Consider the following 144,179-nt stretch of genomic DNA (forward strand, 5'->3'; position numbering starts at 1 on the left):
AATAAATATCGGGAAAAGGGAAGTATACCTGCCCCGGTATGCTACGCTAGCCAAATTATATACTATCAACCAAAATTCTATACAGTCTGTGGAACCCTTGCCTCCATCTCACCCGGAGGAAGGTAACGGCTCTACGAAAATAATGGAGGATTGGTGTCAGCAACTACATTTGGGTACTGACTCCACTCCCTCCCACCAGAAACAGGGAGTCTACCGGGTGGTTCGAGAGTACGAGAGAGTGTTTAGTAAACACCCGTTAGACTTCGGGCGAGTCAAGGGGGTAGAACACCACATCCCCACGGGAGACCATCCTCCCATAAAAGAGAGGTATCGACCCGTACCCCCTGCACACTACCAACACGCCAAGGGGATGCTTAGAGACATGAAGGAGGCTGGGGTAATCAGGGATAGCTGTAGCCCCTGGGCAGCTCCACTAGTCTTGGTCAAAAAGAAAGACAACACCATGAGAATGTGTGTAGATTACCGGAAAATTAACCGTATCACACACAAAGATGCGTACCCCTTACCAAGAATAGAGGAGTCTTTGGCTGCTTTAAAATCTGCTAACTTCTTCTCCACCTTGGATCTCACTAGCGGGTACTGGCAGGTTCCTGTAGCAGAGGCGGACCGGGAGAAGACCGCATTCACCACCCCGATGGGACTTAGCGAGTTTACCTGCGTGCCGTTCGGACTCTGCAACGCACCAGGAACCTTCCAGCGATTGATGGAATGCTGTCTGGGACACCGAAACTTTGAGACGGTCCTGTTATACCTGGACGATGTCATCGTCTATTCCAAGACCTACGAGGACCACCTGAAACACCTGGCGGAAGTGTTCGAAGCTCTGGCAAGTTACGGCCTAAAGGTGAAACCCTCCAAGTGTCACCTCCTGAAGCCAAAGGTGCAGTACCTGGGACACGTGGTGAGTGCTGACGGAGTGGCTCCCGACCCTGATAAGATCACCGCAATTAAGGAATGGCCAAGCCCCTCCAGCGTAAAGGAAGTGAGGCAGTTCCTCGGGTTGGTAGGCTACTACCGAAGGTTCATTCCCGGTTTCACCAAAAAGGCAGCTCCTATGCAGGACCTCCTGATAGGCCAGTCCAGGAAGGCCAAGAACCAGAAGCCACCCTTCAGATGGGAGAAGCTGGAAGAAGAGTCCTTCCGCCAGCTGAAGATGGCCCTCACGGGGGATGAAATCCTGGCGTACTCTGATTATAGCCAGCCCTTTATCCTCTACACTGACGCCAGTAACATCGGGCTAGGAGCCGTACTGTCCCAGATCCAGCAGGGGAAGGAACGGGTAATTGCTTACGCCAGCCGAAAACTGCGACCCACCGAAAGAAACCCTGAGAATTACAGCTCATTTAAGCTAGAGTTCCTGGCAGTGGTGTGGGCAGTCACCGAACGCTTTAAGCACTACCTCGCTGCTTCCCGGTTCACCGTGTACACGGATAACAACCCGTTGACACACCTGGACACTGCAAGACTCGGTGCCCTAGAGCAGAGATGGATGGCCCACTTGTCCAACTATGAGTTTACAATCAAATACCGGGCAGGACGCTCCAATACCAACGCGGACGCCCTGTCCAGGATGCCGAACCTACCGGACGTAAGGGAAGATTCAGAGGAACTGGAAGAAGTTGAACTCCCCGCGTTCCACCGTCATGGGACTATCCAGTATTCCCACCGTGTAAGGAGTAAGCAATCCGCTACGTTCAACCCATTACCTCATTACAACTGGGCGGAGACGCAAGACAGTGACCCTGCCGTCCGACTGGTAAAGGAGATGCTGACTCGGCCAGATGCACGCCTTGACCCAGACGCTCCGGAGGAAGCCAAGCAACTGTGGGCTGAGAAGAGTCGACTGTTCCTTTATAAGGGGAAGTTGTGCCGCAGAATGGTTAACTCCCGGACGCATGAACTAATCTGGCAAGTAGTGGTGCCAAGAAGAGACGCAGCTATGGTGATGGAGGCATACCACGACGGAGCTGGGCAGTTCGGATGGAAGAAGCTGGAGTTCCTGCTGCGCGGGCGGTTCCATTGGGTAGGCATGAGAGGAACCATCGAGAGGTGGTGCAGAGACTATGGCCCATGCAACCTAAGAAGGAGGGACCGTGCCAGCCAGAAGACTCCCCTGCAGTCCATCATCACCAGACAGCCGTTGGAACTGGTAGCCTTGGATCATGTAAAACTGACCCCAAGCAGAAGTGGCTACGTCTACGCGTTAACCATCGTGGATCACTACTCCCGGTTCTTGGTTGTCGTCCCCGTCAAGGACTTAACGGCTCAAACAGCAGCTAGAGCCTTCCAGCCTTCCAGCTCCGGATACCCGGAGCAGGTGCTGACAGACCAGGGGCCTGCCTTTGAAGCGGAAGTCTTCCAGGAGTTCTGCACCCTGTATGGCTGCCGGAAGATTAGAACAACATCCTATTACCCGCAAACTAATGGACTTTGTGAGAAAATGAACCAGGTGGTGATAGATCTTCTGAAAACATTGCCCCTGGAAGAACGTATTCTGTGGCCTGAAAAGCTGCCCGACCTGGTGGACCTATACAACCACATCCCTGTAGGTTCCACCAACTGTACCCCGGCTTACCTAATGAGGGCAAGACCTGGTAAGCTTCCTGTTGATCTGGAGATGGGAGTCCTGACACCCGAGGACACTTCACCAGAAGCAGACTGGGACACAGAGAGGCAGCAGCAGTACCGGAAAGTACAGGAGAGCGTGGAGCGAAGTCTCTGTCAAGCTAGGGAAAGACAAGAGAAAACTTACAACCAGTATGCTCCCGCTGTTCCCCTGGTGCCCGGAGAGCAGGTCTTGAAGAGGAAAAGACGGCTCCACAAGTTGGACGACCAGTGGGAGAAGGACCCGTACACCGTACTGCCCTCAAGCCACGACAACCCAAAGATCTGTACCATCAGTAAAGACGGAGGGGAAACCACAGCCATTGTATCCCGGGATCACCTGAAGAAGTGTCCCGAACAGCTACGGAACCCTGAAGAGGAACAAGAAGACCCTCGACCCGTAGAGGAAAGGGAAGATATGATTAGTACTGTGCTCGGAGACTTCCCTCGGTCTTGGACTCAAGTCAATGGTGCTGTTGTGGTACCCGTCCTCACGTTCCTCCAACCAGCATCCCAAGTGCCTACGGAGACACAGGTAGTGCTGGAAGAACAGCCGGTCCAGGAGGCAGAAGACCCCACACAAGCAGACCCGGAGAATCAACCCTCTGCTTATAGTGAGCCTGCCATACCCCTAGTGAGCCAAAGAGTCCGTAGACGGCTGCCCAGTTTACCCTTGACAGCTCCTATACCCTGTAGCTCAGGACCAATCAGCCAGCTCCGTAGGTCCACTAGGGTCACTAGAGGCCAGTTGCCCATACGGTGGAGGATCTAAATGTTCAAGCTATTTTATTAATGTTTACCTGTTTGTTGTTGCTTGTATATAATTATGTGTTTCTAGTTATTTCATAGGAGTCTTTGGTGGATTTACCGGGAATCCTTTGTGCACATAGTTGGAGCGTAACCCAGGACGGACTAAAAGACTAATAAGGACTCGGGGCAGGACAGGCCCCTACCTGGTTACGTCTCCCTGTTTTTGGTGAAATGGACACCCTTGTTTTCTTGAAAAACTGCCCCCGGTTGCGGACACGCCGTGACCATCCTAATGTTTTTTTTATTGCGTTGTTTCTGTTTGTAATTTGTTATGTTACAAAAATATGTTTAGTCCCGGAGTACTAAATTTCACTAGGGGGGAATGTGACACCCCAGGGGTCTGGTTGCCACAGTGATAGAGATATTACGTCTGAGAGCAGGTGGGAGGTCTCCTGGTCAGGAATCCTATGCATGCCACACCTCCTGCCCAGTCCTGGGAGGGGAAGAACTTCCCCTATATAAAACTGGGGCTGAGGCAGGGTTAGGGAGAAAGAGTAGAGTTAAGAAGAGGAGAAGCAGCTATAGGAAAGAGAGATCAGGAGCTCTGGGGAAGTCGTGCTAAAAGGAATCAGGGGCTGGCAGCTGAAGAGCTCGCCCTGATTGAAGAGTTACCACCGGACCCGGAGTCCGAGGCTGTGGGGACTAATCCTTACCCAGCAGCAGAAACCGACCGGCAGGGGATTTCAGGTCCTCTGGCCAAGAAACCCGAAGGCACGGTCACACGCGTGGGACCAGCACCGCCGTCGTGGAGCGGAAGCCACTAGAAGGCCCCGAGTCACCGGCCATACGGGTGAGCACCACACGGTACACTCAGGGACGTGGGCTACTTTTACCCGCCTCTAGCAAGGTAGCCAGAAGAGTACAATTAGTTGGGGAGGCCTACAACTCCGCCAGGCCAGGGGAAATCCCATCTGCTCAAAGACTGACCAGGCCCCGATCGCTAGCCAGTACTCCGGGAGGGTCTATCTTTATCACCAGTAAAGACCCTGAACTACACCGCATCGTCTCTGAGTGGTTCCTGCTACCCCCATCATTCACATCTGCTGCCCTGAGGCCATACCCCTCCCGTTGGGGGTTCTACCAGCTACGCTGCACAACCTTACCACGGGCCTCAGCGGTCTGCCCTGCAGCGGCGGCTTCATAGCCGCATTCAACGGGTGGCGTAGTCGAACATTCTAACATCTACTGCTAAAGACTGCCGCTCAGTTTGACTCCCTGGGCACGGACCAGGTCACCGCCACGAGACTACTACCCCCATCTGATCCGGATCCGGGTAAGCTCCCCCGTGCGCGCGATGCCGCGCGACGCAGCAGGCCCAGGGGCGCGTCATCCACGTGCCTGTATGACCTCCCTACAACGCCTGGGCAGGCTCCTGATGAGGCTCAGTATTGTGTGTGGCCTCCACATGCCTGTATGACCTCCCTGCAACGCCTGGGCATGCTCCTGATGAGGCTGAGTATTGTGTGTGGCCTCCACGTGCCTGTATGACCTCCCTACAACGCCTGGGCATGCTCCTGATGAGGCTGAGTATTGTGTGTGGCCTCCACGTGCCTGTATGAACTCCCTACAACGCCTGGGCATGCTCCTGATGAGGCTGAGTATTGTGTGTGGCCTCCACGTGCCTGTATGACCTCCCTACAACGCCTGGGCATGCTCCTGATGAGGCTCAGTATTGTGTGTGGCCTCCACGTGCCTGTATGACCTCCCTACAACGCCTGGGCATGCTCCTGATGAGGCTCAGTATTGTGTGTGGCCTCCACGTGCCTGTATGACCTCCCTACAACGCCTGGGCATGCTCCTGATGAGGTTGTGGATGGTATCACCTTCACCTATACTTTTGGTATTTTTTTTCTATATTTTTGGTATTTTTTTGTCTGTTTTTCATTTACGTCCTATTCTTCTATTCAATTACTCTTTTTTTAAGTCTATTTTATATGTGTTTATTTGGGGTTTTATTGTCTGTTTTTCATTTACGCCCTATTCTTTTAATTTTTTTTTTTTAAGTCTATTTTATATGTGTTCACTGAAAACATATACAATAGACTTAAAAAAATAATTTAAAAGAAGAATAGGGCGTAAATGAAAAACAGACAAAAAAATAACAAAAATCTAGACAAAAAATACCAAAAACACAGGTGAATACACATAAAATAGACTTAAAAGAAAAGAGTAATGTAAAAGAAAAATAGGGCGTAACTGAAAAACAGACAAAAAAAATACCAAAAAAAACAGACACAAAAGGGTACAAATAATGAATAGGACCCAAAGAGAATTTTTAATTATGTGTAAAATTTATTAACAGAGTGCGCCATTTTGAAGAATTTGGCATAAAAAAGCACAACGCAAGAAAAGGAAGGTGACTTAAACTACAAATCATGTATCAGACACATAGCCTTCTATTCACATACAAAATCATACTCATGGGCGTGTATCCAAGCCGGAAGTCCCACCCACGATTATCTTGTTAGAGGGGAGTTCTCTAACTTTTATAGTTGCTATAGAACTTTTTAATATATTATTTAACCTGCTTGGCTTTGATACTGGAAAGATGAAATCGGATGGCCATTCTCATTATTGAAGCATGCTACTAGCAAGGGGTACAGCTTTTATTCTTAAAGGGACAGGATCATTTTTGTTACAATGAATTGCTGGACTAAATTCTGCAATTATAAATAATCTGGGAAAATAATAGCTTGTAAGAAAAGTTTACCAAAACTGAAATGAGTCTTTTAGGGAGAAATTTTCCTTTAACTGTTCGACTCCTCCAATGTCATCCAACCTATTGGATAAACTGCGGCTTCCTATTTCAGCCTGTGACTCAACGTTTAGTTACCGTACTTCCCCCCTTTTCTGTTTTACTGGAAAGGAAAACTCTAAAATTATTATAAAATTCTTATGTTTTTACTCATTTAACAAAGTTTTTTTTTTTAACTAGTTCACGATTGGAGTTTCTATTGCTGTTGCCGCAGTATGGACGCTGTCAGTCATAGAGACTCCTTTCCTTCAATTTCCGTACTTAAGAAAGTCCGTAAATCAGCATGAAAATTGCAATTTTTTTTACAAATTTTCAGCACAAGCCTTTTCTTTTTTTTAACTTGTCAGTGGCACAGTATGCATGAAAGTGTCCTAAATCATAGGAATCAAGAAAGAAAGAATTGTGCGGTGTTAGGGAAGCGCTAGAACAACTAGGCAGGGGATTAAGGTTGTAACACACAAACCTTTTATTGTTTAGTACGCTCTCTAACGCCACGACGCGTTTCGATAGCAGAAGCGATCTTCCTCAGGTAGATTAGAGAGCAAATGAAAAAGCAACCATTATATAGGGTAGGTGCACCAATCAAAGGACACTAACAATTATGACAACACAGGAAATACAAAACAGGAAGTAAATATAAAAAAGGAAATGAATATTGTAGAAATATGAATATAAAAACTACATTAGATCAAAAGATTAAAAAAGAGGATAAAAGATGCCACAATGTACCCAAATAGTGTCATGATGCATGGGCGTACCCACAGTGGGGCAGGCACGCAAGCCGCACACCAGGGCTGGCGTCAGCTCCCGGCGCACCCGGGCAAATGCTGGGGCCCTGAGCAGGCGGGGGGGGCCCCTTACCGTCAGCGCCCGCTCTCCCCCCGCTTGCTCAGGGCCCCGGCACAATAATTACCCCTCCACGTGCCTCCGCAGCAGCTCCTGCATCCTCCGCGGCTGCTGCACTGTGACGTCTCAGGTCAGAGGGCGCGGTGACGTCTTTACACCGCGCCCTCTCCTGAGCAGTCACAGCGCAGAGGGGGAAGACGCCGGCGATGCTGGAGTCCGGACCTGAGCAGCGGCAGCAGGTGAGATGTGAGGTGAGTATTTGATTTTTTTTTTTTATTACATGGAGGCCTGTGACAATATAAGGGAGGGGGGTGAGGTGGGGGTGTGTGACATCCTGCATGAGACATTATTAGGGGGGTGTGTGAAATCCTGCATGGGGAATTATAAGGGGGGGTTGTGACATCCTGCATGGAGCATTATAAGGGAGGGGGGATGTGTGACATCCTGCATGGGGCATTATAAGGGGGGGGGTGACATCCTGCATGGGGCATTATAAGGTGGGGTGACATCCTACATGGGGCATTATATGGGGGGGAACAGCCTGCATGGGGAATTATGTGGGGGAACAGCCTGCGTGGGACATTATGTGGGGGGGAACAGCCTGCATGAGGCATTATGTGTGGGGAACAGCCTGCATGGAGCGTTATATGGGGGCCAGTATTCTGTATGGAGCGTTATATGGGGGCCAGTATTATGTATGGAGCGTTATATGGGGGCCAGTATTCTGTATGGAGCATTATATGGGGGCCAGTATCCTTCATGGAGCGTTATATGGGGGCCAGTATCCTGCATGGAGCGTTATATGGGGGCCAGTATCCTGCATGGAGCGTTATATGGGGGCCAGTATCCTGCATGGAGCGTTATATGGGGGCCAGTATCCTGTATGGAGTGTTATATGGGGGCCAGTATTCCGTATGGAGCGTTATATGGGGGCCAGTATCCTGTATGAAGTGTTATATGGCGGCCAGTATTCCGTATGGAGCGTTATATGGGGACCAGTATTCTGTATGGAGCATTTTATGGGGGCCAGTATTCTGTATGGAGCATTATATGGGGGCCAGTATCCTGTATAGAGCATTATGTGGGGGCCAGTATTCTATATGGAGCGTTATATGGGGGCCAGTATTCTGTATGGAGCGTTATATGGGGGCCAGTATCCTGTATGGAGCGTTATATGGGAGCCAGTATTCTGTATGGAGCGTTATATGGGGGCCAGTATTCTGTATGGAGCGTTATATGGGGGCCAGTATTCTGTATGGAGCGTTATATGGGGGCCAGTATCCTGCATGGAGCATTATATGGGGGCCAATATCCTGCCTGGAGCGTTATGTGGGGGCCAGTATTCTATATGGAGCGTTATATGGGGGCCAGTATTCTATATGGAGCGTTATATGGGGGCCATTATCCTGCCTGGAGCGTTATATGGGGGCCAGTATTCTGTATGGAGCGTTATATGGGGGCCAGTATCCTGTATGGAGCGTTATATGGGGACTAGTATTCCGTATGGAGCCTTATATGGGGGCCAGTATTCTGTATGGAGCATTATATGGGGGCCAGTATCCTGTATAGAGCGTTATGTAAGGGGGCCAGTATTCTATATGGAGCGTTATATGGGGGCCAGTATTCTGTATGGAGCGTTATATGGGGGCCAGTATCCTGTATGGAGCGTTATATGGGAGCCAGTATTCTGTATGGAGCGTTATATGGGGGCCAGTATTCTGCATGGAGCGTTATATGGGGGCCAGTATTCTGTATAGAGTGTTATATGGGGGCCAGTATCCTGCATGGAGCGTTATATGGGGGCCAATATCCTGCCTGGAGCGTTATGTGGGGGCCAGTATTCTATATGGAGCGTTATATGGGGGCCAGTATTCTATATGGAGCGTTATATGGGGGCCATTATCCTGCCTGGAGCGTTATATGGGGGCCAGTATAATTTTAAGCCTTAAGTCAGTAGGATCCTACTAATTTAAGGCTTAAAATTATGGCTCAAAGAGCCTCTTGCGCGGTACCACCAGCAAAACACCGTCGCACCACACACACACACCGTATACGCCGTACGCACCACACACACACACACACCGTATACGCCGTACGCACCACACACACACACACCGTATACGCCGTACGCACCACACACACACACACACACCGTATACGCCGTACGCACCACACACACACACACCGTATACACCGTACGCACCACACACACACACACACACCGTATACGCCGTACGCACCACACACACACACACACACCGTATACGCCGTACGCACCACACACACACACACACACCGTATACGCCGTACGCACCACACACACACACACACCGTATACGCCGTACGCACCACACACACACACACACACCGTATACGCCGTACGCACCACACACACACACACCGTATACGCCGTACGCACCACACACACACACACACACCGTATACGCCGTACGCACCACACACACACACACACACACACACCGTATACGCCGTACGCACCACACACACACACACCGTATACGCCGTACGCACCACACACACACACACACACACACCGTATACGCCGTACGCACCACACACACACACACCGTATACGCCGTACGCACCACACACACACACACACACACCGTATACGCCGTACGCACCACACACACACACACACACCATATACGCCGTACGCACCACACACACACACACCGTATACGCCGTACGCACCACACACACACACACACACCGTATACGCCGTACGCACCACACACACACACACACCGTATACGCCGTACGCACCACACACACACACACACCGTATACGCCGTACGCACCACACACACACCGTATACGCCGTACGCACCACACACACACACCGTATAGGCCGTACGCACCACACACACACACACACCGTATACGCCGTACGCACCACACACACACACACACACCGTATACGCCGTACGCACCACACACACACACACACACCGTATACGCCGTACGCACCACACACACACACACACACCGTATACGCCGTACGCACCACACACACACACACACACCATATACGCCGTACGCACCACACACACACACACCGTATACGCCGTACGCACCACACACACACACACACACCGTATACACCGTACGCACCACACACACACACACACCGTATACGCCGTACGCACCACACACACACACACACACACACACCGTATACGCCGTACGCACCACACACACACACACACACCGTATACGCCGTACGCACCACACACACACACACACACACCGTATACGCCGTACGCACCACACACACACACACCGTATACGCCGTACGCACCACACACACACACACACACCGTATACGCCGTACGCACCACACACACACACACACACACCGTATACGCCGTACGCACCACACACACACACACACACCGTATACGCCGTACGCACCACACACACACACACACACCGTATACGCCGTACGCACCACACACACACACACACCGTATACGCCGTACGCACCACACACACACACCGTATACGCCGTACGCACCACACACACACACACCGTATACGCCGTACGCACCACACACACACACACACACCGTATACGCCGTACGCACCACACACACACACACACACACACACCGTATACGCCGTACGCACCACACACACACACACCGTATACGCCGTACGCACCACACACACACACACACACCGTATACGCCGTACGCACCACACACACACACACCGTATACGCCGTACGCACCACACACACACACACACACCATATACGCCGTACGCACCACACACACACACACCGTATACGCCGTACGCACCACACACACACACACCGTATACGCCGTACGCACCACACACACACACACACCGTATACGCCGTACGCACCACACACACACACACACCGTATACGCCGTACGCACCACACACACACTGTATACGCCGTACGCACCACACACACACACACACACCGTATACGCCGTACGCACCACACACACACACACACCGTATACGCCGTACGCACCACACACACACACACACACCGTATACGCCGTACGCACCACACACACACACACACACCGTATACGCCGTACGCACCACACACACACACACCGTATACGCCGTACGCACCACACACACACACACACACCGTATACGCCGTACGCACCACACACACACACACACACACACACCGTATACGCCGTACGCACCACACACACACACACCGTATACGCCGTACGCACCACACACACACACACACACCGTATACGCCGTACGCACCACACACACACACCGTATACGCCGTACGCACCACACACACACACACACACCATATACGCCGTACGCACCACACACACACACACCGTATACGCCGTACGCACCACACACACACACACACACCGTATACGCCGTACGCACCACACACACACACACACCGTATACGCCGTACGCACCACACACACACACACACCGTATACGCCGTACGCACCACACACACACACACACCGTATACGCCGTACGCACCACACACACACACACACCGTATACGCCGTACGCACCACACACACACACACACCGTATACGCCGTACGCACCACACACACACACACACCGTATACGCCGTACGCACCACACACACACACACACACACCGTATACGCCGTACGCACCACACACACACACACACACCGTATACGCCGTACGCACCACACACACACACACACACCGTATACGCCGTACGCACCACACACACACACACACACCGTATACGCCGTACGCACCACACACACACACACACACCGTATACGCCGTACGCACCACACACACACACACACACACCGTATACGCCGTACGCACCACACACACACACACACACCGTATACGCCGTACGCACCACACACACACACACACACCGTATACGCCGTACGCACCACACACACACACACACACCATATACGCCGTACGCACCACACACACACACACCGTATACGCCGTACGCACCACACACACACCGTATACGCCGTACGCACCACACACACACACACACACACACCGTATACGCCGTACGCACCACACACACACACACACACACACACACACACACCGTATACGCCGTACGCACCACACACACACACACACACCGTATACGCCGTACGCACCACACACACACACACCGTATACGCCGTACGCACCACACACACACACACACACACCGTATACGCCGTACGCACCACACACACACACACACCGTATACGCCGTACGCACCACACACACACACACACACCGTATACGCCGTACGCACCACACACACACACACACACCGTATACGCCGTACGCACCACACACACACACACACACACACACCGTATACGCCGTACGCACCACACACACACACACCGTATACGCCGTACGCACCACACACACACACACCGTATACGCCGTACGCACCACACACACACACACACACCGTATACGCCGTACGCACCACACACACACACACACACCATATACGCCGTACGCACCACACACACACACACCGTATACGCCGTACGCACCACACACACACACACACACCGTATACGCCGTACGCACCACACACACACACACACCGTATACGCCGTACGCACCACACACACACACAGACCGTATACGCCGTACGCACCACACACACACCGTATACGCCGTACGCACCACACACACACACACACACCGTATACGCCGTACGCACCACACACACACACACACCGTATACGCCGTACGCACCACACACACACACACACACCGTATACGCCGTACGCACCACACACACACACACACACCGTATACGCCGTACGCACCACACACACACACACACACCGTATACGCCGTACGCACCACACACACACACACACACCATATACGCCGTACGCACCACACACACACACACCGTATACGCCGTACGCACCACACACACACACACACACCGTATACGCCGTACGCACCACACACACACACACACACCGTATACGCCGTACGCACCACACACACACACACACACCATATACGCCGTACGCACCACACACACACACACCGTATACACCGTACGCACCACACACACACCGTATACGCCGTACGCACCACACACACACACACACACACACCGTATACGCCGTACGCACCACACACACACACACACACACACACACACCGTATACGCCGTACGCACCACACACACACACACCGTATACGCCGTACGCACCACACACACACACACACACCGTATACGCCGTACGCACCACACACACACACACACACCGTATACGCCGTACGCACCACACACACACACCATATACGCCGTACGCACCACACACACACACACCGTATACGCCGTACGCACCACACACACACACACACACCGTACGCACCACACACACACCGTATACGCCGTACGCACCACACACACACACACACCGTATACGCCGTACGCACCACACACACACACCGTATACGCCGTACGCACCACACACACACACACACCGTATACGCCGTACGCACCACACACACACACACACCGTATACGCCGTACGCACCACACACACACACACACACCGTATACGCCGTACGCACCACACACACACACACCGTATACGCCGTACGCACCACACACACACACACACACCGTATACGCCGTACGCACCACACACACACACACATCGTATACGCCGTACGCACCACACACACTGTATACGCCGTACGCACCACACACACACACACACCGTATACGCCGTACGCACCACACACACTGTATACGCCGTACGCACCACACACACACACACACCGTATACGCCGTACGCACCACACACACACACACACACCGTATACGCCGTACGCACCACACACACACACACACCGTATACGCCGTACGCACCACACACACACACACACACACACCGTATACGCCGTACGCACCACACACACTGTATACGCCGTACGCACCACACACACACACACTGTATACGCCGTACGCACCACACACACACTGTATACGCCGTACACACCACACGCACACTGTATACGCCGTACACACCACACACACACTGTATACGCCGTACGCACCACACACACACTGTATACACCGTACGCACCACACACACTTGTATACGCCGTACACACCACACACATTGTATACGCCGTACGCACCACACACACACTGTATACACCGTACACACCACACACACACTGTATACGCCGTACACACCACACGCACACTGTATACGCCGTACACACCACACACACACTGTATACGCCGTACGGACCACACACACACTGTATACACCGTACGCACCACACACACTTGTATACGCCGTACACACCACACACATTGTATACGCCGTACACACCACACACACTGTATACGCCGTACGCACCACACACACACTGTATATGCCGTACGCATCACACATACTCTGTATACGCCGTACGCACCACACCCACACTGTATATGCTGTACGCACCACACACACACTGTATACGCCGTACGCACCACACCCACACTGTATATGCTGTACGCACCACACACACACTGTATACGCCGTAAGCACCACCATACACTGTATATGCCGTACGGACCACACACACACTGTATACACCGTACGCACCACACACACTTGTATACGCCGTACACACCACACACATTGTATACGCCGTACGCACCACACACACTGTAAACGCCATACGCACCACACACACACACACTGTATACGCCGTACGCACCACACACACACTGTATACACCATACGCACCACACACACACTTTATACGCCGTACGGACCACACGCACACTGTATACGCCGTACGGAGCACACACACACTGTATACACCGTACGCACCACACACACTTGTATACGCCGTACACACCACACACATTGTATACGCCGTACGCACCACACACACACTGTATACACCGTACGCACCACACGCACACTGTATACGCCGTACGGACCACACACACACTGTATACACCGTACGCACCACACACACTTGTATACGCCGTACACACCACACACATTGTATACGCCGTACACACCACACACACTGTATACGCCGTACGCACCACACACACACTGTATATGCCGTACGCACCACACATACTCTGTATATGCCGTACGCACCACACACACACTGTATACACCGTACGCACCACACCCACACTGTATATGCCGTACGCACCACACACACACTGTATACGCCGTAAGCTCCACCATACACTGTATATGCCGTACGGACCACACACACACTGTATACACCATACGCACCACACACACTTGTATACGCCGTACACACCACACACACTTGTATACGCCGTACACACCACACACATTGTATACACCGTACGCACCACACACACTGTAAACGCCGTACGCACCACACACACACACACTGTATACACCGTACGCACCACACACACACTGTATACACCATACGCACCACACACACTTGTATACGCCGTACACACCACACACACTTGTATACGCCGTACACACCACACACATTGTATACACCGTACGCACCACACACACTGTAAACGCCGTACGCACCACACACACACACACTGTTTACACCGTACGCACCACACACACACTGTATACACCGTACGCACCACACACACACTTTATACGCCGTACGGACCACACACACACACTGTATACACCGTACGCACCACACACACTCTGTATACGCCGTACGCACCACACACATAGTATACGCCGTACGCACCAAACACACTGTAAATGCCGTACGCACCAAACACACTGTAAATGCCGTACGCACCACACACTCACACTGTATACGCCGTATGCACCACACACACTGTATACGCCGTATGCACCACACACACTGTATACGCCGTACGCACCACCACACACACACTCAGTATACGCCGTACACACCACCACACACACACTGTATATGCCGTACGCACCACACACAACACGCACACACTTTATACGCCGTACGGACCACACACACACTGTATACACCGTACGCACCACACACACTTGTATACGCCGTACGCACCACACACACTGTATACGCCGTATGCACCACACACACACTGTATACACCGTACGCACCACACACACTTTATACGCTGTACGGACCACACACACACTGTATACACCGTACGCACCACGCACACTCTGTATACGCCGTACGCACCACACACATTGTATACGCCGTACGCACCAAACACACTGTAAATGCCGTACGCACCACACACACACACACTCTGTATCTGCTGTACGCACCACATACACACACACTGTATAAGCCATACGCACCACACACACACTGTACGCACCACCACACACACACTGTATACGCTGTATGCACCATGCACCACACACATGTAGCGCCCCGAGGGTTCGGCCGCTACAGGGGTATTGCACCTCAACCAGAGGTGTGGTATTCCACTCCCGGGTAAGGATGGAGTGTGGACCAGGGCTCGTTTAGCTGCATGCATCACACACACCCCATTTCCGGGGGACAGCTCAACGATGCTCCCATTAGACAGTAATGCAGGCACGACAGAACATGTCCCTGGCTGGAGTGGGGAGGGGGGAGGAAAACCCAGTGATGTAGAAGCAGGAGGGGACGGTCTCTGGGCATAGGCAAGAGCCCATTGGTTGCAAGTCACCTGGGCTCATACACTAGAGGGAGGTATATAAGGTGGGCACCATCTTAGTTCTGGGTCAGTTGAGTGGAGGAAGTGAGTTCAGACAGTGAGGAGGAGGAGAGAAGGAGTTCAGCCAGGAGGGCTGACAGGTAGCTGTGGCTCAGTCTGGGCCCAGCTCCACGAGGCAGGCCTAGGAGTAAGGCCAGAGCCAGAAGAAAGGAACAGAAACAGAAAGGAACAGAACATCAAGAGAGGCCCAGAGACACGAAGGCAGAAGGAACCCTAAGGACCCAGGAGATTGCGGGTGACGGGTTGGCAGAACAGGGTACCGGATCCCAAGTTGGTGGAGGCGACTAATCCTCAGCCAAGGACCGGCGGTCGTGATCATATCTTGGTGCGACCCCTCGCTACACCTACTAGAAAGGCACACCACATAGGGTCAGGGAGGTGAGCACGAAGCCCTCCCAAGAGAAGGCCCGCGGGAGCTGGACAGACGTAGTGTCACTGGTGGGGCACGGCCAGAGAAAGGAATAGAAGGGAGTCCTGTGACACACTCTGGAGTTTCCTGGGGGTTGACCGAGCCCCGCACCTGGTGGACGCAGCACGGCTCGGGCAGTCATTGTCGGCGGAGTGACTTGGAATATAAAGAACTGTAAGTAAAGAACTTGAACTGCAACCCCAAGTCTCTGTGCCTCATCGCCGCACCAGCACTACTAGTGCTGGGACGCCCGTGCACCATCACTCCCATCTTCCATTCTTACTGCCCTGGGGCTGCACTCTTCCTGTGGGGCGTCACTACCTCAGCTGCATACACCATCAGCCCCAGCGGTCTACCTTGCAGCGGCGGTCCACACTGACCGCAATCCACGGGTAGCCTAGTTGGACAATTAACCTAAAACCTATAAATAGACTGCCATTGGTTTGACCACCCTGAGCCACGGGACCGGGTCGCCGCCACGCAGAGACTACAACCCCCTGTATCCCACAAAAGGGCCCTGTTCCGGGTTCCCCACGCGGCCCAGGGGGCGAGTCACACACACACACTGTATTCACCATACGCACCACACACACACTGTATACGCCGTACGCACCACACACATTGTATACGCCGTACGCACCACCACACACACTCTGTATACGTCGCAGGCACCATACACACACTGTATACGCCGTATGCACCACCACACACACTGAATATGCCATAAGCACCACACACACACATACTGTATACGCCGTACGCACCACGCACACACACTATGTACGCACCACACGCACACTGTATACGCCGTGTGCACCACACACACGCTGTATACGCTGTACACACCACATACACACTGTATACACCATACGCACCACACACACACACACACACACTATACGCTCTATGCACCACACACACACACACACTATACGCTCTATGCACCACACACACACACACACTATACGCTCTATGCACCACACACACACTGTATATGCCGTATGCACCACACACACATTGTATGTGCCGTATGCACCACCATACACACACACATTCTGTATATGCCGTACGCACCACACACACACTGTATACGCCGTACACACCACATACACACTGTATACACCATACGCACCACACACACACACTGTATATGCCGTATGCTCCACACACACATTGTATATGCCATATGCACCACCATACACACACACATTCTGTATACGCCGTACGCACCACACACACACTGTATACGCTGTACGCACCACACGCACATTGTATACGCCGTGTGCACCACACACACACTGTATACGCTGTACGCACCACACACACACTGTATACGCTGTACGCACCACACACACATTCTGTATACGCCGTACGCACCACACACACACTGTATACGCTGTACGCACCACACACACACTGTATACGCTGTACGCACCACACACACATTCTGTATACGCCGTACGCACCACACACACACTGTATACGCTGTACGCATCACACACATACTGTATACGCCGTAAGCACTACACCCTTACACTGTATACGCCGTACGCACCACACGCACACTGTATATGCCGTATACACACGCACCACATACACACTGTATACACCATACGCACCACACACACACACACACACTATACGCTCTATGCACCACACACACACACTGTATATGCCGTATGCTCCACACACACATTGTATATGCCATATGCACCACCATACACACACACATTCTGTATACGCCGTACGCACCACACACACACTGTATACGCCGTACGCAGCCTCTTGCGCAGTACCACCAGCGGAACACCGTCATTAACACGCCATACATGCCGCACACGCTGCCGGGATCAGCCGAATGATTCACTGACCGCTGCCATCTTTGTACAGGAGGAGCGCATGCGCAGTTTTAATGTGACCGCCGCTATCAGCCTGCACAAAGATGGCGGCGGTCTGATTTAGTGCGCGGGGAGACAGCTCAAACGAGAGAGCGCATGAGGGAAGAAGACAGCACAGGGGTGGAGAGAGAGATCAGACAAGGGGGAGAGCACATGGGGTACACAGGTCAAAGAGGAGATCACATGAGAGGAGAAGACAGCACAGGGGGGAGAGAGACAGCACAGGGGGGAGAGAGACAGCACAGGGGGGAGACAGCTCAAACGGGACAGCACATGAGGGGAGAACACAGCACAGGAAGGAGAGAGCAGACAAGAGGGATAGCACATGGGGTAGACAGGGGAAAGAGAGAGTGGATAAGTGGGTGAGCACAGCCTGCCCCCATCGTGACATTACCGCCCTCCCGCTGCGATGGCATCGGGCATCCATCTAGTCCCATATAAAAGTATTGAAGAACTTGGCACTTGTAGAAAGTTGCAAATTATTGTGTTACATTTACATGTGCAATCCCCAGCTTAATGTGTAAGGTACGCAGGGCGGTTGTCATGGGTGAGGGGCTGCTGTGTTTGGCTTGAAGCCTTCGCTGACTCCTCAATTCCAGATCCAGAAACAGCTGCACATTGAACAGGAGACACTTGATCCTTTTTAAACAAATAAACTTTACTGAACAGTCCAATTTTCATCTTTGTCACAGCACAGTACAATGTTACATTTACTTCTTTTTCAGCCTGAGTTATTCCTTTCTGGTCTGGCACCCCTGGAATATTCTATCTGGCTCCGCAGCTTTCATAGGTTACAACCCGCCTTTCTGATATGTTTCTCCTTTTGGCTTTCCCTTCTGGGTAGAGTGTAAGTCAGGCTCCTCCATGCCTACTTTGGGCCGTAGGCCCCGGACGTTTCTGGAAAGTCCACTAAAGTTAGTGGCACCCATCCACATGCTGCCCCAAAAGATTGTACATTCTTATGCTTCTCAGCCCTCTGGCCTTGAACTTCACTAATCACTCTTTCTATCTAATCTTCTCATCTCTGTTTCTATCTGATCAAAACCAGGAAGTCTTCCTCTTTTAACTACCCCTGACCCTCCCATACTGGGGCTGTTCCTGAATACTTTAACTGTTCCTATGCTATACTTATCTATTTCCTGATTCTTTTGTGCCCTCCACTGCACTTTCCAATCCTATCTATATCTACTGCTTCATCGTATTCCTATGTCCTAATTTCCTATCCTTATACTTTCCCTACATGTAATACTTTAACACATTACATCTTTATCAAAGTACATTTGAGTCATCCACAACAGTAGTATTTAAAACATTCTATTAAATTATTCATATTACAACATTCACATTAGTGCCCGTGATACTCTATGCACATGAAATACATTTGCAATACACGAGAGTGCACTCATTTTATTAGAGAGGAGAAAGAGCATGTTTGTTCCTGACACACTCTTACAAATGCAAAATGTTTCGGTCAGATCCCTGGCCTTCATCAGAAGCACGGATTGCTTTTAGACAGCTCCATTTCTCCAGCGGTGACACACTATTCTCTGAGCACATGGTTTACATTCTCTTCAACCTTGTCTAAATTCAGTCTGTGCATCTGATGAAGGTCAGGGATCTGACCGAAACGTTATGCATTAAACTGTGGATTGCACATGTAAATAAAACACAATCATTTGCAACTTTATACGTGTGCCAAGTTCTTCAATGCTCTGCTGCAAATTCAGCACAGATTTCACCGTGTGAATTGCAAAGGCTGAAATTATCGGTGAAAATCAACATAAATTGACATGCTGCAAAAAAACTTTTTTTTTTTTTTACAAAGAGTGTTTATTATTATTACATACAGTGAAGGAAATAAGTATTTGATCCCTTGCTGTTTTTGTAAGTTTGCCCACTGACAAAGACATGAACAGTCTATCATTTTAAGGGTAGGTTCATTTTAACATTGAGAGACAGAATATCCCAAAAAAATCAAGAAAATCACATTGTATAAATTAGATAAATTTTTTTGCATTTTGCAGTGAGAAACAGCAAGGGATCAAATAATTATTTCCTTCACTGTATGTATACTGTGGTAGATTGGCTTGCTCTGCTGCACTCGGGGGTAGACACGGAACACTGTCTCTTTAAATTCCTTGATGGTTTATTTAAAACAGCATAAACCACGGCAAAGTTTATAACATAAACACGGCCCTTCTGACATAGCAGTAAAGAAATAGGTACAAACAGTCCTTATGTTGGCCGGGCTCCGGCCACTCAAGGTTAACAATAACACAGGGTCCAGGTTAGTACAAAAACACAAGCTCCTCTCTCTCAGGAGCTAGCCTCTCCATACACTGACTGAACAACTCCTGAGTCAAAAGGCTGGCTATTTATAGCCCAGACCACACCTTGGGGTGGAGATATGGTGAATGACCTCCCACCCGCACTATGGCCATTCACAAAAAAATAGGCTGTTTTAAAATGGAGGTTTAACCCCCCAACACATAACATGCTGGCGAAAACTTCATGGTTTCAATTCACTAACGCTAATAGCCGCAGTAAAACATATCTTCCCTCCAGTACTTTACCAGTGACTCTGTCACAATACATAATGTGGGAATGTACCACTAAGGTTTCCATATAGCTGTAACATACTCACCTGGTCTCACTTTAGTGCTGTCTACCTCCGTTCTCAAGTGCCACCGCATTGACAGCTCCCTGTTTGTAGTGGAAGTGGGTTTAACATGCCCTTGACTACTTATTTTCTTACCCCTGTAAGTTTGATATCCACACACATATGCACCTGTCCTGACTCCTGAGTCTTACGCACATCTTTATTCCCCAGCCACTGGCTCTTTCTGCTCTAGTTTGTGTCAGATTACAATGAAAACCCATCGCGCATCTCTAATGCCACTTTCCTAGGGTTTTTAAGGCTGCACACTCAGCTCTCCTATATCAAGTTGCCTCTCTGCCCATCCAGCACTGCTGTTCCGGGTGCTATGTGCACCCTCGGCTATGGTGCCCATCTGCCATTCCAGCTATGCAGTTAGAAGGTGCTATCCGTACACTCAGTTCTACTACATCAAAGCGCCTGTTTGCCAATCCAGCTCTGCTGTACCAATAATAAATAATTGTTATTTCTATAGCACTAATATCTTCCGCAGCACTTTATAATTCAGAGACTTGGACAGATAATATTAGACATTATACAGTAACATATAATTCAACAAATACAAAGAGGAATGAATGCCCTGCTCGTAAGCTTACAATCTATGAACGAAAGTCATGTCCACATATTTTGTACCTGTCTGAATAACCAGCTCTAATGTTCTTCACTGTCCCACAGTCCACCATATCCGATTCTGCTGTTCCCAGCGCCATCCGGCATATCCAGCTTTATTGTTCATTGCTGTTCCATATACTGTCCTGCCTATCTGACTCCGCCGTATCAACTCCTTTGGCCCATGTTGCTCACCCAGATCTAGGGCATCGAGCGTCTATCCCAACAGTTGAGCCATAACAAACACATTTTGTTCACCATCCCATTGTCTCACTTCACCGGCCACAAGCTTCTCTGAGGACATCACCTGGGGACTTGGGGAGCGCTAGATTAGACTCTTGTATAGAAGGTAAAGCGTGGAAAACAGAGCGTTCCCCGCTAAGTGAAATGTCTTCCAAGTTTGGTCATGGATATGTTATGATTTGACAGATACCCTTTAGTAACAAATGGGTGTTTCTGACGTCCCCATAATGGATGTAGGTGACTGTGATGCGGCTCCTTTCGCTGGCTTTGACTTTGTTAGCATATTTTTTCATCACACGTACAAATCTTTCCGCTTAGTCAATTACAATAACATAGCTCCCGATTCCACGTTGTGTCCTGGCAGGAGCTTCTGGATTGTCTCCATTCCTGGATCATATCTCACATCATCTTTCCAAATAATAGAAGAATATTGAAAAAATTTGAAAAAAAAAAGTTTAAAATTTATGTAACCAATAATAAAAATATTTGTACTTTTTTATAGTTACAAGTAAGAAATAGATACTGGTAATATGAATTTTATCATCCAGGGGTCTTGGTAAATCAATTGGGGCCCACTCGCCGTCAGGGACACCGACACGCTATGGGGCCCGTGAGTCAGGAAAGCCCGGTGCCAGTGCCTGCGAGTGGGCCCCCCTGCTTGCTTAGAGCCCCAGATCTTGCAACACTTGCCTCTCTCTGTTCCACCGCAGCTCTGGCTTCTTCCGCATCTTCTGACTCTGTGACGTCTCAGGGCAGAGGATGCGATGATGTCATTACAGCACGCTCTCTGTGCTGAGCAGTCACAGAGCAGATAGCCGGAGCAGATCAGCGTGGAGAGGTGAGTATTTGATTTTTTTTAATGTATGTAGCATTATATGGGGCCCATTCTTTATGGAGGAATATATGGGGTCCATTATTCCGTATCGAGGAATATATGGGGCCATTATTCTGTATGGAGGAATATATGGGGTCCATTATTCTGTATGGAGCATTATATGGGGTCCATTATTCTGTATGGAGCATTATCTGGGGACTGTACTGTATGGATCATTATATGGGGTCCATTATTCTGTATGGAGCATTATCTGGGGACTGTACTGTATGGAGCATTATATGGGGTCCATACTGTATGTAGCATTATATGGGGTCCATTATTCTGTATGGAGCATTATATGGGGTCCATTATTCTGTATGGAGCATTATATGGGGTCCATACTGTATGTAGCATTATATGGGGTCCATTATTCTGTATGGAGCATTATATGGGGTCCATACTGTATGTAGCATTATATTAGGTCCATTATTCTGTATGGAGCATTATATGGGGTCCATACTGTATGTAGCATTATATGGGGTCCATTATTCTGTATGGAGCATTATATGGGGTCCATACTGTATGTAGCATTATATGGGATCCATTATTCTGTATGGAGCATTATATGGGGTCCATACTGTATGTAGAATTATATTAGGTCCATTATTCTGTATGGAGCATTATATGTGGTCCATACTGTATGTAGCATTATATGGGGTCCATTATTCTGTATGGAGCATTATATGGGGTCCATTATTCTGTATGGAGCATTATATGGGGTCCATTATTCTGTATGGAGCATTATATGGGGTCCATACTGTATGTAGCATTGTATGGGGTCCATTATTCTGTATGGAGCATTATATGGGGTCCATTATTCTGTATGGAGCATTATATGGGGTCCATTATTCTGTATGGAGCATTATATGGAGTCCATACTGTATGTAGCATTATATGGGATCCATTATTCTGTATGTAGCATTATATGGGGTCCATTATTCTGTATGGAGCATTATATGGGGTCCATACTGTATGTAACATTATATGGGGTCCATTATTCTGTATGGATCAATATATGGGGTCCATTATTCTATATGGAGCATTGTATGGGGCCCATTATACTGTATGGAGCAATAGATGGGGTCCAGTATTCTGTACGAAGCATTATATGGGGCCCATAATAGTGTATGGAGAACTATGTAGTGCCCCTAATACTGTATGGAGGACTATGTGGTGCCCATAATACTGTATGTATATTTCTCTGCCGTATCTGTGCATCATGAATCGTGGTATGTGTTAAAGGGGTCCACTGAGACTTTTTCGCCCAGGGCCCACAAAAACCCGGAGCCGGCCTTGTGTATGGACATACAATAGAGCTCCCGTAGCCGGTTCTGGGCGACCCCCTGTGCTACTGTGTGTCTCGATATTTCCTAAGATGTGGTGTATTTGCAAGACTCGGATTTGGATATAACAGCAAAATGTGAAACTTTTACAACCAGATTTTAATTTCAAAATTTGCTGCAGAAGAGTAAAATCTGCACCAAATCGATGCCAGTCACAATTCTACATGTACAGTAGTGGCAATGCTCGGCATTGCTCCCCTGCTAGTTTTCAATTCAAGGTTGTAAAAAGAAAAAATCGACATCACCATGACTCAGGGGCTCAGACACTTCTGTACAGTCTCTATAAAAAAAATTACAAAAGCATTTTATTCCATTGAGTTTAAAGACCTTTAAGCAACTGCAAGTAAAAACCATAAAATGGCTAATGATGAACAATTTTGCCAGTTAATTTTACATGTAGAACACGTGAGAAGCAGCAAGACAAGAAGTGGCTATAGCCTCAAGAACACAAACTAACCGCATAAATAAAATAATAAAAAAATGTTCATTCTGCCCAAACTTTCCCTACTAAGTCCTCATTTCATGTTTGTGGTGAACCTCATGATGCAGCTCTGGAAATCACCCCTGGCCCTAACACTTCTGTACACATGCATGTGTATGGGAAATACGTCTACAAGGGAACTGATACCAGACACGGATCAGGAGCCGGAGGCAGCAGTGGTACGTACACATGAGGGAACTCCGATTCCCAGCAGGAAGCTTCATCTACTGGGGTCAAAATGTGGAGCGTCCATGTCTGAAGCTGCCATCACATAGCAATAACATATTTCTAATTTATCAGTATATGGCACAACATGAACGTGCCATGAGGGGGCTCGTATTAGTTTTTTCCTGTCTGAACCAGTTGACTGGTCTCCAATTTTTGGCGATAAGTGAATTTTTTAAAATTTGAATTCACCACATTTATCAAATTTTCAGAGGAAAATTGATTTGCAGCACATTGAAAGAACTTCAAAGCCTATAATTGCCCTGAAAGACGTGTACCATGCTATTATCTTGTCCTCACACGCTAATCTTCTTCATACCTGTGCTGTCACGCACACTATCTGTACAGTTTCTTCAGTATTTTCTGGCTTTCTTTCCAGTGGCGTAACTTGAAGCTCCTGGGTCCCAATACAAAGGCTAAAAGACGGCCTCTGAATATCGCAATTTTTAATAGCGTTGGTCTTTTAATATGGGCCAAAGGGACCTTTGGGGCCCCTTAGGCTCCCACGCCTGGGTGCAACTGCAACACCTGCATCTATTGTGGTGACGCCCCTGTTTCTCTCCCTATCTCTATTGCTCACCTGGGAACTGTGATGTAGTCTCACTATGCAGATTCACCCAAAAAATGGCTGCTGCATTCCCTGCCTCAGCTTTTATGCAGGCTATTATTGTCCCTCCTGATTGGCTGTGCTTGACCATGTGATATTATAACTGCAAGGCATTATGGGGAGATTTTCTGGCTGACTCATTCTTCTGCAATATGTATATTTTTAGGCAGTTTAGGCACTAGGAGCAAATTGCAAATTGTTCAAATTTGCCAGGTCCAACAAATTCCTAAAAATTCAACATGAATTCAATTTCCATCAAATCGATTTTGCTTGTCTCTCTGGTTTTACGACTGCAATTTTTATCTTTGTAGTATTATTGCAGTAAACTGTGTGGTGCTTTCCTCTTGTTCATAGGCTGTACGGTGGTCCTCTAGTGGACGGGTGACATGGTGTCTGGTAAAATCAGCCGTGTCACCTTGTTGTTGGAGGCTCTGGTCACTGGGAGAGGCCTAAGTGACTGACGTAGATTCGCGTAGTTCGGTGTCACCGAATGGGCATGTAGATGTGTTCATAAGTGATATATGGTATGTTGGGAGTAGGGTGTATGCCTTTAATTTAGAAATGTATCTGCTGTGACTGATCTAAAGAGTCGACTGGCAGGACATTATGCTGACAGTGTCATGGGTTAAAAGGGATACCAGAGGATGAGCATCAGAGTAACTGGTGGCACAAGGAGTAAGCAAGGACTGTCTCAGAGGCTGTCATTTCTTATATATTTGTCATATGCATGAAACTTTATTTAGTGTTTGAAAAGATTTAACATGGTGGCATACCCAAAAAAAGAGATTTACAACTAAAAAAACATTAAAGAGGACCTTTCACTGATTGTTTTAATTCAAACTCAGCACCTCCACCAATTGGCGCTGTTCTACTGATTCTGGAACAGTTTTTCTTTTTCTTCTGTGTCCCTCCGTTCCAAAGTTATGCCCCCTTGGAAATAAAGATTCACATTTGCCCTTCAAGCAGCTGGGCGTGTACCACAGAACTTATTTGAGGCGTGGCCATATTTTGATTGGCCATCACCAGACAAGAGAAAAAGCAAACGCCCGCAAGTTCTGTGGAATACGCTCAATCAGTTGATTGAAAAATTTGCATTTTTATTTCCGGGGGGGCATAACTTTGGAATAGAGACGCGCAGAAGAAAAAGAAAACCTGTTCCAGAATCAGAGGAACAATGGCAATTGTAGGAGTCACTCAGTTTAAATTAAAAAAATATGGTGACAGACCCCTTTAAATTAAAATTGTAAATCTATAGACGTTTAATTTCCTCAGTGCACAGATGATTTGGACAAGTTGTTAGAGGATAATTATTGTTTTATTCCTTTCTCTTTTCTGCTTTCCAGATACGTTGAGGTTTTTTACATTACTCAGCTTAATTTAAAAAATCCAATGAAAGGTCCCCTTTAAAGAACTTGGGTCTTATTTAATTCATCATTGCTTTTCATTCGTTCTCTTTTATGGAATAAAAGTGGTTGTAACTGTGACTTTTATCTTTGCACATTATTGTTGTTTATTCTTTATTACATTTGTGCTTTTTTCACATTAACTTTGCTTCGTTTTGTCTGTTGTTTTTGTTTGACAATGTGGGGTGGATTTACTTTTTCATCATTTGTGACTTTTCGTAATATTGCTAAATTATTCTCTAAAAAAGTGCAATACAGTTAAAAGAGAAAAAAAAGACATTTTTAAGAATTTGGCAGAAAAAAATGGCAGCGAGTACCAGAAGACAAAAAAACGAAAAGTTACATGAAAAAAAATGCAAAAAGATGAACATAGAGTTAATAGGATCCTAGACGTATAACTCAGCCCGGTGTAATGTGGGTTTACGGTGAATGCCTCGGAGATGACATATTAGCAAGATGTTCCGTTCCATTGTTAAGAAGTATGAGTTCTGAGCTCGTTCTTATTTCATGTCTAAACTGTGGTTATTTCTGGCAGAGACTCTGTTCAGAGTAATGTGATAAAAATCTAATGGTTTTCGTGATGTCATCCCAAACTTCAAGATTCTGGTGAGTCAGCAAAGACTATTTCTATGTGATTCAATGCCTGAGACTCAAGATCTTCATTAGTAACTGATTGTATTGTCTCTATATTAAAAAGACTGAAATATGGCCAATGAACCCTCACGAAAAGGTTAACACTTCTTATCACTTTTCAGCTTGTGCTGTGTACACGAGGGGCAGGATCGGCAATTCCCATCACTTCTATAAAAAATCTAGAGGCAGATAACATAGGACCCATCATTGACACTCAAGAACGTTCTACTCCTTCCTCCCTCCTACAGCAGTGATCTCTGTACATGGCACTGAGCATGCTCACTAGATCATACACAGGATAGATGATAACTTGGTGATCACTGGGGATCCCACAACTCGGACTGTGACCAATCCCAAGAACAGGGCTCCAAAGTACTTTTCATTGTCTATTGGACTACCAGCGTTAGTGGAATGATCATGCACTACCATCTCTGTATTATAACAAGATACTTCTAACTTCTGTATTTTAGATCTGTGGAGGTCCCTATGGTGGGATACCCAATGAAAAATTGAAGCTTCTTACCCAATGTAAAATCTAACAGGAACTCCCCTTCACCTACCATGTGCCAAATATAATAATGATGATGTCTTATGTGGTACAAGGACCCAGGTTCAATGACTACCTCCTCCTCCTCTACAGACATGCTACGGGACACAATGGCTCACAAAGTAGAAAGGTTAATTTTTCTTTCATCTATAGTGGTTACTTATAAATTAGGAGGATCCTAATCTATAGACCAACTGTATTTAATTGTCATGGACTCCATGATCTATTGTATGGTCTTCATGGACTCCCGTCCCGACCCATCATATAATCTTCATGGGCTCCATGATCCATCGTATGGTCTTCATATGCTCTATGATCCATCACATGGTTTTCATGGGCTCTATTATTCATTGTATGGTCTTCATGGACTCTATGATTCTATGAACCATTGTATGTTTTCATATGCTCAATGATCCATCTTGATGTCTTCATGGACTTTATGATCCATCTTGTGGTCTTCATGGGCTCTGTAATTCATTGTATAGTCTCTATGGACTTTATGATTCATTGGATGGTATAAATGGGCTCTATGATCCATTGTATGGTCCTCATGGGCTCTATGATCCATTGTATGGTCTTCATGGGCTCTAAGATCCATTGTCTGGTCTTCATGGGCTCTATGATCAAGTGCATGGTCTTTATGTGTTCTATGGTCCATTGCATGATCTTCATTGGCTTTATGATCCATTATATAGTCTTCATGGGCTCTATGATCCATTGTATGTGACTCGCCCCCTGGGCTGTGGGGCACTCGGGACCGGGCTTCAGGGCAATGCTGGGAGTAGTAATGGCGACCCGGTCCCGTGGCTCAGGGTGGTCAGACCAGTGGCAGCCTTTTATATGTTTTAGGTAATGTCCGACTACGCCACCCGTGGATTGCGGTCAGGGAGGACCGCCGCTGCAAGGCAGACCGCTGAGGCTGATGTTGGGGATGCTGCAGGGAATAGTACAACTCCCCACGGGAGGAGTGTTGCCTCAGGGCAGTGTAATAGGATGCTGGGGGTGATGGTGCAGGCGCAGCAATAACCACACAGAGTCCAATAATGCAGTCCAGGGTCTTTTACTGCAGATCTTATCACAGACCCACCAGGAGTACAGGGTAGGAATGGACCTGGGTGTCTGAGGGCATTCGGGCGAGCTCCGCTGGTCAGGGTGAGTGGGTAGGCCTACCGTTCTCTCTCTGCTCTTGCTGACTATCTCCACCTTTAGTGGTATGATAGCCCACGTCCCTGAGCTTGCCGTGTACTACGCCTGTATGGCTTGCGACTCGGGCCTTAGGTACCTGTAGCTTCTCCGTGCTGTACCGGTCCCTCTGTGTGGCGGAGCCTCCAGGCTTCTTGGCCAAGGGACCTGAAATCCCTTGCGGGTTGGTTATCTGCTGCAGGGCTTGCAACCCTGACAGCCTCGGACCCCAGTGTCCGGTTGTGTAGTCTCTCTCTGCCAGGACCGGCTCTCGTCGCCTATGTCCCTGGCTTTCTGTTCCTCCTTTGCCTCCTGGACTCCTCAGCTGCGGCTGACCTGTCCCTCTCTTCTGGGAACCCTTCTGGATGCTTCAGAAGTGGGTCCTGGTCTCCCTAACCCTGCCCTCAGTACCAGTTTTTATAGGGGCAGCCTGCTCCCCCTACTGGCCTGGGACAGGAGGTGCTGCATGCAAATGGTCCATGACCAGAGAACCTCCCTCCTGCTCTCAGACACAGCCTTACAAGTTTGTGGCATCCAGGCCTGGGGTGACACATTCCCCCCTAGGAAAGCTTAGTACTCCGGGACTAAACAAGAAACACGATACAGGGTATAAATTATAACATAAACATAACAGAGAAGAAAACAACAAACAACACCACATATTGAGTTCTTTAGGTGACAGGGTGTCCATTTCACCCAATAAGGCGAAGTCTCAACCGGTGCGGGGACCTGTCCAAAGCAAACCCCAAATGTTGGCCATGGGCGTGGCTGCAAGGCGAAGCAAACTACTTTGGACCACTCGGGACCACGCCAGACAGGTTTTTCTTCCGTGGCCGTCTTCGCAAGAGGCACCAAGTGCAACTATTTACAAGGTAGTTCCGGTTATCCAAAGTTCATAACCTGTCAGTCCATATATCTAGACAAACTGGAGAAAACACTATTAGTTACAGGTAACAAACATATTAAATATATACATGGTACATTTAGATCTTGTACCTATATCCTCCAGCGAGCTGGTGTTTGACCCCTAGTGCTCCTGGTTGACCTCCTTATCCCACTGTCTGGTGGTGGACCAACCTGGCTTTCCCCACTATCATTGAGGGTACAGCTACTAGCTGGGTATACAGGCAGGGCAGGCTGCTGTCTGCGGGTCCTTTGGCTCACAGCAGGCATGGCAGGCTCACTGTCAGCATAGGGTTGACTCTCCTGGGCTGCTGGCGTGGGTTCTTCCGCCTCTGGGGCTGCTTGCTCTTCTTGTTCTTCCTGTCCTCCTGTAGGCTCCTGCTGGGTAGGCTGAAGGAAGTGTAGGACGGGTACCACTATTGCGCCATTTATCTGAGTCCAGGTCCGGGGGAGCTCTCCAAGAACTGTGCTGATCATCTCTTCCTTGTCCTCTGCGGGTTCAAGGTCATCTTGATCTTCATTTGGACTCTGTAGTTGCTCGGGGCACCGTTTTAGGTGGTCTCTGGAGACAGTGCTAGTGGTTTCTCCTCCATCCTTGGTAATCACACATACCTTCGGGTTGTCGTGGTCGGACTGCAGTACTGTGTATGGGTCTCTCTCCCACTGGTCATCCAGCTTGTGTAACCTTCTCTTCCACTTCAGGACCTGCTCACCAGGTTCCAGGGGACCAGCAGGGGCGTGTTGGTTGAAGAGCCTCTCTTGCTTTTCTCTCGCTTGAGCCAGACTCCTCTTCACACTCTCTTGTACCTTCTTGTACTGTAGCCGCCGTTCCGTATCCCAGTCCGCGTCTGGGGAGGTGTCCTCAGGTGTCAGGACTCCCATTTCCAGGTCGATCGGCAGCTTACCTGGTCTTGCTCGCATCAGGTAAGCCAGGGTGCAATTTGTAGCATTCACCGGGATATGGTTATACTAGTCAATCAGGTCTGGCAGCTTCTCCAGCCACAGGCTGCGTTCTTCCAGGGGCAACGTCTTGAGGAGATTAATGACGATATTGTTCATCTACTCACACAGCCCGTTGGTTTGCGGGTGGTAAGGCGTTGTCCGAATCTTCCTACAGCCGTAGAGGTTGCAGAACTCCTGGAATACTTCAGCCTCAAACGCTGGACCTTGATCTGTCAAGACCTGTTCCGGATACCCATGTGGACGGCAGAAGTGTTGCTGGAAGGCTCTGGCCGCTGTTTGGGCTGTCAGGTCTTTAACAGGAACCACTACCAGGAACCGGGAGTAATGGTCCACAATTGTCAGGGCATAGACGTAGCCCGACCAGCTTGGAGCCAATTTCACATGGTCCAGAGCTACAGTACCAGCTCAAGAGGCTGCCTGGTGACGATGGGCCTCAAGGGTGTCTGCTGGCTGGTGCGGTCCTTCCTTCTGAGGTGACATGGGCCGTAGACCCTGCTCCACTTCTCGATGGCCCTTCTCATGCCGACCCAGTAGAACCGCTCTCTCAGTAGGAACTCCAGTTTCTTCCACCCGAAGTGTCCCTGCTCTGTCATGGTAGGCCTCCAGGACCATTGTTGCATCTCGCCTTGGGACCACTATCTGCCAGGTCAGCTCGTGCGTCCGGTGGTTGACAAGCCTTCTGCACAGCTTACCCTCATAGAGGAATAGCCTGCTTTTCTCCTTCCATATCTGCTTGGCTTCCTCTGGAGCGTCCGGACCAGGGCTAGCGTCTTCCTGGGTTAACATGTCTTTCACCAGGCGTATTTCAGGGTCGCTATCTTGTCTCTTACCCGGTGAGAATGCTGAGTGGCCCCATACCGGTGGAACGCAGGGAGCTCTATTTCCTCCAGCTCTTCCGATTCGTCTTCTCCTTCAGGTAGATGGGGTATTCTTGATAGGGCGTCTGTGTTGGCGTTGGTTCTGCCCGCCCGGTATCTGATTGTGAAGTCATAATTGGATAGACGGGCCATCCACCGCTGTTTTAGGGCACCTAGTCTTGCATTGTCCAGATGTGTCAATGGGTTGTTGTCCGTGTACACGGTGAACTTTGCGGAGGCCAGGTAATGCTTAAACCGTTCTGTGACGGCCCATACCACTGCCAAGAATTCTAGCTTGAAGGAGCTGTAGTTCTCCGGGTTTCTTTCAGTGGGCCTCAGCTTCCGGCTGGCATACGCGATCACCATTTCTCTGCCCTGTTGGTTCTGTGACAATACGGCTCCCAGCCCTACATTACTGGCATCTGTGTGGAGGATAAAAGGCTGGCCATAATAGGGGTAGGCCAGGATCTCATCCCCCATGAGGGCCATCTTCAACTGGCGGAAGGACTCCTCTTCCGGCTTGTCCCACTTGAAGGGTGGCTTGTGACTTCTGGATTTAGATTGCCCTATCAGGAGGTTCTGCATAGGGGCTGCCATCTTAGTGAACCCGGGGAAGAACCTTCGGTAGTAGCCTACCAACCCGAGGAATTGCCTCACTTCCTTGATGTTAGAGGGGCTTGGCCAGCTCTTGATGGCTGTAACTTTGTCGAGGTCGGGGGCTACTCCCTCTGCACTCACCACGTGTCCTAGGTATTGGACCTTCGGTTTTAACAGGTGGCACTTTGAAGGCTTCACTTTCAGGCCGTAGCCTGCCAGGGCTTCGACACCTCGGCCAGGTGCTTTAGATGGTCCTCGTAAGTCTTCGAATAGACGATCACGTCGTCCAGGTAAAGGAGGACCGTCTCGAAGTTTCAGTGCCCTAGACAGCATTCCATCAGCCTCTGGAAGGTCCCTGGTGTGTTGCAGAGCCCGAAGGGCATACAGTTGAACTCGCTCAGTCCCATCAGGGTGGTGAAGGCGGTCTTCTCCTTGTCAGCCTCTGCCATAGGAACCTGCCAGTACCCGCTAGTAAGGTCCAAAGTAGAGAAGAAATTAGCTGATTTTAGAGCTGCTAAAGACTCCTTTATCCTAGGTAACGGGTACGCATCTTTATGGGTGATACGACTGATTTGTCTATAGTCCACGCACATTCTCATGGTACCGTCTTTCTTTTTTACCAAAACTAAGGGAGCTGCCCAGGGGCTACAGCTATCTCTAATGACCCCAGCTTCTTTCATTTCTTTCAGCATACCCTTGGCGTTCTGATAATGTGCAGGGGGTACAGGCCTGTGTCTCTCTTTTATTGGTGGGTGGCTCCCCGTGGGGATATGGTGTTCTATCCCTTTTACTCTGCCGAACTCTAGTGGGTGCTTACTAAAAATTCTCTCGTACTCTTGAACCACCGGGTGGACTCCTTGTTTTTGGTGCAGGGGAGTGGAGTCAGCACCCACATGGAGTTTCTGGCACCAGTCCTCCTTTTGTTTCTGAGAGCCATTACCCTCCGCCTGAGGAGATGGAGGCAACGGTTCCACGGCCCTGATAGCTTTGTGCTCAACAGCAAACAGTTTGGCAAGTGTAGCGTACCTGGGTAGGTGTACCTCCCTCTCCCCAATGTTGAGAATGCGAACGGGCACCCTCCCATGACGGACATCAACCATCCCCCGGGCTGTCAAAATGGTGGGCCTGCTGTCTGAGTACACGGGTTTTACCATGGCTTGGTAGTCTCTGCCTCTCAACCTGATTGCAGTCCGACACCAGATCATCATTTCACTTTTGGGAGGCATGGAATGGGGAATGGGTCACTCATTCTTACCCTACTGATCTCACCACCAGACCGTTTTACCTGCTGCCGTCTCATCAGGGCTCTTATCTCTTTCTGGAGGACCCTCTGTTGGCTGGAGCTCGCATTCATCGCCACCTGCTGTAAAATCACAATTACTTCTGAAAGACAGTTTTCAATTACATTAGTACCCACAGTTATTTTAGGGTGACTTTCACGACGGTCAATGTCCACAATGATCACTCCCTGTGCCGGCAGTTCCACCTTACCAATCTTGATGGTCATCTCTCTGAACCCCACCTGCGGCACGGGTTGGCCATTGCTGGCAATGATGCTTAAGTCATCGTCTGGGTAGCGGGTTATGTCAGCGTCACTCCAGTACCGCTTGAAAACTACGTAGGGGATGGTAGTCACTTGAGACCCGGTGTCCAGCAGTGCACTCATGGGGATACCGTCCAGCACTACGGGTAAGACCGGGCGTCCCCCCACGTACTTATCACGCCAATTAGACGGGCCTGATGACCTTATGCCTGGGGGTTGGCCCTCTGCCCCAGGTCGGACCCATTTAAAGTAGAGTACCTTGCTATGTGTCCTGGCTGACTGCAACGGCGGCAAATCGGCTGTCCATCCTCAGTGTAGCGGTCGGCGGGCCTCCCTCTGAACGGCGGGATCCTCCTCTGTCGACGCCACGGGACATGCTCCGGACTGGAAGCCAGTTCGATTGGTCTTGACGGTTCCACCTGCAACGACTGTACGGTCCTGGTTAATGCGGCCACACTCTTTGTTAGCTCCTGGACCTGATGGTGAAGGTCTGCAGGCTGGGATGGATTTAGGGCCTGTGCATCAGCCCCCACAAGGTCTGCGAGGTAGGGCGCTGCCCCCTGGTGGTAAGTGATGGCAGGGGTCCAGGAAGCTACAGCGCCACCTGCTGCGGGTTCTCTGAGCTCCCGGATGGCCCGATCCTTGAACTGTGCAAAAGTCAAATCGGGGTTCTGTAGGGCCATGAGGCGCAGCTGGGTTCTGTGGGCGCTGGACAGCAGACCTTCTATGAACTGGTCAGTCAACAGTTTATCAGAGTCCTGCACGCTACCAGGGTCAGCTTGTTTGATAGCTCTCAGGGCTTCTTGCAGGTTCAAGGCATAGTCTCTGATACTATCCTGGGCTCGCTGCTTACAGCCATAGAACCGCATTTTGATTTCTGCTGAGGTACGGGTATCAAAGGTACTCCGCAGCTGGGTCAGAATGTCCTTTACTGTCCTTTTCTCCTCATCTGACCATGATTTCACTTCCCGCTGGGCTGCACCGGTGAGCTGCCCCATTAGAATGCTCACTTTCTGTTCTTCTGTCAGGGGATTAAACTTTGAAAAAACTGTGCAGTCTTTCCTTAAAGTCAGTTAAGGTATGGGGGTCCCCTGAGTATTGGGGTAGCCAGGCTGCTCCGGGGATGTAGGGCATAGAGAACGGCATCACCGCTGCTGCAGCCCCGCTGGTTGTAGAAGGCCCCTCCGTGTCTGTCATTTTCCTCCCCCGTAGTTAAGCGTGGCCTACCTTCCGACGATCCTCTTCGGTAGGCCGCGGCTCCGCTGGTGCTGCTCCGTGTGAGGACCTTGCGTCGCGTCCTGGTGACGTCAGCGTCGCTCTCTCTCTCCCTTCCAGGACCTTGCGCAGCGTCGGTGCGTAGGGCGGGGCTTCAGGTCTCGCGCGCTTTGGACGTCCACGCCCCTCTTCTTCCCGCGCGGCGTCCTGAAGATGGCGTCCGATGGCGGGAAAACAGCTGAAGATGCCGGGAAAACTGCTGAAGATGGCGGGAGACGGCTGAAAACGGCGGGAAACGGCTCCGGATGGCGGGAAACTTCTTTTTAAGGTACGTGTACAGTCTTTTTCAGGCACGCAATACCCGTTTGTGGCGGGTTGGTCACAATCCTGGCGACTACGCCAAAGCTGTCTCGCCCCCTGGGCCGTGGGGCACTCGGGACCGGGCTTCATGGCAATGCTGGGAGTAGTAGTGGCGACCCGGTCCCGTGGCTCAGGGTGGTCAGACCAGTGGCAGCCTTTTATATGTTTTAGGTAATGTCCGACTACGCCAGGGAGGACCGCCGCTGCAAGGCAGACCGCTGAGGCTGATGTTGGGGATGCAGCAGGGAATAGTACAACTCCCCACGGGAGGAGTGTTGCATCAGGGCAGTGTAATAGGATGCTGGGGGTGATGGTGCAGGCGCAGCAGTAACCACACAGAGTCCAATAATGCAGTCCAGGGTCTTTTACTACAGATCTTATCACAGACCCACCAGGAGTACAGGGTAGGAATGGACCTGGGTGTCTGAGGGCATTCGGGCGAGCTCCACTAGTCAGGGTGAGTGGGTAGGTCTACCGTTCTCTCTCTGCCCTTGCTGACTATCTCCCCCTTTAGTGGCATGATAGCCCACGTCCCTGAGCTTGCCGTGTACTACGCCTGTATGGCTTGCGACTCGGGCCTTGTGTACATGTAGCTTCTCCGTGCTGTACCGGTCCCTCTGTGTGGCGGATCCTCCAGGCTTCTTGGCCAAGGGACCTGAAATCCCTTGCGGGTTGGTTTTCTGCTGCAGGGCTTGCAACCCTAACAGCCTCGGACCCCAGTGTCCGGTTGTGTAGTCTCTCTCTGCCAGGACCGGCTCTCATCGCCTATGTCCCTGGCTTTCTGTTCCTCCTTTGCCTCCTGGACTCCTCAGCTGCGACTGACCTGTCCCTCTCTTCTGGGAACCCTTCTGGATGCTCCAGAAGTGGGTCCTGGTCTCCCCAACCCAGCCCTCAGTACCAGTTTTTATAGGGGCAGCCTGCTCCCCCTACTGGCCTGGGACAGGAGGTGCTGCATGCAAATGGTCCATGACCAGAGAACTTCCTTCCCGCTCTCAGACACAGCCTTACAAGTTTGTGGCATCCAGGCCTGGGGTGACACATATGGTCTTCATGGGCTCTATAATCCATTGTATGGTCTTCATGGGCTCTATGATCCATTATATAGCCTTCATGGGCTCTATGAACCATCATTTGGTGCTCTTGTTCCATTCTCAAGGAAGTTAATGTGCTATCTCATAGTTTCCAGCCAAGATATTTTACAAGTGCCATGTAATCCTCTCTGCTTCTCTTCAGACATAAGTGTTAACAACTTAACAAACTAAATCAGAACAGGCAATAAATGGTAACAGCTGGAGGCCTGGAAAGGTCAGTGAGAAGAATGAATCAGAAATATAAATATGGGAAAAGAGCTGTGAAATCTCAGGAAAGCATTTTCAACAATTCTCTTGATAAAACTCAGATGACGCTTCAATTTTCAGGATAAAGCCACGTGGACAATTTCTAACCGAAAAAACACTATTAAAACCTGGGACGGTCAGTCTAGAGGTAAAAACTTCAAGGAATTCTACAAGATATGAAAATTTGGCCTGTAACAGAGAGGTGAAGATATAGCTTACGCGGCTGCACGGGGAACTAGAGAGTCATGAACAAGAATTGTCTGGATGACGGTTGCAGGCTTACACTGTTCGCACTTATTAGCTATAACTGCCACACTGTCTACCCTTCTGATCTATAACTTCCAGACTATCCCCCATTTTTAATTATAACTATCACACTGTCCACCCTAATTAGCTACAACTGCTACACTATCCATCATTATTAGCTATAACCGCCCCCCAGTCCGCCCTTATTAGCTATAACCGCCACACTGTCCGCTCTTATTAGCTATAACCGCCACACTGTCCGCTCTTATTAGCTATAACCGCCCCCCTGTCCGCCCTTATTAGCTATAACCGCCACACTGTCCGCCCTTATTAGCTATAACCGCCACACTGTCCGCCCTTATTAGCTATAACCGCCACACTGTCCGCCCTTATTAGCTATAACCGCCACACTGTCCACCCTTATTAGCTATAACCGCCACACTGTCCGCTCTTATTAGCTATAACCACCACACTGTCTCTATCTTCAGCATCTGCGCACACTGCCGTCTTTCCATACCAAGACTAAGCCCTCTCTTCACACTGTTCCCTCACTCTGTGTCCTCCTTATACTGTCCAGTCTCTATACTATGCAGCTTCCTCACGCTCCCCCTTCTGCATACTTTCCCACATACTATGCTCCCACACTGTCGCGCCACAGTGCCCCTTTCCATACTGAGCCCCCTATTCGCACTGTCCCCCTCACACTGTATCCCCCCATACTGCCCATACTCTATATCAATGTCCTCAACCTTTTTTACCTTGACAGTCACATTCAGCTCTGAAAGAGGGCCGCGAGACACATCCAGAGAATCCCCTGCTCCCACAGTAGTGACACCCAGAGCCCACATTATCTGTATAATGGCAGCCAAAACTTCCCCATAGAAATCCTACCATGCTTACATCCAGGGATTCCCACCTAATCCTCATTCGATATTCTTACATCAAGCACTCCCGCCACATCCAGATTCAAGCACCCCCTTTATCTGGCAGTATCATCCTATGTCCAGTTTAGACTTAATGTATCTCTCCAACTGCAAGACCAATATATGCACACCCAGCTCTGCTCTTCTGTGTGACGCTATCCATAAAAGACACCATCTGAAGACCTGCCCTTCCTAGCTGTTTTCTAGATTGGGTGCTAATGCACTAAGCTGGTAGACAGCGGCGAACCACACATAATGGTCCAGCGAACCACAAGTAGCTTCCGAGCTACAAGTTGGGGATCTCCGCTCTGTATCATGCCCCCTTCTCCCCCTCTCTTCACACCTTTCTTCCTTCTGCATACTTTCCCACATACTGTTCCTCACACTGTCCCCCAAATTGCCTCCTCTCTATACTGTCCCTTCACAATGTGCACAATGTGCACCCCCCACACTGCCCAAACTCTATAATGTGCCCCCTCATCACATTTTTCCCCTCCATACTGTTCCCTCACACCACTTAGCCTCAACAATAAAAGTCCATTGTTTCTTGAAAGACTCCATTTCCCACCATCTTCGCCTCCTCTTTGGCGCTGTAGTGACATCAGCAGTGTGATCAGATGATCTCATCATGCCGCTGTACATTGTTTCTGAAGTTCAGAACTTCATTTGTACTTGCATCTGAAAGACGTAAATACAATTGACATCAGGTGACTGGGATTCTTCTGGTTCTCCGAACTGACTGTCAGTTTAACAATTGGTTTGGAGAACAGTCGAATCACACTACTAGGGGGCGGCAAAATGCTGCCAACTGGAAGACACTTCAGTCTGCTGCGAAAGTAAGATCAGACCTCATGGCAGAAACGGTCCCCTGCTGCTTACTGTGTCCAGGGCAAATGCCCTAGCCTGCTCCTCCCTAGTTACGTTGCTGCCTAGACCATCAGTGATGCTACAATAAACCCTTCTAGACCACCTGGGATGTTATCAAGACTGCCGGTGATGCCACCAAACATTTTAGGGAACTTATCTTTCTTCAACTTTTTTTCTGCAGGAATAATGCCACCGGTGCCATTTGAGCAATGATGGTGCTGGAAACCCCAGGGCTCTTATGACATTGTTATGCCACATGAGCAATGTAGCCAATCAGTGGTCACTAATGTGCTGCAGTTCTCACACTTCCTTTTGGACGTCTGAAGTTCATCCAAAGGAAGTGAGAGCGTAGGAGCTCATTAGTAGCTGCAAGGCTTACGTGGCATAACAGTGTCCCTCGTGCCCTGGGAGACCAGGCGCCAACATAGCTGGAATGGTTCCGGTGCGGAAGGTGAGTATCTGTTATTTTCATTTTACACTTGGGAATATAGTGTTTAAGAAGGGGTTGTCCGAATACTAGACAACCCCTTTAAAGAGAAAGAATTAGAGCTTCTAGGTTCCTATACAACAATGTGGCTAAGGCCCCACATTTTTGGGTTATTTGTTTATGAGGTTGAATAAAAATTCTTCAGTATAAGTCCTGGTGGGCTAGAGTTACCCTGGTCCTATACTAACTGCCTGTAGAAAGAGGTTGTCTAGGATTAGAGAAAGAGTCTATATTTTGTCCAGAAACACCCTTGTCCAGGGCTGGGCTTGGCATTACATCTCATCCTACTGACTTGAAGGCTTTTCCGTTTCCTCTGATTTTTAATCATGATCTGTAAATCTCGTCAGAAAATTAGGAGGAGTCAGAAGAAAAACTGGGGAAAAAAAGTCCGGTGATCTAATGCATTTTCGCCAACTTTTGAAAGTTAGCAGCCAGAAGTGGATGAGTCTTCGTGGTGCCCTGGCCACGCCTCTCATTATAGATTGAACCCCTTTTTAAAGACCCTCATGGACGTTTTGGTAGATGTGGCAGGTATGACCTCAGGACCTTGAGTAGCTTATAGGGGTGCTGCCAAATAAAAGACATCACAGGGGCGACCGTTTCTCCAGACCCGGGATGGAATCCAGGAATTCTTTATAGAGATTTATTATATTGATATACAGAATATCCCATGTAGAAAAGTGAGTGTTGTGCAGACGGTGTGTCCTGGGTGAATCCTGCACATCTGGATAAAGATTTATCTCATCCAACCATGAAAGCAATGGGTGTTCTTGAAACTATCAATATGCAGAATATCATAGAGTGTGAAATCTAACAGAGCGATCATCATAACTCATGTATCAAAACTACTGCAAAGAGAAAAGTGAAGCCGTTTGTAGCAATGGAGCAGAGGGTGCTTTGGGCCGTTCATTCACACAGATGTTCCCCACCCTCATCCACCGGTGGCGGAAAAAAAAAAAGATGGATTTCCACAGAATTTCAATTTATGATACAGAGTTCACCTTCCGGGTAACACACAGAATAAGTTTATGGCATTTATACCAAATTGTGAGCACGATAAAAACAAAACCCCAAAGACAATGGTGGAATTTCCGTTTTTTCTTACACTAACCAAAAAGTTTATAAAAGCCATACAATAACTTTTACGTATCTAAAAATTGTACTATTAAAAAAATTGCAATCTAAATTTTTTTTTGCAATTTGCTTAGGGAAAATCCAGCAAAATAGCAGATGACTATCAACTTTTTTTTTAGGGGAGAAAGCCAGGAATTTTTTTTTTTAATTATGCCCTAATCTGTCCAGTCCCGTAGCCCACTTTCTTTCAGTCCAATCTTCAGAGGCATCTTTGGCTGTTATGCAGTTCAGCATCTCCCGTTTCTCCAGCTTTGAGTATAATGCCCGTGACACCATGACAAAGCTGTCCGATTCAGATCGTGCTGAATGAGGCTTGGTGACTGGTCCTCACGTGACGTCATGATGGGTGACCTCATGACGTTGTGGGGCCTTGTTAGCGCCAGAAGAACTGAAGATGCCAAGTGCTGAAGGTTTCACAAAAGACCAAAATGGACAACTTGAATGTAGTGGGCTGCGCAGAAGGACAGGAGTAGGTTGAGTATAAATTTCCTTTTTTTAATAATGTTTACTATACTTTGGGGTCTGGAAAGACCTCAGAATTTAATAATGCACATTTTGATAAATTCATTTCAAATCAAATTTTCTACTCTAGTTCAAGTGAACTGCAGAATTTCACCAAATGTTCTCATCAAGATACCATAAAACAGCTGTCTGCGGATGGGAGTCTGGCTTGGCTATTATCCCTAGTCCTACTGAAAAACTCTTCGAAGGGTTGGACATTGACTTGTGGCACTACCAATTCTCTTTATTTTAGAGAAGAGAGCTTATTTGCATACTTTTTTCCTAGCGAGCATTATTATTATTTACTATTATAGCGCCATTTATTCCATGCGGCTTTACATTTGAAAAAGGGGTATACATAGCAGAAACACAATAACCTTGAACAAAACAAGTCAACGACTGGTACAGGAGGAGAGAGGACACTGCCCGCGAGGGTTCACAATCTACAAGGGATGCGTGAAGAGAAGCTTCTTGACAGGTCTGTGGAGTCGGTAAGCCAAAACTTCAACTCCAACTCCAACTCCTCAATTTCCATGACATCGACTCCAACTCCGACTCCACGACTCCAACTCCCTTGTACATGGCTCATGTTTAAGTGATAAAATTACGGTAGGGCACATTTTTCTCAGATAAAAGTCTAGACCCTTAGATCAGGAATAGGAAAGACATTTATAGGACATTTCATAACTTCCCAAATTCTTATGAAAAAATATTCCCCACAAACTGCATTGAACTACTGTACCCAATTTATTATATATTTTAAGAGTCGGTCCATTTTATACCGACTCCAACTCCGACTCCGACTCCACAGCCCTGCTCTTGAGAAAGCTTTGGGTTCTCCCAGTGAAACGCGCGTCGAGGCATTTCTAAGCCACCATTTCTATCTGTGGCACCCCACAGCGACTCTGACCTGAATTGGATAAGCCTTTTATGGTGACACGCTGTGCTTATATGAATATAGTATATTATACCTTTAGCATGCATTTTTTGTGTTCATGACTCACCTTGTCTTGCTACCTAATCAGGCACCTTCTAGGTCAACTTGCTCTGTGGTGCTGCATGTCAAGGCACATTGCACCTCTGTCTCATTTATAAAGATATTGTCATGAATAGATATGTCCTATATGAATTTTTCTACTTAATAAAATTTGTCCTTTTTATGCCGTTTATACTCTTGTCCTCTTCTCTTTACAATTCCTCTTGAGTAGGCATGTAATGCTAGTTCTAGCATATTTCTTTGGCCAGATATCTAGCATCTTTTTGGTACTATGTACAGGGCCGCTGTTTGCATAAGAGATGGGCGAGGATACAGTAGGTAGGGGTAGAACTAGTCGTGCAGCGGTATGGTGGAGCGATGGTTACTGCAGGTCGTAGGATTGTCGGAAGAGGTGGGTCTTCAGGTTCCTTTTGAAGGTTTCCGTGGTAGGCGAGAGTCTGATATGTTGGGGTAGAGAGTTCCAGAGTAGGGGGGATGCACGGAGCATTGCGAATATTACTGCACACTCAGCTTGTTTCCTCAATGAGAACCAAAGATCCCTCAAAGGCATATCAGCGAGCTCTTATTTGTCATCTCGTCATTATTTGTTGGGTGAAAATTACGTGTCTTTCTTGAATTTCAGTCATTTGTCAACACAAGTTGTGGATCTTTGAGGAACTGTCATCTCAAGGCTGAGGTGTAGGCTGAAGATCTCCCGGCTCTGCACACAGAGATTTATACTGTACTGTGCTTGTTCTTATTGGTGAATCGCTATGAAGATGAGTGACTGCACTTCATCTGGAAAAAACAGATGTTTCTAGAGGTTAAAGAGTAAGGACTCCATCACTAACACTAATAGACTTGTAGCTGGTGCTGGGGGGGGCAGCTCTGTACATATACCTGACTGTATAGTTCTTCTACAGAGGATAGGGCTCCCTGGGACCCTTGGCCAAATTGCCCCCATTATAATATTGAGCACAGTGAACGATCGCTTCCTGCAGCTCCGCTGCCTGCAGTATCTTGATATCAGTGGTGCTGCATGAAGCCATCCTTTGCTCCCTGCCCGGTGCCTTCTTTATGGCACAGGCGGAGTAATAATGTCATTGTGCCACCTGTGACACTGAGCAGGACCCCGGCCAGAAGAGGACAATGCTGTTCTTAGAATTGGCACCACGTGACTTTGTCCTTAGGTGACTTACTTTATTTATTTTTTTGCAGATGCATACAATGGGATATGGAGTATAGTGGTGAAATAGACAGTGGGAAATGAATTATGTAGAGGCAGAAAAGGACAGTAGGTAATGAATTATGGAGAGGGAGAAAAGGAGAGTAGGTAATGAATTGTGGAGGGGGGAGAATAGGACAATGGGTAATTAATTGTGGAGAGGGAAAAAAAACAGTGGGTTATGAATTGTCGGGGGGGGGGGACAGTGGGTAATGAACTGTGGAGGGGGGAAGGACAGTGGGTAATGAACTGTGGAGGGGGGAAGGACAGTGGGTAATGAACTGTGGAGGGGGGAAGGACAGTGGGTAATGAACTGTGGAGGGGGGAAGGACAGTGGGTAATGAACTGTGGAGGGGGGAAGGACAGTGGGCAATGAACTGTGGAGGGGGGGAAGGACAGTGGGTAATGAACTGTGGAGGGGGGAAGGACAGTGGGTAATGAACTGTGGAGGGGGGGGACAGTGGGTAATGAACTGTGGTGGTAGAGAAAAGAACAGTAGGTAATGAATTGTGGAAATTGGAGAAAAGGAGAGTTGGAAATTGCGGAGGGGGAGAAAAGGACAGTTCATAAATTGTAGAGAGGGAGAAAAACACAATTGGAAATTAATTATGGAGGGAGAGTAAAGGACAGTGGTAATAACTTGTGGAAGAGGGAGAAAAGGACAGTGGTAATAAATTATGGAGAGGGAGAGAAAAACAGTTGGAAATGAATTGTGGAGGGAGAGAAAAGGACAGTAGGTAATGATTTGTGGAGTGGGGATAAAAGGACAGTGGGTAATGAATTGTGGAGAGGGAGAAAAGGAGAGTTGGAAATGAATTGAGGAGGGGGAGAAAAGGATGTGGCGCCCCTGCGGGTTGAGTCGCCACGGAGGTACTGCATCTCACCCAGAGGTGTGGTACCCCATTCTCAGGTAAGGATGGAGTACTGCCCGGGACCCAAACACCAACATCCAACACTACACTACTCCAGACCAGCAGGAGGGGCAAGATGCACTGCTGCGCTGCTGAGCCCTGCCCCTGGCTGGAGTGGGGAGAACCAAGAGAGGGGGAACCATGTAAGTGGGTGTGGGTGGAGGAAGCAGCTCAGGGGAGCACTTGAGAAGGAGGATATAAATAGGGAAGCCATCTTGGGAGTTGAGGCAGTTCAGTGAGTTCCAGTCAGAGTGGACAGTGAGTGGGAGTAGGAGCTCTGCAGGTGCTCTGCTCAGGCAGAGCGGGCCTAGTTGAGAGGCCCAGGAGGTGAGACTGACTGAGGAGAGGAGAGGAACAGAAAGGAAGGCTCCAGGAGTGAAAAAGGGATCCCAGGGGTACGGGCAGTGCTGGAGGCCACCCGTACGCCCGAATCTACCAGGCTGTGGAGGGATTGAGCCGCAGAGGGGACCGGCCCCTAAATAGTGAGAATTACAAAGTTCAACTAGAAACCGGAGGCAGGGTTTCAGGGTGCAGTTGCCACATCCGCCCTGAAGTTGCCAAAAAGGTAACCACATAGGATCCAGGGAACTCCAGGTTGCCCAGAAAGATCCGAGGATACCGGCTTGGGACCCTGTTTGCGAGGTGCAGGGCAAGAAGGGTGAGGGCCAGCGCAGGAAGATGGCTGAGAAGGGCATAAGGAACGGGGTCCTGTCAGGCACTCTTGAAATACCTGAGGGATTGCTGAACCCCTGCCCGGTGAACGCAACGCGACATGGGAAGTTATGATCTGCAGTTATAACCAGGAGCAAAGTGAGAACTGTGAGTAAATCCGGAAGACTGCACCCCACTGTCTCTGTGAATTATTACTGCTGCTCCATCACCCCCTGCACTACACTGCACCACAACCGCTACCTCAACATCTACAACATCTACACTGCCCTGGAGCTCAGCTCTACCTGTGGAGAGCTAAACCAACTCTGCTGCATTAACAACAGCTCCAGAGGATCTGCACCGCAGCGGCGGCTCCCTTTAGCCGCATACCACAGGTGGCGTCACGAACATTAAAAGAATTTTAAATCCCCTTTATTAAATCATTCCCCTTTTCAATGACAGCCCTGGGTCACGGAGCGGGTCACTGCCACTGTGATATCCCCAGCCCCAACGACCGGCCCGGCTACCGAGTACCCCACGGCCCAGGGGGTGAGTCAAGGACAGTGGGTAATGAATTGCAGAGGGGGAGGAAAGGACAGTGGTAATGAATTATGGACGGGAGAAAAGGACAGTGGGTAACAAATTGTGGAGGGGAGAAAAGGACAGTGGTAAGGAATTGTGGAGGGGGAGAATAGAACAGTCGTGATGAATTGTGGAGGGAGAGAAAAGGACAGTGGGTAATGAGTAGTGGAATGGGGAGAAAAGGACAGTGGGTAATGATTTGTGGAGTGGGGACTGGGGAGAAAAGGACAGTGGGTAATGAATCACGGATGGGATAAATGGACAGTGAGTAATGAATTGTGGAGGAGAAAAGGACAGTGGGTAATAAATTGTGGAGAGGGAGAAGAGAGTTGGAAATGAATTGAGGAGGGGGAGAAAAGGACAGTGGGTAACGAATTGCGGAGGGAGAGAAAAGGACAGTGGGTAATGAATTATGGAGGGAGAGAAAAGGACAGTGGGTAATGAATTATGGACGGGAGAAAAGGACAGTGTTTAACGAATTGTGTAGGGGGAGAATAGAACAGTCGTGATGAATTGTGGAGGGAGAGAAAAGGACAGTGGGTAATGAATTGTTGAGGATAGAAAAAGGACAGTGGGTAACGAATTGCGGAGGGAGAGAAAAGGACAGTGAGTAATGAATTGTGGAGGGGGAGGAAAGGACAATGGGTAATGAATTATGGACGGGAGAAAAGGACAGTGTTTAACGAATTGTGTAGGCGGAGAATAGAACGGTCGTGATGAATTGTGGAGGGAGAGAAAAGGACAGTGGGTAATGAATTGTTGAGGATAGAAAAAGGACAGTGGGTAATGAATTGTGGAGGGAGAGAAAAGGACAGTGAGTAATGAATTGTGGAGGGTGGAAGGATGAAAGCAGGTAATGAATTTAGGAAGGTAAGATAGGACAATGTATAATGAATTGGGAGTGGAGAAGAGGCAAAGTGGTTAATAAATTGGGGGAGGGTAAGTTGGGTATAGATTGGGGGACGAGCACAGTGGATAATGAATTGAAGGGCAGGGGGTAATGGATATATTTAAACTATTCTAAATATATACTGTAGTATAAGTATATAGTCGAGCGAGTCTGGATCATGAAAAAGTTTAAATCTTCTTGTATTCATATGTGCATCAATTATAGAATCAATAAAATCGGCAACCACTTGCGCTCCCAGAACAGGCAACGCGTTTTGAACAAACAGTTCTGTGTCAAACCTACTGCACCGGAATCCAGTCAAACATTACCGTTAGTAACACCCTAAGCCATCATGGATTAACATCCTGCAGGGCAAGCAAGGTCCCCCTGCTCCCACCAGCACATGTCCAGTCCCAATTGAAGTTCACCAATGACCATCTGGATGATCCAGAAGAGGCATTGGAGAAGGTCAAATGGTCAGACTCCACTCGCTGTGTTTGGAGGAAGAAGAAGGATGAGTACAACCCCAAGAACACTGTCCCAACTGTGAAGCATGGTGGCGGAAATATCATACTTTGGAATTGCTTTTCTGCAAGGGGGACAGGATGACTGCACCGTATTGAAGGGAGGATGGATGAGGTCATGTATTGCAAAATTTTGGCCAGGAACCTCCTTTCCTCAGTAAGAGCATTGAATATGGGTCATGGCTGGGTCTTTCAGCATGACAATGACCCGAAACACATAGCCAGGGCAACTAAGGACTGGCTCCATAAGAAGCATTTCAAGATCCTGGAGTGGCCTAGCCAGTCTCCAGACCTGAACCCAGTAGAAAATCCTTGGAGGGAGCTGAAACTCAATGTTGCTCAGCGACAGCTCCAAGACCTGAAAGATCTGTTTGGAGGAGTGGGCCAAAATTCCTACTGCAGTGTGCGCAAACCTGGTCAAGAACTACAGGAAACGTCTGACCTCTGTAATTGTAAACAAAGGTTTGTGTACCAAATATTAAGTTCTGTTTTTCGATTGTATCAAATACTTATGGGAGTTGACTACTCCCATGGGTTGTAGTGAATATTCATGGTCTTTAATAGCGGGCACACGTGACCGCCGGCTGAAGCAGGAGCCGCGCAGCGGGTACAGTGTGCACACTATTAAGGAGAGTGAATGGTCACTGCTCCCCACACCCATAGTCCCGGCGTGCGGAGCAGTAACTATTCTGGCAGAGCATCCCACAGTGTGAGGGCGCATGGCAGTTCTGTCGGCAGCAGAGCAGGACGCAGCGGTGGTGCAGAGAGAGGTGAGTATAAGGGTATGTGCACACGATCCTTTCTGGCAGCGCTTTGAACGCAGCATACTCTATGATGCCTCCAAAGCGCTGCACGCAGGTGAATCCACGTGTTTATTGAACACATGCGGATTCACTGAATCCTATACATTGCACTGATAGAATTTCTCTTTTGGAGACTAGCGTCTACCCAAGAGAAATTTACATGCTGCGGTCTGTGAAGACGCGCTGCATGTCTGTCTTCGCGGGTGAGCTGCAGGAGCATGGAGACACATAGTGGGCATGGAATTTCTTGAAATCCCATCCACTATGATCTGGCAGCTGTGGATTGCACACAGCGCAAGTGTGCTGCATTCAATCCACAGCCATTCTTGACAGTGTGCACATACCCTAATTGTTTATTTTTTTGTGCGCAGTGTGATGGGGATCATGGGGTGACAAACATACCAGGATGGAGTGGTGCCAAGCATACTAGGAAGAGGGATGAGGGGGGCAATATACATACCAGGATGAGGGATGAAGGGTGCCATACATACCAGGAAGAGGGATGAGGGGGGCCATACATACCATGATGAAGCGTGCCATACATACCAGGATGAGGGATGAAGGGTGCCATACATACCAGGATGAGGGGTACCAGACATACCAGGAAGAGAGATGAGGGGTGCCATACATACCAGGATGAAGGATGAGGGGGGCCATACATACCAGGAAGAGGGGGGCCATACATACCAGGATGAAGGGTGCAATACATACCAGGAAGAGAGATGAGGGGTGCTATACATACCAGGAAGAGGGAGGAGGGGGGCCATACATACTAAGATGAGGGATGAAGGGGGCCATACATACCAGGAAGAGGGATGATGAAGGGGGCCATACATACCAGGATGAGGGATGAAGGGGGCCATACATACCAGGATGAAGGGTGCAATACATACCAGGAAGAGGAATGAGGGGAGCCATGCATACCAGGATGGGGATGAGGGGTGCCATGCATATCAGGATGGGGATGAGGGCCACGCATAACAGGAAGGAGGGGCCATACATACTAAGATGAGGGATGAAGGGAGCCATACATACCAGGAAGAGGGATGAGGGGGGCCATACATACCAGGATGAGGGATGAAGGGGGCCATACATACAAGGAGGGGGCCATATATACAAGGATGGGGGATATTAACAGAATTGAGGGATATTACCCCTATAACAGTGTCAGCAGCAGACTCCCTCTCCCATAACAGGGCATTATGACCACATTTTTTGCTTATTTTTTTTTCCATTTTCCTCCTCTAAAATATGGTCCGGTGCGTCTCATAGTCCGAAAAATATGGTATTTCATGCAATAAAATGCAAATGAATTATGTAAAAACCATACAATGTGATTTTCTGATTTTCTTTTAGATCCTGTCTCTCACAGTGGAAGTGTACTGTGACATGCAGAAGTAGTGCTGTTGCTTTAAAAGCATTCAGCAACTATTAGAAGTAACACAAGCACAGGAGACAGGAAGTGTTGTGCTCCAGAAGCATCCAGCAACTAGAGGGGTTAACACAGTAACAGGAGAAGGGGAGTGCTTTAGCAGAGCCCCAGGGGGATTGTGGGGAAGTTGTTTACTGTCTGGCAGTAGCCAAAGAGAAAGGTGGCTTATTATCTGTATTTCACAGAAGGCAAGGGAACAGAATTCAGGTCAGGAGGGAAGCTAAACAAAGGTCAGTTAGACTCCCTGAGCTAACAGTGTGGAGTATTATCGGCCAGGAAGATAAGGACTGGAAGGAAGCCTGTCATAGAGATCATCTCCCTCATCACACCCTTCCCCCTTCCATCTCTATGCAGGATAAAGAATGCTGTGTACTATTGAGTCGCTGTGAAGGAAAAACCTGTGGTTGTGTATGCATTAAAATTGTGCTACCAGATAATAGACTGTGTACTGCTGTGCTGCAAAGGAGACTGTACTGTTATTACTCAAGCCTGTTGCTCAAAGAGACATTTGCATTGCACGGGTCATGCCTCATTAAATGTTACTGTTCTACCGTTTATGAAGACTCTTGTCAGATGTGTCTGGTCAGCAACTGAAAATATCGTGTGTCAGAGAGAAGATGCAGCCTATGGTCTCACAGAGTAACGGTTCCCCCAGGATTCCAACGAATTCATGAGACCTGTCTCGCCCCTATCTAAGCTTAGGCAATGTGCGCGTAACAGTACCTACGATAAAAATTACAGACCTCTCCATTCTTTGTAGGTTGGAAAACTTGCAAAATCAGAAATACTTATTTTCCCCACTCTACATGTTTCTATTATGCGTTCTGTATATGGCAGTATTATCTTGGCACTATATGGCAAACTACAATATTATTTGGGTTTAAATTACAACGCAAGACAAGAAAAATTATACATAAGAAACGGGGACTCTAGTTTGTTTCTTGTTCATGTTCTCACTTTCTATTAATCCGTCCTCACACTCCCTAGGGAAGTAGAGAAAGGCAGATAAAATGACGTAATGTTCCATGAGAAGTGATGAAATACAAATATGAACATGGCTGAGCTAACAGGTGCCTGGCACGTGTGTTATTTAATGCCCTAAATCATTTCCTTTTCATTTTTAAATATTAGATATTAAAGCATCGACCGGCACCTGGAAAAATGTTCTTCAAACTACTAAGCATCAGATGTTCAGCAATATATTTATGGAGAGCGCTATGACAATTTGATATTGCAATATTTTACTACTTATATTCTTGTACATAGGGGCAGTATTATAGTAGTTATATTCTTGTACATAGGGGCAGTATTATAGTAGTTATAGTCTTGTACATAGGGGGCAGTATTATAGTAGTTATATTCTTGTACATAGGGGGCAGTATTATAGTAGTTATATTCTTGTACATAGGGGGCAGTATTATAGTAGTTATATTCTTGTACATAGGAGGAGTACTATAGTAGTTATATTCTTGTACATAGGGGCAGTATTATAGTAGTTATAGTCTTGTACATAGTGGGCAGTATTATAGTAGTTATATTCTTGTACATAGGGGCAGTATTATAGTAGTTATAGTCTTGTACATAGGGGGCAGTATTATAGTAGTTATATTCTTGTACATAGGGGGCAGTATTATAGTAGTTATATTCTTGTACATAGGGGGCAGTATTATAGTAGTTATATTCTTGTACATAGGAGGAGTACTATAGTAGTTATATTCTTGTACATAGGGGCAGTATTATAGTAGTTATAGTCTTGTACATAGTGGGCAGTATTATAGTAGTTATATTCTTGTATATAGGGGCAGTATTATAGTAGTTATATTCTTGTACATTGGGGGCAGTATTATAGTAGTTATATTCTTGTACATAGGAGGAGTACTATAGTAGTTATATTCTTGTATATAGGAGCAGTATTATAGTAATTATATTCTTGTACATAGGGGGCAGTATTATAGTAGTTATATTCTTGTACATAGGAGGAGTACTATAGTAGTTATATTCTTGTATATAGGAGCAGTAATATAGTAGTTATATTCTTGTACATTGGGGGCAGTATTATAGTAGTTATATTCTTGTACATAGGGGCAGTATTATAGTAGTTATATTCTTGTACATTGGGGGCAGTATTATAGTAGTTATATTCTTGTACATAGGAGCAGTATTATAGTAGTTATATTCTTGTACATAGGGGCAATATTATAGTAGTTATATTCTTGTACATAGGGAGCAGTATTATAGTAGTTATATTCTTGTACATAGGGGCAGTATTATAGTAGTTATATTCTTGTACATAGGGAGCAATATTATAGTAGTTATATTCTTGTACATAGGGAGCAATATTATAGTAGTTATATTCTTGTACATAGGAGCAGTATTATAGTAGTTATATTCTTGTACATAGGGGCAGTATTATAGTAGCTATATTCTTGTACATAGGAGCAGTATTATAGTAGTTATATTCTTGTACATAGGGGCAGTATTATAGTAGTTATATTCTTGTACATAGGGAGCAGTATTATAGTAGTTATATTCCTGTACACAGGAGCAGTATTATAGTAGTTATATTCTTGTACATAGGGGCAGTATTATAGTAGTTATATTCTTGTACTTAGGAGCAGTATTATAGTAGCTATATTCTTGTACATAGGGGCAGTATTATAGTAGTTATATTCTTGTACATAGGAAAAGTATTATAGTAGTTATATTCTTACACATAGGGGGCAGTATTATAGTAGTTATATTCTTTTACTTAGGAGCAGTATTATAGTAGTTATATTCTTGTACATAGGGGCAGTATTATTGTAGTTATATTCTTGTACATAGGGGGCAGTATTATAGTAGTTATATTTTTGGTTCATATGCATCAGTATTATAGTAGTTCTATTCTTGTACATCTGAATCAGTATTATAGTAGTTATATTCTTGTACATGGGGCAGTATTATAGTAGTTATATTCTTATACATAGGGGGCAGTATTATAGTAATTATATGCTTGTATTTAGGAGCAATATTATAGCAGTTATATTCTTGTACATAGGATCAGTATTATAGTAGTTATATTCTTGTACATAGGAGCAGTATTATAGTAGTTATATTCTTGTACATAGGGGCAGTATTATAGTAGTTATATTTTTGGTTCATACGAGTCAGTATTATAGTAGTTATATTCTTGTACATAGGGGGCAGTATTATAGTAATTATATGCTTGTACTTAGGAACAGTATTATAGTAGTTAAAGTCTTGTACATAGGGGGAAGTATTATAGTAGTTATATTCTTGTACATATGGGCAGTATTATTGTAGTTATATTCTTGTACATAGGGGCAGTATTATAGTAGTTATATTCTTATACATAGGGGCAGTATTATAGTAGTTATATTCTTGTACATAGGAGCAGAATTATAGTAGTTATATTCTTGTACATTGGAGCAGTATTATAGTAGTTATAGTCTTGTACATAGGGACAGTGTTATAGTAGTTATATTCTTGCACATAGGGGGAAGTATTATAGTAGTTATATTCTTGTACATAGGGGCAGTATTATTATAGTTATATTCTTGTTCATAGGGTCAGTATTATAGTAGTTATATTCTTGCACATAGGGGCAGTATTATAGTTGTTATATTCTTGTACATAAGGTGCAGTATTATAGTAGTTATATTCTTGTATATCGGGGCATTATTATAGTAGTTATATTCTTTTATATTCTTGTACATAGGAGGCAGTATTATAGTAGTTATATTCTTGCACATAGGGGCAGTATTATAGTTGTTATATTCTTGTACATAAGGTGCAGTATTATAGTAGTTATATTCTTGTATATCGGGGCATTATTATAGTAGTTGTATTCTTTTATATTCTTGTACATAGGGGGCAGTATTATAGTAGTTATATTCTTGTACATAGGGGGCAGTATTATAGTAGTTATATTCTTGTACATAAGGGGCAGTATTATAGTAGTTATATTCTTTTACATTCTTGTACATAAGGGGCAGTATTATAGTAGTTATATTATTGTACATAGGAGCACTATTATTGTAGTTATATTCTTGTACATAGGGGCAGGATTATAGTAGTTATATTCTTGTACATAGAGCCAGTATTATAGTAGTTATATTCTTGTACATAGGGGGAAGTATTATAGTAGTTATATTCTTGTACATACGAGCAGTATTATAGTAGATATATTCTTATACATAGGAGCAGTATAATGGTAGTTATATTCTTGTACATAAGGGGCAGTTTTATAGTAGTTATATTCTTTTAATTAGGGGGAGTATTATAGCAGTTATATTCTTGTACGTAAGGGCAGTATTATAGTAGATATATTCTTGTACATAAGAGTAGAATTAAAATAGTTATATTCTTGTACATAGGGGGCAGTATTGTGGTAGTTACGCTACCATTCAAAAGTTTGGGGTCATTTAGAAATTTCATTATTTTTGAAAGAAAAGCATTTTTTTTTCAATGAAGATAACATTAAATGAATCAGAAATACATTCTATACATTGTTAATGTGGTAAATGACTATTCTAGCTGCAAATGTCTTGTTTTTATTGCAATATCTACATAGTTGTATAGAGGTCCATGTCCAACAACCACCACTCCAGTGTTTTAATGGTATATTGTGTTTGCTAACTGTGTAAGAAGGCTAATGGATGTTTAGAAAACCCTAGAAAACCCTTGCACAAGTATGTTAGCCCAGCGGAAAACGGTTTGGCTGATTTGAGAAGCTATAAAATTGACCTTCCTTTGAGCTAGTTGAGAATCTGGAGCATTACTTTTGTTTGTTCTATGAAACTCTCAAAATGGCAAGAAAAAGAGAACTTTCATGTGAAACTTGACAGTCTATTCTTCTTCTTAGAAATGAAGGCTATTCCATGCGAGAAATTGCCAAGAAACTGAAGATTTCCTAAGACGGTGTGTACTACTCCCTTCAGAGGAGAGCACAAACAGGCTCTAACCAGAGTAGAAAGAGAAGTGGAAGGCCCCGCTGCACAACTGAGCAACAAGACAAGGACATTAGAGTCTCTAGTTTGTGAAATCGACGCCTCACAGCTCCTCAACTGGCAGCTTCATTAAATAGTACACGCAAAACGCCAGTGTCAACGTCTACAGTGAAGAGGCGACTCCGGGATGCTGGCCTTCAGGGCAAAGTGGCAAAGAAAAAGCCATATCTGAGACTGGCTAATAAAAGGAAAAGATTAATATGGGCAAAAGAACACAGACATTGGACAGAGGAAGATTGGAAAAAAGTTTTATGGACAGACGAATCAAAGTTTGAGGTGTTTGGATCACACAGAAGAACATTTGTGAGATGCAGAACAACTGAAAAGATGCTGGAAGAGTGCCTGACGCCATCTTTCAAGCATGGTGGAGGTAATGTGAGGGTCTGGGGTTGCTTTGGTGCTGGTAAAGTGGGAGACTTGTACAAGGTAAATGGGATTTTGAATAAGGAAGGCTATCACTCCATTTTGCAACGCCATGCCATACCCTGTGGACCGTTTGATTGAAGCCAATTTCATCCTACAACAGGACAATGACCCAAAGCACACCTCCAAATTATGCATGAACTATTTAGGGAAGAAGCAGGCAGCTGGTATTCTATCTGTAATGGAGTGGCCAGCGCAGTCACCTGATCTCAACCCCATTGAGCTGTTGTGGGAGCAGCTTGACCGTATGGTACGCAAAAAGTGCCCATCAAGCCAATCCAACTTGTGGGAGGGGCTTCAGGAAGCATGGGGGGAAATTTCTCAAGATGATCTCAGCAAATTATCAGCTAGAATGCCAAAGGTCTGCAATGCTGTAATTGCTGCAAAGGAGCATTCTTTGACTAAATCAAAGTTTGAAGGAGAAAATTATTCTTTCAAATAAAAATCATTATTTCTAACCCTGTCAATGTCTGGACTATATTTTCTATTCATTTTGCAACTCATCTGATAAATAAAAGTATGAGTTTTCATGGAAAACACAAAATTTACCTACTGGGAAGGACCGCCTAACAACAAACACGTGGACAGGTGAATGTGGCCAGGGACGGTACGGAGCCAGTCCACAGTTTTTTTTGGTGAGTTGTATTTAGCTCGGTGAAAGGACTGGCATAGAGAGAAACCGTGTCTACTTTGGGTGTAATTTCTCCCAGGATGGACAGACCCACCAGAAAACTGGCGACTGCTCCGGCGGGCACTGGCTTCTCCTTCACGAGAGTTCATAGTGCCGAAGTAAGGCCATGATGATGATAGAGGCCACCATCTGCTTAGTTTTCTGTTACTTGGAATGCAAGTGCAAGTATGCAGTCAGCCACCCACCAACTCACAGGCCGCAACACTAAACTGCCAGATTTCTGGGCAGCTCTTTACACTTGAAATGTGGCCTTTTAGGCTCGTGGAGGCGGAAGATTTTCACAACCTCATGCCGGCGGCGGCCGGGTGTCCATACTCGCCGCCACTATATTTTCCGGTATCACCTCCGCCTTCCACAAGCACGGGTCCCACAACATTACCCGTGCCCTCCCCAGTGCACTTACTGGGAAGGACCACATAACCACAAACACGTGGACAGGTGAATGTGGCCAGGGACGGTTCAGAGCCAGTCCACAGCTTTTTTGTTGAGTTGTATTTAGCTCGGTGAAAGGACTGGCATAGAGGGAAACCGTGTCTACTCTGGGTGTAATTTCTCCCAGGAAGTCCTCTAACGCAGCTTGTTGCAGAAGCATGTCCAACATCAACTCGCACTTGTCGGTGGTTCTTTGACACACACACATCTTCTTTGTGCATTTAATTTCATGACTACAGAGTTGGGCAATGGCCTGATCTGCAATGCGGTTTGAGAAATAACATGCATAAGCACGTCTGATCCACATTAAAAAAGCAGCCATAGAGTGTCCGGGAACCTTCCCCCACACTTTTCTTAGCCAGGGCTGCTTCTTGGCAGGGATGGACAGACCCACCAGAAAACCGGAGACTCCTCCAGTGGGCCCTGGCATCTCCTTCAGGAGAGTTCATAGTGCCGAGGTGAGGCCATGATGATGATAGAAACCACCATCTGCTTAGTTTTCTGTTACTTGGAATGCAAGCGCAAGTATGCAGCCAGCCACCCACTCGACCACTCAGAGGCCGCAATACTAAACTGCCAGATTTCTGGGCAGCTCTTTGCACTTGAAATATGGCCTTTTAAGCTCGTGGAGGCGGAAGCTTTTCACAACTTCATGCCGGCGGCGGCCGGGTGTCCATACTCGGTCCCCAGCCGCCAGTATATTTTCCGGTATCGTCTCCGCCTTCCACAAGCACGGGTCCCACAACATTACCCGTGCCCTCCCCAGTGCACTTACTGGGAAGGACCACCTAACCACAAACACGTGGACAGGTGAATGTGGCCAGGGACGGTACAGAGCCAGTCCACAACTTTTTTTGCTGAGAGTTGTATTTAGCTCGGTGAAAGGACTGGCATAGAGGGAACTCGTATCTACCCTGCGTGTCATTTCTCCCAGGAAGTCCTCTAAAGCTGCTTGCACTTGAAATGTGGCCTGAACATTACTGCTGTTACTTTTCTGTGGGAATTTGCTTGCCTCCTACCAGTCTGGAATATTTCCAACAAACTATGGTATGATGCCATGGTATTAGCACTGCCCCCAGTACCAGTAGCGAAGCCATCCCCAATTTCCTTCTCAGGAATTTTATTTGGTAGACTGAGTGGCTGCCCAAATACATTTTCTCACAAAGGAGCTGACGATAGAGTGGCAGTAGGTGCAAGTTTCTCCAGCCTGTTAGATATTAGAGAGTGAACGGCAGAACATTGGATCAGTGCCTAGAACTGAAGCCTTGCAGCGCTGGGATCCTGGGTTCAAATCCCAGCAAGGACAACATCTCCAAGGACTTTGTATGTTGCGTGTGTTTCCTCTTCAGTAAAAAAGCAGCCATAGAGTGTCCGGGAACCTTTCCACACACTTTTCTTAGCCAGGACTGTTTCTCGGCAGGGTTGGACGGTCCCTCCAGAGAATCCTCTGGTGTGCCTTGGCTTCTACCTCAGGAGAGTTCATGATTGCGCTAACTTTGCAGCTGCTATGGGGCTCTTGAGCGGGTGAGAAAGGTTAGCCCTCAGAATCAAATCCTCTGGTGGGCACAATGTTTTTCAATCTGAAACAGCTTCTCAGTGGGAGTTGTATTTCACCACAGCCATATTCTTTAGCTCGGTGAAAGGACTGGCATAGAGGGAAACCGTATCTACCCCGGCTGTCATTTCTCCGTCACCAGGTTCCGCCCATTGTCACACACGACCATGCCTGACTGTATGTTCAGCGGTGAGAGCCACAGATCAGGCTGCTATGTTACAGCTTTCAACAACTCTGCAGATCTGGGCGAGTTGTCAATTAAGCATTAAGCATGTTATCTTCAGCACAGCCTGTTGCCGCTTGGCCAAGGCAGTGCTGCAGTGCTGTCAGCTTGTGACTGATGTGGTCATTTCGGAGATGGAGGAGGAGGTGCATGAGCTGAAGAATGTGATTACATTGAGGTTAAATTGGTGACGCTGTTTTTTATACTAAAGAAAAATCCTATTGTTTTGGTTTTTTTACGTTATTTTTTAAGACAAATGCATTCACCGGGAAATGTCATTTTAACATTTTACAACCTTATCTGGCAATGTGGTGTGTGACACATCATCAGACACATCATGTTTTATTTATGATGGAGGGACTCTGAAAGTCATAAAGCCTATTTTTACAGGGACATCAGACGGCCCTTACTATTTTTAAAAGGCCAGCAGTCGGCCCTCGCTATTGTTAGAGAGCCATTAGCCGGCTATGCTTTGTTGTTCCCATTATTAACAAGTGGGTCTCCTATACTGTTATTGCATATCCAGTGACTGCAAGGCTGCCAAAAATTTGGACGCAACCCAATACCCCTTTGAAGAGACATAGAGGAGGGTCTCAGTAAAAAAAATGTTACCATTATAAAGGAGCAGGTCTCCTAAAGTGGTAATGCCCATGCTGTGACTGCAAGGGCTGCCAAAATTTGGGATAAACCCCATTAAGAATTTAAAGACACATAGAGCAGGGCCACAGTAACAAGGTACAACATGTTCCCATTAGAAAGGAGAGGGTCTGCTATACAGTTATAGGGTATGCAGTGAGTCCAACGGCTGACCAATTTTAGGAAAAACCCCACTAAGAATTTAAAGACACACAGAGCAGGGCCACAGTAACGACAAATTCACATTAAAAAGGAGAGAGTCTCTGATAGTGTTGGCTTATGCGGTGAATGTAAGGGCTGCCAAAAATTTGGATTCACTTCAATGCCCCTTTGAAGAGACGTGGAGGAGGGCCTCATAAAAAAATGTTCCCATTAGAAAGCAGCATGCCTCCTATACTTGTAATGCCCATGTACTAAGCGTATGGGCTGACAAACATATACCCCTGGGGGGTATACATGAACATAGTGTAAAAAATTTTTTTTACGGGCATCATAAACACCCTTTAAAAAAATTATGTGGGTGTTGCATCATGGACCACGGTCACCCTGGTGATATGGTGGTGGAGGATGAGGAGAAGGAGGAGGACAAGAGCAAATAGCCAAAATCAGGAAGTGTATACTCGTGTGTGGGTGTGAAAAGGTGTATGGGAATGCACCTCCCAAAAAAAGACACTGGATTTGAGTTTATGTTACACAGCTATCATTCGGTGGTGTTGAGAAGTCTGGCCCAATCCAGCCCTTGTTAATTTTTATAAGAGTCAGACTGTCTGCATTTTTCAGTTGACAGGCGGTTGCGCTTATCAGTTATAATTCCACCAGCGGCACTAAAAACCCGCTCTGATAAAACGCTGGCAGCAGGGCAGGCCAGGACCTCCAAGGCATAGGGAGCCAGTTCACTCCATGTATTCAGCTTGGATACCCAATAATTATAAGGCACACAGGAATCATGGAGGGCGTTGGTACGGTCGGCAAGGTACTCCTTCAGCATCTTCCCAAACTTTGCACTCCTTGTGAGAGTACCCCGCACCTCAGGGCCTCTGCGATGGGAGGGCTGAGAAAACTGTCCCAGAACTTTGACAGTGTTCCCCTGCCTCTGCTGGATTGAAGTTGTGTCTCTCTCGCCTGTACTCCATGGTTGTCCAACAAAGTGTGCCCTCTGCCGCCAGCATTTTCAGATGGGAAGTTTTTTAATAGTTCCACAACAAGGACCTTCTGGTACTGCCCCATTTTTGTAGACCTGTCCGCCTCAGGAATAAGAGATATAAAGTTCTCCTTGTAGCATGGGTCTAGAAGTGTCACCAACCAGTAATGACTGTCACCCAAAATTTTGAGAGCGCGAGGGTCATGGGAAAGGCAGCGTAACATAAACTCAGCCATTCGTGCCAGACTACTAACAGGCAAGACTTCCGTGTCCTCACCAAGAGGATGACTTACCATGCTCTCCTCCTCCTCCTCTCTGTCCTCTGGCCATCCGCGCTGAACTGACGGTATGACAGTTGTGCAGGTAGTACCATCTATAGCGCTTGAAACTAGCTCCTGTTCTTCCTCCTTCTCTTCCTCATTGTCACCCAATCCACGTTCGGATGAGATGAGGCTGGGCTGTGTGCAATCACCCTGTATGGTTCCTTGCTCCATCTCATCGTGCTCCACCTGCAATGCATCCTCTTTGATTGTGAGCAGAGAGCGTTTCAGGAGACAGAGAAGCGGGATGGTGACGCTAATTATGGCGTCATCGCCGCTCATCATCTTGGTGGAGTCCTCAAAGTTTTGGAGGATGGTACATATGTCTGACATCCATGTCAACTCCTGAATTCTTATGTGTGTAGTCTGAACTGAATACTGATGGCCTTGTTGATGCTGGTACTCAACAATTGCCCTCTTCTGCTCACAAATACTTCCCAACATCTGAAGTGTAGAGTTCCAACGCGTGGGGACATCACATACCAGTCTGTGAACCGGAAGCTGCAAACGCTAATGAAACACGGCAAGGGCGGCGGAAGCTGTAGGTGACTTTCTAAAATGGGCACACAGGTGGCATACTTTAACAAGCACATCCGGCAGCTCCGGGTAGGATTTGAGAAACCGCTGAACCACGAGGTTAAGCACAAGGGCCAGGCATGGTACGTGTGTGAGCTCACCTCGCCTCAGAGCCGCCACCAGGTTCCGGTCATTGTTACAGACGACCATGCCTGGCTGTAGGTTCAGCGGTGTGAGCTACAGATCTGCCTGCTCTTTCAGAGCTGTCCACAACTCTTCAGCATTGTGCAGTTTGTCACCTAAGCATATTAGCTTCAGCACAGCCTTTTGCCGCTTAGCCGAGGCAGTGCTGCAGTGCTTCCAGCTTGTGACTGATGTGGTCATTTCGGAGATGGAGGCTGAAGAGGAGGAGGAGGATGAGGTGCAGGAGCTGTAGACTGTGGGGGCAACCCTGATTGACCTAGGGCCCGCAATCCTCGGCGTCGGGAGGACGTCCTCCATCCCAAGGTCCGACTGGGTCCCGGCTTCCACTATGTTAACCCAGTGTGCCGTCAGCGAGATGTACCGTCCCTGCCCACAAGCACTTGTCCACGTGTCTGTGGTTAGGTGGACTTTCCCGGTAACTGCGTTGTTGAGGGACGACTAATGTTTTGGGACACGTGCTTGTGTAATGCGGGGACGGCACACCAGGACAAATAGTGGCGGCTGGGGACCGAGTACCGAGGGACGGCCGCCACTATCAGGTTGCGGAATTCTTCCATCTCCATGAGCCTAAAAGGCAACATTTCGAGCGCAAGAAGTCGTGAAATGTGGGAATTTAGTACTGTGGCCTGTGGGGCGTTTTCTGCGTGTTTGCGCTTGCATTCCAAGGACTGGGTATGGACAACTGAAGGCTGCGCTGGGACAAGGACAAGGACGTGCTTCCTGATACTGCTACTTGAAAGTGTGCAACGACAGGTGCAGGGCATGAGTAGTGTTGAGCATTCCGATACTGAAATATCAGGTATCGACCGATATTCGCTGTATCGGAGTTCCGATACTGAGTTCAGATACTTTTAGAATATCGAATACCGGAATCGGAAGTTCCGATATTGCAATGAGCCAGTTTGATTTTATTCAGCCAATGAGTGTGGGCACACCCTGTTAGGCATGTTAACTAATGGCATGGCTGTGATTGGCTGCTGAAATGATGTCATGATGCACTATGAATGCCGCCGCCACCATTTTGGGTTCACTCTGCTGTGAATTCAGTTAGGGACAGGACGCTGCTGTTCTGAGGGACAGTTTGAGCTAGCGATTTGCTTTATTGTGCTTTACCCAGGCTACTTTATAAACCGCTGTGCGAGAAGCTTTCTTTTGCCTTGCAGCGCTAGTGCACAGTTCTCTGCACTGTTCACGGCTGTCTGCGAGGTCTCTGTGAGTGCAGCTCATGCTGTAGTGTGTTCTGCAGCCACGTCCGGTTGTAGTCCACTCAGCGTGCGTCACTGCCACATACATTTTCCTTTTTTGCATTAGTGCTGCTCATTTTTCCTGATTTCTACTATTAGTGTGGTTCCATCCGTATCCAGCTAGATTGCTTGCAAACAAACTATATAGGAGTAGATAGAGGAGCCTTTCTGCAGCCTTGTGCCCTGCTGCCACAGCCAGATTAGTATTAGCCTATGTTTTGTAGCCTCATCTATTGCATTGTAGGTTACCTTCCTGCATTGTAATAGCTACAAAAGTTTGTGATACTATCGTTATTACATCTTTGGGCACATCCAGTGTCTTTTTGTGAAAAAAAAAACGTAAATAAAATTCACCAAACACTCCACTTTACAGTTGTGTAGGCCACATTAGCTCATATTAAAGTCTAGTCCACACTTTATAAAATTAGTGTTTCTTATACCTGTTAGCAGCTGTTCAGGAATAAGCACACTAAGCCCTTAGTACTTTTCTGCCTATCTTCATCAGTCTACCAAGATGAAGAAGGCAGGGAGTAAGTTGCGTGGGCGTCGAGTTTCTGCAGGGAGAGGACGTGAGGATTCTGTGCCTGCAGGGAGAAGACGTGGGGATTCTGTGCCTGCTGCGGGCACCAGTGACTCAGCATCCCCCCAGTTTTACCAGGGAACAGTCCTTTATGCGCAGCTTTGTAGGAGCTCGCCGTACCCCACTGCTGCAGGAGGAACAAATTGAAGCCGTTGTCGGATGGATGGCAGCTAACGCATCGACTTCAATTAGTTCCAGATCCTCTCAGGTCCTGAGCACTGAAGAGCACCCATCTGTATCTTCACCACCTGCCAAATTGCCCAGGCAGTCAGAGAGCCCTGGACAGGAGCCATCTCTACTTCTGTTCTCTGAATCTCTTGGCTTGGAAAGAGGGGGCCAGCCAAGCAAAATTCTAGAATTTGAAGAAGAGGTAGTATGCAGTGATGCGCAACCGCTTTGTCTCTCTGAATCTGAAGAAGCGGGTGGGCCAGTGCCTATGGTTAGCACGACTCAGTACGCATCTGATGATGAGACTCAGGTGCCACTTTCTGGTGCGTACTGTGCTCTTGAGACTACCCAGGAGAAGCAGTTGTTTGAAGAAGGTAGTGTAGATGATGAGGTCCTTGACCCATCATGGCGTGAGGTACAGGAAGGTGGTGGGAGCAGCTCTGAGGAAGAGATTCCCCGAATGGCCCAAAAAGGAGGGAGAGGGAGGGGGCAGACTTGGTTGCCTGTTGCCTCCACTTCGGCACCCATTAGGAGCATGCATCTTCCAAAACCCAAAACGGGCGCTCCCAAGACTTGCAGTGCCTGGTCCTTTTTTGACACAGTTGCAGATGACATTTGCTTTGTCAAATGCAAGCTGTGTAATCAGAAAGTGAAAAGAGGGAAAAGTGTTAGCAACCTTAATAGCACAAATATGTGGAAACATGTGCGGACCAAGCATGTGGTGGAGTTACAAAGACACACTGAAGACCTAGGCCAACCTACAGTGCCACCTACCACCTCTTCAGCTCGTGTTGTAGCCTCTTCCTCCAGCTCACACACAGCTGGTTCGGCTTCCTCACAGGATCGCCATGGAAGAACCTCTGGCACTGTTGTACAGAGACACAGTGTCATTCCACTCACAGCACCACGTTCCCTGTCATCCTCACACTCCCAGGCCAGTCTACAGCCATCGATAGCACAGGCATGGGAGAAAAGGCGCCCATAGTCGGCAAACCACCCCCGAGCACAGGCTCTGAATGCTGGCATTGCAAAACTACTGTCCCTTGAAATGCTATCATTCAGGCTGGTGGAGACTGACACCTTCCGTAACTTGATGGCATTGGCAGTCCCACAATACAACATGCCCAGCCGCTTTTATTTCAGCAGGCAAGCCGTCCCTGCCCTGCAACAGCATGTGGAGGGAAAAATTAAACATGCGCTACAAAATGCCGTCAGTAGCAAGGTCCACCTGACCACCGATGCGTGGACCAGTAGCATGGACAGGGACGATACCTTTCCCTCACTGCCCATTGGGTAAATGTTGTGGAGATGGGTACAGATCTTGAGAGTGGCGCTGTACGTGTTCTGCCAACTCCAAGGATTGCAGGAATCCAGTCTGTACACATTGACTCCTCCTTATACTCCAGTTCCTCTGAATCAGCGCTGCAGGAGCCGTCACGGTCTACCTCCACATCGACCCGTGAACAACCGTTACGACCGATATGAGCACAGCCGTGGTCAAACATCAACAGGCCGTATTGAAATTAATTTTTTTGGGGAATTGAAGCCACACAGCGCAGGAGCTCTGGAATGCCATCAAGCAGCAGAGCGACATGTGGTTTGTGCCAGCGAATCTCCAGCCAGGCATGGTAGTGTGTGACAATGGCCGAAATCTGGTGGCAGCTCTGGGCCTAGCAACCTCACTCACATCCCATGTCTGGCACATGTGCTCAACTTGGTCGTGCAGAGTTTTTTGAGGGACTATCCGGATCTTGATGCACTGCTGCACAATGACCGCATAGAGTGCGCTCACTTGTGGCGTTCCAGCATCGCAAGATCGCGCATTGCAGCTCTGCTGCGCCGATTACGCCTTCCGGAACATCGCATCATATGTGACCTACCCACCAGGTGGAATTCAACGTTACATATGTTGGAGAGGTTGTGTGAGCAGCAGGCAGCAGTAATGGAGTACCAGCTGCAGCAGGCGCAAACAAGTCGCAGTGCGCGCCGTTCACACTTCACCACGACTGAGTGGGCCTCTATGAAGGACATTTGCCACGTTTTGCGTGCTTTCGATTATTCCACGCGGATGGCGAGTGCAGATGATGCACTAGTCAGCATGACTATCCCCCTTATCTGCCTGCTTGAAAAAACACTGCAAGCACTAAGGGACAAGGTTTTGGAAGAGGTGGAGGATGAGGAGTCACAAATGCCATCTGCTTCTGTACAGTCTGCGCAACATGGTTCCTCACAAAGGCCTAGGCAGGGGACACTTTGTGAGGAGGATGAGGAGGAGTCAATGGAGGAGGAAGACATCTGTCCAGAGGAGGGAGGTACACAGTGCTCTAGTAGTCAGTATATAGAGCGAGGGTGGGGTGATGCAGAGCAGGCAGAGATCACGCTTCAAGCAGGGGACAGCGTTTCTTGGCCAGTTGGCAGTCTGCAGCACATGGTTGATTTCATGCTGCAGTGCCTGAGAAACGACCGCCGCATTGCCCACATTCTCAACACGGCTGATTATTGGGTGTCCACCCTCCTAGATCCTCGCTACCGGGACAACTTACAAAGCCTAATAACACCGTTGAACCGGGAGCGTAAAATGCGGGAGTAAAAAGACACACTGGTGCATTCCATCATGTTCTCCATTCCACCCGAGAGCAGTGCCGCTAGTGCTTTACAAAGCAGCTCAGTGCGTCGAGGCAGTGGATGAAGCTCTGCACAAAGAGGGAGCCGAAGCAGCGCCTCAACGTTTCCGTCAGATGGTGACAGACTACATGTCTTGCCCTCTCAGTGTACTCCCAGACGACTCTTCCCCCTTCAAGTTTTGGGTCTCTAAGCTGGATACAAGCCAGAGCTTAGCCAGTATGCATTGGAGGTGCTGGCTTGCCCTGCTGCTAGTGTATTATCGGAACGCGTCTTTAGTGCCGCAGGTGGTGTACTAGCAGACCGTCGCATCCGACTATCCTCCGATAACGTTGACCGGCTTACTTTTCTCAAAATGAACAAGGCCTGGATCTTGCATGAATTTGCCAGTCCTCTTCCAGATTAAATAATTGGTTGTCAACAGTATCCAGGTGTCCTGTTGTGTTCATGTTTCTACCACCTGAACTGTAATCCCTGGGCTCCAACACCGCCAGTTGCTGCTCAGAAGTGCCGTCTGCACAGTCAACACTTGCTCCAGTGTTATTGGGGTTCAGTAGCGTCAGCTGATCCCCTGCTGTGTGTCCGGCAATTTCTCCTGCTCTGTCCACATTGACACTACTACTGATTTTAAACTTGCTCCAATTAGGCCTCTGTCTCCTCTCTGTTTTCAGTATTTACCCTGTGCTCCAACACCGCCATTGCTGCTCAGAAGGGCAGTCTGCACAGTCAACACTTGCTCCAGTGTTATTGGAGTTCAGTAACGTCAGCTGATCCCCTGCTGTGTGTCCGGCAATTTCTCCTGCTCTGTCCACATTGACACTACTGCTGATTTTAAACTTGCTCCAATTAGGCCTCTGGCTCCACTCTGTTTTTAGTATTTACCCTGGGTTCCAGCACCGCCAGCTGTTTCCCAGCAGTGTCTTTGGCACGGGTACTCCCTCCTGCCCAGCCTGGTTCCAGCACGCCAGCTGTTTCCGGGTAGTGTCAACGTCACTTTGCCTCCAATGCGTTGTCCTGTCTTTTGCGGTCGGGTTACCCGACTCTATGGTGCCTGCAGTTTAGGTGACTCCTATGTGGGCTGCGGGATCTGGCAATGAAGGCTGGTTCCATAGTGCCAATAGGACAAGCACCCCCTGTAGGACTGTGGGTTTCGGTAACTCCGGCCGGCTCGGGGCCTTGCAACTTTTTTTTTCATGTGTACTTTCTGCTGCCTATCAGAGTTCCAGTACCATTAGCTGGTTCTTTGGAAGTCAATCTTGAATATGTCCCCCTGGGTTCCAGTAACATCAGCTGGTTCCAGGCAGTGCCTTTGGCTTCGGTGCCTCCTTCTCGGTATCCGAGTTCCACCAATGTCTGCTGGTCCTTGGTAGTGCTTTCTGGCACAGGTACCTCCTGCTTAGTAACCGGGTTCCAGTACCATCAGCTGGTCCTCGGTAGTTCCATTGGCTCTTGTACCTTCTGCTACCCATCCGGGTTCCAGTACCGTCAGCTGGTTCTCGGTAGTTCCTCAGCCTTCTTGTACCTTCTGCTACATTTCCAAGTTCAAGCTTTTTGAAATGGTTTTTGGTAATCACTCTGGATCTCCCTGACGATGACCCTGAAGACGACGACCCTGAAAACCACCCCGAAGAAGACGAGGACCCCGAAGACGACGACCCTGAAGACCACCCCGAAGAAGACGAGGACCCCGAAGACGACGACCCTGAATACGACGACCCTGAAGACCACCCGAAGAAGACGACGACCCCGAAGATGGCGACCCTGAAGACGACGACCCTGAAGATCACCCCGAAGAAGACGAGGACCCCGAAGACGAGGACCCTGAAGACGACGACCCTGAAGACCACCCCGAAGAAGACGACGACCCCGAAGACGACGACCCTGAAGACCACGCCGAAGGAGACGACGACCCCGAAGACGACGATCCTGAAGACGACGACCCTGAAGATCACCCTGAAGAAGACGAGGACCCCGAAGACGAGGACCCTGAAGACGAGGACCCTGAAGACCACCCAGAAGAAGACGACGACCCCGAAGATGATGACCCTGAAGACGACGACCCTGAAGACCACCCCAAAGAAGACCAAGAAGATGACCCTGAAGAAGATGACCAAGAGGACAAAGAACAAGAAGACAACCACCAAGATACAGAAGAACAAGAGACAGAAGACCAAGAAGCAGAAGAACAAGAAGCTGCAGAACAAAAAGCAGAAGAACATTAAGCATAAGACTAAAAATCAGAGCAAAAGATATTATCTAAATTAGAAGCAGAAAAAGACTAAGCAGTGTATGGGGGTGAGTCCGTTCCTCCTCGTGGTGCCCATGGAAAATACCTGCTGCTGCAGGCCAAACTGAACGCGGACAAATCCTGTTGTAAATCTTTTGTGACAGGCAGAACGGAAGGTGTAATCTTCAAACTTTTATAGATAACAACTACAGGAATGCCTGTCACAAATAAGAATATGATGAAGAAGAAGAATATGAAGAAGATGAAGAAGTAGAATATGAAGAAGAATAATATGAAGAATGTAAAAAAAAAAGAATAATAGCAAGAAGGTGAAGAAGAAGAAGATGAATAAGGTGAAGAAGAAGTTGATGAAAAAGATGCTGCTGCTGAGGATGATGAAGGAGAAAGTGTGGGAGAAGTAAAAAAGAAGGTGAAGAGCATGGAAGTAGTGAAACATAAATATCTCACAAAATATAAAAAAACTTAACATAGTCAATATCTTTGTAACTCCGAACGTCTTAAAAAAAATATTAATTCCTGCTATTCCATTTGATTGGGCTAAACCTCTATGCCTTTATTGTCTCCCCCACCTCCCCCAATACATTCTACATTATTCTTAGTTGTTTTCCTTCATGTAGAATTAACCTACAAGGAAAGAAAGGGTTTATTTTCATTCCGATATTTGTGTCCCATTGACTTGCATTGGTTTCCGGTATCGGAATCGGCGATATTAGATATTTTTTGGGTATCGGTCCGATCCAATCCCATCCGATATTTCCCGATATCGGAAGGTATCACTCAACACTAGGCATGAGGCATCTTTGCATGCACCATGGACAGGGGATTGACTTGCATGCACAACAGCGGAAGAAGCAATGGTGCCACCCGCAGACACTGTTCCTGGACTCTGGAGTTCGGCCCACAAAGTCAGGTGCTTTGCTGCCATGTGCCTGATCATGCTGGTGGTGGTCAGGCTGGTAGTTTTGCCACCCCTGCTGATGCTGGCCTGGCAGGTGGCGCAAATTGTCTTTTTGGGGTTATCGACAGAGTCTTTAAAAAACAACCAGACTCGGGAAGACCTAACAGTTGTACTGGCAGCTTACTTCGTGTTGGTGTTATGGGGAACGGTTGACTACTTTCTTTCTTCGGCCACCACACTGCTTCTTCCTGCCTGTTTGGGTGCTCTGCCTCCCTCCCCCTGTGTGCTGCTGTCCTCGCTCTGCATGTCCTCATGCCAGGTTGGGTCAGTTACTATATTATCCACCACATCGTCTTCCACTTCCTCACCCTGGTCCTCCTCCTGACTTTCTGGAAATTGTGTCTCATCATCGTCCACCTCTTGTGACACTTTCTCACCGTCGCCTTCATGTGACCGTGGCTGCTCAAATATTTGGGCATCGCTACATGCGATCTCCTCTTGCCCCGCTTCAAGTGGACCGGGTGAGAGGCCCGAATCTATAAATGGGAAAGTAAACAGCTCTTCAGAGTGTCCAAGTGTGAGATCAGTAGTCTCTGGGCACTCGGCATGGTGGGAGGAAGGAGGTTTAGGGTGAGGAATATGCGGTCCAGACTCACAGCTACTGAGACTTGACCGTGTGGAAGACAGGGTGATGGTGGTGGTGGCTAAGTGACTGGAAGCATTATCTGCTATCCAACCAATAACCTTTTGACACTGCCCTGGGTTCAATAGTGGTGTTCTGCGGTCCCCTATTAATTGGGACAGGAAGGTCTAGCGAGAAGATGTGGGTGTTTGTTGTGGCACAATTTCAGCTTGCCCACAGCCTTGGCCTCTGCATGCACCATCATCACCATCACGTCCAGTTCCCCGTCCCTTGCCCCGTGCCTTGCCCATTTTAAATGGAGGACAATATCGTCCACGCTCACAACAAATGACTGAATTTGGAGCGAACTTATATGTGATCCGCGTGTCAATTGCTTCACTGACACACTGAAACAAATTTTTAATGGAGGCCAGAAATGGCAGTATTTTCTGACAGCGTATATGTGATCCGTGTGACGGAGAAAACACAGTTTTAAATAGCTGGATTTTTAGCGCTGTAATATGGAAAGGACCTAGCTGTATTCTGCAGTGCCAACAAGCAAATTGAGCAGTAAAATGGTGTTCTCTGGATTGCTTTTTAAGCAAATAATGATTAAGATCCAGAGAAAAGTATTCCTGGCCCCTGAGACCTGGGCCTTTGTATAGAAATATCTAACAGCAGCAGAAGGCAGAACTGGAATGGAGCCTCTTGTGCTATATGCACTGCAGTCTGCTATATACACTGCCTGCCTGGCTATACACCCTGCCTGCCTGATATCTCTGCAGATGGATTAGTCCTCAGAAGGACTGTTTGTTGAGATGGATATGTGTCTCTAATATAGTTTGGTACACCTACACTAACTAGAAACAAGCAAATCTCTCCCTGACACAGCAGCTGCTCTCCCTACACTGCCTGATTCTGGAATGACTGTGACGAGCATGGCGGCGCCAGGTCTGATATAGACCTGGTGACGCTGTGTGGCCAGCCAATCACTGTAATGCCACAACCAACATGGCTACAGCATTACAGTGAGTGACAGGCAATCCCTGCATGTTCATTGGCTCTCTAAAGAGCGCCAAACATGCAGGGAGGGGACCCGAGCTCCCGCCGAGCAACCCCGGAAATAGTCGGCGAGCGCCGAGCATCTCGAGCAGTGAGATGCTCGGGCGAGCACCGAGCAGTAGCGAGCATGCTCGCTCATCACTAGTCACCAGATGTATCCTCAGCTCAGCTGTGATTTCCCTTTGATGTTTCTCATACACAGTCTGTTACTTAGTGGGGGAGAAATCAAATAGAGAAGAAAACCCCTATAAAATACAATATGAAATTTCACTTCCGTTCTGGGGCACAATGGGGGGAACATTCTGAAGAAAATAATGGTCTTTCTCAGGTTTGGTTTTTGCATCTTGCTCTGTTGTATAATGCACCTCCTACACTTCCCCCATCACCTCTTCGATGTCACTGACACACTGCAGCAGTAAAGCGCTGCCTTTCTTTGCAGCCTCCTATGCTGATATTACCATGCAGGCCTTGGTCCCCAGCCTGGGAGTAATCTGCTTGTTGATTGCTGATACAGTTTGCAGACAGATGAGTAATTAATCCGCGTTCTTGGAAGATATTTCAGTTTTCCTGTTTTTGTCCTAATACAAGATTATAGTTTGTTATGGTTTAAGGGATTTTAATCTCGACCTCACAATCCATCATCCTCCGGAGGATGCTGCAAAAGTTCGTTAGGAGATGTAAATCTAGTTTATGTCTGTGCAGTAATGGAGGCCATGTGATATATCTTTCTAATGCAGCTGGGATTGTCTGGACATATTTATGTAAGAGGGAAGGAGAGGACTAATCTACAGTGAAACCCAGATACGTGCGGCTCCAGGAAAGGATCTCCTGATGGACAGAGAACTAGTTGAAAGAACACAATGTGTATTTGATGGTTCACAGTATGATGAGCCGCGTCCTCTCTGTGATCTCTACAGTAATTTCTAGATATAAACCCAAAGCTAACTCCGTTTCTTGTGCAATCCCGGGCCCATGGGTGTAACCATAGCCATGGCAGCTCTACCTGCTCCTCTGGGGCCCAAATAACATTTTTTTCTTTCTCATTTCCAGCCCTATATATGGGGTGTCTGGTATATGGTGGTATTGCTGATGCCTTTAATTATTGCTACCCATTCTGCTGTGTCAGTTTTCTGTCATTAGGTTGTCAGCGTCCATCCCATTTCACTAAAGGGCCCTATGAATTCTAGGTAAGTCACTGCTAGTGCTCACTTCTTCGCTGTCCTCTACCTTCTTCTTCTCCACCCCCCATCATCCTCTCATCTTCTTTAGTTACTACTCTCCTTTTCTTCTCACTTTTCCCCTCTTCCATCCTCCCTCTCCTCTCCAATCTTCTAGCCTCCTTTCTTCCCTTTCTATCCTTCTTATCTCTTCTATTTTTCCACTCATCCCCTTATTTCCCCAGTCCTTCTCTTCCCCTTTCTCATGGTCCTCTACCCTTCTCCTTTTTCTTTCTCATCTCTTCTTCTTCTATTCCCCATTTCCTCTTAGCTCCTCGTCTCCCATTGTCTCTCCTCTCATCTCCTCTCTTCTTCTCCCTTTTTGTCTCCATTCTTCCCCCTCCTTTTATCCCCATATGTCCTCTATACTCTTCTCTCTTTTCTCCTCTCTTCTTCCCTTTTATCTTATTCCCCATCTTCACTTAGCTCCTCTTCTCCCATCTTCTCTCATCTCATCATCTCTTTCTCCCCTTTTCTTTCTTCTCCTTCTCTCTTATAATTTTTTATATATTCTTCTCCCTTTTCTGCTCTTCTCTTCGCTCGATCTTCTCCCCTCTTTTGCTCTATTTCTCCGTCTTCTACCCCCTTATTTTGCTATCCTCTTACCTCCTTTCTCCCATCTTATCCCTTCTTTTCCCATTTACTTCTCATTTCTTTCTCTTTTCTTCTTTACTTTTCTCATCTATCCTCCCCTACTTCTCATCCTCTCCTCCATTCTCCTCTCCATTTTACTCTTCATTCCTCTCCTCCTTTTTATCCCCTTCTTCCCTTCTTTTTTATTTTTCACCTCTCTGCTAAGATGTCCTTCCCTCTTTTCTTGACTCTGCCATCTTATTCTCTTCTCCTTTTCCCTATTCTTTCTATCCTCTGTAGTATCGGTGTCTCTGCCCCCTGACAGGCAGAGACGCCGTCCCACTTACCGCCGCGCTCCCTGTCCGGCATCCTCCGGCGCTCCTGCCTCTGTTGCTGTCGGAATGTGCAGCTTCTCAGGCACTGTGCTTAGGGCGTGCGCTCCCTCCTACTTAAAGGGGCCGCGCGCGCCGTCCTAAGGAGTCCCCGGCCAATGGCCGGAGGTCCTCTCATATAAAGGGCACCTCCTCCAAAATGGAGGTGCCCGTGCAAGGTTGTAGCTTTGTGTGTTATACTCTGCTTCAGCCCTCAGGTCCCGCTGCTAGCCTGACTACCAGTCCAGCCCGCCAGCCTGACTACAAGTCCAGCCCGCCAGCCTGACTACAAGTCCAGCCCGCCAGCCTGACTACAAGTCCAGCCCGCCAGCCTGACTACAAGTCCAGTCCGCCAGCCTGACTACAAGTCCAGTCCGCCAGCCTGACTACAAGTCCAGCCCGCCAGCCTGACTACAAGTCCAGTCCGCCAGCCTGACTACAAGTCTAGTCCGCCTGCTTGTCTACTCTCCAGCCCGACAGTCTGTCTACAGTCCTGTCCGCCAGTCTGTCTATGAGCTCTGTCCGCCTGCTTACCTGGAAGCACCTGCCCGTTACCTGCCGTGTCTACCAGCCAGTCTACCTGGAGGCTCCTGCCTGTTACCTGCCATGCCTGCCAGCTCGCTTACCTAGAAGCACCTGCCTGTAACCTGCCATGCCTACCAGCAAGCCTACCTGGAGGCTCCTGCCTGTTAACTGCCAGTCGGCTTACCTAGAAGCACCTGCCTGTTACCTGCCGTGCCTACCAGCCCGCCTACCTGGAGGCTCCTGCTTGTTACCTGCTGTGCCTGTCAGCCCATCTGCCCAGGTCACCCGTCAGCTTGCCTGCCGTGCTCATCTGCGGTACCGGTCAGTCCCTGCCTTCTGACCCGTGGGAGTCACCTGCTCTCATACAAGGTCGGTCCCCAGAGTAGCACCTGGTCCCTCTGCTCGGTCCTTCCCTGGTCACGGAGTCGATTGTGCCGCCGTACGACCTTGGTCGGTCCGAGTTGATACCTAGTTACGCCCCTCTGGTCCCTCCTTGCACTGCAGCACAGAGGTTCCACCACCCGGATCCGTAACAGTTTGCACGGGCCATGGAACCCGGTGGCCCCCAGGCCCCTTCGCTTGCTGACCTGTACCAGGAGGTTTCTCGTCAGAGATCCCAACCGGAAACCATCCTGACCTACCTGCGGTCTGTCAACTCTCGCCTGGACACGCTGTCAGTTCCACCTGTGTCCACCCCAAGTCGAGCGACACCCGCTCCGGCAGCGCCGCAACCTACCAATACCACGTCATCCAGCCTAGGACCCCGGCTTTCTGCGCCTCCCCGTTTTGGAGGTGAGCCCGTCCTATGTCGGGGCTTTCTGAACCAGTGCACGCTGCACTTTGAACAAGGTGGCGTTCATCATGTCTCACCTCACCGGGGAAGCATTGGCATGGCTTAACCCTCTATGGGAGAGAGGGGATTCCCTGGTGTCCGATCTTCCGGCTTTCCTCACTGCCTTCCGGAAGGTCTTCGATGAACCCGGACGAAGGATCTCTACTGCCTCCTCATTGCTCCGTCTCCGCCAAGAGAGTCTCACCATGGCCCAGTATGCCATACGGTTCCGTACCCTCGCTTCTGAGCTTGCCTGGGACAACAAGGCCCTGGTGTCCACCTTCTGGGAGTGTTAGAACCTTGCTCTTAGGTTTTTTCCTTTGCTGGTCACATGACCTTGTTGGCCTATTTAATCCTGCTCCGCCCTTCTGGCTTTGCTGGACTTCATTGTATAACTACTTTCTAGCTAGCCTGTGCTCTGTATCTAACTCTGTTAGTTTGCTTGGTCTACGGACCTCTATGTTCTATATATTTTGTTTGTTCGTCTGTCTGCTACTATTTCTGTTAGGAGGTGTCCCATTTTCCTCCCAGTCCTTAGTACTTGTAGGGATTCCTTCCCCACATCTATAGGTCTCCGTACAGACTAGCTTAGGACTTTAGCAGGTCTGATCGCAGGATCAGGTTCCCTGTTACATCGTAGGGATTCAGCTGAGTTCTATCGTAGGGACAGATCTCCTCTCTTTCCTTAGCTCTGGTAGCAGAACATAACAGGGAGGGCCTTTCCGGTCGGATTTAGGACGAGTTAGCCGACCGGGACGGTCCTACCACCCTGGATGACCTGGTGTCACTAGCAACCCAGATTGACATCCGTTTCCTAGAACGTGCTAAAGAGACTACCCGGGAGAGAAGATTTCCTCGTCTTGCTCCTGTTTTCCAGAAACCGGCTCCCAATCAGCAACTCCCCGGGCACACTCGCCCGAACCTATGCAGATCGACCAGACCAAGATGGTCAAGTCTCGCCAAGAAACTCGCCGAGCCGAGGGGAGCTGCTTCTACTGTGGTAGTAAGGAGCACCTGATCCGTTCCTGCCCAGTGAAGCCGGGAAACTCCAGTGTCTAGGACCGCTCAAAGAGGTCGTCCTGGGCAAGAGTAAATCCTCTCCGTTCTTGACTTTGTCTGTCTCTATCTCCTGTGGAGGGAACGGCTTCTTTGAGACCGCCCATCTGGACTCCGGAGCCGCTGGGAATCTCATTTTCCAGTCCCTTGTACAGAAATATCAGATTCCCACAAAATCTCTGGCTGAACCATTGGCAGTCGCTTCCGTGGATGGAAGACTCCTTCCGGTGACCATCTTGCTCGTCACAGAGCCCGTAACCCTGCAGGTGGGAATGCTGCACTCTGAGAGGATCTCCTTCCATGTGCTTTCCGGACTCTCTCACCCCGTGGGCGTATTTACCCGTTGTCGTTGGCCGAAACCTGGGCCATGTCGGAGTACATCGAAGAAAATCTGGCTAGGGGATTAATCTGGAAATCTTCCTCTCCGGCTGGAGCCGGATATTTCGTAAAAAAGAAAGACGGTTCACTACGCCCATGTATCGATTATAGAGGCCTCAACCAAATCACTATCAAAACCAAATAACCCCTGCCACTCATCTCTGAGCTGTTCGACCGCCTTAAAGGCGCGAAGATCTTCACCAAGCTCGCTCTTCGTGGGGCGTATAACTTGGTCCGGATCCACCAAGGAGACGAGTGGAAGACGGCATTCAATACCCGGGACGGTCACTATGAATACCGTGTGATGCCCTTTGGCCTCTGTAATGCTCCCGCCATCTTCCAAGAATTAGTTAACGACATCTTCCGTGACCTCTTATATTCTTGAGTGGTGGTGTACCTGGACGAAATCTTGGTCTTCTCTCCGGATCTTCCCACACACCGGAGGGATGTTCGTCAGGTCCTACTTAGGCTCAGGCAGAATCACCTTTATGCTAAATTCGAGAAGTGCCTCTTCGAGTAGACCTCCCTTCCATTCCTGGGCTATATTATCTCTAAGACTGGTCTACGGATGGACCCCGAGAAGGTCTCTGCCGTCTTAAAGTGGCCCTGTCCGGAGGGGTTGAAGGCGATTCAGCGATTCCTGGGCTTCGCCAACTATTACCGTCTCTTCATTCCACATTTCTCTTCCCGGACTGCTCCAATCTCTGCGCTCACCCGAAAGGGAGCAAATCCTAAGGAATGGCCGTCCGAATCGGAGGAGGCCTTCCTTTCCTTAAAGCAAGCCTACTCTTCTGCCCCTGTGCTGCACCGTCTGGATAGCAACAAACAGTTCTTTCTGGAGGTTGATGCTTCCTCTTCTGGAGCCGGAGCGGTGCTCACCCAGAAATCTCCATCCGGGAGAATGGTAACCTGCGGCTTCTTCTCCAAGCTCTTCTCCTCGTCTGAGCCCAACTATTCCATAGGAGACCGAGAACTGCTAGCCATCAAATTGGCGCTGGAGGAGTGGCATTACCTGCTCGAGGGGACTCTGCACCCGGTTATCATCTATACTGAACACAAAAACCTGGATTATCTACAGAACGCCGAAAGACTCAATCCGCGTCAGGCCCGGTGGTCTTTGTTCTTCGCCCGCTTCAACTTTAACCTACATTACCGCCCGGCGGTAAGAACGTTAAAGCCGACGCATTGTCCCAATCCTTCCTGTCGTCCGATCAAGAGGAGGAGCCTATGCATATCATCGACCCCTCCAAAGTGATGAATGTGGCCCCCTTGGACCTTTCTCGTCTCCCACCCGGTAAGACGTATGTAGCGGTTCCGGATCGCAAGAAGGTTCTTCACTGGGGTCATTCATCCAAACTAGCCGGCCATGCTGGCCAGAAGAAGACCTTCCTGCTCATTACCCAGCATTACTGGTGGCCTACCCTGCACCAGGATGTGGTAGACTTCGTCACGGCCTGTCAGTCCTGTGCTCGCAATAAAGTTCCCAGACGTTTTCCAGCCGGCCGTCTCCTGCCTCTTCCCATACCTGCTGCCCCGTGGCAACACATTGCTATGGACTTTATTACTGATCTCCCTGTTTCTGCCGGTTGTACGATCATTTGGGTGGTCGCTGACCGCTTTTCTAAAATGGCCCACTTCATCCCTCTGCCTGGTCTCCCGTCTGCCTCTGTGCTGGCTACGGATATCATCCATCACATCTTTCGTCTCCACGGCCTACCCCTCCACATAGTGTCTGATCGAGGGGTCCAGTTCAATTTGCGCTTCTGGAGAGCTACGTGTAAACTGTTGGATGTCACCCTGGACTTCTCCTCTGCTTACCATCCGCAGTCCAATGGCCAAGTGGAACGTATCAATTAGATCCTTACTAGCTACCTCCGACACTTCGTCAGCGCTCACCATACCGATTGGGTGGAGCTCCTACCATGGGCCGAGTTCTCCTACATCAACCATGAGAGCGAATCTTCTTCCAAGTCCCCGTTCTTTGTGGTCTACGGTCAACATCCCTGGATTCCGTTTCGCGTTTCCATTGCTGTGGACAACCCTGCTGCGGAGTCTCTGGTCAGCGAATTTCCTACCATTTGGGAGAACACTAGGTCCGCACTTCTTCAATCCTCTGAGCGGATGAAGAAACATGCTGATAAGAGACGTCTGGATCAGCCTCAATTCCATCCGGGAGACAAGGTTTGGCTCTCCTCCAAACATGTTCGTCTCAAGATACCCTCCTATAAGTTGGGTCCACAGTTCATGAGCCCATTTGAAGTCCTCCAGCGAATCAACCCAGTAACTTACAAGTTAAAACTCCCGGCCACCTTACAGATTCCCAACTCCTTCCACGTATCTCTCCTCAAACCAGTTGTGCTTAATTCTTTTTCCGACAATCCAGGTACCTCCCAAGCTCCGGTCTCCGCTGAGGACGTCTATGAGGTACCAAGAGGGTAAGAGGAAAAATCTTTTTTCTGGTGGATTGGAAGGGGTTTGGCCCAGAGGAGAGAACTTGGGAACCCAGGGAGAATATCCATGCCCCGCTTTTCCTTAAAAAATTTCTTTCAGGCCTAAAAAAGAGGGGGCGTAAAGGGGGGGGGGTACTGTAGTATCGGCGTCTCTGCCCCCTGACAGGCAGAGACGCCGTCCCACTTACCGCCGCGCTCCCTGCCCGGTGTCCTCCGGCGCTCCTGCCTCTGTTGCTGCCGGCACGCGCAGCTTCTCGGGCACTGTGCTTAGGGCACGCGCGCGCTCCCTCCTTCTTAAAGGGGCCGCGTGCGCCGTCCTAAGGAGTCCCCGGCCAATGGCAAGCCCGCCAGACTGACTACAAGTCCAGCCCACCAGCCTGACTACAAGTCCAGTCCACCAGCCTGACTACAAGTCCAGTCCGCCTGCTTACCTGGAAGCACCTGCCCGTTACCTGCCGTGTCTACCAGCCAGTCTACCTGGAGGCTCCTGCCTGTTACCTGCCAGCTCGCTTACCTAGAAGCTCCTGCCTGTTACCTGCCGTGCCTACCAGCAAGCCTACCTGGAGGCTCCTGCCTGTTACCTGCCAGTCGGCTTACCTAGAAGCACCTGCCTGTTACCTGCCGTGCCTACCAGCCCGCCTACCTGGAGGCTCCTGCTTGTTACCTGCTGTGCCTGTCAGCCCATCTGCCCAGATCACCCGTCAGCCTGCCTGCCGTGCTCATCTGCTGTACCAGTCAGTCCCTGCCTTCTGACCCGTGGGAGTCACCTGCTCTCATACAAGGTCGGTCCCCAGAGTAGCACCTGGTCCCTCTGCTCGGTCCTTTCCTGGTCACGGAGTCGATTGAGCCGCCGTACGACCTTGGTTGGTCCGAGTTGATACCTAGTTACGCCCCTCTGGTCCCTCCTTGCACCGCAGCACAGAGGTTCCACCACCCGGATCCGTAACATCCTCTTTCTTTTCTTTCTTTCCTCTCACATTTACCCTTATTAAAATACATAAAGTAAAGACATTGGCTACCCAAAGCTAAAGATATAATATATGAGATTTATAATATTAGTGTCATTAGTGTCTCTTCGTGTAGCAGATGGATCTTTGGGTCCTCTTGGACAGCAATATGTGGGTGCAACTGCTATCTCTGAACCCTATATAGCTTCACTCCTGCTTATATCCTCTTTCCATCCCTCCCTTTATCCCCCCTAACATCTGCTTTTCTTATCTCATTTATATATTTTTCTATCCCCTCCTTTTCTCTTTATTTTCTTACCTTCAGGACTTCTCCTCTACATCTCCCCTATACGGTAACCTAAAACTTACCAGTTCAAGTAAGAACATAACCGGACATAAATTTCTAAAACTTTTGACCTTATTGAGATGTGTCAGAAGTTTTCATTCATGGGTCTGTGACCTAAACCTTTCACTAATCAGTACAACGCCTATAAAGACTATGGAGTTAATGTCAACGATGTTTTGGAGATCTTCAGGATTACTGAGACTTCAAGGTAAAGCACTACGATGGACTTTGAAACCAACGTTGAAGTGTGTGTATGGGTGTTGTGGAAATATTGGTCTTTGTTCATTTTGATGACTCTCTGGAAAGATGTTGAGTCAGTCATCACTAATGGTGCATCGATGTTTATTACATTCCACCTGTTGACGTCTAGACTCAAAATGTTTTTGGTTTGTTTTTGAGGTCATTATAGAGGCTCGTTAGTAGAGAGAAGCAAATCAATTTGCAGGTTTCTGGTCCAGTGGTCACATTAATAGTCCATTGGCGCCAGACAGGAGCTCTGCAAATTGCCTCCTACCTTCCGGAAACATCTTCTAATTTGTAGGCCCAGTTGGACATCATCATTGCAGCGTGATGGACATATGATGTTGGATCCCTTCTGGCTAATTAAAAGAGGAGCCATAGATGCCAGCAAGTAAAAGGCCGTTTGCAGGGCTCCTGTCCGGTGACCATGGACTACTGACGTAGCTGCTCAGTCAGGGTCCTGCAGATTGATTAACTCATACCTACTGGTTAGAAATTCTCCTGGTTCAGATTTGCATTGACTACTTGTTGCTTCCAGCGGTTTCCCATGTTTCCATACCGCTGTCAAGTTTGCCAATTGTGTCATAGTCAACTTCTGCTTTGGCACATGTTCTTGACTTGTTGCTAACATCTTAAAGAAGCAATGATGGCCATTATTTCATTATTTTTTTTCATGACCTCCATGTAGACAACTCCTTTAATCCATCAGTCCGTTATTTACTTACTCTTCTAAGAGAAGACTAGCTCCTCGTAACCACTATAAACAGTTTAGGGAATATCTGAATTTGGCATTCAACCTTCTCTGGATATTCAACAGCATCAGAAGCCGACATAAACTAGCCTCTGGCCAGGAGCACAAACTCCTGTCATCATTTTCCACTTCTGCCAGATTAATTTATTACATCATTTCGAGATTTCAGAAGGAACGTCTTTCGGCGTTCTTGTGTTTGTTTGACTACTGTGTCATTTCGGAGGTGAGAAGTGACAGTTTTAAGATCAGACGCATCTGGATTTCTAATTTATTATGTCAGATTGACAAATATGTATATTGCAAAAACTGATGAAAATTATGTACAGACAGATTAGCCTACAAAGTAATACAAGTCTACTGGAATTTTTGGCCATAACTGTAGCCAAAAAATGTTTGCCCTGACTACATAGTAATCTGACTTGTACAGCGTTGCACCAGTGGAATAAAATTTGTGCATCTCAACAGCTTGCATCTAACATGATGGTGGTTGGGCTGAAGGTTGGAGATGTGGAGCTTGTTGGAAGAGTTGTACCATCCATGAGGTGGTCGAAGTGGCTAGCCTACTATTATTAATCATTTTCCATAGGCCGTGATGTATATACACCAGAGAATGAGACTTTTACATGTAGAAGTTGGAGAGCTTGGAGTTTTATGAGCTCTCTGTGTAGAGGGAGAGAAACAGGTGGACTTGGACAGAAATAAATCATAACCCAGTGTCAGTCATCCAAATTTACCAAAATTAATTCTTACTCAAGTGGAAAAGCCAGGTGCATTTCGACAACTTGCATCTAATATGGTGAGGATTCGTTTATTTGGATTTGAGTCTGAAAAATTACATAGTGGAATACAGTAGCTACAAAGTGGATGAAATTTCTCAATTTCTACTGTGGAACAAGCAAAGATTTTTATGAGAAAGTCAAAATCAACCCCTATACTAACTTTTCTAGTCTTCTGCCTCTGCCATGTCCAAGTTCTCCTGTCTGGTTTAGGTCTATTGGCCTCTTCAGATGACTTGTGTTCACCAGACACCAGGTGTAATACCTTCAAGTTAGGACACTAAATTTAAGGATGGATTTCCAGATCTCTAGGTGAAGACGTGCCATGGAAAAACAAGAAGCGTTATATCAATTTTATGTTTTTAAAATAGTGGATGTAAAATACTCAGGGTCATTCTTTTATGGTCAGTGCTGCTCAGTTCCTGTGGATGGATCTGACAACGGAGGATGTAGAGGATTTTGATGTGCTGGGCAGCGCAGAGTGGCCTCTCCTCTGACTGGGTGATAATAGTGCCTGCATATCGTAATGATATCCCATGTGCCCGCACATGATAATAGTGCCCCCTCTATGCCCACACATGGTAATAGTGCCCCCTCTATGCCCACACATGGTAATAGCACTCTCTCTATGCCCACACATGGTAATAGCGCTCACTCTATGCCCACACATGGTAATAGCGCTCACTCTATGCCCACACATGGTAATAGCGCTCACTCTATGCTCACACATGGTAATAGCGCTCACTCTATGCCCACACATGGTAATAGCACTCTCTCTATGCCCACACATGGTAATAGTGCTCACTCTATGCTCACACATGGTAATAGCACTCTCTCTATGCCCACACATGGTAATAGCACTCTCTATGCTCACACATGGTAATAGTGCCCCCTCAATTCACACACATAGTAATAGTGCCCCCTCAATTCACACACATAGTAATAGCACTCTCTCTATGCTCACACATGGTAATAGTGCCCACTCTCTGCCATAATGTGTTATTTAAGCCCCATGCATGGTAAAAGTGCCCCCATATTGTGCCCCGTTGGTCTCCTCTTCCTGCAGGTCATCGTATGCTGGGTCAGGGAGCAGAATGCCACCCTTTTGATCCCGGCAGTGCTGGTAACAATTCAACTGTATTAGCATCTTAAAGATGTAAATACAATTGAATTCAGAAATGCAAAATTTACCAGGACATAGCTGTATATTCAGTACAACACTGGTACATTTTGGACAGTTGGCAGGTATGGTTGGATGCCGTCTTGTATTTTGCCTGGACTGTTTGATACATCTTCTGCCTCACGGCTTTGTATGACCCCATGGACTTGACTCCAACTATTCCTCTGAAAATGTCTATGGCCTCTGAATCTGTCGTCGCCCCCACCTTTCTGGTAATCACTCGGCTTGCTGACCATACCACCCTCCCCTTTCTCCACTGGCTAGCAGCCACTCGTGGACACAACCCTAGGGCCTCTGTAGTGACGACCAAATCCCTGTATATGGGTAAAAAAACAAAACGCTCCCTGGTATTTGCTAAGCAGTGACTTGCCCTAAGTCTGTCCATGGAGGCCCTGTTTGAGGTGTCACTTCATAACAGTGAAACATTTTAAAGTTTTTATGACCTTGATACATGATGGCTGGGCCTGGTATTGATTATTCCTAATGATTTCCATTCGCATTAATCGAGGTCAAGAAGAGTGTGCAGCTTCTAATCGTTTAGTCTACATGGGACACGTTGCCAGGTCCAAACAATGGAGGAACAGAAGAGGCTTCCAGAAGGAGAAGTGTGTACATTTCATGATGACGAGTGGGGCTGTCGATAAATCAGGATTTTTTGGCAGGGTTGATTTACAGCCTCACTGACAACTTCTACGATTCACATCTTTATTGAGTTAAATCATTAAAGAACGAGTTTCTAATCAGACGTTCTGCCGCGATTCGACTGCCAGGGAACAAGTGAACATGAGAGGAATGGGATCCCAATCAACAGTCATAAATGGAAGAAATGTGCTTACTGAGGAGCGATTCCCTCCAAACTTATGGATCCAATAAGCAATGGATAAATACAAGGGGCTAAAAGAGGGTTTCTGCTTCGATCAATACCTTGCTCTCCTGAAAATAGGCTGATCACAATAAGACCTGCTGCTGAAAGTCCCTGCGATCAGCTTCAATCAGTGAGGAAACCTGGAAGCAGGTGTTTAACTTCCCTACAGCGCCATCACAGGAGAAATAGGATAATACACAATTCCTATTAAAAGCAATAGACCGTCCGCACAATGCATAGACGTGTCTGGTCCTCCAGAGTGAGAGACACTCTTAATAGTTCCCCATCTTTTACAGGGATCACCCGCACCTACAACATTTACCCAGAATTCCAAGCATATGAAAATATGTTTCACAGACGATCATCATTTTATTGCTAGAGCCATGATCTATTAACCCCTGCATGACGGGAAGATTATTATTTTTATTATTTTTTTTGCGCTCACAAGTTTTCCTTCCCTTTTACCCAAAGCCGTAACTTTTTTATTTTTCCATTGCCACAGCCGTCTGAGGTCTTGTTTTCTGAGACACGAGTTTTAGTTGTGAACGACACCATTCATTCTACCATTTAATGTACAGAAATATGGAGAAAAAAAAAATCCAAAAAGGTGAAAATAGCGAAAAATCTCAATTTCGGCATCGATTTATGGGATTTGCAGTGCAAACAGTGAAAAATCTCAATTTTGCCGACAATTTTTTTTTTTACTGGATTTATTGTGACATAATTCTCCAAGTCGGTATGATTATGGTGATACAAAACTTGTAAAGTTGATTTTATTATTAATTAAGTGACGCGCCCCTGGGCCTGTGCTGAGTAGCGTTGCGCACGCGGGAGCCTACCCGGAGCCGGATCTGATAGGGGTAGTAGTCTCGTGGCGGTGACCCGGTCCGTGCCCAGGGAGTCAAGCTGAGTGGCAGTATATTAGCAGTAGATGTAGGACGACTACGCCACCCGTTGAATGCAGCTATGGAGCCGCCGCTGCAGTGCAGACCGCTGAGGCCGGTGGAAGGATGGTGCAGCGTGGATGGTATAACCCCCAACGGGAGGGGTATGGCCTCAGGGCAGCCGATGTGGATGATGGGGGTAGCAGGAACCACTCAGAGACGATGCGGTGTAGTTCAGGGTCTTTACTGGTGACAAAGATAGACCCTCCCGGAGTACTGGCTAGCGGTCGGGGCCTGGTCAGTCCTTGAGCAGATGGGATTCCCCTTGGCCAGGCGAAGTTGTAGGCCTCCCCAACTAATTGTACTCTTCTGGCTTCCTTGCTAGAGGCGGGTAAAGGTAGCCCACGTCCCTGAGTGTACCGTGTGGTGCTCACCCGTATGGCCGGTGACTCGGGGCCTTCTAGTGGCTTCCGCTCCACGACGGCGGTGCTGGTCCCACGCGTGTGACCGTGCCTTCGGGTTTCTTGGCCAGAGGACCTGAAATCCCCTGCCGGGCGGTTTCTGCTGCTGGGTCTGGGTTAATCCCCACAGCCTCGGACTCCGGGTCCGGTGGTAACTCTTCAATCAGGGCGAGCTCTTCAGCTGCCAGCCCCTGATTCCTTTTAGCACTGCTCCCACTGAGCTCCTGATCTTTCTTTCCTATGCTGCTCCTCTTCTTCTCTCTACTCTACTCTTCTTCTAACCCTGCCTCAGCCCCAGTTTATATAGGGGAAGTTCTTCCCCTCCCAGGACTGGGCAGGAGGTGTGGCATGCATAGGATTCCTGACCAAGAGACCTCCCACCTGCTCTCAGACATAACATTGCTATTACTGTGGAGACCAGACCCCTGGGGTGCCACATTCCCCCCTAGTGAAAGTTAGTACTCCGGGACTAAACATACTTTTGTAAACATAACAAGGTGCAATCAATAACATTTTAATAGAGACAACACATAAGGTGGTCACGGCGTGTCCGCAACCGGGTGTAACTTTTGAGGAAAACAAGGGTGTCCATTTCACCAACACAGGGAGACGTAACCAGGTAGGGGTCTGTCCTGCCCCGAGTCCTTAACAGTCTTTCAGTCCGTCCTGGGTTACGCTCCAACTATTTGCACAAAGGATTCCCGGTAAATCCACCAAAGACTCCTATAAATAACTAGAAACACATAATTATACACAAGCAACAATAAACAGGTAAACATTAATAAAATAGCTTGAACATTTAGATCCTCCACCGTATGGGCAGCTGGCCTCTAGTGACCCTAGTGGACCTACGGAGCTGGTTGATTGGTCCTGAGCTACAGGGTATAGGGGCTGTCAAGGGTAAACTGGGCAGCCGTCTACGGACTCTTTGGCTCACTAGGGGTATGGCAGGCTCACTATAAGCAGAGGGTTGATTTTCCTGGTCTGCTTGTGTGGGGCCTTCTGCCTCCTGGACCGGCTGTTCTTCCAGTTCTACCTGTGTCTCCGTAGGCACTTGGGATGCTGGTTGGAGGAACGTGAGGACGGGTACCACAACTGCACCATTGACTTGAGTCCAAGACCGAGGGAAGTCTCCGAGCACAGTACTAACCATATCTTCCCTTTCCTCTACGGGTCGAGGGTCCTCTTGTTCCTCTTCAGGGTTCCGTAGCTGTTCGGGACACTTCTTTAGGTGATCCCGGGATACAATGGCTGTGGTTTCCCCTCCGTCTTTACTGATTGTACAGATCTTCGGGTTGTCGTGGCTTGAGGGCAGTACGGTGTACGGGTCCTTCTCCCATTGGTCGTCCAACTTGTGGAGCAGTCTTTTCCTCTTCAAGACCTGCTCTCCGGGCACCAGGGGAACAGCGGGAGCATACTGGTTGTAAGTTTTCTCTTGTCTTTCCCTAGCTTGACAGAGACTACGCTCCACGCTCTCCTGTACTTTTCGGTATTGCTGCTGCCTCTCTGTGTCCCAGTTGGCTTCTGGTGAAGTGTCCTCGGGTGTCAGGACTCCCATCTCCAGATCAACAGGAAGCTTACCAGGTCTTGCCCTCATTAGGTAAGCCGGGGTACAGTTGGTGGAATCTACAGGGATGTGGTTGTATAGGTCCACCAGGTCGGGCAGCTTCTCAGGCCACAGACTGCGTTCCTCCAGGGGCAATGTTTTCAGGAGATCTATCACCACCTGGTTCATTTTCTCACAAAGTCCATTAGTTTGCGGGTGATAGGGTGTTGTTCTTATCTTCCGGCATCCATACAGGGTGCAGAACTCCTGGAAGACCTCCGCTTCAAAGGCAGGCCCCTGGTCCGTCAGCACCTGCTCCGGGTATCCATGCGGACGGCAGAAGTGCTGCTGGAAGGCTCTAGCTGCTGTGTGAGCCGTTAAGTCCTTGACGGGGACGACAACCAAGAACCGGGAGTAGTGATCCACGATGGTTAACGCGTAGACGTAGCCACTTCTGCTTGGGGTCAGTTTTACATGATCCAAGGCTACCAGTTCCAACGGCTGTCTGGTGATGATGGACCGCAGGGGAGTCTTCTGGCTGGCACGGTCCCTCCTTCTTAAGTTGCATGGGCCACAGTCTCTGCACCACCTCTCGATGGTTCCTCTCATGCCTACCCAATGGAACCGCCCACGCAGAAGAAACTCCAGCTCCGTCGTGGTATGCCTCCATCACCATAGCTGCGTCTCTTCTTGGCACCACTACTTGTTGATTAGTTCATGCGTCCGGGAGTTAACCATTCTGCGGCACAACTTTCCCTTGTAAAGGAACAGTCGACTCTTCTCAGCCCACAGTTGCTTGGCTTCCTCCGGAGCGTCTGGGTCAAGGCGTGCATCTGGCCGAGTCAGCATCTCCTTTACCAGACGGACGGCAGGGTCACTGTCTTGCGTCTCCACCCAGTTGTAATGAGGTAAGGGGTTGAATGTAGCGGTTTGCTTACTTCTTACACGGTGGGAATACTGGATAGTCCCATGACGGTGGAACGCGGGGAGCTCAACTTCTTCCAGTTCCTCTGAATCTTCCCCTACGTCCGGTAGGTTTGGCATCCTGGACAGGGCGTCTGCGTTGGTATTGGAGCGTCCTGCCCGGTATTTGATTGTAAACTCATAGTTGGACAAGCGGGCCATCCATCTCTGCTCTAGGGCACCGAGTCTTGCAGTGTCCAGGTGTGTCAACGGGTTGTTATCCGTGTACACGGTGAACCGGGAAGAAGCGAGGTAGTGCTTAAAGCGTTCGGTGACTGCCCACACCACTGCCAGGAACTCTAGCTTAAATGAGCTGTAATTCTCAGGGTTTCTTTCGGTGGGTCGCAGTTTTCGGCTGGCGTAAGCAATTACCCGTTCTTTCCCCTGCTGGATCTGGGATAGTACGGCTCCTAGCCCGATGTTACTGGCGTCGGTGTAGAGGATAAAGGGCTGGCTATAATCAGGGTACACCAGGATTTCATCCCCCGTGAGGGCCATCTTCAGCTGGCGGAAGGACTCTTCTTCCAACTTCTCCCATCTGAAGGGCGGCTTCTGGTTCTTGGCCTTCCTGGACTGGCCTATCAGGAGGTCCTGCATAGGAGCTGCCTTTTTGGTGAAACCGGGTATGAACCTTCGGTAGTAGCCTACCAACCCGAGGAACTGCCTCACTTCCTTTACGCTGGAGGGGCTTGGCCATTCCTTAATTGCGGTGATCTTATCAGGGTCGGGAGCCACTCCGTCAGCACTCACCACGTGTCCCAGGTACTGCACCTTTGGCTTCAGGAGGTGACACTTGGAAGGTTTCACCTTTAGGCCGTAACTTGCCAGAGCTTCAAACACTTCCGCCAGGTGCTTCAGGTGGTCCTCGTAGGTCTTGGAGTAGACGATGACATCGTCCAGGTATAACAGGACCGTCTCAAAGTTCCGGTGTCCCAGACATCACTCCATCAATCGCTGGAAGGTTCCTGGTGCGTTGCAGAGTCCAAACGGCATGCAGGTAAACTCGCTAAGTCCCATCGGGGTGGTGAATGCGGTCTTCTCCCGATCCGCCTCTGCTACAGGAACCTGCCAGTACCCGCTAGTGAGATCCAAGGTGGAGAAGAAGTTAGCAGATTTTAAAGCAGCCAAAGACTCCTCTATTCTTGGTAAGGGGTACGCATCTTTGTGTGTGATACGGTTAATTTTCCGGTAATCTACACACATTCTCATGGTGTTGTCTTTCTTTTTGACCAAGACTAGTGGAGCTGCCCAGGGGCTACAGCTATCCCTGATTACCCCAGCCTCCTTCATGTCTCTAAGCATCCCCTTGGCGTGTTGGTAGTGTGCAGGGGGTACGGGCCGATACCTCTCTTTTATGGGAGGATGGTCTCCCGTGGGGATGTGGTGTTCTACCCCCTTGACTCGCCCGAAGTCTAACGGGTGTTTACTAAACACTCTCTCGTACTCTTGAACCACCCGGTAGACTCCCTGTTTCTGGTGGGAGGGAGTGGAGTCAGTACCCAAATGTAGTTGCTGACACCAATCCTCCATTATTTTCTCAGAGCCGTTACCTTCCTCCGGATGAGATGGAGGCAAGGGTTCCACAGACTGTATAGAATTTTGGTTGATAGTATATAATTTGGCTAGCGTAGCATACCGGGGCAGGTATACTTCCCTTTTCCCAATATTTATTATGCGAACGGGTACCCTCCCATGGCGTACATCAACTACCCCCCGGGCTGTCAAAATGGTGGGCCTACTGTCTGAGTAGACTGGCTCTACCATGGCCTGGTAATCTCTACCTCTCAGACCAATAGCTGCCCGGCACCAAATCATCATTTCACTTTTCGGGGGTATGGCAATAGGGAAAGGGTCACACATTCTTACGCTACCAATCTCACCGCCGGAGAGTTCCACTTGTTGCCGTCGCATCAGTGCCCGGATCTCTTTCTGGAGCACTCGCTGCTGGCCGGAGCTGGCGTTCTTGGCAACCTGCTGTAAAATGAAAATCACCTCTGCAAGACAATTTTCAATCACATTAGTTCCTAGAGTTATCTTTGGGTGACTCTCGCGCTTGTCAATGTCCACAATGATCAGTCCCTGTGCTGCCAGTTCGACTCTACCGATTTTAATGGTCATCTCTTTAAATCCGATCTGCGGCACGGGTTGACCATTGCTGGCAATGATACTCAAGTCGTCGTCAGGGTAGCGGGTTATATCCGAGTCATTCCAGTACTGCTTGAAGAGCACGTACGGGATGGTGGTGACCTGTGACCTGGTGTCCAGTAGGGCACTCATAGGAATGCCATCCAGTACCACAGGCAAGACTGGACGTCCTCCCACATATTTGTCGCGCCAGCTCGATGGGCCTGGTGATCTTTTTCCTGGGGGGTTGGCCCTCTACCCCAGGTTGTGCCAGTTTAAAGGACAGTACCTTGCCATATGTCCGGGTTGATTGCAGCGGCGGCAGATGGGTTGTCCGTCCTCGTTGTATCGGTCGCTGGGTCTTCCTCTGGCCGGTGGGGTCCTCCTTGGTCGACGCCACGGGATGTCCTCCGGTCCGGATGCCAGCTGGATCTTCCCTGGAGTGGAAACCTGTAAAGACTGCACAGTTCGGGTTAGCGCAGCAACGCTTTTAGCTAGCTCTTGGACCTGATGGTGCAGGTCTGGAGCCGGGTCATTGTTCAAAGCCTGCGCATCAGCCCCCACAGGCCCTGCCGACAAGGGCGCCGCCTCCTGGTGGTAAGTGATAGCTGGGCGCCTGTGGGTCACAACGCCACCCGGTGCCGCTTCTCGGAGCACCCGGATGGCTCTGTCCTTGAACTGTGCAAAGTCCAGATGAGGATCCTGTAAGGCTATGGCCCGCAACTGGGTTCGGTGGACATTGCAATATAGTCCCTCTATAAATTGTTCGGTCAACAGCCTGTCCTCGTTTCCCACGCTGTCGGGGTCGGTCTGCTTAATGGCTCTCAGGGCCTCTTGTAGGTTTAGTGCATAGTCCCTTATACTCTCATGTGCTCGCTGCTTGCACCCATAGAATTTAAGCTTAATCTCAGCTGAGGTGCGGGTATCAAAGGTGTCCCTCAGCCGGGTTAGTATCCCCGCGACAGTCCTCCTCCCAGGTGGCCAGGACTTTACCTCCCTTTGGGCTGCCCCGGTTAGTTGGGCCACCAGGATGCTCACTTTTTGCTCTTCTGTGAGGGGGTACACCTGGAAGAGGCTATCCAGCTTTTCTCTAAAGTCATTCAGGGTATGTGACTCCCCTGAGTATTGGGGTAGCCAGGCTGCTCCCGGGATATAGGGCATGGTAAAAGGCATGACTGCAGCAGCGTTGGCGCTGGCGGGGGTTGAGGCAGTGAAGCTCTCCTCCGTATCCGACATCTTCCTCCCCCCTAGTGGACCGTGGCCTACCTTGCGATGATCCTCTTCCGTAGGCCGCGGCTCCGCAGTGGATCGTCAGGGTTGAGGACCTTCCGTCGCGCTCCTGTGACGTCAGCGTCTGCTGGGCTCCTTCTAGGACCTTACGCGACGTCTGGACGTGAGGCGGGGCTTCAGTTCTCGCGCGCTTTTGGAGTCCACGCCCCTCTTCTTCCCGCGCGGCGTCTTCAAGATGGCGTCCAACGGCGGGAAAACTCCACGGAAGGCGGGAAGAAGGCTAAAAATGGCGCCGGATGGCGGGAAAACTTCACGGATGGCGGGAAGAAGGCTGAAGATGGCGCCGGATGGCGGGAAGAAGGCTGAAGATGGCGCCGGATGGCGGGAATCTTCACCACAGGTTAGTTTAAAAGTCTCTTTTTCAGGCACGCAGTACCCGGCGGTTGCGGGCACGTAATCCTGCCGACTACGCCAAAAGCTGACTCGCCCCTGGGCCTGTGCTGAGTAGCGTTGCGCACGCGGGAGCCTACCCGGAGCCGGATCTGATAGGGGTAGTAGTCTCGTGGCGGTGACCCGGTCCGTGCCCAGGGAGTCAAGCTGAGTGGCAGTATATTTGGAAGTCGCCTTGCTACACTCATCAGGAGAGCTTTAAACTAGAACAATGTGGGAAGGGAAGCAAAAGGCCAGAAAAAGCCATACAGCTGACAAATACTATTGAGATCTCTGCTACTGGAAGTGGAAAGAAAGAACAAAGACAAAAAAATCTAAATAAAAATATGGGAGGAAGAGAAACCAATCACAAACTAAAATGTTTTTATACAAATGCACAAAGCATGGGCAACAAACAAGGAGAATTGGAACTACTAATGCAGGAAAAGGAATATGATGTCATTGGAATCACTGAAACTTGGTGGGACGATACACATGATTGGAATAAAAGGCTAAAAGGATACAACTTATTTGCAAGAAACAGAATTGATAAACGAGGAGGAGGTGTCGCATTGTATGTTAGAAAAGCGTATATCTGCACAGAGATTGATGCTTCAGAGACTGGGAGTTCTGTGGAAACTGTTTGGGTAAGAATACAAGGAGAGAACAACGGAAAGGACACCATTGTAGGCATTTACTACAGGCCACCTGGGCAAGCTGAAGATATGGATGAGCTCTTTATGTATCAAATGACCAAGTTCTCCAAAAAATATGACGTAGTGGTCATGGGAGATTTCAACTATCCAGACATTTGTTGGGAATCTCTCTCAAGTAAAACTAACAGGTCAAGCAAATTCTTATCCTCTCTTGCTGACAACTTTATCTTCCAAAAGGTAGGGGAGAAAACAAGGGGATCTGCTACTTTGGATCTAATCCTTATAAACAGGGAGGAAATGGTTGAGGAGGTAAAGGTGGCTGGGACCCTAGGAGGCAGCGATCATGCTATTATAGAATTTTGGATAACTAGAGGAGGAAGACATGTGAAGACTCAAACTTCAAGGTTAGATTTTAGAAAGGCAGATTTTAAGAGACTCAGAAAGAGAATAGGAGGGATCCAATGGCTGGATGTCCTTAAGGACAAAAATGTCCAGGAAGGATGGGAAATTTTTAAAAATGAGATTCTCAAAGCACAATCGTTAACAATCCCGAAAAGTAGGAAGAATGGGAAGCATTTAAGGAAACCAGGATGGATGAACACAGAACTTAAACACATGCTAAAAAGAAAGAAAGAAATGTTTATTAAATGGAAAGAGGGAGGCATATCTAAAGAAGATTATAATGCAGTCTGCAGATCCTGTAGGGCACGTATCAGGTTAGCTAAAGCTGACAATGAATTAAGGCTTGCAAGAGATGTCAAAAGCAATAAAAAAGGATTTTGGGGGTATGTCAAAAGTAAAAGAAAAGTCAAAGATGCTATAGGATTTTTACAGGATGAAAATGGAGAAATGGTAAGAGAGGATGTTGAGAAGGCCGAACTTTTTAATTCCTATTTTGCATCTGTTTTCTCTCAGAAAGAAAATGTAACATCAACTGATTTTCACTGTCCTTTTAAAGGAATAGAAGAATCCAAGTTATCTGTAAACAGAAAGATTGTGAGGGAATATTTAGCTAACATAAATGAGTTCAAGTCTCCAGGTCCAGATGAATTACACCCCAGAGTACTGAAGGAGATCGTAGAAGAAATTTTAGAACCACTCTCCATAATCTTTGAAAATTCTTGGAGAACAGGAGAAGTCCCAGAAGACTGGAGAAGAGCAAATGTTGTTCCTATCTTCAAAAAGGGGAAGAAGGTGGACCCAGGGAACTATAGGCCGGTGAGTCTGACTTCTATACCAGGAAAGATCTTTGAACAAATTATTAAACATCATGTATGTAAGTACCTGGATAAGAATGAAGTGATTAACCAGAGTCAGCATGGGTTTGTAACTAACAAGTCATGTCAGACTAACTTAATTTCCTTCTATGACAGAATCACTGACTGGGTGGATCAGGGAAATGCTGTAGATATAGTATATCTTGACTTCAGCAAAGCATTTGACAAAGTATCTCACACCATCCTTATTGAAAAATTGACCAAGTATGTAATGGACCAGGCAACTGTTAGGTGGATTCATAACTGGCTTAGTGATCGGACTCAAAGGGTGGTTGTAAATGGCTTCACATCCAGCTGGATGAATGTCTCAAGTGGGATACCACAGGGCTCTGTCCTGGGACCTGTATTGTTCAACATCTTCATCAATGATTTAGATGAAGGAATTGAGGGTAAACTGATTAAATTTGCTGATGACACAAAGCTAGAAGGGATAGCTAATACTAGAGAAGAGAGAGAGAGGATTCAAAAAGACCTAAATAAACTGGAGCAGTGGGCAGCAACCAACAGAATGGTTTTTAACAGGGAAAAATGCAAAGTACTACATCTGGGCAATAAAAATGAAAAAAGCATATACAGAATGGGAGGAATAGAGCTAAGCAACAGTACATGTGAAAAAGACTTAGGTATATTAATAGATCATAGACTGAACATGAGTCAACAGTGTGATGCAGCAGCAAAAAAGGCAAATACAATTCTGGGATGTATTAACAGAAGCATACAGTCTAGATCACGTGAAGTCATTATCGGTCTTTACTCCTCTTTGGTCAGACCTCATCTGGAATACTGTGTACAGTTTTGGGCACCACATTTTAAAAAAGACATAGACAAACTGGAGCAAGTTCAGAGAAGAGCGACCAGAATGGTGACTGGTCTGCAAACCATGTCCTATGAGGAACGGTTGCAGGATTTGGGAATGTTTAGCTTGCAAAAAAGAAGACTGAGAGGAGACTTAATAGCGGTCTACAAATATGTCAAGGGCTGTCACATTGTAGAAGGATCATCTTTATTCTCATTTGCACAGGGAAAGACTAGAAGCAATGGGATGAAACTAAATGGGAGGAGACACAGATTAGATATTAGAAAAAACTTTTTGACAGTTAGGGTGATTAATGAGTGGAACAGGCTGCCACGAGACGTGGTGAGTTCCCCTTCAATGGACGTCTTCAAACAGAGGCTGGACAGACATCTGTCTGAGATGATTTAGTGAATCCTGCTTTGAGCAGGGGGTTGGACCAGATGACCCAGGAGGTCCCTTCCAACTCTTCCATTCTATGATTCTATGATTCTATATTAGCAGTAGATGTAGGACGACTACGCCACCCGTTGAATGCAGCTATGGAGCTGCCGCTGCAGGGCAGACCGCTGAGGCCGGTGGAAGGATGGTGCAGCGTGGATGGTATAACCCCCAACGGGAGGGGTATGGCCTCAGGGCAGCCGATGTGGATGATGGGGGTAGCAGGAACCACTCAGAGACGATGCGGTGTAGTTCAGGGTCTTTACTGGTGACAAAGATAGACCCTCCCGGAGTACTGGCTAGCGGTCGGGGCCTGGTCAGTCCTTGAGCAGATGGGATTCCCCTTTGGCCAGGCGGAGTTGTAGGCCTCCCCAACTAATTGTACTCTTCTGGCTTCCTTGCTAGAGGCGGGTAAAGGTAGCCCACGTCCCTGAGTGTACCGTGTGGTGCTCACCCGTATGGCCGGTGACTCGGGGCCTTCTAGTGGCTTCCGCTCCACGACGGCGATGCTGGTCCCACGCGTGTGACCGTGCCTTCGGGTTTCTTGGCCAGAGGACCTGAAATCCCCTGCCGGGCGGTTTCTGCTGCTGGGTCTGGGTTAATCCCCACAGCCTCGGACTCCGGGTCCGGTGGTAACTCTTCAATCAGGGCGAGCTCTTCAGCTGCTAGCCCCTGATTCCTTTTAGCACTGCTCCCACTGAGCTCCTGATCTTTCTTTCCTATGCTGCTCCTCTTCTTCTCTCTACTCTACTCTTCTTCTAACCCTGCCTCAGCCCCAGTTTATATAGGGGAAGTTCTTCCCCTCCCAGGACTGGGCAGGAGGTGTGGCATGCATAGGATTCCTGACCAAGAGACCTCCCACCTGCTCTCAGACATAACATTGCTATTACTGTGGAGACCAGACCCCTGGGGTGCCACATAAGCAATGAAAAAAAAATTGGAAGTTTGTAAAAAAATATATATTTGATTTGCGTCGCCAGTACCTTTTTTTTTTTATTTTTTCATCAATGGACTAAATGAATATTGAAGTCTTCAAATTAGTTGGAGCGCCTATTTTCACTAACCTGCAGCTCCAAATCCCAGACTCAAACGCTAATTTAAAAAAAAAAATAAAGAGGTAATTTATAAAAGGCATTACGTTCCCTGGCATAGGAAAGCAGTAAATTTTGGAGTACGCCAAAATTGCACTAACATTTGCGACTGTTTAATTTTTAAAATTGGCACGGAGAGTGGGTGAGGTTGGGAAGTGGGTGAGGTTAGGAAGTAGGGTGGACCATGAAACCAAGGCCACTGTTTCAATTGTAAGTCTGTACAAGATGGCGCTAATTGGACATCATTCATCAGAACTACAGTCATGGCCAAAAGTATTGAGAATGAGACAAATAGTAATTTTTCCAAAGTTTACTGCTTCATTTTTTGTAATGGCAATTTGCATATACTCCTGAATGTCAGAGTGATCAGCTTAACAGCAATTACTGTACTTGCAAAGTCAATATTTGCCCAGAAAATGAACTTTAACCCCCAAAACACATTTCAACATCATTGCAGTCCTGCCTTAAAAGGAGCAGCTAACATCGTTTTAGTGATTGACCCATTAACACAGGTGTGGGTGTTGATAAGGACAGGGCTGGCGATCAATCAGTCATGATTAAGTAAGAATGACATCACTGGACACTATAAAAGGAGTCTGGTTCTTGGTATCATTGTTTCTCTTCAGTTAACCATGGTTATCTCTAAAGAAACACGTGCAGCCATCATTGCACTGCACAAAAATGGCCTAACAGGAAAGAGTATCGCAGCTACAAAGATTGCACCTCAGTCAACAATCTATCGCATCATCAAGAACTTCAAGGAGAGAGCTTCCATTGTTGTCAAAAAGGCTCCAGGGCGCCCAAGAAAGACCAGCAAGCGCCAGGACCGTATCTTAAAACTGTTTCAGCTGCGGTATCGGACTACCAGCAGTGCCGAGCTTGTTCCGGAATGGCAGCAGGCTGGTGTGAGTGCTTCTGCACGCACTGTGAGGCGGAGACTCTTTGAGCAAGGGCTGGTTTCAAGGAGGGCAGCAAAGAAGCCACTTCTCTCCAGAAAAAATATCAGGGACCGACTGATATTCTGCAAAAGGTACAGGGAGTGGACTGCTGAGGACTGGGGCAAAGTCATTTTCTCTGATGAATCCCCTTGATTGTTTGGGACATCTGGAAAACAGCTTCTCGGAGAAGAAGAGGTGAGCGCTACCACCAGTCTTGTCTCATGCCAACTGTAAAGCATCCTGAAACCATTCATGTGTGGGGTTGCTTCTCAGCCAAGGGAATCGGCTCACTCACAGTCTTGCCTAAAAACACAGCCATGAATAAAGAATGGTACCAGAATGTCCTCCAAGAGCAACTTCTCCCAACCGTCCAAGAGCAGTTTGGCACCCAAAAATGCCTTTTCCAGCATGATGGAGCACCTTGCCATAAAGCAAAGGTGATAACTAAATGGCTCATGGAACAAAACATAGAGATTTTGGGTCCATGGCCTGGAAACTCCCCAGATCTTAATCCCATTGAGAACTTGTGGTCAATCATCAAGAGATGGGTGGACAAACAAAAACCAACAAATTCTGGCAAAATGTAAGCATTGATTATGCAAGAATGGACTGCTATCAGTCAGGATTTGGTCCAAAAGTTGATTGAGAGCATGCCAGAGAGAATTACAGAGGTCTTTAAGAAGAAGGGGCAACACTGCAAATATTGACTTGCTGCATTAACTCATTCTAACTGTCAATATAACCTATTGGTACTCATAATATGATTATAATTATATTTCTGTATGTGATATAAACATCAGACAAACACTAATAAAAACCAGAGGCCAGCAGATCATGTGAAAATGTAATTTTGGTGTCATTCTCAAAACTTTTGGCCATGACTGTATATTACAGTAAATCTTTATTTGTTGCGCATAGCTACCATAAGGGTGGCAGAGGGTGTGGCCGCCCCAGGCCTTGCAATCTCTCTGCACTATCGCTCTGTGCCATGTCAGGATAATGCAATTGCCAAAGCATCGGCGCATACACAGGAAGGTCAGAGTCCCGACATGGTGACGTCATAACTCGTCGGGATTCTCATGTCCTTTGAGTACGCCAGTGCCTCGGCCATTGCTTGATCCTGCTGTGGCTGAGTGTGGTAGTGCAGGGACATTAACATGTTCGTCTGCCTGGTGGAGTCGTCAGGATCCTGGATTAAGTGAGTGTATGATTTTTGTGTAGGTGCATCATACATTGAAGGGGACTTTTATACATTTTAGGGGCTACTGTGGGCGTTCCCCAGTATGGGTCCATTATATGGGAGCTAAAGAGAGGGCCATCATACAGTATGGAGGCTTATTTGGGGTCCATCATTTAGTGTAGAGACCATTGTGGGTGGCCCTAATACAGCATAGATGGTCAATATACAACTTGGGAACTAATGTGGGGGCCATCATATAGTGTGTAGAGTATTGTGTGTTGCCCTAATACAGCATAGAGAGTCAATATACAACTTGGGGACTAATGTGGGGGCCATCATATAGTATGGAGACCATTGTGGGGGCCCTCATACAGTATGGGAGGTAATGTAAGGGCCATCATGAGGAGTGGGGACTACAGAGTGTGCCATCATACAGTTTTAGGGCCATTATACAGTCTGGGAGTCATCATACAGTGTGAGGACTACTGTGAGGGGCATTATATTCTGTTTTGGGGGAGCAGTGAGGACATCATACTATGTATAGGGGAGCTGTGGGCCCATCATACTATGTATAAGGGAGCTGTGGGGCATTATTCTGTGTATAGGACAGCTGTAGGCCCATCATACTGTGCATGGGGGAACTATACAATGGGGGGACTCAGAGGACATTATTAAAGGGATTTCCACTACTAATTTCACCCCATGCCATTAGTCCTAACTCTTCCTAATACACTTTTAGTACCTGCCCTTCTCCTGTAAGCTCATCTATCTGTTGGTCATATATCCTTCTGTTTTGATTTTGCTGGATGCTGCTTTGAAGTGCCATCCATTCAGCTGACAAGCCCTGTGATGTGCTGATCATTAGAAAGTATATCACAGGAAAGGTCAGCTGAAGGGAGGGCACTTGTGAGCTTGGCCATGACTGAGTCTGCTGATGCTTTGAAGTGCCGTCTCCAATTAGAGAGGAGAGTGAAATCTGATCTGAGCATGTGTGCTCAGACTGCTGTCACTCACCTAGACATATCCCTACCACCACCAGGGGAGTGCCCTGCTCTATTTGTCTGATTCAGGTCTCCAGATCGGACGTAGTAGAGCCAGAATCAAAACAGAAGGATATACTATATGACACCCCGGAGAGATGAGCTTAAAAAGGAGCAGGGCAGGTAATAACAGTGTATTAGAAAAGTCTTAGCTGAGAAGAGTTAGGACAAATGAAAGGTGGTTAAATCAGTATCGGAAAACCTCTTTAATAATGTCCCGAGTCCCCCCATGTACAGCTCTCCCATAGACAATATTATTGGCCCACAGTCTGGGTCAGATGGAAAAGACAGGAAAAGCGAACAACTCCATCAGAAAGAATGAGCTGAACCCCTAGATACACCTCTGCAGGCAATCAGAGCTCAGCTTTCATTTTCCTATAGAAACAATTGAGTACATCTTTCATTTAAGCAAGGAACCAATCAGAGTCATAGCTCCCAACCATCCTGGATCCAGCAGGACTGTCCCAATGTGGGGGAGTTGCCCTGCTGTCCTGGGAGGTCAGGGCTATGTCTCAGCTTCCACTCTTTTTGTGCAATGATTTTCCTTCCGTCTTCATTGCTTTATAGCTTCCCCTCCCCTGATTCTTCTCTTTTCTTCAGATCTAGTTTCCCCAGGATTCGAACCCCCAACCTGTATCATTGGAGGCCATAGCAAAATCTAAGAGCCAAATGTGAGGCCCTCCCTGAGAAATGGGGTTACTCAGAGCCGGGTCAGTGTAGGTGTCTTGGGGTTGCAGTCGTGGCCCGGACCCGGTCCGTGCCCAGGGCGGTCACATAAAAGATTTAATGGGCTTTCAGGGTTGAGTGGTATTTTCCGACTACGCCACCTACGGTTTCCGGTGATAGACACCAGTGCTGCTTCAGTCCACTGAGGCCGGTGTTTAAAGGCAGCTTAGATGGGACGGCTCCCCGCAGGCGGAGCAGGCCTCAGGTCAATGTGATGAGGAATGGTGGGTGCAGTGCCGCGCAGGAAATAACTATAAATAAGGCTGAAGCAGGGTGTGAAGTCATCCAGGTTTTTTTTTACTCACATTAAGATGTACTTTAGCCGCAAAGCTTCCCTCTGCTCCTCGCGGCGTACTGCGGTCACCGGGAAGGGGGTCCAGCACTTTCCAGGTACATCAGGAGCACCTGTCGAGACCCCTCTGGTGTGTGTTTCTCTCCTTGGTGAGTTCTCCCACTAAGTATTCTCCTGACTGTATGTGTGGTTAGAACTAGGTGTAAGGCCGGGTCCCACTGGATAAACGCAGGTAGAGAGTTACAGGTGGCGTATGCCGCTCCGGCCGTATCCCCCTGGGATCCTTTTGCCTGTGGAGCTTGTCTCCTCTGCTCCCCTCCAGGCCTTCTTAGGTAGGGACCTTGACCGGGTAGAGACAGTGGTTAACTCTGACCCGCTCCTCGCCTCAAGGCCAGAGAACGAGGATCGTGTATCTTCAGTCGGATGAGGCCTATTACTGAACTCTGGTGGGTGACCACAATCACTGATGAAGATCACAATCAAAGACCTTGAACCCAAGATGGCCGTAGATTAAATATGAATTAGTAAGTGTACCCTAAAAGTGTGTCCTCCACCCTCACCCACTACATGGTTCCCCCTATCTCTGGTCCCGTCCCCCCCCCCCCCATCTCCTATATCCCGGGCCGGGGCAGCACCCTGGTGCATTTAGGCCCCCTACAGGACAGGAGTGGTGTAGTGTTGAGTGATGAAGTAGGGTCCCGAGAAGTGCTCCATCCTTACCCAGAAGAGGAGATACCACACCTCAAGCTGAGGTGCAGTACCCCTGTTGCGACTGAACCCTCAGGGGCGCCACATTCCCCCCTGGTGAAACACAGCACGTCCGCGGGCTGAAAAAGAGTAAAAAGTGGTACAGACATTTCAATTTTTTGTATAACAATAACAATCTTCCCTTTATGGGAGGTAAGGACACTTTAACGTTGCATGGTATATATATAAATATAATATAGTATTAATGTAGAAAAACAGTAAAGAGACATTATGCATGTAGACAGATCAGTAGAAAACATTGTAGAAAAGTGTCAGTTCAGCAGCATGAGGGACCTGTCCCAAACCCTCAACGTAGGCCCTGGGGTGGCTGCAGGGCATGAAGATCCCAAGTTGGACCTCCATTAGAGCCACTTCAGACAGGTTTTGCTTCTGAGGTCTGAGGTAGAAGTAGAAGCGTTTTTTTTGCATAAAACCAATAGGGAGCACCTAAATAGATGCAAAACTATATACAATTGGGAGTCTGTCTACTGCTAGTGTCCGCAGGTACAAATGTCTCTTCCAACTTAAATCCAGGTGTATAAAAGAAAACCAAAAACAGTTCACTCAACTGGGAGATGCATCTCCCGGGGCTGCTCAAAAGCGGTATCCCCACCGGGGAAAAGGCTCTTTTTTGCCGACTGAGCCTGACCGGTCCTCTGTGGGCAGGTGAGTGGGGGCATCCCCTTTGAACACCCTGTGGACGTCCAGGGCGTACCACCCACGCTCCCCGTGTTGGCGGGTGTAGGACACCAAGTTGCCCGGGTAGAGGTTCCGGTCAGGGTGGCCTTGCTCCAGTCGCGGCTCGACGTCCCGCCGGTTCACAAAGACATCTCGGTGGAACTGTGGGCTGCAAATGAAGCCCCATCCAGCCTCCTGGTGGAATCGCACAATTAGGCCCTCCTCCCAGGGGCTTGGACGGGTGGCCTCTGCCTGGCGGGCCCGCGACTTTGCGGCCTTGTTACGCACCTCCAGGCGCTCGCAGCCGACCTCCTTCTGGCGTCGCTCCGTGTCCAATTGGAGGAGTTGCTCACGGCATGTCTCCTCCCTCCTCCGCGCTTCAGCCCGGGTCTCCTGGGGGAAGCCCATCAGGTCGCCCCCCTGGTTGTCCCAGACATACTCGTCTGCCGGCGGGCAGGTGACTGGAGGTGCAGGGAGCGGCAAAAGAGGAAGCTGCTGCAGACCCCCAACTAATGCGGACCAGTCCGGGTTGGGGCAGGTGGATTCCCCATGAAACGCAGGACCTTTTGGGCCAGGAGCCGGGAGGCATAAAAGGTCTCCGGTTACGGCGGTGGCTTGGGCCTCGGCCTCCAGAGCCGATAGCTGCTCCCATATGATGGCGCCCGGGGACAGGGGTGCCAGCAGGATACTTAGGAGCGGTACAGTGCGTCCCGCGCCCGGGATAAGGGTTTCCGCCTTACCCGCTCCTGGTTTGCGCACGGCCTCCTGGGCTTCCTCCGCCTGGCCTGCGGCCTCCATGGACCAACATGACGAGCTCTGGCGGCGTGCCTGGATCCTCTGCAGCACCGCCTCTCTCCACTCCGCGACGACCAATCGCTGGGCCTTCCGGGTCAGGTCCTGGGTTTCTCCTCGGAGGAGCTCGGCCTCCTCCGGGGTCAGGTGTATACCCTTCATGCCGAGGAAGGTGGCAGCTCGTGGAACAGCGTCGGAGGCCTCAGGGGACTTCTCTTCTGCTGCGTCCATCTTGGCTGCAAGGTGTGTTCTCTTTCTCCTCCTTCTTTTAGGGTGGCTCCAGGGCGGCTGGCTGACGGGCACTCACAGGGACGTCCCATCCGTTTTGATGGACACCACTACGCGGACTGACTCTGCTGGAGAGGGAGGTCTGCAGCACTTTTGGCGCCATTGGGGAGCCAGGCCCACGATGGGAGGACTTTGGTCGCTGTTGTTTTGGCACATAATGGTGTCCGTTCTTCTTGGGCGGTGCCACGATAAGTGTAAAACGACAGTCTTTTAGTGGAAAGGAGCACAGTACCCGGCGGCAATGGGGATTTTCTTTTCTGTTGCTGCGGGCACGCAACCCTGCCGACTACGCCAAGTTGTGAGGCCCTCCCTGAGAAATTGGGTTACTCGGAACCGGGTCAGTGTAGATGTCTCGGGGTTGCAGTCGTGGCCCGGACATGGTCCGTGCCCAGGGCAGTCACATAAAAGATTTAATGGGCTTTCAGGGTTGAGTGGTATTTTCCGACTACGCCACCTACGGTTTCCGGTGATAGACACCAGCGCTGCTTCAGTCCACTGAGGCCCGGTGTTTAAAGGCAGCTTAGATGGGACGGCTCCCCGCAGGCGGAGCAGGCCTCAGGGCAGTGTGATGAGGAATGGAGGGTGCAGTGCCGCGCAGGAAATAGCAGGCTGAAGCAGGGTTTGAAGTCATCCAGGTTTTTTTTACTCACATTAAGATGTACTTTAGCCGCAAAGCTTCCCTCTGCTCCTCGCGGCGTACTGCGTCCGCCGGGAAGGGGGTCCAGCACTTTCCAGGTAGATCAGGAGCACCTGTCGAGACCCCTCTGGTGTGTGTTCCTCTCCTTGGTGAGTTCTCCCACTAAGTCTTCTCCTGACTGTATGTGTGGTTAGAACTAGGTGTAAGGCCGGGTCCCACTGGATATACGCAGTGTAAGAGATACAGGTGGCGACTCCGCTCCATCCGTATACCCCTGGGATCCACTAAGCCTCCAGGCTTTTCTGACTGAGACCTGAAGTAACAAAGTCAGATATCGGGGGCCGGTCACCCCTCTTGCAGCAGGAGTCCCTCTGACTAGGCCAGAGTAAGAAATGCAGGTGGCGTATGCCGCTCCGTCCGTATCCCCCTGGGATCCTTTTGCCTGTGGAGCTTGTCTCCTCTGCTCCCCTCCAGGCCTTCTTAGGTAGCGACCTTGACCGGGTAGAGACAGTGGTTAACTCTGACTCGCTCCTCGCCTCAAGGCCAGAGAACGAGGATCGTGTATCTTCAGTCGGATGAGGCCTATTACTGAACTCTGGTGGGTGACCACAATCAGAGACGAAGACCATAATCACTGATGAAGATCACAATCAAAGACCTTGAACCCAAGATGGCCGTAGATTAAATATGAATTAGTAAGTGTACCCTAAAAGTGTGTCCTCCACCCTCACCCACTACATGGTTCCCCCTATCTCTGGTCCCCCCCCCCCCCCATCTCCTATATCCCGGGCCGGGGCAGCACCCTGGTGCATTTAGGCCCCCTACAGGACAGGAGTGGTGTAGTGTTGAGTGATGAAGTAGGGTCCCGAGAAGTACTCCATCCTTACCCGGAAGAGGAGATACCACACCTCAAGCTGAGGTGCAGTACCCCTGTGACGACTGAACCCTCAGGGGCGCCACACCAAAGGCTGCACTGATTTGGTGTGGAGAATTTTTTCTACTTGAATGTGCATTGTAATCTCCCTGATTCCCGGCAGATTGTACTGGTACATAGAACTACATCTGTATATACCAGTGCATTTCTATGCTCCTGTATTCTAGAGGTAAAATAAAAATCAGATTTTTTTTTCCTTTAAAATTAGTAAATAATATTAAAAAAAAATTACAAAAATGTAAATTTTTAGACGCTTTAAAAAAAATCACCAATCAGCAAACAACAGAAATTCTACGGCATTTAACTGTCCATTCAAATGTGGCACCCCAGGGGGTCTGGTTGCCACAGTGGTAGTAATACCATGTCTGGGAGCAAAACAGGAGTTTCCTGGTCAGGGAACACACTACATGCAACACCTCCTGCTCCAGTCCAAAAAAGGATCCTGCCCTATATAACTGGATCAGGAGGCGGGGTTAGGTTAGTTCAGTGTCAGGAGTCAAGCAGGACACTAAGGAGCAAGAAGCCAGGGACTGGAGCTGTGCAGAGCTCGTCCTGGCAGAGTACATACAGAGAACCGGACACCGGAGTCCGAGGCTGTGGGACCCTTCAAGCCCATCAGCAGAAACCGCAAGGCAGGAGATTGCAGGTCTCCTGGCCCACAGAAGCCCGGAGGCTCCGCCACACGAAAGGACCAGTACCGCCACAGAGGAGCGAGAATACACAGGATCCGAGTCGCCAGCCATACGGGTGAGCAGCACGTCACACTCAGGTACGTGGGCTACAATAAGACTATAAGAGGGATAGCCAAAAGAGAACAGTCAGAACGGCAGGCCTACAACTCCACCTGACCAGGGGAGTTCTAGGATTGCTCCCAGACTGACCAGGCCCTCACCCCTAGCAAGTACTCCCGTTGAGGCCTATATAATTACCACCAGTAAAAGATCTGGGACTGCATCATCTGGACTCTGTGATTTTTCTTGCACCGCGACACCCTGCACTATCACCACTACCATCCATACACGCTGCCCTGAAGCTACACTCTTCCTGTGGGGAGTTACACTACCTTGCTGCGCATATCACCAGCTTCAGTGGACTGCTCCGCAGCGGTGGTTACCAATGACCGCAATCCACAGGTGGCGTAGTCGGACTATATAACCTATACACATAGACTACCACTGGTTTGACCGCCCTGGGTCACGGACCGGGTCACCGCCACGGTGACTACTACCCCCAGCATCTACGAGGCCCGGCTCCGGGTACCCCACGGCCCAGGGGGCGCGTCACAAAGAGGATGCGATCTCATGAAAGCTGTGTCCTGTGTAGAGAAAATGCATAAAAAATGCAGCAAAAATGTATCTACTTGCAGTTTTGCTTCTCTAATACCGGATCAATGTTGCACATTTTCAGGGAAGAATTATTCGTACAGTTTATTATATGATTCTTTTCCGCTCATAAATCCAGGACTTGCTAATTATTTACATTCCTGAGGGATTAGTCAGTGCTGGACAGGATCCCGGAAGAATATTTCGGTGCCCTCTGCTGCCCGGCACATCACAGGAGCACAGATATTACCACTTATCTGGTAGCTTCAAATAACCTGTGTGGATGGAGGGATTGGACGGAGATGAGATGTGCAGCCGCTCTGTGGTCAGAAGCTGTCATATCAAACCTCGCCTGATCCTTATTACAGTGCGACTGAACCGTCTTATGTTACACCAGCAGGAGTGACGCCGAGGGGCGGTAACTGATATTATTCCTGTATATGGGAAACTACATTATATTATTATCCTGTATTATACTCCAGAGCTGCACTCACTATTCTGCTGGTGCAGTCACTGTGCACATACATTACATTACTGATCCTGAGTTACATCCTGTATTATACTCCAGAGCTGCACTCACTATTCTGCTGGTGCAGTCACTGTGTACATACATTACATTACTGATCCTGTACTGATCCTCAGTTACATCCTGTATTATATTCCAGAGCTGCACTCACTATTCTGCTGGTGCAGTCACTGTGTACATACATTACATTACTGATCTTGTACTTATCCTGAGTTACATCCTGTATTATACCCCAGAGCTGCACTCACTATTCTGCTGGTGCAGTCACTGTGTACATACATTGCATTACTGATCCTGTACTGATCCTGAGTTACATCCTGTATTATTCTCCAGAGCTGCACTCACTATTCTGCTAGTGCAGTCACTGTGTACTGTAAGGCAGCGCTACTTATTATACTGGGGGATACTCGCTTGCTGCGTCAATCAACTCACATATGATAAGTTCAACAATGCTCAGCAGTTTATTAAACTCCATAAACTGTAGTTCACACATATAAAATCAAACAAGCCCAAGTGGCAGACAGGCCCACTTGGTTCTAATAACAGCCTTCCGCAAGGTAATAATAAAGCAATGTCCATAACACAAAGAGTATTACCTTAGTCGGTTTTAGCTGCTTCAGTCCGCCACCACTGTGGCTCTAAGGCTTGACCACACGTGGTCTCCAGCCCTCCACCCGTCCAAGGCCACTGGCATCTCTCACATACTCAGATCCAGGCTTCACCCTCCAGGACGCTTGTGTGGCACTCCGAGGCTTACTGGCATCCCCCATACTCTCACACAGGGATCCAGGCTTCACCTCCACCGGAGTCCACCAGGCCTCACACGAGCGGTGTTCCCACACACACACACCCAGGGAACAGCCTCGTGCCGCTCACACGGTGCCCACACAGGAGCTCCCAACACACAGGAACTCCTACACACCAGAACACTCCCACACAGGAACACACAGGGTTTATATATCTTGCAGCACACATGCACACATCCACAGATAGGACCTTAACTGATCAGAGTCATGTGTCCACACCCTCTGTGTGCATAAGGACCTGTGTGATGTCACGGTCATGTGACCTGTCAATTAAAGGGGAAGGTACATGGTCATTCAAACACACTGAACCATTAAAGGGATGTCTGCTACATCACATATTCCCCCCCTCTGTTCAAACTTGTGGGGTTGAACACATAATATATAAAACAGTCTATATCCCACAGTTCACACTGAGACCATGCACTTGACCCTTGCGTTGTCCAGCCCCTGGAACATTAAACATTGACATTAGCCCACTCCTTAGGGATCTACCATCTGTCAATGTCATCGACTCCTTCAAGTCACATTTCCGGGTCGTAAACTTGTCAGACTTCCGCCGCTCCCAGCGGCTCCCCCACTCCCAGCGGTCAATACAACAGTGTGACTCCACATGGTTCCGTCCTCTATTGGGTCGATTGTATGGGCCACTCAACCCTGAGTCACTGGAGGTCTCACTACCTCCAAACCCACTCGCAGGACATCTTGAAAGGTCCCTAACCTCAGCTGCTCTGATATTTAGGGAGCCCTTTCTCTGTCTGGTCTCACAGTTTCTAGACGGCTGCCATCTTCTGTTGCTCAGATGATGCTGTCTATCCACTCGCAGTCTAGCGAGATTCAACTTTTCCACCTCTCGCAGGTAGGTCACTCGGTACTCCACCAGCATGCTCATATCTGCAAGACTTTCTTTCGTTCCTACAGCGTAGAACGACACCATGCCGTCTTCATCCGGCATCCAGTCCCGACGATCACGTGGACTGCTTACTTTTACCACACCAGACTTTTTCACCATCATCTGCATGGCTCGGCCATTTCTCCCAATGAGCTCTCTCATCAGAACACGAGGCACCTGGATGACCTCTTCTCGCAGACTGTGAGCCTTTCTCATCAGCTCCAGTTGTCTAGCGGCTTGCTCCGTCTTCAACCGGAGAAACCGCTTCGTGCGAATACATCACCAATATATATGTCACTCAGGATCGCCACCCTCTTCACCGTGACTTCGGTTGTGGACAGGACCACCAGCTGTTTAGCTTCTGAGGTCGAGTACACCTTACAGGCTCCCACGGCCTTCTTAAACTCCTCATGCATGAACTCACGGGTGCATTCTTCCCTCAAGTCCTTGGGTACATCTACGAGGCACTTGTACCGAGACGTTTCGGTCTCACCAGTGGTTTCCAGACGATCAACCAGCTCAGGTTTCAGGGACAACTGACTTCCAGCTTCTTCACCCTGGATGCTTCCCCTGAGCTGACTCACAGCTACAACTTCACAACTTTTCGTCTTGACCACCTCCACTTCACCTTTATCTTCCAACACCAAACTCTTAGCTCTCCTCAGGTCCACCTTCTCATGGTCTAAGGGAGTAAGTGCAACTTGTTTGCCTTTTCTCTTCTCCAAGGAGACCTCGTTCACCACGTGACACTTTGCTAGGCGAACTTTGAGCTCTAAGACTTCTCCTTCCAGCTCAGTTACTCGCCTATCAGCAGTCCATCTCTGAAGCTCTTCCTGCTTCAACTGCTCTTCCAGCAGCAGATCTCTCTCAGACATCTCCGTCTCCAATGCGCCCATTCGGCTCTCAATAGCCAGTCTCTCACGCTTCTCTTGCGTCCACTGGGCTTGTAGCAACTCCTTGAGCTGCTTGATCTCGGCTCAGACATCCACCGAATCCTCCGAGCCCACATCACTCGAGGAGGTCTCAGCTTCATACCTCCCATCACCAGCGGTCAACTCCTGGCCCTGGTCTGTGGCTTTTCCGATGGACTCCTCCATCTTCTTTCGCTCAGCTTCCATCTTGCTGACTGTTTCCTTAAGGTACGTCTCCGCCTTCTGGAGCGTATCACAGGACATCTGTAGCTCCTTCACCTGAGCTTCCAGATCTAGGGTCTTTCCCCGGAGATCATCATTCTCCTCACGAATATCTTGCAGAGTGGTCTCAACCACTTGGCGCACTTGCTCTGCATCCGCCTTATCCTCCTCTAGTTTTTCCTTCACCCTGAGGAGATCCTCATAATCTCTCTTAATCTGTTGCAGTTCCCTACTGCGTTCACCACACTCCTTCCTGGAGTCACACAGCTCCTGGTTGTGCTGTTTGCGCAGTCGTTCTAGAATTTGTTCACGTCCAGAAACTCCATCCTGCCGCGCCTCCTTCTCAGGTTCCAACTGCAAAACCTCTTCCTTGATTTTGCGGCGGTCCTCCTTAATTGCGTGGAACATCTCCTTCCACTGGACAACTTCCTCGTTGCTTTCCTTTAGACTTCGCTGTAAGTCCTTCACAACCTGGTATACCCTCTGCCGTTCAGACTCCAGGCTCTGCTGGTCTGAGGACACGTTCTCCAGGTCCGTCACCTCCTCTTCTGCCTTTGAAGGAGGATCCACCCTTGTAACAATGGCACACACCATTACATTTTCTTTATTTTCACTTTTAGTCAAGACTACAGGAGCAACCTTTTTGTGGCCCTTGCGCCGTCTTCCCGAGGTTGACTTTCTCACCTCATCTATCCCCTCCTGACTGACCTCTCCTTCTACTTCCGTAGGGTCACCGTCAGCTATGGGGTCTGTGTCACTCCCCATGATGTTGTGGACTACCAGGTCACCTCCCCCTTTGACTTCACCCCCTTCCACTGGAGCTACCCCGTTATCAATGGTCACCTTGTCATTTTTAGGAGGTACCCACCCACAATCATCAACAATTTCCAGTTTTCTACACTCCACACTCTTGTGAAAATCCGCCCCCTTTTTAGACTCCGCCCTCTTTTTAACAACCACACCGTCAGGGTAATTTTTGCACAAAAAAATCAGCGACAGTCTTAGGACTCAGTTCACAAGACCTCTTACCACCTCCCCGGGCACTCTGGGACAACACGGGCGCTCCCGGAGAGTCCATAGAATGGTCCACTGCCGCCATTCTATACGGTGCCCACAGCTCCTGCGGTTCCCGCACCATGTCCTGTAAGAGTTTCTCAAATACCTGCTCCGGTCCCAACCGGCCCTTCAAAAGCTCATTAGCTCCAGACACCTCTGCTGCTTTGCTCACAGCCATCACGGTACACTGTTCACACTTGAACTTCACCGCTCTCCCCAAAAAAATTTCGTGGCCCCGCCGAGCCACCGCAACACAGGATTTGAGTGCGATGTCAATCTAAGCAACCCCGCCGAGTTGCAGCAAGATGCTTTGAACTTCGTGAGCCCCGCCAAGTCACAGCAAATCAGGTTTGAGTTCGACGACAACATTCGCAACCCCGCCGAGTTGCAGCAAGATGCTTTGACCTTCGTGAGCCCTGCCGAGCCACAGAAAACCAGGTTTGAGTGCGACGACGACCTTCACCCTGCCGAGTTGCAGCCAGATGCTCCACCACACTCGTCGACCTGTACAGTTGCTCCCAGCAACCAGACTGCAATTGCCCCTAGCAACCAGACTGCAATTGCTCCCAGCAACCAGACTGCAGAGTGCCCCTAGCAACCAGACTGCAGTTGCCCGCACTCTCAAACCACATGTAAGGCAGCGCTACTTATTATACTGGGGGATACTCACTTGCTGCGTCAATCAACTCACATATGATAAGTTCAACAATGCTCAGCAGTTTATTAAACTCCATAAACTGTAGTTCACACATATAAAGTCAAACAAGCCCAAGTGGCAGACAGGCCCACTTGGTTCTAATAACAGCCTTCCGCAAGGTAATAATAAAGCAATGTCCATGTGAATGTCCATAACACAAAGAGTATTACCTTAGTCGGTTTTAGCTGCTTCAGTCCGCCACCACTGTGGCTCTAAGGCTTGACCACACGTGGTCTCCAGCCCTCCACCCGTCCAAGGCCACTGGCATCTCTCACACTCTCATATCCAGGCTTCACCCTCCAGGACGCTTGTGTGGCATTCCGAGGCTTACTGGCATCCCCCATACTCTCACACAGGGATCCAGGCTTCACCTCCACCGGAGTCCACCAGGCCTCACACGAGCGGTGTTCCCACACACACACACACACACACACACACACACACCCAGGGAACAGCCTCGTGCCGCTCACACGGTGCCCACACAGGAGCTCCCAACACACAGGAACTCCTACACACCAGAACACTCCCACACAGGAACACACAGGGTTTATATATCTTGCAGCACACATGCACACATCCACAGATAGGACCTTAACTGATCAGAGTCATGTGTCCACACCCTCTGTGTGCATAAGGACCTGTGTGATGTCACGGTCATGTGACCCGTCAATTAAAGGGGAAGGTACATGGTCATTCAAACACACTGAACTATTAAAGGGATGTCTGCTACATCACAGTACATACATTACATTACTGATCCTGTACTGATCCTGAGTTACATCCTGTATTATACTCCAGAGCTGTACTCACTATTCTGGTGGTGCAGTCACTGTGTACATACATTACATTACTGATCCTGTACTGATCCTGAGTTACATCCTGTATTATACTCCAGAGCTGCACTCACTATTCTGCTGGTGCAGTCACTGTGTACATACATTACTGATCCTGAGTTACATCCTGTATTATACTCCAGAGCTGCACTCACTATTCTGCTGGTGCAGTCACTGTGTACATACATTACATTACTGATCCTGAGTTACATCCTGTATTATACTCCCGAGCTGCACTCACTATTCTGCTGGTGCAGTCACTGTGTACAAACATTACATTACTGATCCAGTATTGATCCTGAGTTACAACCTGTATTATACTCCAGAGCTGCACTCACTATTCTGCTGGTGCAGTCGCTGTGTACATACATTACATTACTGATCCTGTACTGATCCTGAGTTACATCCTGTATTATACCCCAGAGATGCACTCACTATTCTGCTGGTGCAGTCACTGTGTACATACATTACATTACTGATCCTGTACTGATCCTGAGTTACATCCTGTATTATCCTCCAGAGCTGCACTCACTATTCTGCTGGTGGAGTCACTGTGTACATACATTACATTACTGATCCTGTACTAATCCTGAGTTACATCCTGTATTTTACTCCAGAGCTGCACTCACTATTCTGCTGGTGCAGTCTCTGTGTACATACATTACATTACTGATCCTGTACTGATACTGAGTTACCTCCTGTATTATACTCCAGAGCTGCACTCACTATTCCACTGGTGCAGTCACTGTGTACATACATTACATTACTGATCCTGAGTTACCTCCTGTATTATACTCCAGAGCTGCACTCACTATTCTGCTGGTGCAGTCACTGTGTACATACATTACATTACTGATCCTGTACTGATCCTGAGTTACATCCTGTAGATCTTTTATTATAAAAATGAAAAACATAACAAAATTAATAACCAGAAAATGAACAATGTAATGAACTGGTCCAGCCGCTCCCTCTCTCCTCACACACATATTATACATATATACACAATAATAACTACCTACACTGTGACATCTGGTCCAGTTACCAAACAAATAATAACAATATAATAAACAATAACCGACAAATTATATACATACTAATATATACATACTTTTTTTTTTTAAAATAAATAAAATAAAATAAATACTAACTATACAAATATATACAAGACAAAACAAAACCCCCCACACTCGAGCCCACCAGTCCCTCCCCGGCACTGACCTGAGAGCTGCTCCTGCGCCTCATGCCTCAGTCCATGTCCAACGTCCATAGGCCAGATCAGGCAGTGCCAGTTTTTCACCCAAATAACCAGTGTCCCACAAGATGAACCCACCTCCCCCCTTTTCCCTCCACCCAACCTAACACCTACACCCAAACCCATATATACAATATATACAGAAACAAACAATACAATAACCACAACTGATAAAGCCCAAGTTCGGCGCCTGCAGCCCTACATCACTGTCTACTGATCAATAAAACAAAAATCTATGGTGTCAGCAGCAGCCCACCACCAGGAGAGGAGATGACCAGACTAGGGCACACTAAAAGAAAAGCCCCTCCAGAGGAGAGCGGCCCTCCGTGTACCCAGTCTCTCATACTCCAGAGAACGCACCTTCACCAGGTCACCGAGTATGGTCCTAAACACATCGTCCACTGGGAGGATTTTCCGCTGCGTCAATACTAAGCACCGTGCGTTCCACGTGTGATACCTAACCACTGTGCTAACTAGAAATAAGGTGCAGCGGTCCCGACCACGCAGGTCCCCGAATGCTCCATAGGCCCATTCCGCATAAGAGAGACCGGCCAGCCGGGGCCAACCAATGGAGGCGCCCACCCTGTTGTACACCTCTGTGTTAAAGGGACAACGAAGCAGGACGTGGTCCATGGTTTCAAGCATGGTACCACAATGCTCCCGAGGACAGTTCCTGTCCTCAGAGCTCCTACACTTCAGATTGTCCCTCACACACAGTTTCCCATGGAAGCAGCGCCAAGCCAAGTCCCAAACCTTCGAGGGGATCCTGATAGAATTCAAAAGATGCAGACCCACCCCAAGATCCCGACTTGGGCAATCCCTGAGCGCCAGAGGCCTCTGAAAATGGGTCAACAGAACCCTTTTGTCAAGGAGCTTCCTTGGCAGAGTCCTGACCTCCCACATTCCCAGACCCCACCGGCGAATTACCTTCAGAACCACGGTAGCGTAAGCCGGGAGATGTCCATGCGGTGTGCGGAGATCCTTCACTTGTCCTCCTGTCTCCCATTCCTGGAAGAAAGGCTGAAACCATCCCTTACAGGAGAATACCCACGGAGGAGCCCTCTCTTTCCAGAGGTTTGCAATATTGATCTTAATGAAGGTATTCACAAGGAATACCACAGGGTTGACCATACCCAACCCTCCTAGTCTCCTCGTACGGTAAGTAACCTCCCTCTTGACCAGGTTCAGTCTATTCCCCCATAACAGTTGAAAGAACAAACTGTAGACCCGAGTCCAGAGAGGCTCCGGCAAGATGCACACACTGCCCAAATAGATCAGCAAAGAGAGCAGGTAAGTTTTGATCAGGTTTACCCTTTCCCTTAGGGTCAAAGACCAACCCTTCCATTGGTTCACCTTCTGAGTGGTGATCTCTAGCCTGCTGTCCCAATTTTGTTTGGGGTAATCCCCCTGGCCAAATTCGATGCCAAGAACTTTTGCAGAGACTTTGGGTTCTGGAAGGGTGTCCGGGAGATCAAAACCAGGATCTCCTCCTCCCAGCCAGAGACTCTCACACTTATCCCGGTTGATCTTAGACCCGGATGCCTCCGAGTAGCGATTTACCTCTGACATCAGCCATTCTGCCTCTCCATCAGAGGAAACAAAAACGGTGACGTCATCGGCATACGCCACCACTCTCAGAGTGGCTTCCGGTGCTGCCCGGTCCATCCCGATCCCAGCCAACGGTCCACGCTCCACCCTCCTAAGAAGTGGGTCAATCGCAAACACGTACAGTAGCGGGCTCAAGGGACAACCCTGGCGAACACCACACCCAACCTCAAAAGAGCTGCCAATCCAACCGTTGACAAGCGGGAAACTCTCTGCCCCAGAGTACAAGGTCTTAAGCCAATCAACAAACCCCCCCGGCAGGCCATACCTCAGAAGGACAGACCAGAGGTACTCATGATTAACCCGATCAAACGCTTTTGCCTGGTCCAATGACAGCATGTACCCCTTCCAGTGGCCAGCCCTACCCTGCTCCACCGCCTCTCGAACACAGAGTACAGCACTAATTGTACTGCGGCCCGGAACAGAGCAATGCTGGGCCCCCGAAAGGAGCTGGGGTGCAAATTTCACCAGCCGATTAAACAGCACCTTTGCCAAAACCTTCCTGTCTGCATTGAGAAGCGCTATGGGACGCCAATTCTCAATGCAAGATGGGTCCTTACCCTTTGACAAGATGATCAGGGCAGACCTCCTCATTGACTTTGGCAGAGTGCCCGAGGAAAGACACTCATTGAATACCTCAGTCAAGAGGGGAACCAAGGCGTCCTTAAAGGTCTTATAGAATTCAGATGTTAAGCCATCCGGACCGGGAGATTTCTTCAGGGCAAGCCCTTCAATCGCCAACTTAACTTCCTCTTCCCTGATCATCTCTGTCAAAACGCCAAGAGAGGGGTCTACCCCTGGTTCGGGGACGGCTTCAGCCAGAAAAGCCGACATCTCATCCCAATCCAGATCCCTCTTCCCCAAGAGGTGCGAGTAGAAGGATCTGACGACCTCCAGGATCCCTGATCTGGATCTTTTCAGGGACCCCGCAGTGTCAACCAGTTCTGTAACAACTTTACTATTCACTGACATCTTGCAGTTTCTATAAGGGTCGGGCGAGCGGTACTTCCCGTAATCCCTCTCAAAAACCAAAGATGCGTGTCTATCATACTGACACCTCATTAGCAAAGATTTCACTCTGGAGATCTCCTCGCGGCTACCTCCAGTTGAGACAAGATGCTCGAGTTTCCTCCTCAGGCCCTGATACAGGCGGTACCTGTCCAGGCTCCTGAGGCTCGAGAGCTGGCAGAAGAATCTCGCCACCCTTTTTTAAACATCTCCCACCACTCTTACTTACTACTACAAAGATCCAGTAAGGGTACCTGGCTCTGAAGAAAATCCTCAAAGGACTGTCTTATCTCCGCTTCTTCCAAGAGAGACGAATTGAGCCTCCAAAAGCCTCTTCCCATCCGGGGGGTCTCTGTAACATTCAGGGAAAACAAAATCAAACAGTGATCGGAGAACTCCACCTCAACAACAGATACTGCTGAAGAGACGGCTTCCTCCTTTAAATAAAACCTGTCTATCCTGGACCTACAGTTACCTCTATGATAGGTGAACCCCTCGTGGCCTGCGGTGTGCCGGATGAGGACATCCACCAGGTGAGCCTCACTAGCTATACTATTAAGGGCGACGCTATCATAAGTCAGCTTGTCTCTGGAACCTCCTCTATCCCGGGGCCTCGTGACAGTGTTGAAGTCCCCTCCAAAGACGACCTGCCGACTCGTAAAAAGGTAGGGCTTGATCCTCATAAAGAGACACTTCCGGTCCCATTTAGATTGGGGACCATAGATGTTAATGAGCCGAAGCTCTTGTCCCTTCATGAGGACATCTAATATCAGGCACCTCCCCATTTCTAACTCAATAACCCGTCGGCATTCTACCGGTGCGGTAAAAAGGACCGCCACTCCGCTATATGGCTCGGCCGCAAGAGACCAATAGGAGGGCCCGAGTCTCCACTCCCTCTTAGCTATAAACACCTCTGCCATATTTGGCAGCCTGGTCTCTTGCAAAAAGAAAATGTCAGCTTCAACCCGGCTGAGAAAATCAAAGGCCGCAAATCTAGCCATGTTTGACTTAATGCTGGCGACATTAATGGACGCCAGCGTCAACGGAGTGGGTACCGCCATCATTGGTGATTGAGTTAGATGGCTTTCTTCTTCCCACTCCCCTTATCCTCTGCCTCAGAGGAGGAATCCTTCCCCCTCTTTAATGACACAGAGGTGTCCATTCCCACATTTTTCCTTCTTTTTTCGTCCTCGTCTCCGGACTCTGGGCCAGTCCCTCCCCCCAAGGACCTTGCATCCCCAGGAGAAGGAGACTCGGCGCCCCCTGTAAGCTCCGCTGAAGCCGGAACCTCACCCTCAGCCTCCTCCTCAGAGGAAGAGATGTTATCAAGGGCTTGGAACCAGTTAGAAAGACCAACTAGAGGGGAGTCGGTTTTACCTTCCTTAGGTACCTTGGTCAGAGCGGGAGAAGATGTTTTATCTCCCTTCTTTCTCTTCTTTTTGGTGCCGAGCTTACGCTTGTGCTCTAGCCACCGCTTATTATCCTCATCCATACTTTCATAATGGGAGGATTCTGAAGCAGAGGCAGTTTCCTCCCTGTGGATCCTCCTGACCTCCTCATCCAACTCATCATCCCTCGGGGCCTCAGCAGCAACACTGGCATCCAGGACAGGGGCTGCCCCGGTAGTCTGGGGCTCGCCCCGCTCCCTCTCCTGTCTGCGCTTGTCTAGACGCCTCAGCTGGGCAGGCGTCTTTTTATTGCTTTTCTTCCCTGGCCCCTCAGCTCCCCCACCCCTGCTAGTCCCATCTCCAGCAGAATCGGCCTCACGGCTTACTCCCACCGGGGTCTCGACTGCATTAGCAAAGGAGCGAGGACAACGGTTGAATGGGTGGCCTAACTCACCACACAGGTGGCACCTAATCTCTACACAAGAGGCGGCAAGATGGCCGACACCCCCACACAACGCGCATTTCTGCACGGTGCAGTTTGCACTGAAGTGTGTGGGGTCGCCGCACCTGTGACAGAGCTTCGGTTGCCCCTGGTAGAAGACCAGGATACGATCCCTACCCAGGAAGGCAGACGATGGAATGTGGGCAACCGTACCACCTGAACGCTTAAGTTTTACCATAAACGTCCAGGCCCCTGACCAGATACCAAACTCGTCGCGGTTTTTCTTTGGCATCTCCACCACCTCTCCATACCGACCAAGCCATGTCATGATGTCATAGCAAGAAAGCGACTCGTTACGAGTCATCACGGTCACTTTCTTGATCTGGTTTTGGCGAGACACTGCCTGAACGGCAAAGTCTCGCCAGCCGGGCTCATTTTTTGCCAACTCATAATTCGCCCAGAAGAGCTCAAGCCCCTCCTGCCGAACAAAGCTGACATCAAACTCAGGCGTGGAATAGGGATGTATCAAGGCGTAGATGTCAATCGCCTTGATGCCCATCCTCAGCAGGAGCTCCACAACTTTAGACCTTGGCGGACATGCATCACTGCCCCTCCACCGAAGACGGACCACATTCCTACGCACACTGCCTGGCCCGGCTGTTGGGAGGGACAACACTGTATCTCCCCCTTTTTGCTCTCGGAAGGCCCCGAGGCCATGCCTCTCTATCCAGAAGGATAGATCAACCTCTCGACCCTCTACCATTAGTGATCTCTCCCCCTTCTTTAGAGCCTCCAGAAGGCGCCGTTGCAACATGCCGTCCCCAAAGCCCGGAGACGAGGAGGATGCCCTATTTGCCCCGGAGGTGACACTGGCATAACTCTGGACAGGTGTTGCCACCCCCGGGGGGGCAACCGGACCAGTGACCACATCAGCCCCAACAGTATCACCATTACCCACCTCCATCTCCCCCTCCACCAAACCAGCAACCACACCACTAGACAATGAATTATCCTCATTCACCTCCACCACCACATTCATTCCTGCTGGACCAGTAACAATGGTGGATGACCTTTTGACCTCCGCATCAGGCACAAGGGGCTCAGTCACCTCCATAGAACTGGAGGCGACCTCACCCCCGGTCTTATGTGTGCCCTCCACATCATCGGTCGGTAATTTCCGCTGTTTGGCATTTGGTATAATGTGCCGCTGATCTCTAGCTGCAGTAAGGCGCCTCTGATCTTTAGCATCAGGATCTTCCGGACCAGCGACGCCAACACAAAATAGCACTTTCGTGGGAGGACTGGAACGCTCAGCCCCAACTGCCCCCTCACACTGCCGCCGCTTCTCAACTAAGTGATCAGCGGCAACAGCATTCAGAGGCGCCGAGGCTACCGGAGCTGCCCCCGACACCGGGCTGCTCCCCCCTGCCACTGGGGAGCGCACCACAGCATCGTGACCTGATGGAACGCCCGCCGCCGGGCCGCCCTCACTGTCCAGCCTCTCGGCTGATGCACCTCCTGCTGCGTCCCCGCTACTACAAGCAGAGACGGAGCTCCGCGCCTTTCCCCGCGCTTTTGCAGCTTATCCACAGCAGAACCCGTGTTTGGCTGGGCAACGGGGCTTATACAGCGAGCTGAGCCTGCCGCCGACTCAGGGGGTACAGGGAGGGGGGCATATACGTATCTTACCGCTTCCTGCAGCTTTGGCTTGGTCTTCTTTGCCTTTTTGTGGCCCCCAGGTGCCTCTTCTGGTAGATCGTCACCAAGATGGAAGTTTTGGAGGCACACTGGGGACTCCAGGAGCTTAATCTCCGCCATTAGCGCCCCTCCCTGGCCGCTGCTGTCACTGTCCTCCCCAGGGCCGGCAGAACTGCGACCGGATGTCACTGTCGCCTGTCCTGCAGGGAGCTCGCTGCACGTGGCCTGCGGGTGACTTTGCAGGCTGCCAGGTGGGGCTTGCTGCTGGTTATCATCACTCTCATCATCCACCTGCCTCTCAGGCTGCAGCCCTATCTGCCTTTGCTCTCTGGTATCAGCCATTTCTCTAAAGCGGTCTTCATTTATAAGTTTTTCTTTGAAAGGACCACTCTGCTCTCTGATGGTGGCTTTCCTAAGTTCCAGGCGTTGAATTTCACTGCTCAGTCTTTTTACCTCGGCTTGGAGTTTTGCCTTCCTTGGTTTGGAGGCCCCCGCAGCTTTGGCGCTTGTGCAGCGCAGCTCCTCCCGGAGCCTCCTGATGAGCTTACTGGCATCTTCATACTCACGGAGGCGGATCATGACCCGGGAGGCATAGGTGGACACAGACTCCCGGGGTCCCAGCAGCGCCCATTCCCCCTCAGGAAGGTTGGCCTCACCTCCGTGAGCACTCAGCTTTCCTCCGGAAGGAGCGCCATCTTGCACGCCGCTGTCAGGCTTTTCCTCCATGCTGGAAGCCTTGCGGCTTCTGGGGGTCTCCACAATCCCGGGGGGAGTAGGAGCCACATTGCTGCGACTCCTGGTGCAGCGTCTCACCCCCGAGTCCTCTGATGTGCAGGCCGGTTGCTGGTTTCTTTCTTACCCCCGCCGGCCTGGTTCGGGAAGCAGAAGCCTGGGACTTGGCTCCATCACTCATCCCAGAAACCCGCTCCCTCCCTGGGAAAGAGAGAAAGCAGGTCCCCAGGTGGAGAGGTGTTGGTTTCTCAGAGATCAGGAGCTCACAGCAGGGTCTGCAGCCACCACACCTGCAATCACCACACTGACTAGCAGCTGATCAGAGCTGCACCCAGTATGCTGCTGGTGCAGTCACTGTGTACATGCATTACATTACTGATCCTGAGTTACATCCTGTATTATACTCCAGAGCTGCACTCACTATTCTGCTGGTGGAGTCACTGTGTACATACATTACATTACTGATCCTGAGTTACATCCTGTACTATACTCCAGAGCTGCACTCGCTATTCTGCTGGTCCAGTCACTGTGTACATACATTACATTACTGATCCTGTACTGATCCTGAGTTACATCCTGTATTATACTCCAGAGATGCACTCACTCTTCCGCTGATTACTCAGGATCTGGCTAAGGAATGCCAGAGTCTGGAGTCATCACAGTGTCAGTTGCAGTGTCAGATAATTAAATTGAAGAATACCTCCTATAGCCCTCCACTCGCGGCAGTGGCTGTGATGGCAGTACCCTCTGATGTACAGTTGGTCTCTCCCAAACCTGTAATGGCCCTCCCTGATACATTTTCGGCAGGGAAAGGCCAGTTTAAGATCTTCAGGGAGAGCTGTGTTTTATTTTTTACCCTGCACCCCAAGTTGTCAGGGGAAGAATTCCAGCGGGTGGTAATAATCATGTCCCTACTGCGAGGAGGTCTTTAGACTTGGGCATTTTTCTTGTCCCCGTAAGCCCCAGAACGGTTTTCTGTTGATACCTTCTTTGACACTTTACGCCTGATACATAACAAACATAACAGGATCCAGGTCGCTGAGGCTAAGATCATGAACTTGGCAAAGAGGGGTCACACAGCTGAGGACTACTGTATTGAGTTCCACCAGTGGTCCACTGCAGTGCTATGGAACGATGCAGCTCTCAGATGCCAGTTCCACAAAGGCCTTTACGAAGCCCTTAAGGACGCTCTAGTCCTTCATGACAACCCTTGTTCTATGGCGGAGGCTATGACCCAGGCCATACGAATGGACTGCAGAATCCATGAAAGAAGTGGTGTACAGCAGGCTACCCATTACACTTCCCCAGAGCAGTTCCATATACCGGAGGTGGAGCCATTTGAGGTTAGAGTTGTCAGTCTTCGTGTTGTGGAGAAAAGACATAGACAAGATCTTGGACTCTGTACTGTGGCCTCTCTGGACATTTTCTGAAGAATTGCCCAACTCGTCCCCAGGCTAGCAAATCATCAGGAGAACATCTGAGTCTGGTCAAAGAGGTCACCCAGACTACCAGGTACCTTTCTCTTCCTCTGATAAAGTGCAGATAAATATGGTGCTATTCCTTCGAGAACCAGGTGTTATCAACATTGGCATTCATTCACTGCGGGTCTGCAGCTAACTTTGATTCGGGACTGGTTCTAAAGTTAGGGTTAGGGGCAGTTAGTTTAGAAAGACCCATTCAAATCTTCGCCCTTGACAAGACACCGTTAGCCTGGTAACAGTGGATTTCACGCTCTAAGTGGGAGCACTCCACTCTGAATCTGACGCACCCCGGAGCCGGGCCTGTAGATGCTGGGGGTTGTAGTCACCGTGACGGTGACCCGGTCCGTGACCCAGGTGGTCAATCTAAGGGTAGTTTATGTATATCTGTTATGTATAGTCCGACTACGCCACCTGTGGAATGCGGTTATTGGGAACCGCCGCTGCGGAGCAGTCCGCTGAACCTGGTGGTATGTGCAGCAAGGTGGTGTAACTCCCCACAGGAAGAGTGTAGCTCCAGGGCAGCGTGTATAGATGATGGTGGTGGTAGTGCAAGGTATCAGTAATGACAACACGGAGTCTTTGCAGTGCAGTCCCAGGGTCTTTACTGTTGGCAATTATATAGGCCCCAACGGGAGTACCGGCTAGTGATGAGGGCCTGATCAGTCAGGGAACAATCCTAGAGTCCTCCTGGCCAGGTGAAGTTGTAGGCCTGCCGTTCTGACTATACTCTTTGGCTATCCCGCTTTGGCTATACCTTGTGTATTCCTCACTCCTCTGTGGCGGTACGGGTCCTTTCGTGTGGCTGAGCCTCCGGGCTTCTGTTGGGACAGGAGACCTGCAATCTCCTGCCCTACAGTATCTGCTGCTGGGTATGCAATCCCCACAGCCTCGGACTCTGGCGTCCGGTCCTCTGTGGATACTATCCAGGACGAGCTAACTCCAGCTCCAGTCCCTGGCTCTTTACTCCTCCGTGTCCTACTTGACTCCACACACTGTACTCTAGACTCCGACTCAAACTCTCTAACCCCGCCTCCAGATCCAGTTATAAAGGGCAGGATCCTCCCCTTTCTGGTCTGGGGCAGGAGGTGTTGCAGGTAAAGTGTTCCTGACCAGGAAACTCCTGTTTTGCTCCCAGACATGGTATTACTACCACTGTGGCAACCAGACCCTCCGGGGTGCCACATTCCCCCCTAGTAAATTTCAGTACTCCGGGACTGAGCATATTTTGCAAAAATATAACAGATAACAATAAACAATAGCAATAACAATACATGAACACATTTACAGGCATTACAGTCCTTATAGGTCACGGTATCATCCGTAACCAGGTGTCCCTTTTCACCCAACAAGGTGCAGTTGTAGAATGGGGGACCTGTCCAAAACAAACCCCAAAGTTGGCCTTGGGCATGGCTGCAAGGCTTAGGCAGTCCCGTTGGACCACAAGTAGGGCCACGCCAGACAGGTTTTTGTTTGGTGGTCTGTTGCAAAGGGGGCACTTTATAGGTGCAACTATTTACAGGGTAAGTTTTTGGTTACTCACTGTCCATAAACTGAAAGTCTTTGAACCCTGTCGAGTAACTGGAAAAACATAATTAGTACACACATATAAAACATTTCAACCTTTGCAATACTACAGTTATAGTTAACATCTAAATCCTCCAGCGAGCAGGGAGTTGACCTCTGGTGCTTCTGGTAGATCTACGTAACACACTGTCTACCCGTGTTCTACCTTTGTCCCCTGTATTTACCCCTGGTGTGGTGGGTTCAATGTTCACCACACTACAGGTGTTTGGAGGTGTCTCTGGTAGGTTGGGCAGCTCCCTATGGATCCTTTGGCTTACCGTGGGTACGACAGGTTCGCTACTAGCAGAGGGTAGATTCTCCTGGTCTGCTGATGAGGAATCTTCTGTCTCTGGGGCCAATGGTTCTTCCAACTCTACTGGGACTCCTACAGCTCCCTGAGGGGCTGGTTGGGGAAATGTAAGGACTGGCACAACAATGGCATTATTCACTTGCGTCCGTGACCGGGGAAACTCTCCGAGTACTGTGCTGACCATTTCTTCCACTTCCTCTGCGGGTTGAGGGATATCTTGGCCTTCTTCAGCATGCTGTAGCTGCTCGGGACATTTCTTCAGGTGGTTTCTGGAAACCGTTGCTGTCGTTTCTCCTCCATCCTTACTTATGAGGTACACCTTGGTGTTATCATGCCTTGATAGTAGAATAGTGTACGGCTCTTTTTCCCACTGGTCATCCAATTTATGGAGCCGCCTTTTTCTCTTTAGGACTTGCTCTCCAGGTGACAACGGGGCAGCAGGTGCATGTTGATTGTAAGTCTTCTCTTGCCTTTCTCTTGCTTGGGACAGACTTCTTTCAACACTTTCCTGTACCTTACGGTATTGCTGTTGCCGCTCAGTATCCCAATCCGCATCTGGTGAGGCGTCCTCTGGTGTCAGAACTCCCATATCCAGATTGATGGGCAGCTTACCAGGTCTTGCTCTCATCAGGTAAGCAGGTGTGCAGTTGGTGGAATTCACTGGGATGTGATTGTAGAGATCCACCAGGTCCGGCAACTTTTCTGGCCACAGGCTGCGTTCCTCCAGGGGCAACGTCTTCAGTAGGTCTATCACCACCTGATTCATCTTTTCACACATCCCGTTGGTCTGGGGATGATAAGGCATTGTACGGATCTTCTTGCAGCCGTACAGGTTGCAGAATTCTTGGAATACTTCTGCTTCGAAGGCCGGACCTTGGTCAGTTAGCACACGTTCTGGGTAACGATGCGGGCGACAGAAGTGCTGTTGGAAAGCTCTGGCTGCTGTCTGAGCCGTTTGGTCCTTGACTGGCACTACTACCAGGAACCGGGAGTAGTGGTCTACGATGGTGAGAGCATAGACATAGCCTGACCTGCTCGGGGATAGCTTCACATGGTCCAGGGCTACCAGTTCGAGTGGCTGCTTGGTGATGATGGACTGCAGGGGAGCCCTCTGGCTGTCACTGACTTTTCTTCGAAGGTTGCATGGTCCGCATTCTCAACACCATCTCACGACTGCTTTCCTCATGCCAACCCAATAGAACCTTTCACGTAGCAGGACTTCCAGCTTCTTCCATCCAAAATGTCCCGCTCCATCGTGGTACGCTTCCAGGACCATAGACGCATCTCGCCTCGGGACTACCACCTGCCAGACCAGCTCATGTGTCCGGGAGTTGACAGTTCTTTGACACAGCTTCCCTTCATAGATGAACAGCTTGCTCTTTTCTTTCCACAGCTGTTTGGTCTCTTCTGGAGCATCTGAATCAGGGTATGAGTCAGCTTGTGTCAGCAACTCTTTGACTAGGCGGACAGCTGGGTCACTATCTTGAGTCTCTGCCCATCCATGATGGGGCAATGGATTGAACGTGGCTTCTCTGCTGGCAGAGCACCTGTTCTTCACACAATGGGAGCACTGCTTTATCCCATGGCGGTGGAACGCGGGGATTTCTATCTCTTCCAGCTCCTCTGGGTCTTCTGCCCCGTCTGGCAAGTTAGGCATTCTGGACAGCGCATCTGCGTTTGCATTCTTGTGCCAAGCCCGGTACTTGATGGTGAATTCGTAATTAGACAGTCAGGCCATCCATCTTTGTTCCAGGGCACCAAGTTTTGCAGTGTCCAGGTGTGTCAGCGGGTTATTATCCGTGTACACAGTGAATTTGGACGAGGCGAGATAATGTTTGAAGCGCTCAGTCACAGCCCAGACGATGGCAAGGAACTCCAACTTGAAGGAGCTGTAGTTTTCTGGGTTTCTTTCTGTGGGCCTGAGCTTCCTGCTGGTGAAGGCTATCAGCCTTTCTCTGCCTAGCTGGATCTGGGACAGCATAGCTCCTAGTCCCACGTTGCTCGCATCCGTGTGAAGGATGAAGGGTTGGCCATAATCAGGGTAGGTCAGGACCTCGTCTCCTGTTAGGGTCATCTTCAACCTGGTGAAGAACTCATCTTCCAGCTTGTCCCATTTGAATGGTGGCTTCTGGTTCTTGGCCTTCCTCGACTGGCCTATCAGGAGGTCCTGCATGGGTGCCGCCATCTTGGTGAAGCCTGGTATAAACCTTCGGTAGTAGCCTACCAACCCGAGGAACCGCCGCACTTCTTTGATGGCGGAAGGTCTAGGCCAGTCCTTGATTACGGTGATCTTGTCGGGGTCTGGTGCTACACCGTCAGCGCTCACCACATGCCCTAAGTACTGTACTTTGGGCTTCAGCAGGTGGCACTTAGACGGCTTCACCTTCAGGCCAAAGCCAGCCAGGGCTTCAAACACTTCCGCCAGGTGCTTCAGATGATCCTCATATGTCTTGGAGTATACTATGACGTCATCCAGGTACAGCAGGACTGTCTCGAAATTCTTATGCCCTAGACAGCACTCCATCAACCGCTGGAAGGTTCCTGGGGCGTTGCAGAGCCCGAATGGCATGCAGTTGAACTCGCTGAGGCCCATCGGGGTGGTGAATGCGGTCTTTTCCTTATCCGCCTCTGCTACAGGAACCTGCCAATACCCACTAGTAAGATCCAAAGTAGAGAAATAATTAGCAGATTTTAACGCAGCCAGTGACTCCTCTATCCTGGGTAGCGGGAATGCATCTTTATGTGTTATGCGGTTAATTTGCCTGTAGTCTACACACATTCTCATTGTGCCATCCTTTATCTTTACAAGAACTAATGGAGCTGCCCAGGGGCTACAACTGTCTCTTATTACCCCAGCCTCCTTCATCTCTCGCAACATCCCTTTGGCATTTTGGTAGTGTGCTGGCGGTACAGGCCGGTACCTTTCTTTAATGGGTGGATGGTCTCCCGTGGGGATATGGTGTTGAACCCCTTTTACCAGCCCGAAGTCGAGTGGGTGTTTACTGAAGACCCTTTCATACTCTTGAACCACTCCTTGTTTTTGGTATTGAGGGGTGGAGTCAGTGCCCACATGCAGCTTCTGACACCAGTCCTCCATCTGTCCCTCGGAACCATTACCCTCCGCCTGGTTGGATGGAGGTAAGGGTTCCACTGTTTTTATAGCATTTTGATTGACGGTAAATAGCTTGGCTAGGGAGGCATATCAGGGCAAATGGACTTCTTTTTCCCCAATGTTCAGGATGCGGACTGGCACTCTCCCATGGCGGACATCAACCACCCCCCTGGCTGTCAAAATGGTGGGCCTACTGTCAGAGTAGACGGGCTCTACCAGGGCCTGGTAATCTCTACCCCGGAGACCGATTGCTGCCCGGCACCATATCAGCATTTCACTTCTTGGGGGCATGGCAATAGGGAATGGGTCACTCATCCTGACACTGCCAATTTCACCACCAGACAGTTCTACCTGTTGTCTTTTCATCAGGGCTCTGATCTCTCTTTGTAGAACCTGCTGCCGGCTGGAACTGGCGGTCTCCGCAACCTGCTGTAACAAGACAATTATTTCTGCAAGACAATTTTCAATGACATTAGTGCCTAAGGTTATCATGGGATGACTTTCTCGGCGATCAATGTCGACAATAATCAGTCCTTGTGCTGGCAGTTCGACTTTGCCAACATTTATGGTCACTTCTTTGTACCCCACCTGAGGTACGGGTTGACCATTACTAGCATAAATACTCAAATGTTCATCTGGACGGCGGGTAATGTCCGAATCAGTCCAGTACCGTTTGAAAAGAATGTAGGGGATGGTGGTCACCTGGGACCCAGTGTCCAGCAAAGCGCTCATTGGAAAGCCGTCCAGCACGATAGGTAGGACTGGTCGTCTTCCCACATATTTGTCTCGCCAGCTTGATGGGCCTGGTGGTCTTACGCCTGGGGGTTGGCCCTCTGCCCCAGGTTTTGCTCGTTTTAAATTACAGTACCTTGCATAATGTCCTGGCTTGTGACAGCGGCGGCAGATGGGTTGTCCGTCCTGGTCGTAGCGGTCACTGTTCCTCCCTCTGGTTGGTGGAATCCTCCTCTGGAAGCCAGCTGGATCTTGCCTTTGGGGGACACCTGCAAGGACTGCACAGTTTTGGTTAGCGCAGCTACACTTTTAGTCAGTTCTTGGACCTGATGGTGCAGGTCTGTAGACGGGGCATTGTCCAGAGTCTGTGCATCAGCTCCTACAGGCTCTGGGGAAAAGGGTACCACCTCCTGTTGGTAGGTGATTGCTGGGCGCCGATGAGATGTAGCGCCACCTGGTGTTGACTCTCGCAGCACCCGGATGGCTCTGTCTTTAAATTGTGCAAAGTCCAGATCAGGATTTTGCAGAGCCATTATGCGTAGCTAGGTTCGGTGGGCGCTGGACAATAGACCCTCAATAAACTGCTCAGTTAACAGTCTGTTCTCATCACGCACACTGTCAGGGTCTACTTGTTTGATGGCCCTCAGCGCCTCCTGCAAGTTTAAAGCATAGTCCCGTACACTGTCCTGCGCCCGTTGTTTGCACCCATAAAACTTCATTTTTATCTCAGCCGTAGTGCTTGTGTCAAAAGTGTCCTTTAGGCAGGCCAGTATCTCCTTTACAGTCCCTTTGTCCCTGGTTGACCAGGACTTTACTTCTCTCTGGGCTGCACCAATCAACTGGCCTATGAGGATGCTCACTTTATGCTCCTCAGACAGGGGGCATACTTTAAATAAGCTGCTCAGTCTTTCTTTAAAGTCACTCAGGGTGTGTGACTCTCCTGAGTACTGGGGCAACCACGCCGCTCCCGGTATATATGGCATGGAGAACGGCATCACTGCGGCAGTGGCCGCGCCGGTGGTTGAAGTTCCCTCCATATTGGGCGTCTGCTTCCCCCCTAGTGAACCGTGGCCTACCTTCTTTCACTTTTCATCTGTAGGCCGCAGTTCCGCAAGCGATGGGCTCCGTTGAGGACCTGGCGTTGCTTGCTTCTGACGTCAGCGCTCGCTGGGGTTCCTTCCAGGACCTGGCGCTGCGTCAATGCATGAGGCGGGGCTTGGGCTTTGCACGCTTCCAGTGGTTACGCCCCTCTTCTTCCCACGTGGCGATCTGGAAATGGCGGCCAATGGCGGGAAACAGCGGTAATTGGCGGGAAAACCTCACCACGGTTTGCGACACAGTTCGTGAAGGCGCACAGTACCCGGTGGTAACGGGCACATAATCCTGCCGACTACGTCAAAGTTGACGCGCCCCCTGGGCCGTGGGGTACCCGGAGCCGGGCCTGTAGATGCTGGGGGTTGTAGTCACCCGGTCCGTGACCCAGGTGGTCAATCTAAGGGTAGTTTATGTATATCTTTTATGTATAGTCCGACTACGCCACCTGTGGAATGCGGTTATTGGGAACTGCCGCTGCGGAGCAGTCCGCTGAACCTGGTGGTATGTGCAGCAAGGTGGTGTAACTTCCCACAGTAAGAGTGTAGCTCCAGGGCAGCGTGTTTAGATGATGGTGGTGGTAGTGCAAGGTATCAGTAATGACAACACGGAGTCTTTGCAGTGCAGTCCCAGGGTCTTTACTGTTGGCAATTATATGGGCCCCAACGGGAGTACCGGCTATTGATGAGGGCCTGATCAGTCTGGGAACAATCCTAGAGTCCTCCTGGCCAGGTGAAGTTGTAGGCCTGCCTTTCTGAGTATACTCTTTGGCTATCCCGCTTATAGTCGTGTTGTAGCCCATGTCCCTGAGTGTAATGTGCTGCGCTCACCCTTATGGCTGGCGACTCGGACCTTGTGTATTCCTCGCTCCTCTGTGGCGGTATGGGTCCTTTCATGTGGCTGAGCCTCTGGGCTTCTGTTGGGCCAGGAGACCTGTAATCTCCTGCCCTGCGGTATCTGCTGCTGGGTATGCAATCCCCACAGCCTCGGACTCCGGCGTCCGGTCCTCTGTGGATACTATCCAGGACGAGCTATCTCCAGCTCCATTCCCTGGCTCTTTACTCCTCCGTATCCTACTTGACTCCACACACTGTACTCTAGACTCCGACTCAGACTGACTAACCCCGCCTCCAGATCCAGTTATAAAGGGCAGGATCCTCCCCTTTCTGGTCTGGGGCAGGAGGTGTTGCCTGTAAAGTGTTCCTGACCAGGAAACTCCTGTTTTGCTCCCAGACATGGTATTACTACCACTGTGGCAACCAGACCCTCTGGGGTGCCACAAATCCATCTCCTGTTTTGTGTTGGATAATTTACCTGATGAGTTGGCACTGGGGCTTCCATGGTTGCAGCTTCACAATCCTGTAATTGACTGGTGTCAGAAGGAGATTGTTAAATGGAGCTCCAGTTGTTGCAAGAAATGTCTAAAGACTGTACAAATATGCTCCGCTAGTCTGAAGGGTCTGCCGGGTACCTGAAGGACTTCGGAGATGTGTTCTCGGAAAAAGAGGAGGAGATACTACCTCCCCATCATCCTTATAATTGTGCTATTATCTTATACCTAGCGCCAAAGTGCCTAAAGTTCGCCTTTACTAGTTGTCTAGGCCTGAACGGGCCGCCATGAAAGAATATGTTAACGAAAGTTTAAGGAAGGGTCATATCCGTCCTTCCTCCTCTCCGGTAGCTGCCGGATTTTTCTTTGAAAAAAAGAAAGATGGTGGTCTGCGTCCTTGCCTCGATTTTCGAGAACTAAACAAAATCACTGTTAAAAATACTTACCCACTTCCACTCATCCCTGACCTTTATAATCAGCTTCTGGGGGCTAGGGTGTTCTCTAAACTTGATCTTAGAGGAGCTTAGAATTTGATACGCATACGGAAGGGTGATGAGTGGAAAACTGTGTTTTTAACGTCTGAGGGTCTATTTGAAAACATAGTCATGCCATTTGGATTATCTAATGCATCTGCTGTGTTTCAAAATTTTCTGAATGATATTTTCTCTGATTGCACTGGAAGATATTTTGTGATTTACCTGGATGATATTCGAACTTTCTCGCCAGATTTGGACTCTCACCAGGAACATTTCCTTATTGTGTTACAAAGATTAAGGGAGAACTCTTTGTTTGCTAAATTAGAGAATTGTGTTATTCTGTTCAGGAAAATTCATTCTTGGGGTTCATCTTGTCAGCAGAAGGGTTTAAGATGGACCCTGGGAAGGTACAGGCCATAATTGATTGGGTTCAGCCTAGTGATCTTAAGGCTTTGCAGCGTTTTCTATTATGGGCAGCATGTTGGCTCGGTGGTTAGCACTGCAGCCTTGCAGTGCTGGGGTCCTGGGTTCAAATCCCACCAAGGACAGCAACTCCAAGGAGTTTGTATGTTCTCCCTGTGTTTGCGTGGGTTTCCTCCAGGTTCTCCGGCTAGATTTTCTGGAATTGGCAATGGAGCAATTCTCTCCAATACCTCATCCACTGGAGGGGATAAGGACCAGAGGAGAGTTTCTGGGTCCTAGTTCAAGATGTGAAGGCCGATCGGTTAGTTAGAGCCTTCCATCTAAAATTTCCTGGGAAGCCTGGGGGTCCTAGAAGAGGGGGTACTGTCACAGTTCCGCCCCTCAGTGTGTCTGGGTTGAAGTTACTTATTAATTAATAGAAAAAGCCTCGGCACTCAAATATTTAAAGCGGTGACATTTTATTTGCAGTCCATAAGCATAGATTATTTGCAGTCCATAAGCATAAAAAACGTTTCGGTCATAGTGACCTTCTTCAGTTAACTGCAAAATGTAGAACAATGTAAATACATTGGCATCACAGTTTTATACAATTATCAATATCAGTGTTACATATTATCCCGGTTCAGGGATTACAACGTGGGAGGGAAGACAAAACAAGGATTAAACAAATGGAATAATAGGATAGGGGAGGGGAAAGGGCCTAAAAGGAAGAGCGGATGGCTATCCATACCAAACTAGAAATACGGCATGGGGACCTACCGTTTGCAGTGTATAGAAGGGTTTGGATAGTTAAATCCTAAGGGATCAATACGATGCGGACCACCTGGGGATAGAGGCTATGGTGAGCATATACTGTGTTATGTCCATTGTGGACAGAAAGGAGGGACAACGTGCTCTTGAAATACCTTAAGAGTGAGGGACTTGACAGGCTCCACAACGCGGTGTCCACCGCTTGTTGTTGCGGCCTGTTGTGGGAAGGGGTCCTTTATATAGGGGGCGACTATCACCTGTCTGACCGCTGTAAGCGGAGACAGGAAACGAGGAACCGGAAGTAGGATGACGTCACCAGAAGTGACGTTCATCTCGGACGCTTGCGTTCCAAGGCTGCAGTATCTGCGTTCCAGCGCACAGGAAGGGGTAATCCGCGCTAAGGGGATTCAGTCAGGGCATGAAGAGGAAGGAGAGGAGGCAGAGGAGAGGACCAAGGAGAGGAACATCTGCAAATGCAAAAAATAAGGATCAGCATTGTCATGTTACATGCATGAATTACACAATTACATACAAGGCAGTACAATATCCGGGACCTGGATGGTTCCAGAACATGATAACATCGTGGCATAGATAGGATGGACATAGTATATGGACTACATCTTCTGTATATTACCACCAAACGTGGTGCAGTAAGCAGTATATATAGTCCATCTCTATCTAAGTGTACATGCATATACCCTTCATGAGTACATTTAAGATCATTAATACAAGGTTCTGGGGATATTGTGGGATGTACAGGAAGCCCCTATGCTCTAGATCCCACAATAATAGCTAAGTGAAGGAGAGAAGGTCGTATTCCCTGTTAAGTCCCTTGGGGGAAAGGGACTCCAGTTTGTGGATCCAATGTGCCTCCCTCTGCTTGAGGAGGCGGATACGATCACCTCCACGTCGTGGCTGTTGGACCTGTTCCAGAACCTGAAACCTCAGTTGGGAGATATTATGTCCGTTGTTAATAAAGTGGTGGGGAATGGGTAATAGTAGATTTTTGCAGCGTATCGTAGATTTGTGCTTTGAAATTCTGTCCCTAATAGGTTGTGTGGTTTCTCCTATGTATATCATGCCGCACGGGCATTTGATCAAGTATACCACGTAGGAGCTTTCACAAGTGTAATAGCCCTTGATATTGTATTGCTTGCCCGTATGAGGATGATAAACTGTATTGCCTTTCATGACGTTGCTACATTGTCTACACTGGAGACATGGGAAAGTTCACATTCTGGGATTCTGGAGGAATCTCTGGCTAGGTCCCAGTTTAGTGCTGCCAATGTCTGCTCGTACAAGGGAGTCTCTGAGATTACGGGCCCGCTTAAAACAGGGCATGAACGGTTTCTGGAAACTGGTGATGGATGGATATGCAGTGCCTAAGATGTTCCAGTGTTTGCGAATTATTTTATGAAGAGTATAGGCAAATGGGTGGTATGTGTGGATGAATGGAATGCGCTCAGAATTGTCTGAGCGAGGTCCACTCGGACCTGCTTGTTGAGACTGTAAGGTAGATGGAGGGTAACCCCTTGCTATGAACTTGGAGCCCATCTCCTGTAACCTTTGTTGCCGAATGACAGGATCTGTCACTATCCTTTCTACCCTCTTGAATTGTGATCGAGGAATAGATTTTTTGATATGTACTGGGTGGTTGCTAGAATAATGCAACAGTCCGTTACGGTCAGTGGGTTTTGAGAACAGATCTGTAGTGAGTACGCCATTATCGTCCTTGATGACTAAAGTGTCAAGGAAGCTCACCCTCTGATAGTCATAGGTGATGGTAAAACCCAAGTCTGGCCATGCAGAATTGAGGTAGTTGTAGAAGGTGTCAAGTGTTTCCAGAGGACCATCCCAGATGCAGAAGATATCATCAATGAATCTTTTCCAGAGTAAAGAATGCGTCTGGAAAAGCGGGTGGGTGTATACTATAAGCTTCTCAAAGGCTGCCATGAAGCAATTGGCATACGGAGGCGCTACGTTCGAGCCCATTGCGGTGCCTTTGATCTGCAAATAGTATTTGTCCTGGAACAAAAAGTAGTTTTTTGTGAGTACTATAGTGAGTAGGTCTATTGTTAGTTCAATGACCTGAGGGTCAATGTCTGATTCCATTAGGAGTGTCTTCACTGCGTGAATGCCCTGGTCATGTGGTATTGACGTATATAAGCTCTTCACATCAAACGATATCAATAGAGAAGTGGTGGGGACCTGTCCTAAGTCAGATAGTGTCTTAAGGAAAGCACCTGTGTCCAAGAGGAAAGATGGGCTTCTCTGTATCAATGGTGTAATTATTTTCTCTAGAAATCTAGATAGTGGAGAAAAGATGGAGTCAGTCGAAGCCACTATCGGTCGCCCAGGGGGATTTGTCAAGTTTTTATGTATTCTAGGTAATACATAGAATACCGGAATGATAGGATGTGCTCTATTTAGAAATTCCCCTGTTTTGATGTCAATGGTACCTGCTTCAATATGTCGGCTGACCGTGGTCTTAATCAGATTACTTAACCGACTGGTGGGGTCCTGTGAGAGTTGAAGATAGGTGGTAGTATCGCTAAGCTGGCGATCTACCTCACGGATGTATTGGTCCTTATCCATAATCACTATGGCGCCCCCTTTATCCGCCGGTTTTATGACCAAATCCTTGTCATCTTTCAGGCTATTCAGCGCCTGTTGATCTAATGCAGATAAGTTGGGCTCATAGTGGAGTTTCCCTCTGTCAACCCTAGAACGTAGATCCCTAAATGCTGTGTCGACAAACCCAATAAAGGTTTCCAGGGCATGGGACCCCTGAGGGGGTCTGTACGTACTCTTATTGGTTAGACCTAAGCTCTTAGCGGTGATCAATACGTCAGGGTTAGTAGACGGGGTGGTTGGGTCCCATGTAGGGGGGAGGTCCGTCCCTGAGAAATGTGTTTTGAGGCTCAGGGCGCGGTAGAAGCGTTGCAGCTCCATATCTAGTTGGAAGGTATTATACCTCCCTGTCGGGCAAAAGGACAAGCCTTTTTGTAACACAGACAGTTGGGTGTTGGTTAAAGTCTTAGAAGAAATATTTACCACCAACGAGGTTGTGTTTGGGATCGGGTCACCCTGGTGAATTCTGTGTTGCCTCTTGTGCTGCCCGCCTCTCCTCGTTTTCTTCTTCGTTGTTGTCTCCGCGGAAGTCCTAAAAAATGAGAAGAGTTTGTGAAATGGTCTCTCCTCTCTGCCTCTGACCCCGATGAGGAAAAGTCTGTAGAGGAGCGTGTGAATTTGTGGGTGTTGCCACCCCTGCCTTGCCATTTATAGACTCTATTGAGGTCGTAGTCCTCAGTGTCTCTCTGGAACTTGTTCCTCTTCCTCAATTCGGTGTCTCGCCTATGTTGGTCGGTATTAATCTTAATTTTAGCTTGCAATGCAGACCACTCTTCAGAACTAGCCAGGGTACTCAACTGAGTCTCTATATTCCTGATCTGGTCCTTAGTGGAAGTAATCGCCTTATGTAAGGACTCTACAGTCAAGATCATTAAATCAAACGAACACTTATTGAGGATCTGTTCGAACTTACTGCAGTATTCTGGTATGTCAGAGAAGAGGGTGGGTCTCAGTGGTACTCTCAGGCCTCTTGGAATCCGTTGTACCTTCAGGTATTCCGTTAACGTGGCGCAGTGCAATTCTAGGTTAATGAGGTGTCGCTGTTCTTTTTCCAAGTCGCGTCCCCTTGTCTCACCTGGAGGTGCCCTTAGAAAATCACTTGGTATGGTGCTCTGTGCCAAAATCGATGTGGCTTCATCCGCATTATAAGAGAAAGTGGAGGATGACATCTCCCGACAGTGTGCAAGCGGACCGGAGCTCAATTGGTATGAAAAAAATCACTGCACTACTGTATATCGGTGCACAAGTAGGGGCCGAACCCACTGATAAATAGAAAAAGCCTCGGCACTCAAATATTCAAAGCGGTGAAATTTTATTTGCAGTCCATAAGCATAGATTATTTGCAGTCCATAAGCATAAAAAACGTTTCGGTCATAGTGACCTTCATCAGTTAACTGCAAAATGTAGAACAATGTAAATACATTTGTGACACCCCAGGGGTCTGGTTGCCACAGTGATAGAGATGTTATGTCTGAGAGCAGGTGGGAGGTCCTTTGGTCAGGGATCCTGTGCATGCCACACCTCCTGCCCAGTCTTGGGAGGGGAAGAACTTCCCCTATATAAACCCGGGGCTGAAGCAGGGTTAGGAGTCAAGGAAAGTAGAGACAAGAGACAGTCATAGGAAGAAACAGCTGGAGCTCAGTGGGAGCAATACTACTACGAGTCAGGGGCTGGCAGCTGCAGAGCTCGCCCTGACTGAGAAGCTTTCTTACCGGACCCGGCGTCCGAGGCTGTGGGGACTAACTCTTACCCAGCAGCAGAAGCCGACCGGCAGGGGATTTCAGGTCCTCAGTCCCAGAAACCCGAAGGCACGGTCACACGTGTGGGACCAGCACCGCCATCGTGGAGCGGAAGCCAATAGAAGGCCCCGAGTCACCGGCCATACGGGTGAGCACCACACGGTACACTCAGGGACGTGGGCTACTTATATCCGCTTCTAGCAAGGTAGCCAGAAGAGTACAGTCAGTTTGGGAGGCCTACAACTCCGCCTGGCCAGGGGAGATCCCATCTGCTCAAGGACTGACCAGGCCCCGTTCGCTAGCAAGTACTCCGGGAGGGTCTATCGTTGTTACCAGTAAAGACCCTGAATTACACCGCACCGTCTCTGAGTGGTTCCTGCTACCCCCATCTTCCACGTCGGCTGCCCTGAGGCCATACCCCTCCCGTTGGGGGTTATACTATCACGCTGCACAATTCTACACCGGCCTCAGCGGTCTGCCCTGCAGCGGCAGCTCCATAGCTGCAAATCAACGGGTGGCGTAGTCGACACTCAAATAACATCTATCAAGACTGCCACACACTGAGTCTGACCCCCTGGGCACGGACCGGGTCCCCGCCACTCGGAGACTACAACCCTCATCTGATCCGGTTCCGGGTAAGCCCCCGTGCGCGAGACGCTGCGCGACACAGCAGGCCCAGGGGCGCGTCAACTTTGGCGTAGTCGGCAGGATTTCGTGCCCGCAACCACCGGGTACTGCGTGCCTGAAAAGCAAAGACTGTTCAAACTTACCAGTGGTGAGGTTTCCCGCCATCCGGCGCCATCTTCTGCCTTCTTCCCGCCATCCGCGAAGTTTTCCCGCCATCCGGCGCCATCTTCGGCCTTCTTCCCGCCATCCGTGGAGTTTTCCCGCCATTGGACGCCATCTTGAGGACGCCGCGCGGGAAGAAGAGGGGCGTGGACTTCGAAAGCGCGCGAGAACTGAAGCCCCGCCTCACGTCCGGACGTTGCGTAAGGTCCTGGAAGGAGCCCAGCAGACGCCGACGTCACCGGAGCGCGACGGAAGGTCCTCAACCCTGACGATCTACTGCGGAGCCGCGGCCTACGGAACAGGATCATCGCAAGGTAGGCCACGGTCCACTAGGGGGGAGGAAGATGTCGGATACGGAGGAGAGCTTCACTGCCTCAACCCCCGCCAGCGCCACCGCTGCTGCAGTTATGCCCTTCACCATGCCCTATATCCCGGGAGCCGCTTGGCTACCCCAGTACTCAGGGGAGTCACATACCCTGCATGACTTTAGAGAAAAGCTGGATAGCCTCTTCCAGGTGTACCCCCTCACAGAAGAGCAAAAAGTGAGCATCCTGGTGGCCCAACTAACCGGGGCAGCCAAAAGGGAAGTAAAATCCTGGCCACCTGGGAGGAAGACTGTCGAAGGGATACTAACCCGGCTGAAGGATACCTTTGATACCCGCACCTCAGCCGAGATTAAGCTTAGATTCTACGGGTGCAAGCAGCGAGCGCATGAGAGTATAAGGGACTATGCACTAAACCTACAAGAGGCCCTGAGGGCCATTAAGCAGACCGACCCTGATGGAGTGGGAAACGAGGACAGGCTGTTGACCGAACAATTTATAGAGGGACTGTATTGTAATGCCCACCGAACTCAGTTGCGGGCGATGGCCTTACAGGATCCCCATCTGGGCTTTGCACAGTTCAAGGACAGAGCCATCCGGGTGCTCCGAGAACCGGCACTGGGTGGCGTTATGACCCACAGGCGCCCAGCTATTACTTACCACCAGGAGGCGGCGCCCTTGTCGGCAGGGCCTGTGGGAGCTGATGCGCAGGCTTTGGACAATGACCCGGCTCCAGACCTACACCATCAGGTCCAAGAGCTAGCTAAGAGCGTTGCTGCGCTAACCTGAACTGTGCAGTCTTTACAGGTTTCCACCCCAGGGAAGATCCAGCTGGCATCCGGACCGGAGGACATCCCGTGGCGTCGACCAAGGAGGACCCCACCGGCCAGAGGAAGACCCAGTGACCGATACAGCGAGGACGGACGACCCATCTGCCGCCGCTGCAATCAACCCGGACATATGGCAAGGTACTGTTCTTTAAACGGGCACAACCTGGGGTAGAGGGCCAACCCCCAGGAAAAAGATCACCAGGCCCATCGAACTGGCGCGACAGATATGTGGGAGGACGTCCAGTCTTGCCTGTGGTACTGGATGGCATTCCCATGAGTGCCCTACTGGACACCGGGTCACAGGTCACCACCATCCCGTACGTGCTCTTTAAGCAGTACTGGAATGACTCGGATATTACCCGCTACCCTGACGACGACTTGAGTATCATCGCCAGCAATGGCCAGCCCGTGCCACAGATCGGATTTAAAGAGGTGACCATCAAAATCGGTAGAGTCGAACTGGCAGCACAGGGACTGATCATTGTAGATATTGACAAACATGAGAGTCACCCAAAAATAACTCTAGGAACTAATGTAATTGAAAATTGTCTTGCAGAGGTGATTTTCCTTTTACAGCAGGTTGCCAAGAACACCAGCTCCGGCGAGCAGCGGGTGCTCCAGAAAGAGATCCGGGCACTGATGCGACGGCAACAGGTGGAACTCTCCGGCGGTGAGATTGGTAGCGTAAGAATGTGTGACCCTTTTCCTATTGCCATGCCCCCAAAAAGTGAAATGATGATTTGGTGCCGGGCAGCTATTGGTCTGAGAGGTAGGGATTACCAGGCAATGGTAGAACCAGTTTACTCGGACAGTAGGCCCACCATTTTGACAGCACGGGGGGTGGTTGATGTACGCCATGGGAGGGTGCCCGTTCACATAATAAATATCGGGGAGAGGGAAGTGTATCTGCCCCGGTATGCCACGCTAGCTAAATTATATACCATTAACCAAAATTCTATACAATCTGTGGAACCCTTGCCTCCATCTCACCTGGAGGAAGGTAACGGCTCTAAGAAAAACATGGAGGACTGGTGTCGGCAACTACATCTGGGTACTGACTCCACTCCCGCACACCAGAAACAAGGAGTCTATCGGGTGGTTCAAGAGTACGAGAGAGTGTTCAGTAAACACCCGTTAGACTTCGGGCGAGTCAAGGGGGTAGAACACCACATCCCCACGGGAGACCATACTCCTATAAACGAGAGGTATCGACCCGTACCCCCTGCCCACTACCAACACGCCAAGGGGATGCTTAGAGACATGAAGGAGGCTGGGGTGATCAGGGATAGCTGTAGCCCCTGGGCAGCTCCACTAGTCTTAGTCAGAAAAAAAGACAACACCATGAGGATGTGTGTAGATTACCGGAAAATCAACCGTATCACACACAAGGATGCGTACCCCTTACCAAGGATAGAGGAGTCATTGGCTGCTTTAAGATCTGCTAACTTCTTCTCTACCTTGGATCTCACTAGCGGGTACTGGCAGGTTCCTGTAGCAGAGGCGGACCGGGAGAAGACCGCATTCACCACCCCGATGGGACTTAGCGAGTTCACCTGCATGCCGTTCGGACTCTGCAACGCACCAGGAACCTTCCAACGACTAATGGAGTGTTGTCTGGGCCACAGAAACTTCGAGACGGTCTTGTTGTACCTGGACGATGTCATCGTATATTCCAAGACGTATGAGGACCACCTGAAACACCTGGCGGAAGTGTTCGAAGCTCTGGCGAGTTACGGCCTAAAGGTGAAACCCTCCAAGTGTCACCTCCTGAAACCAAAGGTGCAGTACCTGGGACACGTGGTGAGCGCTGACGGAGTGGCTCCCGACCCTGATAAGATCACCGCAATTAAGGAATGGCCAAGCCCCTCCAGCGTAAAAGAAGTGCGGCAGTTCCTCGGGTTGGTAGGCTACTACCGAAGGTTTATTCCCAGTTTCACCAAAAAGGCAGCACCTATGCAGGACCTCATGATAGGCCAGTCCCGGAAGGCCAAGAACCAGAAGCCGCCCTTCAAATGGGAGGAGCTGGAAGAAGAGTCCTTCCGCCAGCTGAAGATGGCCCTCACGGGGGATGAAATCCTGGCGTACCCGGATTATAGCCAGCCCTTTATCCTCTACACCGACGCCAGTAACATCGGGCTAGGAGCCGTACTGTCCCAGATCCAGCAGGGGAAGGAACGAGTAATCGCCTACGCCAGCCGAAAACTGCGACCCACCGAAAGGAACCCCGAGAATTACAGCTCATTTAAGCTAGAGTTCCTGGCCGTAGTATGGGCAGTCACCGAGCGCTTTAAGCATTACCTCGCTTCTTCCCGGTTCACCGTGTACACGGATAACAACCCGTTGACACACCTGGACACGGCAAGACTCGGTGCCCTGGAGCAGAGGTGGATGGCCCGTCTGTCCAACTACGAGTTCACAATCAAATACCGGGCCGGACGCTCCAATACCAACGCGGATGCCCTGTCCAGGATGCCCAACCTGCCGGACGAAGGAGAAGATCCGGAGGGACTGGAAGAAGTTGAACTCCCTGCGTTCCACCGTCATGGGACTATCCAGTATTCCCACCGGGTAAGGAGTAAGCAGGCTGCTACGTTGAACCCCTTACCTCACTACAACTGGGCGGAAACGCAAGACAGCGACCCTGCCGTCCGACTGGTGAAGGAGATGCTGACTCGCCCGGAGGCTTGCCTTGAACCAGACGCTCCGGAGGAAGCCAAACAACTATGGGCAGAGAAGAGTCGACTGTTCCTTTACAAGGGGAAGTTGTGCCGCAGAATGGTTAACTCCCGGACGCATGAACTACTCTGGCAAGTAGTGGTGCCACGAAGAGACGCAGCCATGGTGATGGAGGCATACCACGACGGAGCTGGACACTTCGGGTGGAAGAAGCTGGAGTTCCTGCTGCGCGAGCGATTCCACTGGGTAGGCATGAGGGGAACCATTGAGAAGTGGTGCAGAGACTGTGGCCCGTGCAACCTGAGAAGGAAGGACCGTGCCAGCCAGAAGACTCCCCTGCAGTCCATCGTCACCCGGCAACCGTTGGAACTGGTAGCCTTGGATCATGTAAAACTGACCCCAAGCAGAAGTGGCTACGTCTACGCGTTAACCATCGTGGATCATTACTCCCGGTTCTTGGTTGTCGTCCCCGTCAAGGACTTAACGGCTCAAACAGCAGCTAGAGCCTTCCAGCAGCACTTTTGCCGTCCACACGGGTACCCGGACCAAGTGCTGACGGACCAGGGACCTGCCTTTGAAGCGGAGGTCTTCCAGGAATTCTGCAATCTGTATGGCTGCCGGAAGATAAGGACGACACCCTACCATCCGCAAACTAATGGACTTTGTGAGAAAATGAACCAGGTGGTAATGGATCTTTTAAAAACGTTGCCCCTGGAAGAACGCAGTCTGTGGCCTGAGAAGTTGCCCGATCTGGTGGACCTATACAACCACATCCCGGTAGGTTCCACCAACTGTACCCCGGCTTACCTAATGAGGGCAAGACCTGGTAAGTTACCTGTTGACCTGGAAATGGGAGTCCTGACACCCGAGGACACTTCACCAGAAACAGACTGGGACACGGAGAGGCAGCAGCAGTACCGGAGAGTACAGGAGAGCGTGGAGCGAAGTCTCTGTCAGGCTAGGGAAAGACAAGAGAAAACTTACAACCAGTATGCTCCCGCTGTTCCCCTGGTACCCGGAGAGCAGGTCTTGAAGAGGAAGAGACGGCTCCACAAGTTGGACGACCAGTGGGAAAAGGACCCGTACACCGTACTGCCCTCAAGCCACGAGAACCCGAAGGTTTGTACCATCAGTAAAGACGGAGGGGAAACCACAGCTATTGTATCCCGGGACCACCTGAAGAAGTGTCCCGAACAACTGAGGAACCCTGAAGAGGAACAAGAAGACCATCGACCCGTAGAGGAAAGGGAAGATATGGTTAGTACTGTGCTCGGGGACTTCCCTCGGTCTTGGACTCAAGTCAATGGTGCAGTTGTGGTACCCGTACTCACCTTCCTCCAACCAGCATCCCAAGCACCTACGGAGCAACAGGTAGAGCTGGAAGAACAGCCGGTCCAGGAGGCAGAAGACCCCACACCCGCAGACCAGGAGGATCAACCCTCTGCTTGCAGTGAGCCTGCCATATCCCTAGTGAGCCAAAGAGCCGGTAGACAGCTGCCCAGTTTACCCTTGACAGCTCCTACACCCTGTAGTTCAGGGCTAGGCAGTCAGCTCCGTAGGTCCACTAGGGCCACTAGAGGCCAGTTACCCGCACGGTGGAGGATTTGAAGTGTATAAATTGTTTTATTTATGTTTACCTGTGTATTGTTGCTTGTGTATAATTTTGTGTTTCTAGTTATTTGTAGGAGTCCTTGGTGGATTTACCGGGAATCCTTGTACATAGTTGGAGCGTAACCCAGGACGGATTAAAGACTGTTAAGGACTCGGGGTAGGACAAACCCCTACCTGGTTACGTCTCCCTGTTTTGGTGAAATGGACACCTTGCTTTTCTTCAAAGACTGCACCCGGTTACGGACATGCCGTAACCATCTTTATATGTTTTTCTTATTGTATTATTATTGTTTTTATCTTGTTATGTTTTTCTAAAATATGTTTAGTCCCGGAGTACTAAATTTCACTAGGGGGGAATGTGACACCCCAGGGGTCTGGTTGCCACAGTGATAGAGATGTTATGTCTGAGAGCAGGTGGGAGGTCCTTTGGTCAGGGATCCTGTGCATGCCACACCTCCTGCCCAGTCTTGGGAGGGGAAGAACTTCCCCTATATAAACCCGGGGCTGAAGCAGGGTTAGGAGTCAAGGAGAGTAGAGACAAGAGACAGTCATAGGAAGAAACAGCTGGAGCTCAGTGGGAGCAATACTACTACGAGTCAGGGGCTGGCAGCTGCAGAGCTCGCCCTGACTGAGAAGCTTTCTTACCGGACCCGGCGTCCGAGGCTGTGGGGACTAACTCTTACCCAGCAGCAGAAGCCGACCGGCAGGGGATTTCAGGTCCTCAGGCCCAGAAACCCGAAGGCACGGTCACACGTGTGGGACCAGCACCGCCATCGTGGAGCGGAAGCCAATAGAAGGCCCCGAGTCACCGGCCATACGGGTGAGCACCACACGGTACACTCAGGGACGTGGGCTACTTATATCCGCTTCTAGCAAGGTAGCCAGAAGAGTACAGTCAGTTTGGGAGGCCTACAACTCCGCCTGGCCAGGGGAGATCCCATCTGCTCAAGGACTGACCAGGCCCCGTTCGCTAGCAAGTACTCCGGGAGGGTCTATCGTTGTTACCAGTAAAGACCCTGAATTACACCGCACCGTCTCTGAGTGGTTCCTGCTACCCCCATCTTCCACGTCGGCTGCCCTGAGGCCATACCCCTCCCGTTGGGGGTTATACTATCACGCTGCACAATTCTACACCGGCCTCAGCGGTCTGCCCTGCAGCGGCAGCTCCATAGCTGCAAATCAACGGGTGGCGTAGTCGACACTCAAATAACATCTATCAAGACTGCCACACACTGAGTCTGACCCCCTGGGCACGGACCGGGTCCCCGCCACTCGGAGACTACAACCCTCATCTGATCCGGTTCCGGGTAAGCCCCCGTGCGCGAGACGCTGCACGACACAGCAGGCCCAGGGGCGCGTCACATTGGCATCACAGTTTTATACAATTATCAATATCAGTGTTACATATTATCCCGGTTCAGGGGCTTCCTGTACCTCCCACAATATCCCCAGAACCTTGTATTAATGATCTTAAATGTACTCATGAAGGGTATATGCATGTACACTTAGATAGAGATGGACTATATATACTGCTTACTGCACCACGTTTGGTGGTAATATACAGAAGATGTAGTCCATATACTATGTCCATCCTATCTATGCCACGATGTTATCATGTTCTGGAACCATCCAGGTCCCGGATATTGCACTGCCTTGTATGTAATTGTGTAATTCATGCATGTAACATGACAATGCTGATCCTTATTTTTTGCATTTGCAGATGTTCCTCTCCTTGGTCCTCTCCTCTGCCTCCTCTCCTTCCTCTTCATGCCCTGACTGAATCCCCTTAGCGCGGATTACCCCTTCCTGTGCGCTGGAACGCAGATACTGCAGCCTTGGAACGCAAGCGTCCGAGATGAACGTCACTTCCGGTGACGTCATCCTACTTCCGGTTCCTCGTTTTCTGTCTCCGCTTACAGCGGTCAGACAGGTGATAGTCGCCCCCTATATAAAGGACCCCTTCCCACAACAGGCCGCAACAACAAGCGGTGGACACCGCGTTGTGGAGCCTGTCAAGTCCCTCACTCTTAAGGTATTTCAAGAGCACGTTGTCCCTCCTTTCTGTCCACAATGGACATAACACAGTATATGCTCACCATAGCCTCTATCCCCAGGTGGTCCGCATCGTATTGATCCCTTAGGATTTAACTATCCAAACCCTTCTATACACTGCAAACGGTAGGTCCCCATGCCGTATTTCTAGTTTGGTATGGATAGCCATCCGCTCTTCCTTTTAGGCCCTTTCCCCTCCCCTATCCTATTATTCCATTTGTTTTATCCTTGTTTTGTCTCCCCTCCCACGTTGTAATCCCTGAACCGGGATAATATGTAACACTGATATTGATAATTGTATAAAACTGTGATGCCAATGTATTTACATTGTTCTACATTTTGCAGTTAACTGATGAAGGTCACTATGACCGAAACGTTTTTTATGCTTATGGACTGCAAATAATCTATGCTTATGGACTGCAAATAAAATTTCACCGCTTTGAATATTTGAGTGCCGAGGCTTTTTCTATTTATCAGTGGGTTCGGCCCCTACTTGTGCACCGATATACAGTAGTGCAGCGATTTTTTTCATACCATATGGGTTGAAGTTACTGACAGCTCAGCTGTCTAAACTGGTACATTCAGCTTGTGTGAGGTTTGTTTCTCTGTGCCTTGTGTACTGTGGATTGATCTTCCGTTGCCTGACCTTGGACCCCATTCTGACCATCCATCTGTGTAACTCCATCTGCTCTGATCCGCTATCCTCCTGGTATTTTGACCTAGGACCATTACCTGACTATGCCTTGGTCTCTTCCTTCTGTTTATGACTTACCCTCCTGGCTTTTGACTTCGGACTCCTTGGCCGTGAAAAGTGACTCAGCGTCACACAGCCCATAGCAGTGCCCACCTCCACCTTGCTGGTGTCCGAGTGGAAATGGAGGTATGTGCCTGGTACTGATCCAGCCACAGACCATCCATCAGGTCCTTTAAGAGTCGATTTCATCTCATCAGTTCATAAAACCTGTAAATAATCTGTATCAGAAATTTCTTTGGCCCAGTCTTGATGCTTCCACTTCTGTATTGCTCAGTGGTGGTCGAGTTCAGCCTCCTCACCTCGGCTGTGTCTCTGAGCACTGAACACGAGAGGGAGGAAGAGAGAGATGTGGTCAATTTTGTTTGCAAAAAACAAGCTCCTACTAATTTTGCACCCTGATAAAGAGCGTTGTGTCCTCCCTCATTACACAAATACACGTCACCTGATCTGCTTCATCCAATCAGCAGCCACGCATACAGTTTGGAGATGGAAAATTTGCAGAAAAATGATCATACGGTCAAAATACTCACTGCCTAATTCTGCATAAAAAAAAGCCCTTTAAGGTGTCCATGTCCTTTAACTATGACTAATCAGATCATTATTACTTATTTTAATACAATTATAGAGAATATGGGGAGCAGTGCCACATGTACATAAGGTTTTGATGAATAAGAATCTTATTTGGATAAATTATATATTCACAGGAAAGAAACAATCGATTTAGTATTGTTTAGGCTTATGGAGTACAGCACCCCTAGTGGTAGAAATGTGTAAATGATTCGGTTTCATTTTTATAAGCGGCTAAAGTAAGACTATCATCACAAAATTAGCTATTGTTTAAATCAGGTTTTTGTGTTACGTGAATTTAAAACAAAAATTTGCAATACTTTTTTTTTTATATCATGATTGATATTAAAAACAGAAATCTAGCAATCTTCACACTGGCAACAGGGACTTTTTTAGACTCATACTTTCTTTCAGGAATGATTTACAGCAAGGCTCTGTACAAAGCTGAAAACATAGGATCCACCAATCACAATAGTCACAGCTCACCAGCTCCGGTTCCGTCCACAA

General features: G+C 49.1%; 1 long non-coding RNA gene across 1 annotated transcript; it reads right to left on the reverse strand.

Moving 5' to 3' along the window:
- Window positions 1-21,170: 21,170 nt before the first annotated feature.
- LOC141264526 (uncharacterized) lies at window positions 21,171-105,924 on the reverse strand. The gene is made up of 3 exons (XR_012319992.1): window positions 105,489-105,924; window positions 42,808-43,577; window positions 21,171-22,983 (listed from the first exon to the last, which is right to left on the reverse strand). It is a non-coding gene; the product is annotated as an uncharacterized lncRNA (long non-coding RNA).
- Window positions 105,925-144,179: the final 38,255 nt, after the last annotated feature.

The sequence above is a fragment of the Phyllobates terribilis genome, unplaced genomic scaffold, assembly GCF_046119375.1.
Source record: "Phyllobates terribilis strain yellow unplaced genomic scaffold, ASM4611937v1 Scaffold_4__5_contigs__length_816908805, whole genome shotgun sequence".
NCBI classification, from domain to species: domain Eukaryota; kingdom Metazoa; phylum Chordata; class Amphibia; order Anura; family Dendrobatidae; genus Phyllobates; species Phyllobates terribilis.